General features: G+C 40.7%; 3 protein-coding genes across 7 annotated transcripts in view; 2 read left to right on the plus strand and 1 right to left on the minus strand.

The window, feature by feature from the left end:
- The first annotated feature begins 1860 nt into the window (after nt 1-1860).
- itgb1a (integrin, beta 1a) lies at nt 1861-45554 on the plus strand. Of its 4 annotated transcripts, none has more exons than XM_041813702.1 (17): nt 1861-2220; nt 28009-28075; nt 28467-28552; nt 30896-31115; nt 31227-31397; nt 32721-32959; nt 33245-33400; nt 33524-33619; nt 35214-35303; nt 35523-35663; nt 35845-36047; nt 36142-36380; nt 36486-36708; nt 38882-39117; nt 39294-39460; nt 42264-42341; nt 42827-45554. In XM_041813702.1, exons 2-16 carry the CDS (start codon nt 28009-28011, stop codon nt 42339-42341), a joined length of 2412 nt encoding a protein of 803 aa, XP_041669636.1. In that variant the 5' UTR covers nt 1861-2220; the 3' UTR covers nt 42827-45554. The 4 variants fall into 4 exon arrangements, with proteins under 4 accessions (XP_041669636.1, XP_041669634.1, XP_041669633.1 ...); XM_041813700.1 differs by lacking the exon at nt 1861-2220 and adding an exon at nt 5059-5100; XM_041813699.1 differs by lacking the exon at nt 1861-2220 and adding an exon at nt 18554-18632.
- A 2998-nt stretch (nt 45555-48552) lies between these two features.
- Nucleotides 48553-70201, plus strand: rab18a (RAB18A, member RAS oncogene family). The gene is made up of 7 exons (XM_041814315.1): nt 48553-48734; nt 52953-53008; nt 58572-58633; nt 61235-61307; nt 63982-64100; nt 64623-64689; nt 67829-70201. Exons 1-7 carry the CDS (start codon nt 48667-48669, stop codon nt 67996-67998), a joined length of 615 nt encoding a protein of 204 aa, XP_041670249.1. The 5' UTR covers nt 48553-48666; the 3' UTR covers nt 67999-70201.
- Nucleotides 70202-101368: 31167 nt separating this feature from the next.
- The window catches only part of mkxa (mohawk homeobox a), a 44200-nt gene continuing 1389 nt past the window's right edge, over nt 101369-144179 (minus strand). Inside the window, exons 2-7 of one of the 2 annotated variants that reach the window (XM_041813692.1) lie at nt 143908-144177; nt 141586-141745; nt 136222-136375; nt 129424-129807; nt 103873-103906; nt 101369-103745 (exon numbers count right to left, since the gene is read on the minus strand). In XM_041813692.1, coding sequence (XP_041669626.1) covers nt 103541-103745; nt 103873-103906; nt 129424-129807; nt 136222-136375; nt 141586-141745; nt 143908-144083 — 1113 coding nt within the window. In that variant the 5' untranslated portion in view covers nt 144084-144177 and the 3' untranslated portion in view covers nt 101369-103540. Of the gene's footprint in view, nt 103749-103872; nt 103907-129423; nt 129808-136221; nt 136376-141585; nt 141746-143907; nt 144178-144179 lie in introns of both variants that reach the window. The other variant, XM_041813691.1, reaches the window with a different exon arrangement.

Consider the following 144179-nt stretch of genomic DNA (forward strand, 5'->3'; position numbering starts at 1 on the left):
CCTTGCATATATCAGCAAGACAATGCTAAACCACATATCACATCCATCACAACAGCATGGCTTCACGGTAGAAGAGTCTTAGTGCTGAACTAGCCGACAGTCCACAACTTTCACCAACAGAAAACATTTGGAGCATCATAAAAGTATGACACAGCAAAGAAGACCCAGGACTGTTGAGCAGCTAGAATGGGACAACATTACTCTCCCAAATCTCCAGCAGCTGGTCTCCTCACTTCCCAGATGTTTACAATCTGTTGTTAAAACAAAAAAAGGATGCTACACAATGATAAACATCGCCCTGTCCCTACTTTTTTGGGATGTGTTGCTGCCATCAAATTTTAAATGAAGGGTCATATCTGGGTTATGAACAACTGTAGCTTTAATCTTAAACAGCTGATCTATAGCTTCTTATGTATGCAGTCAGCCATTCAAGTTTTCATTACTGGGATTAGGTTAGAAAGAGTACTAGTGGGATTGTTGTCATTTCCTTTAAAGGATCATAATGAATGAAAACTGTAGTTGTAAGGTCAGTAGTTTCCCTAGGTTAGATGACAGCAGTGAGCAGACAGCTGTGTTCCTGGTAGTCTCTCTAAAATAATGTTAATAATTTTAATGAAAGATACTAATGGACTTACTGACTGATGAAACACTGAATAGACATGATGCCAGCTCTGTATAAATAGGTAATTATGTGACTGGGGGTGTCCTGTAGCAGTGACGTCAGCGGGAGGTTCAGAATAGAGCAGCGAGAAGTCCTCTAAAGTTAGCTAAAACGAAACGGGAAGACAGAAGTCTAAGCCTTCACAATAAAGCAGCTGAAAAATACACCCTGATTTTTAAAAATCTGTTTTTTTTTTTGGTACACATTTTAACCCCTGTAATAAAAAAAAAAATTCTGAATTGCAGGATATGAAATCATGAATATAAAAGCACAATGATTGGATTTTTTTTTAAAGAAAACTCTCATTTAAAAAAAAATTTAAACCTACTTTCAGATACAGATATTTGCAAAATCAATTTTAAAAATAGGGTGCTGAGGTAAATGTAAATAAAAAAAAAAGAATGCAATGATCATCAAATCAAATTTACTATTTTATTCACAATGGAACATAAACGTATCAAATATTGAAACAGAGACATAAAGTAGGGGCAACCAAAGGCTGTAAAAAAAAAAAAGGCGGTATTAATGAAAAATAGCTGGAGGAGCATTTTGCAGCTAATTGGGTTAATTAGCAACAGGTCATGACTAGGTATAAAAGGATCCTTTTAGATAGGCACAGTCTCAAAACTAAGCTATGTAGATAACGTAGCGACATAACTAATGTAGCCATGCAGCTAGTGTAGCTAAAGCTAAGCTTGCAAAGCAGCTACTAAAGCTACATAGCTACATTCTCTGTGTAGCTATGCAGCTTTGGCTATGTTTTCTATGCTCGCATCGCTAAAGCTAAATTAGCCATAGCCTAGTAATGTTAATTATGTATAAACTAGTGTATCTATGTTAGCCTTAGCAATCGAAAGCAAAGCTAAAGTGAGCCACCATCCCTGCCAGACTTTGTTTATGAATGAAGCTGGAAAAAATCTAAAACTGGAAATATGTCATACTGGCAAATAACAGCACTTTCTTTCTTAGATATTTGGTGTCTCAGATAAACAGTCTGTAGCAAGGCTGTGTTGCAGCTGGCCAAAATCAATGGATGCTAATGCCACTTCAACTCAAAAATACCGAAATATCCCGTCGAAACTCAAGTGATAAAATGAATAGGTCCTTCCCTCTTATAGGTCAAATTTTATTTTGAAGGATAAAGCCGGAAGTTCTTTGTACTACACCGTCTTTCTTCCTCCCGTTTAGGTCTGAGCAGGAGGAGCGGAACTTGGGGGTTCATTTCTCGCCTTTCTCTTGATTTGTATCGAGGGGGGAAAAGGTCCACGCTGACGCCTCGGGGATATAGTTTCCTTTGCCAGTTAATCGAACCGTTCCGGCATTTGGTTCTTATTCAGACTGTTTACATTTTAATCTCTGAGGAGGGAAGTTGAAGGGAATGAGCAACAGAGGAAATCTACCGTGACTGTAGTCGGAGGAGAGAGAGAGCGCGGCTCCCGGTGCCAACAGGGCAGATAGTTGCTGCTGTCTGTCTGCAGAGCGGATCATCACTGGGAGCTGGGGAGGACCGTTAGCTTAACTTTATCTGTATGTAGCAGCGGATAACGGCAAAAAATAAGGTAAGTGGTTAATAAATGTACTCTGTTTTTATCCCAGACTTTGAAAAAAGATGAATTACTGGTAGGCTATCTTTGATATAGGTATGCAACACTCTGTAAGTTTTTGTCTATCTGATGTGACGCTTGGTCATTGTCTGACGGATGTTTCTATATTTAATCGACTTTAATGGACATTTATTTGTGTATGACAGCTGAACTAAGTCCAACTTATAGTACACATCTTATGCAATGACCTTTCGAGAAATAAGTCAAAAATTAAAATAAAGCCCATAAAAAGCAGGCAGACTGGGAAAATGAATACCGAAACTTGATTTAATTACTTAAACTTAAGTAAATATGTCAGCTTTTCTGTCTTACAACTTACATTTCTATAAAATTCTCACAACTCACATGTTTATCTTTATCACATACTTTTTATGTGAAAATGTAAACACATACAGTAATAATTAACATAGTAATAATAAAGTATGCTATTCAGTATCATAAATCATGTTTGTGGTTAGTGGTTGTGATTTAGTTGTGGCTCATTTTTGCTTGACAAAGTTTTTTCTGTGGTGTGAAACGATGTTTCATGCCCTCTGACATAGAGGTACAAAGAAAACCAGCTTTGCACCCTGGAAATATAAGGACAATTATCACAATTTGTTGTTAACAGTGAAACAGTTTGCTCTCCACTAGGGTTAAACAGTTAATCAAAACCTTCTGTTCATTTTATTCTGCTTAATTGTTGAAATACCAGCTATTCTATACGGAAAAATAACAAATTGATTTAAAAATATGAGTTTAATATGGTAAATATTAAAGATAAAGTCAGAAAATCATGAAATTTTCATAAAATCAGAGATAAAATACAATGCATTTAAAAGGTATGCACCTCCTTGGATGTTTTACTCTTGTATTGATTTTATAAATCAATCATGATCAATATAATCAAGACTCTTTGAGACAAAAACCTTCTTTAACAACTTTTTTTACTGGGTTTCTTTGTCTTCTTGGTGTAATGGTTGCCAGGAATACTGATTAACCAGTAACTGGACCTTCCTGACACAGGTGTCTTTATTCTACAGTCACTTGAGACACATTCACTGCACTCAGGTGATCCCCATTTCACTAATTGTAAGACTACTAGCACCAGTTGGCTGGACCTCTGTTGAATCAGGTCACAAGTTGGTGAGAATATATGCAGTCACTTATTTTACATTACAGATTTTTTTATTTCATTGGCATTACTTTGTAGTAATCTATTTTCACTTTGACATTGCAGAGGGATTTTTTTGTCAAAAAAGCTGAATTACTTTTACCATGACTGATTTATAAAATCAATCAATCAAATTTCCCCTGTTTTTGTACAGAAAAATAAATTAAATCATTCCCTTCAATACAGTTCATATTGCATTTGCAAGAAGGTAAAATCACTGCAACTAAATATTTTTTTAAATGTGTAGTTTAGTTCACCAAATATTTTTTTTCTTTATAATACAGATGATCTATTGCTTTTTGTTGAAAAATGCATAAGATCAGGGCATTGAAAAATAATTGCATATTAAATTGCAATTGCAGTATTAGGGGGGTATTGCAAATCATTCATCCTTTTACTCAAATATCAGTGAAATTTATCCAGCATGTTTTCTCTTGCAGATATCCGACAACAATAAACAGACATTAAATAAAGGTTGATTATTAAACTTGACAATTAGCCTAAATCCTACTAAAACGTATGTGAAACAAATTGATTGATGTAACTTTCAATGGATGATTTCTGAGGTCAAAATTTCCCATTTTAAGGTTTTCTGGAGGGATTAATTTTTCTGAGTAAGGCTGGCCACACACTACAGGATTTTAAGCCTGATTTGGAGCAAGATTGCCTTCCCCCGACGATCGTGGGGGCGTATCCCAAGAGGAGCCTCGTCGCAACCGACTGTTTGTCTGAGTAATCTGCATGTGTGTGGTGTCAACACGATTGTTTTACTGCTCCAAATCGCATTGTAGCCTCCAAAACCCAGAATCATAAATATCAAACGGGGTCGTAGTGCCGCTGACAGAGTACCCACAACAACCAATGAGAGCGAGCAGACCAGATAGCATCACAGCCAGATCATACTTACTTTCACCACTCACAACCATAAACACAATTGTACCTTAAGTCCAGCCATGATTTCATCCTGAGTCTTTCCCTTGTGGTATGATTTTTGCTTCACCTGTAACGCATGCCAGGACAGCCTGTTGTGGAGAGACAGCAAGACGGTATGGACTGACATCCGTGTTTTGTTTTGTTTTGTTTTGTTTTGTTTTGTTTTATTTTTCTAAAGTCACGTGATCACGCGAGGTTGTAGGCAGGTTGGCAGGTGTGTGGTCTCCAGTGATCTGACAGTCTGGCTGAGTCGACTAGTGTGTGCGTTCAGAGGATTAAAGATGAAAAATCTTTGGAAATTGTCCTGAAGTCTGTGGTCTCCCACAGTTTAAAAATCGTTCCAGATTTTAGAAATCGTCTAGTGTGTCGCCGGCCTAAGACCTAAAAGAGCCACAAGTTATCATGAAAGGGCCACAGGTTGCGTATCATTGCTTTAAAGTGAAATGTGGGTCAAAGATCCATTTGCAGCAGAGATGTGCTTGCACATACCCATGTAACAAATTATCTCTCTTTGTGCAGAAATTGCAAAAATCATACTCATCAATCCTGTTTATACTCTCTTTCAATCATCATATATGTTGTGTAGAAATTGCAGTTCTTAAATACCATAAATCATATCAAAATAGCAGTGTAAGTCAAAATAATCACATTCATCCCTACTCTCTGCCCATCCATCTAGATTTGGATCAGATGCAGCAGGCTCTCCTCTCCGTTCTCATCTGTGTGGTCATATGAAAGGGCTTCAACAGGTGATCTCACATGATCTATTTAAATTACTTAGGGATCATTTGACAGGCCAGAGAGAAAGGCAGAGGGAGTGCAGATGCTGAAAGCCAGAGTCAGAGAGGTCTCAAAAAGAGATAGTGGCTTAAAGCCTGATGTTGTCTGTTTGCAGGAAATGGAAGTAAACGTATGCTGTGGGTGATTTGATGCACACTAAGACACAGCAGCTTTCTGACAGCAGTGCGTGATGGACAGGCTGCACAGCATCCATTGATTGGATCATGCAGAGCTTTCATCTGAAGGATAGCAGGAGGTTGGAGGCTTTATAAAAACTGCGCTGACTCCCCAGTGCAGCCGAGAGCCATCAGTTTAATCAAGGAAATGGAGGCAGGAAGGGAGGCAAGGATGGAGGGGGGCAAGGAGTTATAGAAGGCAAAGGGGGTGGAGGAAGGACAAGGAGGAGGATGGCTAATTGGGGAGGAGGGTAAATGTAGGACAGTGGGGGAGATGAGACAGTAGCAGAGCCAGAAGCCACCAGCTGAATTGATGCGACCTCAGGCCCCATGGGAACAGCTGCTGCTGCTGCAGGGGCCAGGCTCCGGCCTGATTTACGATGCCACTCACTGCACACAGAGGGCCACACCCAGGCCTTTCTTCTGGACATGTGATGTTTCTCATGTGTCTGTTTGTTTCCCCGTCGAGACCTGAGTGTGAGCTTGTTCCCTGGAGAAGGAGGTGATGAATATCGGCTGGGTGTTTTCTCCGTGTTGCCATATCCTGTGGGACAGAAGTGATGAATGTGCCTGATCGCCCTCTACGACTCATGCTTAGTGCCGGAGGGGAAATCTCGGCCCCAGACTCATAAAGTGGTGCAAATAATCGCCTGCTCCCACCGTTTACCCCCAGCACATGAATGCACACTGAAATGCACACACACTTTCCCCTGTGTGTTGATCCAGGACTGATGCTCCCTGTAGGGCAGTTATCTATGATTTACTTGACCCTGAGTCACATGCCTGAACAACAGGAGGTTTCTCCTGCATTCTGAAGACTTTTTACACTACATGGTAATACAGCGATCTGTAGGATGAAATGGCAAACTTGAGAGTCCTGCAAGGGCTTGATTTCCATAGAAGACGATGGATGAAATTTTACACAGCTTTACAAATCTGAATAAATCATACAGACAACTGACATCAAGTTATGATGTCATTTTAGTGGATGCTTTTGTCCAGACCATGTAGCTCCTTATTTCTAAGAGCTTTGGACAAAGCTCCCTCACGCTGTAGTTCTCTTGCAGACTGAATAAGATTGTCCTCCAGGATTTTCCTATTTTTTGCTGCATTCATTTCACCCTCTGCCTTTACAAGCTGTCCAGGGCTGTGAAGCATTCCCACAGCATGATGCTGCCACCACCATGCTTCACAGTGGTGATGGTGTGTTTGTGGTGATGTGCAGTGTCGGGTGTCTTGTCTGATGGCCAGAAAGCTCCATTTTCATCTCATAAGACTGAAGAATTTTCCCCCACTTGAACATGGAGTCTAACCTGATCCTTTGCCACTCTTCCATAAAGTTTTGACTGGTGAAGAACCTGGTCAACAGTTGTTGTATGCAGAGTCTCTCCCATCTCAGCTGCTGAAGCTTGTTACTCCTTTAGAGTAGTCATAAGTGTCTTTGTGGACTCTCTCACTAGTCTCCTTCTTGCATGCTCACTCAGTTTTTGAGGATGGCCTGATCTGGGCAGATTTACACATGTGCCATATTCCCTCCATTTCTTGATGATGGATTTAACTGAACTCCAGGGGATAGCAAGTGCATTTTTTTTTTACCCATCCCCTGACTTGTCATTTTCAATAACCTTTTCTCTGACTTGCCTGGAGTGCTCTTTCATCTTCATGGTGTAATGGTAGCACCTGTCTGGACCTCTTTTGAATTAGGTCAGTCACTTTAAAGGGGGTGAAGGACACAAGGGGATTTTTATGATAGTTGTAGTGAAGTTAAGACAATCTTTCAGTTACTCTGTCAACTCTTTCTTGGAGTCTGTCCATAAAAGTCCTCATAGGATTTGTTCTGCAAATCGGTCCGGGAAAAGTGTCAGTTGTTTTATTTCCATTCATTGTGATGCTGTTCGTATTTTCTGTTACTGCAGAGAATTTTAATTATGCACTAGTGTGACACTTCCTGGCCACCGTAGTATTTTGGTTATAAGGAAATCAACCAAAAAAGTGTCAGCTGCTACTTCAGCTACTATGCTGTCTTTTAATATTGATCTATTCAGGAAAATAACAGATCATATATTTGGCTGTGTTTCCCAGCCCTTAGTTACACAACTATATTCTGTGCAACGCTATAATTTATCTTTCTGTTCCCTTTCTTTTCCATTCTTCTTGAAACCCTTTTCTCTGTGGACTCTTTCTATTCCTGAAGCCAGATTGTGGGGTGGGCCTCACTCCTGGTTTTGGTTTTGTGACCTCTAGCCAAATCTTTTGCTCCTCTCTGCCCGCTCTTTGGGGCCTTTTTTGGGTGGCCTCTTGCTTCTAAAAACAGAATCTGAAGCACGGGTGAGGAATGGCGTGGTTAGAGCTGACCTCTGCCTGCCAAGGTCTGCAGGGAAAAAGAGGCCAAACATGTTGTGTTGGTAGTAAATAGAAGCACAGCTTTGCTGGATGGACGTTCGTTGTTCCGTGTGTGTTACTGTGACAGCAAGGAGAGATTTAAGCGTAAGGGATTCAGTCTCAATAAGTCTTTGTTTATGTTTCTTTTAAAAAACACAGAATGGACTGGCTTCAAGGGTTTAAAAGAGTTTTGTTTGGAGATGTGGCTTTATTCACTGTCATGGACTCTGGTTTCTATTATACCAGCACAATAACAGAGCTGTTTTCTTCAATGGGAATTTATAAGCCTGTGTGAAACACCACCAGTGTGTTTGTGCAGATCAGACATGAACTAATGAAAACTTTAGATGTTTTGTGCATTTTTTTCTGCTCAGGAAGGAGCCATTAGTGGTTATTAAATATGTGGGGAGGAATGAAGGACAAATGCAACAAAGGTTTAAGGTGGGTTTAAAAATGGAAAGTTGCAATTTGCAAAGTCTTTCTTCTAAAAGTCAAAAATTCAAACCTGGAGACTTGTATTTTCTGTTGAATACCTGCTCTTTGGGTTTAATTGGAAAGTTTATTGTACACAAAGTGATGCAGATGATACTCATACATAGAAGTTCCCTTCAGTGTTAAAAACAGGAGTCTCCTGTGCCTCAGTCCCTCCACAGGTGCAGGCTGAGGTTTTAATACAGGCAGATCTTAGGAAGAAACTGGAGCACATGAATCACTTTTTTGTGATGTAATAAGGGGCAAAGGACTAATGTTTTGACAAGCACTACATCATAATCAGAATCAAACCTTTGATAAGGTGTCCATTAAATCTTTTAAACAAGTCAGTGTTTATTGGTCTCAAGGTTTACAGTTTTTAAAAAACATTAAACACTGAAGAAGCACTCATAAAGGTCCAAAATCACAGTTTCTGTCACCTGTCTCATCTAAAAACAAGAAGGCATGCTAAGTAGTTTTCGCAAGCTTATATATTCATAATAATGCTTTTTTTAAGCCTGAATCCAAATTATTTCTCCTAAAGAAAGAAAACATTAATAAAACCTTCATAAGTATGCATTAATATTGTTTAATGAAAAGTAATCTGTGCCTGTTTCATGCTGCTCGTCTGGCTTTGTGCCCTGCAAGGAGAGCTGGTGCAAACTTTATCTCACTAGCCGCTGACTGGCTTCAAAAGCACTTTGAGTCCGCCTATTGTAAGCAGACAGCTGACATTACACAGGCTTTGTCCAATTCTTTTTACAGTCTATGGTCTAAAAACAGATCTGACCAATCAGCGACATTTGAAGAGAATAAGGTTGTAGTGAGGTGTGGGGTTTAGTTGTACTAGAAGCAGCCAGTGTAGTAATTTGCTCAATGTAGCTATAGTATAGCAGCAGGTTTATGAGAAGTCGACAAAATTTCTTTAGTAAATAAAGAGCAAAGAACAAAACTAAAACTTTTCATGGCAGAATAGATGTTTTCACTCCTCTCCTGACTTGCTCAAGCATGAGTTTGCTATCGTTAGGGGCAGGGTTTATTGGACAGTAAGCTGGTATATACAATGGCTACCACCAGTGTAGTGATTAGCTTGGATGTAGCTGTAGTATAGCAACGGCTTCATCAGAATTGGACCTCATTTCTTTATTAAAACAAGAGTAAAGAGCCAACCTCTGTAAGCTTATATCTGCAGAGAAGATGTTTGCTTCTGCTGGAGCTGAGCATGTCTGCTTCCTCACTTTGTCTTGTCGCTCTGATTGGCTCATAACGAACGCAACAGACTGAACACTCGTCCAATCTGCCTCTGCAGTTTTCTTAAATAGTCCTGCCCTTCCCAGACACTTAGTATGGGAGGTTTCTCAGATTATTGTGAATATCTGTCTTATCTGGTGCGTCAGGCTAAGACCCTTAAAGAGATACAGTTAGTATCCCACCATAGTTAAAGGAAGAGCATCCTGTGGAGGATAAGAATCCTGTCCCCCCCAAATGCATTGATTTTAAACTCGGGATAAAAAAGCTATAATATCCTACACTGGGTCATTACTATTAAGTAGAAATACTCTGATTGTAAAAAAAAAAAAAAAAAACAAGTCAGATGCTATGACCAATATTTAAAATGACAACGTAGCCAGAAATTTTTGTGTATCACTCCCACCATCCCAACTTTTACTCTCATGTTTAACCACTAAAACAGATCAGAGTTTGCCCAACAGGCCATGTTTTCTGCCCAATAATATATCTCTTCTCTGAATCAGCTGTTAAGTATACTTAATATTAGCATTGAAACCATAGAAAACAACAGATTAACATCTGCAGCTAACATTGGATCATGACACATTGCCTGATGCTGATGTTAAACCAATGCATCTTAGCATCGGTTTAGCATCAGTATTTCTAGATTATAAATGTTTTTTTTTTTTTTTTTAAGTTCATTTGCAGTTCAGAAGGCCACACAGCAGTTCTTCAGGACTGAGGTTAACAGTCTGCTTTCCCACTTAGCACAGAGCGGATATGACATTTTCATTCATTCATTCAACCTTTATTCAATCTGTTCCCCCTCACGTTTAGTCCACCTTTCTCTTAGATGTCTTGTGAAGTCAAAGCAACTATTGACAGCCTTTCCAATCACTCTGTTTAAACCATTAAACTATAAATCTTTTGTCTTTGAATATTGAAATTGAATTACAAGTCATCTGTTACATCTAAACTGATTTGAGAGAGAATGTGAAAGTCTCAGGCAGCTGAAAGCTCCGTATTGTCACCAAATTGCTCATCAGTGACTAAGCATCAATCACTTCCCATGTTTCCCCTCAGTGACCTATACTAGGAACCTACTGTAGAGCCAACACAATGCACACACTGTTCTCTGTCTTTGTGAATGAGGTCTGTTTGACGCTGACGTCTCAGGGGTGTTAAAGTGAGTCACCAGCAGACCCCCAGTCCAGAGAGAAAGACTTCATAGTTCTGTGACTTCATAGATGGACTTTAAAGTTAATTCTTATACTTTGGAATTTCCCATGTTTACTGATGTGCATATCTGAAGTAGCTTGATAACAGAAGCTGATTATTCTGGCTTTAACTCAATATAATGAAAAATGAAGGTCGCCTAATTTCAGTGAATTAATAAGCAGTTCAAAATAGTTCCTTCCCCCATTAACTGGGTGTCATGTTTTAAATATAATTCACATGCAGCAGTTTACTGGAAGCAGAAGTATCTCAAACTGAGGCAGACTAATGAGGCAGATCAGCATCAGCAGGTCAGGACAATGAAACCACACTTTAGGTAGCTCAATTCACTCATTTCTGTCCAACACCAGCTGTTCAGTTCAGAGGAATCATGCTGGAGAGTTTTTGAGTGGAAGAGTCTTTTTCTCAGTCTGTTGTTGTGACTAAGTAGCCCAGCAGAGCTCAATCCCAGTTTGAGAACATGATGTTCAGTCAGAGACCCCTCAAAACACCCTGAGAACAGGGGACAGATACTACAGTACTGCTCCCAGGAGGAAATGCATGTAACTGTGCAGCGCTTACTGTTTTAGCTCTGAGCTTCTCACTCTCCAGTGGCAGCGGAAACGGAGGCCCTCTGGTTCAAGTGTCAGGTCTGCGGCTTAATGAAAGACATCTGAGTGTCATTAATGTGCCAGTTTTCAGGGATTAGGTTCTCAGCAGAGAGACGGCCAAGGTGTCCACCGCTGGCCCACCGCTGGGTGAAAATAGGATTAAGATCAAACTTTGACATAGCTGTCTGTGTAGTCAAAATGGCACAGTCTAGGACTGCATGCAGTGGTTTCAGCACAGTCTCAGTGAGTTTCCAATCTGTTGGATGCCTTGTACATGGTACTTTTAATCATGAAGCTAGAAGTTATTGTGTCTACATTGAGCTCACATGAGGAGTTTTGAGTAAAGTTCTCAATAGCTACTGGATGGTTTGTGATGAAATGTGGTACAGCCCTTTATTTTTCCTTTGAGGATGAATTACTACATTGGTTTCAACTTCCCTTTTGACTGAATTCAACCAGCAGATGAAGGGTTTCTGACAGCCTGACATGAAGACATTTCATGAACCTCAACTCTGTTGTTCTTTGTGTTTTTTAGCAAATGTTTGCTTATCTACAAGATAAATTAAAGCTGTTAACAGGGTGATGTACTTTCTAAAACATCATCATAGTAGTTGAACCAGTAGGTAGGGATGTGCATTTAGTACCCTAAAGTTTTGAGGTCAGTGATAATGCCCACATGGTCCAAAGAGTTTTTTGATACATTTAATAACCTCCATGAGTATTCGCATAAGTTAGAAAATGTCTAGCTACATATCTGTCACCCATTTAGTCCAAATGGTGGACAGCCTCAAAATCTCCCATCCTTTTTTAAAATCCTTCAGCGATGATAGAAAATAGTCAGGTAAAGTGACTTCTGGTTTCTGTATTTTGCTAATCATCCATATTTCTTTGCATCTTACACAATTTCTTAATTTTTCAGTAGTGATGCACTGATTCTGAAAAAAATCAGGGCTGATGCCAATTAAGATGTTTTTAATGAACCCTCTGAGACCAGTGTTATTGTATACAACAAGACGAGGCACGTGTTATTCAGAGTTAAATAACTTTAGAACCCTAAATCACAGCTACTTGTTTTTTCCTCTGAAAGCCAGCCACTGTGCCATTCTAATGACGCTATCTATGCCTTCGTAGCTCTTACAGAACCTTTTCTGGAGAACCTGGAATTTGGGTGACTTTCCAGTGTCTTAAAAGATTAAATCCACACCAGTAACTCTGATATTGGACATCTTTTTATCCATTTATAATCCATTTTTAATCGTTTTGCAGCTAGCGGATTAGCCCGCCACCTTATTATCTGTCTGTATCCCAGAATGCATTGTGACTGGGCCCTCAGAGCCAGTGCAGACAGGAACTTCTTTTTTGTCACAGAATTAATGTTTTTAATTATGCTGGCCCCAAAGAGATGGGAGAACAAGTCTGTGCAGAAAACCCTTAGTCATTAATGTATATTATGTTTAATATGTAACAATCTTTGAGTTTAACTTCTGATTAGTTTTTTCTTTTGTCTTTATCATCCCATAACTCTTTTTAAATTCCGGTGACATTACAGCAGCATAAATATTCTTAAAGCCCAGATTGTCCTGAAGAAAAGGATGTTTAGAGCTTGACTGTGCACCACAGGCTTGATGTTTTACAAGCTTTTTAAGACAACAAGTCCAGGAGAGATAAAATGATTTAGAAAAATAGCTTAGGGCACAAAGGGTTAAAATTGTAGAGAGATCATAGTCTGTGGCATATGTTGTGAGTGTGTTCTTGTGTTGAGGCTTTGCATCATATTAAACATGCTACTGAGATGTCCTCTCAGTAGTATGACAGCCTGCGGACATGAGTAGGCAAGGAGAGACTGTTTAAAGTTTCCACTATTCTAGACAATTGCAGCCACATCTAAGATGCTACACTGGCTGCAAACATCTTCACGGACACCTGGGTTTGCATGATGCAGCCATGACTTGCCAAATTGCTGCCATCGCTTTTTCCTTCTTTTAAGCATTATTTCCCACAACAGCATGGAGTTTGGATTTGTCTGTTTTCCACATTTGACACTCATCATGCAGCATTTTTTGCTGGATGCTGAGGTTATTATGATGCATTGGCCAACTGAATCAAAATTTTGAGGAAGCTAAAACCTTAATTATCGTCCTGCTACCAGCTCTATAACCCTAGCATTTAGCTCAAGTCCTCACCCAAATATTACCCTAAAAATCTGCTTGCATGGCTGTAAACTGTCAAACCATGTTGACTTTATTTGGACAAATAGATTATCTTTTAAGTAGCTGCAGCTTCTTTCTAACCCAGAGAACTCACTATGGGGGGAAAAAGGGTCTTTTTATGCTCATCCCCATCTCTGTGACTTACCGCTGAATTATCATCACAGTGCTGTAAATATTTGTCATGGGCTGCAGATTGATGTTTTGTATCTAAACGATCCCTCTCACTGTCTCAACAGTGCAGGTGCTGCTCTGGTTTTTGTAAATAATCACAGAGAATTAATGTCTGACATTTGTTGATTCATTATCTCTGAGGTCGTGGCTGTGCATCAGGCATTGTTTAAGCCTGATTTAAGGCTTATTTTGCTCTTTCCATAGTTTAGATCACAATGATGGCCTGGTTTAACTTTAAGAATCAGACACGCTGGCTTAACAAAGACAATATGCTGCCGTTCTGGCAGCTCACTGCATTCTCATCCTTCTGTAACGAGGCAGGCAGTCTGGCCCACTAACTCTCTTTCTCTTCCTTTCACAACCGAATGCTGAATATGTCATCTTTACGGCTTCAGGAGGGAGCTATGTCTGGTTTCCAGGCTCCATGATACAGGCTTCCTGTGTGATCCATTTGAGCTTCCTGTGTTTCAGCACAGGAAGGGCCGACTCAGCAAACACAGGGAGTTTGGGAAGGCTTACTGTAGAGCAGATCACAGCTTCATAGGCTGAGCCCTGAGCTCACCATGTCACAGCCAGACAATCCCACAGGAGTCACCAAAACTAGCCTTCATGTTCGCCTGAAAACTGGATCTACTTTTGTATGACATATTAAAAAAAAAAACTTCACTTTTTATAGATAATGTAGAAAGTCTGTCTGCTGCTGAGTCTAACTTTGTCTGAAAAATGCTCTGCAGCTCAAATTCAACAGTGGAACATATTTTTTCCTGGCTCAGAAAGCTGAAATATCTCCATTCAAATTAACACTCAAGTCAGTTGCAGAGTTTTCCATATTCTCTGCTGGGTTGAGGAAATGTTTTTGTGTCTTGTGTGATTTAGTCCAGAGTGATTCCAGAGGCCAGGTGTGGGGGACAAGAGTCAGAAATAACCTGTTAGCACAGCTCAGCTATTTTCACCACAGAGATGGAGCTGGGAATAGTGATATGGACTTGGCACTTCTCCAAATGTTGCGGTTTTGCCTCGATTGTGTCTGGTGTTGCAGGACTTCTTGTGATGTGATCTGACTGGTCAATAAGAAGAATTTTAGGTTTTGTAAAGAAACAAAAACAGTTAAAGTGTTATTGATTTTCTGACTGGAAGAGAAAGAAATTCTTTCCAAACAGATCCCCTCCTGCGTATCTTTAGCCTCCCACATACTCATGGGGAATGTTGGCAGGCTTCAAGCCAACATATGTGGCTGGCTGGCTGAGTGTTTTGTATGAAAAGCAGAGCAGAACTTTTAAAACCTGCTGTAAGCTTCTGTAGAGCGACCCATAAAGAAGCATTACAGCTGCTGCTACACCTTTTTTTCTGTTAAACCATTACATGGTGGTTAATTATGGACCCCAACCTGGACCAAACCATTCAAGAGGCAGTTTTATACTTCATGTACCCTTTCACTTAGATTCACTTACTGTAGAATCCACCGGAAATATTGATTATTTTAAGAAATAAAAAAGCATAACTGTATCACCTTTAACAGGTTGTTTGCAATCATGTGATCCCAAATGACTGATGGGGACAGGAAGTAAAAGGCAGCTGTTAGAAATGATTTGGAACATGTCCATTTAGTACTTTACAGCTCTAAAAGGACAAGTACACTAAAATTATTATCAGAAAATTTCTACATACATTTAGTATGATCCCTACACTTTACAAAAAAGTGATTTTTTTCCACAGCCTAATCCATTTACCTGGCGTGGCGTCACAGTTTATTCTGTCCTTGCGTCGTCTAGTCAGATGAAGGGAGAAAAAAGTCTTGAGAAGTCTTGCTCTGAGCTAAGAGGCTAGCTGAGCCCCTTTAGAAAAATCCTCCTCGTGTCACAAACATGCTTACAAAACGACTCTGTAATGTGAGCAACAGTTGCTAGCTCCCATTTAAGTGCCAGTTTCCTTTCCTCCATCCTTTGTCGTTATTCAATCCGCATTTAAAAAAACAAACTCGTACCAAATAAGGACCCTTTGGGAGCCAAACAACCGGCTCTAGTAAGCGGAGCCAAATGATCTGGATCTCTAAAAAGAGATGGATTCTCTGCCACAGAGAGCAAAACTGGACGGATATCAGCTGAAGAATTATGGGCAAGATCAGAGTTAAATGAGCTAACCTGTGGCAAATTGGACTGAACCAAACCAGTCCACTTTCCAGGAAACCGACCATACAGGAGTGGAATGACATGGCTCATCCAGGCTTTAGATCAAGGGTTTTTAAATTCCTGCCTCATGCTGATTCTCTATGAGCTTTTTAAAACTTTTTGCATGAATATTTCACGGCTTTAAGGACACAAGAGTAGCTAAGAATTTAGAATGTTTTTCCACACTTGGCATTGATATAAACAGCATAAAACATGGACTTTTTGGTAGCGTTTTCTATGCAGGTTCTTTGCAGAAGCGCAATGTCATCTGCAAAGAACCTGCACCAGAAACTTTAGATTTGTTGTAATATTAGTAAAAATCGATACCTGTGTTGATACCACAGCAACAGAAACTTACCTCCTGGACACTCAAAACTGGTTGATTTAGTTATTTTGATCTCCATCCTGCACATTAGTAAGGGTCACTGAACATTGGATAAAATATAAAAATAAATACAACATAAAACTGCACATTAAATTACATGCACTCTTTTAGAATGTTTATTTAGGGATTTGTATGCCTTTATTAGAAAGGGAGGACTTTGAATAGCGCTGGAAACAGGGATGAGAGAGTGGGAAATGACATGCAGTGAAAGAGCCACATGCCTGAATTGAAACCCAGGCAACCAGTGTACATGGGGTGCAACCTAACCACTAAGCCATCTGTGCCACAAAATACATTAATGTTTGAGCAGTGCATCTTATTGATGATGATTTGTGCCATGACACCATCATGTAGTTGTTAGTAAAAAGCTGGTATAGTGGTTAAGAGTGTAAAATCATGACTTAATTGCATCAGTAAAGGACCCCAGACGAGCTTATGAAAATTGTAACTGAGTCATGTGACTAGTCAAGATGCTGAGCTCTAATCCTGGCTATCATCCATATAGAGCATTGGCTCTGTGGCTGAATCTCCTTATAAAAAAATGCTTAAAACATGGGTGTGCTATGGCAACATTTAAAGATTTTTTTTTTCAATCTTGCATATATCACAACCAGAATCACATATGCAGTATTGTGCAGAACTTTTAGGCTAAAAATTGAGGCTGAAGTAAAGCATAGATGTGGCAGGTAAGCCCATCTGAGGGCACCACTGGACGGTAAGGAGGATTGTCATGACCCCGGTGATGCTCTGGATGTCCTTGCATATTACTAGGGGCATGGGAAAACAATCTGTTGAAAAAATAACAAAGTCCACACCTTTAGGGCAGGGTAATGGTTAAATGTGGCAAGTAAGCATGGCCTAGGGTCCGGTCAGATTCCCAGATTCTGTCTGCTCTGAGGTTGTAAAAATTGCTTCACTCTTACTATCTAAAATCATTATAAAACACAAATGCATTGTTCATACAACGATCTTTTGGTAAGAGGAGTTAAGTTTTGGGCTATTTTGTTTGGCTTTGAATGATTAAAACAATTAAAGTTGATGCATGTTTTTGACAGTAGTATATCCTTTTTTTGGTTTGGGTCTCAGAGAGCCTCAGCCCCTTCTTCGATACAAGTAGGGGGTCTTAGTGGAAAAATTTGGGAACCACTGGCCAGTTGGGTCCAGTCGGGTAGTACGGTTTCCACAAGCCCCTGGTCGTGCTTTTGATGTCCCAAGGGCCTGAAACATGCCTGTGGTCTCTGGGTGTTTTAGATGTCGTCGAGCTTGACCTTGGCTGCCAAGTGACCTTGCCCCCCAGCTCCGTCACATCAGGCCCTGCAGTGAACCCTTAGCTCCCTACATGCTAGTAGTCAAACAGAGAAATGTAGCTATGTATAAGCAAAGTGTAGCACACAGCTTTCTCTCTGCAACTTGAGTTTTTCATTACACTTACTTTCACTTTTTCTGTCTGATAAATGTTCTTTTATGGAGAAATGGAGCATTCAAAGGCAAATGTAATGTGGAAACTATGATGCCGTTTGTGGCTTCATCCATATCTCTCAGAGGACTTTTCTCTCTTGGAAAGATCACTTTGGTTTGTCCTCCTGTATCAGTGTCAGTGAAGCAGAGAAGCACAAAAGATTAAAGACATTAACATCTGCCTCATTAGTATTATTTATCACAGCGAGGCTCTTTCAGCAGAGAGGCGACGGTGAGTGGGAACACTAAGTATCAGACCTTATGTCATGGTTTTAAAGGGAGGCTTGATTCATTGCTTTTGTCTGCTATGAGAGGGTCCTCTGCATGGGGAGGGGGATGCACGGAGACACAGACAGACACTGTTTGGTATTCTCCTTCAGCTCTGTCGGGCAGCTTGTAGCTCAGACATGTTCTCCTCTCTGAGGGTATGTGGAGTCAAGGGGGCGATGGTTTGGCTCTGCTCTTGGCGGAGGGAGTGAACCGAGACATTGTGTGGGTGGTATGATGGAGGAGGGAGGAAACAAGGGAGGGAAAGAGGGAGGATAGGAGTTAAGGATGCCAAAGATATGCCAAGGACAACAGAGGGGCAAGTGTGTGCATCTTGGAATTTTTTAATGAAATATAAACTTATTTCAAGGCTTTTAAAGTCTTAGATACTTAAGCCATGGAGAGCTTTTAATTTTCACTTCATCAGATTAACTAAAAAAGGTCTACTGGCATAAACATAGCCTGTAAAATCGAGGAAGGAGGATTAAGAGGGCCTGCAAGTTCTTTTTCTTTTGGACGTGAGGCAACCTCTCTCCCCTCAGAGTTGTGCACCGCCCTTTCCTGTTTTTCCTTCTTTTCCATTACTTCCCTCTTTTCACAGCCAGAGAAGAACAGCCATTCTGAGCAGAGGAAGCCCAGGCCTCCTCCCACAAAGAGCGCTGTGACTCTGAGCCGCCACCGGTTCTTTACTGCTGCAGAGTGTTTTTTACTGCCTCCCTGACTGTGCTGGTCATTATTCATGGCCTTGCTTGCTGAAGTAAGTACTCCTAAGCACTTGCAAATGCAGATCAATTAAAAGGAAAGTAAATCCACTCAGTCACAGCTGAGGTTGTGTGGTTCTGAGCTGGGGGTTATCTACACCAGAGGTTTTCACACAGCGGCTTAGGAAACTTAAATGATGGCGTCTTTTCAAAAAAAATGGGATTAACTGCACAAAGTCCACGAATGTGCATAAAAGTGGTGCTAATGCAGGTTATTGTCTTGACATAATATCTCTCTAAGCTGTGTCATGACTTCTATAGGAAATATATACATACCATATTATGGAACTGATTACTGATTACCTGTGGTTAGCTTTCTCCAGCTATCTTGCGGCAAATCTAGAGGTCTCATCTTCAACAGGAAAAGCACTCTGCATACTTTTCTGAGTTCTGGGTCTGTGATAAACACACACCAAGGATAGAAAGCAGTATTCAAGATGTAAGAGCAACCAGAGCCAAATAGTGGGTCTAAATAGCACTGACTGCATATTTCCCTAGAAAGTCTGTCTCTCCTTCCCTTCTGCAGAAGCGACGCCAGAATTCCCCCGCAACGGATGCTGGCATGGTGATCTAATTTGGAGCCAGGATGTTTCTTCCTATTCTTTTGTCAGTTTGAAGCAGACACTCATAGTTATGGGAAGTTTTATGGCTGTATTGTTAGTTTTTGTTATATATCTTTTCTCCATTACTCTTCTACTCAGGCCCTGTCCACACGGAGACAAAAACCATATAATGCTGTTTCATTTTGAAAAAGTTTTCCGTAAAGACGGGATCATTTCAGGAAATATCCTTGTAAGCACGGAACCACTGAAAACGACTGAAAACGCTGTAGTGCATATGCCAAGCCTGTACAGCTGCCACGGAAATGCACCAAAAGGGAGAAGATCACAGAAAACAGACACAAACTTTCCTCTAGTTGTCCTTCTGCTTGTTCTCTGCGTTGGATTTAAGAACATGTGGTGTATGCGTTTCGTGGTAGTGGTAAAGGAGCATCAGATTTTAATAGGGGTCGTAGGAGGGCTGAAGCCTATCCCAGCTATCATTGGGCGAGTGGCGGGGTACACCCTGGACTGGTTACCAGTCAATCACAGAGCTGACATATAGATACAGACAACTAGGCACGCTCACACTCACACCTACAGCCCATTTAGAGTTACCAGTTAACCTAATGAGCATGTCTTTGGTGGTGGGGGGAAGCCAGAGTACCTGGAGAGAACCCACGCATGCATGGGGACAACATGCAAACTCTACACAGAAAGTCCTTGACTGTGAAGCAAACCAGAATTCTTGCTGTGAGGCAACAGTGCAAACCCCTGCGCCGCCATGCAGCCCATTTTTTTGTCATCTAGTTGTAATTATGGAAAGAAAATAGTAATGTGTGCTTAAATTGTGAAATATTGCTATATGAATAAAAGTTGTGGGCTAAAGTAGGGAAAGTCTTTATCAGAAACTCTGAAAAAAAAAAATCTAATCTAAAGCCTTTGCTGGCGACAATGCTCTAGGACTCTAGGAGAGCAGGTGTTACGTTTTAACAAGTAACCATGTTAACTGGTGACTTTTCGGCTGGAAGTGTCAGTTGTTATTCTAGTTACAACACTGTTAAAAGATGTAATATTTTCTGTTATGTCCAAGATATGCTTAGGAGATATGAATTTAATGAAAAACTAAACAAACATTAACTCAGACTTTTTTATGGTATATTCATATACCAGACAATCGATCCACTTATTTTTTATCGTGTGTCCTGGTCAACAGTTGTTGGCTGATATTCTCTCTGGGTGAAAGTGTCTGTATGATGTGAATTCAGGAATATGAACCGTTCTTAGAGCAGACTACATAACTTAAGTTTAGCACAGTAAGCAGATAGGTTAGGTCAGAATTCCTCTTACCTGGGATTGTAGAATCCACAGTGAGTCTTTGGGACTTCATAGATGGTGCAGGCAGTACATAAATATGTCAGGAACTGCACTACTGATACTAAGAGCTAGCACAGCTAACAAGCCATACACCTTCTGCATCTTCTGTGTCTGAGACAGCATACAGCAGACCTATTCAATTAGCGGCCCGGGAGCCACATGCGGCCCAGAACCAACCCCCAAGCAGCCCAGCCTGTGGTCATGCCAGAGATGCAGTGGGCAACCAGTTTTGCAAGTTTTCATAAATTCCCACATTATTCATCATCATTCTTTAAACTTAAATTGTCTAAAGACTGACTTTGTTGATTTGTTCATCCTCAAATTTTAAATGTGTGTATTAAGGACTGAAGTTTGACATCTAAACTACATGGTAGGAGGATGGAGGAAAGGAAACTGGTGCTCAAACAGAAGCTCACATTAAAGAGAGGTTTGGTAGCACAAGCCTATCCCTGAATGGCACATCACTACTCAGTCACTTACCCAGGAGGCTCAGAACTAGACTCCTTTAGAATCTCGTCTACCTTCATCTGGCTAGATGATGCAAGATGCTATTGGGTCTGCAAAACTGAGTAAATTGTGATATTGATCATGTTCATGCAAAATGAATCTGTTAAATTGTGGAAAAAAACACTTTTTGTAAAGTGTAGGGATCATACTCAATGTATGTAAGCTGAATGGATTAGAAATTAAATAATTTTCTCAGCGCTTGTGTAACACTGGATCCAGTAAGTAGCTACAAACTGGGGAAAGTGGTTGTGGGAAATGGGCTGTTAAAAATACAGTATCCTCTCATCATGGCTGTCACAGCTCATGTTTCCTGAAGTGCAGTAACTGTGTTACAGGTTACTATCCTGGTCAGGACGCTTTCAGTCCCAGAGGAATGCCTGAGAGGCTCGTCCCCTTTTAGTCACGCACCACAGCGTCTGCTATGCATCACCTTCTCCTGACAACTGATAGAGAGCCATGACGCCTGTAAAACACGGGGAGGTCTTTAGTCACAGCTCAGGTGTGAGGGACGAGTGGACAGGTGACGAGGAATGAAAGATATGAGAGGTATAATAGCGTGAGAGCTTTATAAACTACTTCACTGTAAGAGGCGAAGCAGGTCAGCTCTCACTGTCTGTCTGGAGTTTATCAAACACTTTAAATGGATAAACACCAACTTTCATTATACAAACATTACTTAATAGTCCTCCTTCACAGGCCAGACACTTTTATTCATATCCCTGCTTTAACTACTGCTGTTTACTTCAGAGTAGTTGACTGCTATTTGTAGTGATGCTACTCTGTGTCAGAGTGTAAAAGTTTTATTGACATCTCATTTACCTGTTTAAAAATAAAATGGTTTGGTTTCTGAGTATAATATCTACTGGAAGACCCTCAGACATATAGGTATGATTGAAAGCTGGTATCGGGTAGAATTACAGATCATATTCATATCAACAAAGCATGTCTGAAAAACAGAAACATTGTTAATGTTAAGCAAATAAGAGAGAAGCTACTCCCCAGAATGTAGTGTCCTACTGTTTCTACAGCCTTGTGAGACATTTGGTTCCCATTCTGTGGTTGGTGCTCTTATTTTATCCGTTTGCATGTCCCACATACATGAGTTCACCAAGTAGAGAAAATATCCAATGGTATTAAGTTCATGCAAAGTACATGTAGAGCTTTAACTTTTCACTAAACACATCCTGTATTCATGTGGCTCCCCATTGCTCAGTTTGGCCATGCGACCAGCTGTTAGAAGAGTCCTGGCTGTGCCAAACTTCCTCTGTTTGAGAATTATGGAGGCTGCTGTCCTTCTCCAGATCAGTGCCTGTCAACATCCTGTCTCTGAGCTCTGCAGGCAGTTCCTTTGACCTCATGGCTTGGTTTTTGCTCTGATATCATTGTCATCTAGGAGGTGTGCCTTTCCAGATCATGTCCAATCAGTTTAATTTTGCACAGGTGGACTCCAATGATGGTGTAGAAACATTTCAGCAAAGATCCAGAGAAATGGGAGGAGCATGAGCTAAATTTACAGTGTTTTTGCAAAGGGTCCGAATATTTATGTCAATGTGATATTCAATTTTTTCTTTTGAATACATTTGCAGAAACATGTAAAATGATGAGAACAACATCCAACAATTACAAAGAAGTATCATTGATTAAGTAATCTGCTAGCAAAAAGAATTTAAGGTAAACAGGGTTTGTTATTGTTGCAACAACATACAAACTCTTCCTTCTGGCATACTACTGTGTAAGTATTCAAATCTATTAAACCCAGATAGTCTAGATCCAGCATTTTCTGACTCTCCAAGTCATCCCTTAGTTCTCTCTTTAATTTTGAAAGCTTGAGAATGCAGTAAGAGTATTTGGGCATTTTTGCAGTCAGGCTCAGCATAACAATGATGGTATAAAGCATGTGTTTTCTATGCAGCAGGTAATGGGACACCCAGAGCATGATTGTGACCTGATGCCTGTTTCCTAAAAAATCAAACATGTTTCTCTGCTGGTGGTAGAGAAAAACAAAAGTCAGTGTTATAGATGCCAATCCATTGGTTCTTAGGATTGTAAATCCTCAAAACTGGTGTACTAAGCAGCCAACTCTGCCAAACTGTTCGCAAAACCAAAGAAAACCATTGTTCCAAAGCAGGAAGCTCACAGGATATTCAGCCCTGGCTCTGATACTGACTAATAACAAACGGGTTCTATACCGTACTCTCTGATTTTTTACTTGAGCTACTTCTTCATGACAGATCTAAACAGCTGCTTCCTGGAAGCATACGACAAAGAGACCCCGTCTTTGATCAAATTAATGATTGGATTTATATGCAAGCACAGGTCTCTGACCACTTAAGAGGGTGTTGTCCTCTTTAACTCTATTTAAACCGAAGAAAAGCTGTGAGTTTGTGGAAATTTTCTTCTAAAGGGACAAGGTGCTTTGGTTAGGGCTGTCAAACTAATTATTATGAAAATATTTTTGGTTTTATTTTGTATTTTTTTTTACTGTCTCAAACTAAGTAAAACTGCCTTCCTGTTGGAAACAGACCTGCCTTTATTTTGAAATAAATAAGGAACTTTGGGTAAATCAACAATTATGGCATTAAATTAACCACAGAATAAAGAAACTAGTTATGGATTGAAAAGGAATAAGGGAGCAGTAAAAAGGGAAATGTTTGATATCACAAAGTGCAGATGACTTGACCTGTCCACTGAGCTTTTGTTGTGGTTTTTAAAGTAAAATGAGACATTAAGCTGCGGTGGTGCATTTATTTTATACAACTGTGGCTGCAGGGAGATGTTGCAGTGGCCTCTCTTCAGTGAAGAACACATGCAGCGGTATTCAAAGTTCTCGGTAGAGGACCAAGATTGTCGGGAGAAGGTGAAACAAACAGCTGAGTATCATCAGCATGCATGTGGTGAGAGACATTGTGTTTTTGTATGATGAAACTGGGACCGAAATTAGACCGAAAAGCAGGGGTACAAGAACTGAGCCTTATGGCACCCCACAATGAAGCTAAAATTGCCCAATCCAAACTGGAAAGTGACACAGAGAAATGGGAGTTCAGTCTGGTTCATCATTATCAGGTTGTTATCTTAAATTTAAATTATTCTGCCAGGTTTATTTTATCATGACATTTTCCTACAGTGCATTTTGCTTGACTAAAAGACAACCATATTTTCTTTCTCAGAATCTTAGTTCTGTTTTCTGTCCTTCTAAAATAGTGAAGATCAAAATACATCTGTTTTAGTGCCCATGTTAACCAAAACCATGTTGAAATGCTGACAAGTTGTATTTATGGCTCCTGACCTCTGAGCTTTAGGGGTGGACTTGAGGGCAGCACAACATCCTGCTCCCAGGACTTTCTTGGTCTGCTCTCTGTCCTCTGCCATATTTTACTGTAGTTTTTTTACAGAACATTCCTCCGTGCAGCTGCTGAGCTTCATGGGATAAAAGACAACAAGGTTATTTTTCTAACTTGACATCTCAGTGGCGTTTAATGGACGTAGTTTGCATTTGAATGATTCCTGAAGTCGAGACCTTGAAGCAAGTGGAAAGAAATATCTAAGTGTGGGGGTTTGTTTTAAGAGGAATTTGAGATAAATTCCTTTATTTTCAGCTTTGTCTATGCTGATATTGTTTCATCATGAAGTATTTGCTGAAACCTTTATTCCCGTGGAAGTCTAGGTGGCTTCACTTGTGGTGGCGATGGGGCAACAGTAGCAGAGCCAGGTTATATGAGGTATTTAAGTTGCTAACACACACCACCCATGTGCAGCAGCAAAGATTCAAGCCAGCTGATCTAATCTGGGGGGCTGCAGACAGGCCGTCTGCCCTCTGTGTCTATATAAACGGACACACACACATGCATGCACGCACACACAGGCACTGAGGAATGCATCACTCAACACTGAGCAGAGTGAACGTCAGAGCTTCCTTTACCAGAGTGTAAGGGAATGCAGTCTTTTAATGTAGCCTCTATGAATAGCCTGAGACCAAAGTTAAATATTTTGTGGTTTTATTCCTATCATCTAGCTCTAATTTGAACCTCATGCTCTAATACCCAGTGGAGTTGACTTCAACTTCTGAGAAGACCCTGTTAGGAATGACTGTGATTTATGGTGAGGAGAATTTACAGAACATTCCTCATGTAAATTAGATTCGGCACATACTGATCTCCTGCCGACTAATGCGTACAACGTCAGGCCATTGATTCAGTGGCTCTCTATAGGAGCCGTCCCAGCTGTCCCTTATTAGACCTGCCAATAAGAGGGGGTGAGAATCCCAGAACTGACACCGCTAACTAAATCTTCTGAGACAGTAGCAGGACTGTGGAATTTATAATGATAGTCAGGGGTCACTGAAAATCCCAAGTGTTTAGCTTTGACTGACCTCATCTCTATTTGTATAGGTATTTCCTGTTTGTTAAGCTGCAGCCCGAAACAGCAGGAAGTCTTTCTGGGTTCTTTTAAAGCCGTGCTACAAAGAAGGGTCCGGGGAAGTCACTGTGGGTCGGCTGGTTGGAAGACTGAATTGTGAATGGACTGTGACATTTTAAAGACACCCATACCTATGGTTTTTCCCTGATTTAGCACCTTGGTTTCTAGTGTTGGGACATACAGCTCTTTATAGTGATCTGGATCATTTGACATGGCTCAGCAGTAATAGCCGCATTTTAACATTGTTTCACCAACCAGATTGAGCAAGTTTTGACCTATGACTGATGTACACTATATGGACAAAAGTATTCAGAGACTACCTCCAGAATTTGGGAGTGGAAAGGATGGATAGTCTGCCAACAGTCCTGGCCTCAAACTCATTTAACACTGGCGGGATCAGCTGTGGTGTGTTGTTGGTGCCAGAGGGACAAACACAACCACACTGGCTGTCTTGCGACAAATGCTGGTTGAAGAATGGGATGCCATCCCACTGCAGTGTGTGACCAGGCTGGTGACCAGCATGAGGAGATGCCAGGCTGCTGTGGCTGTGTATGGTTTTTCCAATCCATCCCACCAAACAAGAGCCAGTGGTAAAAAAAAAAAAAACTGCTTGGCATTGGCAGAGAAGATTTGGAATATTTTTTATGCATGCAACCCACATACTCAGCTCTGCTGCTCATCTCCATGTTCCTTACAAATGTGGCACCACACAGGCTTTCTAATGGTATAAGATTTATTGCCGAGAAGCATTGCCACAACAAAGAAATAATCTAACCAAACACAAATTTCCTTGACCTTTGGGTCAGGTTTGTATTATATTCAGGAGAAAAATGTTCCAAATACAGGTATCGTGTTAAAAAATAAAAAAACAAACTGGAGAATCTGAGTTACAAATAACATTTAGATTTATTGTATTTCATATCATTATTTTGGTTTTGAATAATTTTATGGCACATTGCATTTTTTTTCTCATATCTATCAAACTTATTTACTAGTAAACCCGCTAAAATATTTTACAGCTTCAACTGCTCCAAAACTTTCCTGCAAGAATGCAGACAAAGACCAGAAAGAGAGCACACATGACATCAATTTTAACGTGATTTTAAAGTTCTTTTATTGGTTTTTAAGCTACTGATGGTCTTGGCCTTTTTTATTTATCTGATTTGCTTTGACCTTATAAGCCCACTAGAACCCTCAGGTCTTCAGGAAATGTTCTGTGTTTTATAACTACTGCCCCCGACTGTGATACGGCTTACCTGAAGACCTGAGGGCTGCAACTGATGTTAATGTTTTTAAAGGAAAACTCAAGACTTACCTTTTTTAGTCTGATGTTTACCTGAATTTGATATCCTGATCTTAATCTGTTTTAGTAAATTAGGTTTTATCTTATTTTGTTTTAACCTCAAAATTATCTCTTAGTAGTTTATCCTCTTGTTTATCATGTTTCACTAAGTTCTACTTAAGTGTTTTATTTTCTTATTTGAACATATTTCCTTGAGTTGCCTTTTAGTATTTTTATTGTTAATACAGCACCCTTTTATTCTATTCTATTTCATTTTGAGTTCTTTTTATTTCATTTGAGGATATTTTATTCTACATTTTAACCTAACCTCCAGTGTTTACTTATTTCAAATCTGTAAGATGCCGTTTCCTCAGTACATACTGGGTACATAAGTTCCCTTTGTCATAGTGTATTTTATTTATGATGTATTTTGCCAGTATTGTGTATGGATTGCGGGTGGATTAGAGGGTTGAGTGGAGTGGGTTTGGGTCATATTTCCCTTCCTTCTGTCTGTTTGTAAAGCACTTTGTGCAACATTGTCTTATATGAAAGTGCTATATAAATTAAGTTTGATTAATTGATATCAGTATGTTTTCATCATGTCTGAGCATGTTTGCAAGCTTTTGCTCAAAGGTCTGCAGTGTTTAAATACAGTATGACAAAGACTGGCTTTTCTGTAAATCAACCCTTAAGTGCAGATGAATGTCCCTCATGATTAATAAGTCATGAGCTTTGCGTTATAAGAAGGACAGTTTGAATCAATATGGCTGACCATACAGACAAAGGATCAATATACATGACAAGCAGAGAGGCTGCCTTTAGGGAACTGATGCTATTTACAGTAAAAGGAATCATGGGGAAAAGAAAGCTGCAGTCTAAGCCAGGGGCACAAACACAAGTGTTTGTGTGTGTGTTTTCTGAATAGAATATGTGTGTTTGGGTGTCAGAGTGGTCTGAATTGAATTAGCTGCCTGTGACACTTTGACCGACTGAGAATAGCCACTGGATGATTTATTATCTCCAATTATAACACACAGCCATTTAGAGATTTAATCAGTCACCTCCCTCCTGGACCCTTTAGACCAGGAAATGATGAAAACAAGTCTTTAGGCAACCAAACACCACAACCATCATTGCTAACAAAGAGATCACTAATGAAATATCAGGGCTTTTCATTGTGACAGTGGCTGTTTGTTGAGATAAAATCATGTTAATGAAATCCTAATGTTCTGTCTGTGTTTGCTCTTGCAGATGGACCTGAAGCTGCTCTTCCTATCTACACTGTTTGGAGTCCTTTGTCACAGTAGTGCTCAGAAAGGTAAGATGTCTCATTCCTTTTGGTAAACAGGATTCACATCCTGTGCTGTCATTACTGTGTCATCTTTATGTTGATGTAAGCTAGCATTATAAACATTCAGATCCTAATGGTCAGTAGCTCCCCAGAGAGAGCGAGGGCTCCTTTTCATCCCTCTAATGATGTCATTGACCAGAGATCCACCTTAGCATCATGGAGCGTAGAGGATAATGGAAAAGACAGAATATCCCGTCTCTGTATCCAATTACCATTGAACCACACAGTGTTCCAGATGAACTGATGTGTAAACATGGAGGGCTTAACAGGCTGCTTACTTTGCAGGGACTGAGCTTTACCCCTGCCCCCTCTGACTCCTTCTCTCCTCCTCTCTCCTCTCCTCTCTTTGTTCATCCAGAGGGGAACGAGTGCATCAATGCCAACGCCAAATACTGCGGGGAGTGCATCCAGGCTGGAGCCAAATGCGGCTGGTGTACAGACCCGGTATGTGATCGCAGTTATAATCACAGCTGAGAAATGCAGTTTGAAGCTATTAGCCCTATGAGCACTACCTCTGAATCATACCTTACTTAGACTTGCAGCTGTTGGTTTCTTTTGAACACTTGAAAAAAAATCCTTGGATGCTAATGCTGGGAAAAGTTGGAGAATAACTGCCAGCAGAGTTTCTAGATTTCACAGCCATTGATCCAGTTCCTACTGCTTTTCTAGAATAAATGTTGCTGACAGGAAGTCTGAAGATTTATTCTAGAAATAGTTGTAGATAGTAGTTATCTTACGTTTATTACCCATGTTTGATGTGCATGACTTTTGTTTGAAAGTTATCACAGTTCTGTTTTATATTGGCACCTATTACAAATAAGGGTTAGGGTAATATCAAGGACTGGAATAAATAAAATTCCAGGCTATAGATCATGGTTATTTTTCTTGTGATTCACGTAAAAAAGTAACATTTCTATTTATTCTAGATTTATCCCATGCAAAGTAAAATATTTCAAGACATTTTTTGTTTTAATCTTGATGATTACAGCTTATAGCTCACCAAAATGACAAATCCATTATCTCAAAACATTAGAATCTTGTGGAAAAGTCCAATTTTCAAAGATTTCCTGAGCCTTTATTCTCTCACTCTGGTTCAGGAGACACAACCACTATCATGCCCTGGTTTTGGACAGTTTTTGTTGTTTCCCTCTTGGAAATTGAATCATGTGATGAGGATAAACGCAGGGTTAGGATTTTAGTTTTATAGGTTCTTTGCAGGTGACGTCACACAGCAGTGGAGAACTCTTGTTGGGGGGCAAGAAACAATTTCTGCATAGAGAAACACTGCAGGAAGGCCTTGTTTTGAGCTGTTTACTACTATGGCAAGCATTCAAAGTGTAAGACATTCTTAATTCTTTAGCTGCTTTTGAAGTAGTCCCAGAAGTAGTGAAATAATCAGGCAATGAAAAAGTTGTAAAAACTCACAGAGAAACAGCAGCTGGCAGGAATTTTAAAAGCCTCTATCTAAAGCCTGGATGGGCGGTGTCACACAACACTCGTGTTTGGTCCATTTCTACAAAACAGTCAGGTCTGGTTCAGTCCAGTTTTAACCCATTTAAGTCTGATCTTTCCCATGTTTCCTCATCTGATGTTTGCCCAGTCTCACTTGTAGTAACAGGGAACCCATCTCTTTTGAATTCCAGATAATTTGGCTCAGCTCAGTAGAGCTGGTTGTTTGGCTCCCAAATGGCTTTTCATTTGATACTAGTCTGGCTTTTTAAAGATAGCTTAAATAAGGACAAAGGATGGAAGAAATCAAACTGGCACTCAAGCAGGAGCTAGCAACAGTGGCTCACATTAAAGAGCTGCTTCTTAGACTAGGCTTGTTCGTGAACAGCATATTATTACTGAGACTCCTTCCCCAAAAAGATTTATTCAGTCGATAGTACGTCACTGTTTCAATTAAAGGCATGTTTGTGACAATATTATATATGTTAAAAGAGGTTTAGTTCGCCTGTTCACTCAATACAACACTCCTCTAAAATCTTGTCTTCCTTCATCTGACTAGATGATGCTGGGAGGTCTGCAGGACAGAGTAATTTGTGATGTTAGTCATCTCCATGCCAGGTGAATCAACTGAACTGTTGGAAAAAATCTTTTTTGTAATGTGTACGATCATACTCAATGTATGTGGATATTTTCTGACGATAATTGCAGCGTACAAGTCCATTTAGGAGCTGTAAATTACCAACTTCCCTCCATTCCCAGTCATACCTCATGGCTGTTTCCCACTTCCTAACCCCCAACAGACATTTGCACGTCATCAGGTTCAAGTGACTTCAAAGAACCTATCGGACTGAAAGCCTGTCCACCACTTAGTAATGTTGTCCCCACCTGTTTAGATCCACACTTGTGTTCTCAAAGTTTGTAAGACCTTAAAAAGTGTTTTGGTAAATACAGTAGCTAGCTAGATAGGTCAAATAATTTTGTAAGAATACTGTTGGAATGCCTTAACTGGTTCAAAATTGTTCACTTGTGGTTTATTAGTTAGTGTTCCGCAAACTAAGCAGGCTCCAGTTGTCAAGTTGGATTTTACTATATTTATAGGACTAGTGAGCAACTTCTCCATCCATTACATAATAGAATCATTATCAGCTGGTTGTTTTGGCAGGTTAAATGGCAGCTTTCACTTATGAATCAAATCCTGAGCCACAAAAAGTCTGGTTAAGCTTCCCAATCCCAAAATAGAAGGTGTGCTTGTGATTTGTGTACTTCCATCATAACACAAAAAATAATTCAAAAAATGACTAATTGTTCCTTTAATTGTCATTGTGCTGTCACTCCCAGAACTTCCTGCAACAGGGAGAGACTGTGTCAACCCGCTGTGATGAGGTGCAGTCTCTGATCAACAGAGGCTGTAATGAAACAAAGATAGAAAGCCCATCAGGGGATCAGAAGATCATCAGAAACAAGGCAGTGACAAACCGCAAAAAGGGAGCAGAGAAACTGAAGCCGGAGGAGATCACTCAGATTCAGCCCCAGAAACTCAAACTTATTCTCCGATCTGGTGAGAAAAAGATTAAACTGAGTTTTTGTTCTATTTAACCCTTTTGTTTAATCTATTTTTATTCCCATCATGTGACAGGTCAGAGTTTCTAATGATGATAATTTGATGTAGGTCAGCCCCAGTCTTTTGACTTGAAGTTCAAACGAGCGGAGGATTACCCCATCGACCTGTACTACTTGATGGACCTGTCCTACTCCATGAAGGATGATCTGGAGAATGTCAAGAACCTGGGAACCAGTCTGATGCTGGAGATGTCAGCGATCACTTCAGACTTCAGGATAGGTGAGGATATAGTCATTCGTTATCATGGCACGATAACGTTTTAGCATATAGCCTACAAAATAACCTCAAATAATTGTTTTTGTCTTAACTCATAATGATAACTATTAGCAGGATCTTATTCCACCCTGCACTTCATAAATTATGAGCATATATTACACAGCATGCAGCGTTGATTTACCAAGGTGAGGTGAACTCCAGCAGACATCACTGTCCCCTGTCCCCTCTATCTGTATGTAACAGACACTAATGCTGACATGTGTTTTAATCTGATGATAAAGAAACTTAATACCAGGCCTTTGCCAACCAACGGAAGTTGATGCTTGGATGGTGGGCACAGCAGTGAAAGTCATAAGGTTTAAAATGCTCTAAGAAAAAATCTGGTCTGCTGATTTTTTCCACAAATAAAAGCAACATCAGGATGTATAATTTCCATACATTACAGTATATTATTCTAATGTTTGTAGTTTTTAAGGCCCAGGGTCTCCATTTGACATTGTACTTGCAAAGATATTTATTTGTTAGCTTTTGTGAATACAGATTTAGATACAGGGGTTGTTTGGTCTTTCTGCCTGAAGGGGGTTGCCATGATCAGTCTTAAAAAATACCTTGTACTGCCAGGTGTCCTGTTTTGAGTGTTAAGTGCCGTCCAGTTTGGAATGTCCTTTCCTGGCCTGAACAAACAAACCAAAGAAGCAAACACTTGAGAAATTAGTGACCTCTTTTTCTTTTATTTGGTTTCAACTTGTCCTTGCAACAGAGCAGCCAGTCTCAAATCAACCATATTCTTCAGCCTATAACAAAATCACTTTCATTCAGGAACACTCTCGTCATACATTTAAACATTTATTAAAAAATGGATATACAGTTTAACATGGTGGAGAAGACTCTGCTCAAAGATGCTCCCTGGATTAGTCAAGTAGCAAGCTTTGACTCTGCAGGCAGGGCATCACTAGAAACTCCTATATGGATAGATGCATTTATGACAATGCATACTGAATACAATGAAATTAGTTCAGAAGCAGTTAATCCATAATAACATGAATCTGAATATGAGGGTGCAACCGGCTTTATACTGTAAAGGAGGAGACTTGGGTGTAGGAGGTGAAGCTTTGCTAGCAGCAGCGTGAGCATCAGCATTGATGAAGCATGGTAAGTGTAAAGGAAATCATATTTAAACTGACTGCTGTGTTGAGAGAAAGATGGCTGTCAGCAGATCACAGCTGGGCGTATGACTGTAGTGTCCTGCATTGAATAATGCTGAGCTTTACTTGTTAAAACTGAAGTTAGCTAGAATTGCACTAATATTCCAACTGTCATCCAAAGGTTTCGGCTCCTTTGTGGAAAAGACAGTCATGCCGTACATCAGCACCACTCCAGCCAAACTGCTGAACCCGTGCACAAGCGACCAAAACTGCACCAGCCCGTTCAGTTACAAGAACGTCCTGAAGCTGACCAATGATGGCAAGAAGTTCAACACCCTGGTGGGTCAGCAGCACATCTCTGGAAACCTGGACTCTCCTGAAGGGGGCTTTGATGCCATCATGCAAGTGGCTGTATGCGGGGTAAGTCCGAAACAAAGATGTGGAAGTAATCCTGAGCAGATTCAAGGTGATTTTCCCACAATTACAGCAGTTGCTTGCAGGGATAAAGATCCCATAAACGTGTTTATGTGGTGATGTGTGAAAAGTTATTTTACGAGTACTTGAACTTTACAAGATTTTGGATGCAGTAGTCATAAAACGTTAATGTGTCACATTCTGAGCAGCTTAAATTCAGCGTTAGCAGATACATGGCTGTGAGGAAATAGCTAAAGCATGCAGCTTGGCTGTTTTTGTCTTATTTCTTAGGACCAAATTGGATGGAGGAATGTGACTCGTCTGCTGGTGTTCTCCACCGATGCCGGCTTCCACTTTGCTGGCGATGGTAAACTTGGTGGCATCGTTCTGCCGAATGACGGGAAATGTCACCTGGAGAATAACGTTTACACCATGAGCCACTACTATGTGAGTATATCAGGAGTTTTTTTTACCTGTTTTTAAAGGTTGTTAGAAGGGCACTGAAAATAATCTGTTGGCAGAGATGGAGCCTCTCATTTTACATCATAAATCTCACTTCCTGTGTTTTAGGACTATCCCTCCATTGCTCACCTGGTTCAGAAGCTGAGCGACAACAACATTCAGACCATCTTTGCAGTCACAGAAGAATTCCAGCCTGTTTACCAAGTGAGTCTGCTTCTTTTCTTTCTTATCTCCATCCAACACAATGTGACTTCACTTAAATCCATTCTGTTTGGAGCATACTCCTCCCTGCTCCTTCTGTGTGCATGCTGATGCCCTGTGGGTTTAAAAATCCACCTGGGCTGACACATCTGCTCTGAGTTAAGGAAGCATCTCCTGGAAGCACTGATTATTTTATTCTGTTGTGCTGTTGCGTTTGAGCTGGTTCAACCCATCTGATTTTGATAAGAAGCATTGCCTCACAGTAGCTACAGAATGCTTTTACCTTATCCTATAATATCACATTAAAAGGAACGAAAGAGAGCAATAATAGTGTTGTGAAGCCTTCAGGTCTTGAATCCTGTTCCGCTCAAATTTGACCCATTCTGACAATTTGACAACTGTTAAACACACCTTAAATGTTACAACATTAATGTCTGTTTAAGAAAAGGACTTTTACTAAAGTGACAGATGGACGATTTTACACCCTTGATGGTGCCAGAGAACCCTGAAATCTTTTTAAATATGATGCAACAAGTTTCGAACACCTGGATTGGGAGATTTTCTGCAATTCAGCTGTCCTTCTTCAGATCAGTGCCTGTCAACATCCTGTTTCTGAGCTCTGCAGGCAGTTCCTTTGACCTCATGCCTTGGTTCTTGCTCTGATATCATTATCAGCTGTGAGGCCTTCTACAGAGAGGTGTGTGTGCCTTTCCAGATCATGTCCAATCAATTTAATTTACCACTACAGTGATGGTCCAGAAACATCTTGGCAAAAATCCAGAGAAATGGGAAGAAGCTGAGCAAAATTTCAAGTGCTGTAAAGAGTGTGAATACTTTGCAAAAAAAAATCTGAAATTGTTCTTTCACTTCATCATAATGGGCACTGAGTGTAGATTAATGGTTGAAATTATGTGTCAGCCTGTAGTATCATAACCTTGCAAAGCAGATGGATACGCCTGTTTCCTTGTTTCTCACTGGCGAATCCATCTTGCAAAGCTCCCGTCTGAACGTTTTGGCCCCATTAGAAAGTGACAGGACCAATCAGCAACAAGGGGTAGTACTTTGAGGCGCGACGGAGTCGTGACGTAAGCAAGCAGCAACAAGAGGCAGTTAAATGTGTGACACAGTTATGGCAGAAGAGCCTAGCGTGGATGCTGCTAAAGCGCCGGTTTTATCAGAACTTGACGACATTTCTTCGTTAAAAGAAGAACAAAGAACAGCAGTGAGTTGTTTTCTTTTCAAAAACGACAAAAGTCGTGTACTGACATGTCTACAGTCACCATGGTTCGCGTTATTCCTCGGTAGCTGCACATGCACACTTCGGTCGGGGCTACATCACATGTTTTGTTGCTCTGATTGGCCTGTAGAGATGTGACAGACAGAACGTTCATCCAATCACACTCTGAGTTTTTTCCCAAACGCTTAGTATTGAAGGTTTTCCAGATGGATTTCCATCCAGCGTGTCAGGTTAGTAGTATCAGGCTTCAACATAAAAACGAAAAAAGTGAAGGGGGTCTGAATGCGTAGGATGTGTGTAAAGGATGATGATTCTATGCAGGTCATATATCATTCATATTTGAACCTTTTTTCTCTCCAGGAGCTGAAAAATCTGATTCCAAAGTCTGCTGTAGGCACTCTGTCTGCCAACTCCAGCAATGTCATCAACCTTATTATAGATGCTTATAATGTAAGTACCCAGATTTGAACACTCTGACTATTCTTCGTTGTTTCTTCTCATGGTAAATATTAAAGCAGTAAATGTTCTGTCTGAGGTGGCTTTTGTTTCCTAGTTCACATCTTCATTTAATACACGGCCATGTTTTGTTTACTGTATGCTGTCTAAACAACGCTACCAGAGGAGAATCCAGTGCAGAAAATGACTCTGCTATCTCTTGATTTTTGGCAGTCCCTCTCATCTGAGGTCATTTTGGAGAACAGCAAGCTTCCAGAGGGAGTGTCCATAGCTTACACTTCCCGCTGTAAGAACGGAGTGGTTAGTGAAGGCGAGAACGGACGAAAGTGCTCCAACATCTCTATTGGGGATGAGGTGAAGATTTGCAAATCCTTCTTTTTGTTTTGTTTTTTTTCACCAATAGATGAAAGTACCTCAAAACTTATCATTGATGCCTTTCAGATAAAATGTGCTTCCTGTGGAAACTTCTTTATCGACCTCTGCAGCTGTTGTCATTTTCACAGTCCAGTATTCTCATATTTTCCCTTCTTCCTAGGTCATGTTCACCATCAGTGTGACATCCAAGGGGTGTCCCAAACAAGGCAAGCCTGAGATCATTAAAATCAAGCCCCTGGGATTCACAGAGGAGGTGGAGGTAACCCTCAACTTCATTTGTGAGTGTGACTGCCACAAAGACGGCATCGAGAACAGTGACCTGTGCACCTTTGGTAACGGCACCTACGAGTGTGGAGCCTGCAAGTAAGCCTGTCACTCCAGTCCTACATGTTAGAAAAACATGTTGAAATCTTACAATCCAAACTACATCAGAGTTACAAGTTCTCCTGTGTCTCAGGTGTAATGAAGGACGTGTGGGCAGACAATGTGAATGCAGCAGCAACGATGTAGCCACAGAGGACATGGACCGGACCTGCCGTAAAGACAACGGGACAGACATCTGCAGCAACAACGGAGACTGTGTGTGTGGCACATGTGAGTGCAAGAAGAGAGACAACCCTGAAGAGAGGTACAGCGGTCAGTACTGTGAGTGTGACAACTTCAACTGTGACCGCTCTGGAAACAAGCTGTGTGGAGGTGAGGGATCAGCTCTGCAGAGACTGCTTACTGTCTGAATGACTTGGTAAGAAAATGCTAAGCTAAATCCCAAATTATTTATTTTTATTTTATTTTGTCTCTCAGGGCATGGCCGCTGTGAGTGCAGAGTGTGTGTCTGTGACCCCATGTGGACTGGAAGTGCTTGTGATTGCTCTCTGGACAATAGTACATGTATGGCCAGCAACAAGCAGGTCTGTAACGGCAGAGGGACATGTGAATGCGGTACCTGCAAGTGCACTGATGCCAAATTTCAGGGGCCCACCTGTGAGACCTGCCCTACCTGTCCAGGAGTCTGCACACAACACAAGTAAGTAGAAGAAGACAGAAAAATCTTCTTAAATTTGACGTTTATTGCATTTTAGCACGTGTTTTCCTCTGAAAGCCCTCTGTTGTGCATTTCTAGCAATCCTGGAACTTGGGTGACTTTCCAGGGTCTTTAAAGTTAACTTCAATATTGAGTGACTTTTGATCCATTTTATAATTTTTTGATCATCCCTGCCACTAGCGGCACATATTGTCACCATATTGTCAGTTTGTATCCCAGAATGCATTGTGACTGAGCTGTAACAACCAATGATAGGCTGTTCAGTCATCCCATCATGCTTTTCCCAATAGCACCCGTGCAAATACTTTGAAACTGGAGAAAAGAGCAGGAATGACTCATAACAGAGAGAAAGAGACACAGAGGAGCTGTAATGTGTCCCTCTGTGTCCCTGCAGACAGGAATGGCTTTAAATGATAACTGAAATTCCCCAAAACATAAGGACTTTTTTTAAAAAATGTGAATATTTTGTAGACTTTTGAATGATTTTTTCTAACTTTTTAGTACCAAAGAGATGGGAGAACAAGTTTGTGCCAAAACGAAACCCCTAGGTCATTATTGTTTACTGTGTCACACATTTGATTTCTGTTTAGTTTTTTCTGTTGTCTTTAGAGTCCCATAAGTTTTTAGAATTCAAGTGTCATTACTACAGCACACATGTTCTTAAAGCTCAGGTTGTCCTCGAAAAAGGATGCTTAGAGCTTGACTGTGCACCACAGGGTTGATGTTTTACAAGCTTTTTAAGACAAAAAGTCCAGGAGAGACAAAATAGTTAAAAAAGCTGGGGAGGTTAAAACAAGATGTGGTATTGAAAAGCAGACTTTGGAGGTGGGCAGCTCTGGAAATGCAGCCTATGGCAGGCTCCATAATAAGACACGCCCCGTTACAGTTATGAGAATTAAAAATTTCTCCATCTTTGAAAACTGAAGGAAATATTTGAGATACTGTCAAACATCAATAAAAAAGTATATAACAAAGGAATGGTCTCCTTTTAGATTAATATATATATATAAATATATAAATATATATATATATATATTTTACTACAGAAATTCTTCATATTGTGTCTCTGCGAACAACTACTTCTGCACTGGCAGCACCTGCAGCCTGAGTTTGAGTTTATAAATAACACTTTCTGTTAAAGTTGTGAGAGTTGGCCCTAAGGGCTTCTACTTCCCCCAGTAGTAACTAATAAGTCTGTTTTATGCATAAAGTTTGATTTTAGCTATAGAATTTAACCAAGAAAACCTAAAAAATGATATAAAAGAATCACATCCTGGCAGTAGCAGTAGGGGCATGGATTGTTACTTTTTTATCAATATTGATAACTTTTTTGATAATACTTGCCACTTTGAGGCCTTTATATTTTCTGCTACTTATACTTTCTATTTTTTTGTGGAAAGACCTTTGGAAAACCCCCGATTTCTAATCCTTACAGCTGTATTTATTTTTGTTTGTTATCAAAAATTGAATTTGACATGAAAACACTGAACTGCATTGGTGTTTTTGTAGAAAAATGGATGCTGCCAGCATTTGCTTTCTGTTCTTACAGATGGTGACTGAATTATTAGCCCCCTATGCTGTTAAACAGAGCAAGGAATTTTAACACAGCTTTACTAAACGTTGTAGTTTTATTTTGAATGCTTACATTATTTTATTTTGCACACAGAAACAAAATAAGGGCTACCTGTGTCTAAACTACTCTGTATGATACAGAGTCTAAAATCCAACGGTTACATACTAAGCTGAGTCTTGCATAAAACTTCTGCAGTATCACTTTTCCTTTTTTTATTACTGTGTTTTCCAAAGTAAGCTGATCCTGCATACTTGTAACAGTTCAAGTTTCCAAAATGAACCCAAATAAAGGAAAAGAATCAGGCTAAGTAGCCCAGGGCTATGATTGACTCATGCAGGAGGAGGGGGCTGCAGTTGTCTCTGTTTTGTCTAGGTTAACATCAGCATTGTCAAATGTGGAATCCTGCTGTTAGAAACAACAGTGAGAATTCCTGCAAAAAGATGCTGCTGTAGATCTTTTCTGAAATGTTTACATACATACAGTAACTTTTAACCAGTATCTTTAAAGCTTATAGTCAGTGTTATTCCACCAAAGTTGGATGAATGTATCTGTTCATTACTAATAACAACCTCCTGTTCTCAGGGAGTGCGTCCAGTGTCGGGCATTTGGCACTGGAGAGAAGAAAGACGTATGTGAGAAAGAGTGCAGTGACTTCAACCTGATCAAAGTTAGAGACAGAGACAAGCTGCCACAGCCAAACGACGCTTCCTACCCCGTGATGCACTGCAAGGAGAGGGACGCCAATGACTGCTGGTTCTACTACACCTACGCCGTCAACAACGACACGGAGACGGAGGTCCATGTGGTCGACACTCTGGGTAAGCAGAGGGCTGGGCTGCCATGAGCCAGGGTGTGGAGAGTTCCTGGTAATTACAGGGGCTGTGGCAGCTGGGCTGCAGAAATAGATCTTTTTTTTTATTCACACGCAGGGGTGTGATGATATGTTTTCACATGTTTTTCTAATTTTGGCCTGTAAAACTTTCTGCTGTTTCAGACTGCCCTGCTGGTCCTGACATCATCCCCATCGTAGCAGGCGTGGTCGCCGGCATCGTCCTGATTGGCTTAGCCCTGCTGCTCATCTGGAAACTTCTGATGATCATCCACGATAGGAGAGAGTTTGCCAAGTTCGAGAAGGAAAAGATGAACGCCAAATGGGACACGGTGAGTGTTGGGAGCTTTGTGAAAGATGAGGGAGATAAATGTTTCAGATTTTTGGCAGAGGAGTGGTTGAGTTATATAAATGTGGAAAACAGGTGTTGTTTGGCTGCTCGTCTAAGCCAGCCACTCTCAGGGAATTAACTGGTGAAGGCAGTTTGTTGTTCTTAGAGACAGATGAGATTTGCAGGCTTTTTGATGACATTACAAAGTGTCTGGATCACATTCTGTCCAGCCTCACATCTGCAGGAACAGATTAAATGTGTTGGTTTTGAACAGAACTCAAAATGAAAAGAAACTATGCCAGGCACCGGGTGGACTTTTTAGGGAATGTTATGCACTCTGAGCAGTGCTGGGCTTTTACTGGGGAGGGGCCACAGCTCCTTCCCTTCCTGTTTCCTGCCCTCTATAGCATCATCTGCCAACATCAATATTACAGAGGGCTGGATCAGATCTTGTTTCTGTGCGGTGCTATGCCTCCACCTGGTGGTGATGTTGTGTAATACCATCAGTCTGTTATTTTGATGATACAGATGTTCCTGATCTGCACTGCAGGCACTCCCTTTGCTCTTTCTCTTGTTCTTTCTCATTACCATGGGCAGGGCAACTGAAAGCTCCAGAACCCTTTAATTTACAAAACAAGGGTCTAAAACTGATATCCCCAACAAAATGACAAGGCATATGAACCACAGTGAGGCTCAGAAATTCTGAATGAGTTCCTTCCTTTGCTCTATTGTGACATCAACTAGGCCTGGGTGATATGGACTGAAATATCATTTCAGGGTATTTTTCCTGTCCTTAATAGTAAAGGTGTTATACCGCGGTCTTACAAAGTTTGAATGAGATAATGCAATTAAATGCATGGTCAGGTGTAACAACTAGTTATGCGCTGATGCATCGGTGTAACTTAAGCATCGGTCAGTTGTGGCCCTGTGAACCCTCAGTGGCCCATCTGCAAGAAATGACAGTATCAGATTGTATGTGAGTCGTGGAAAACAGACAGCGTCGTTGATGTGGTTGCAATCCGACAAAAATAATGGGACACTTCATTCATCTTGCCTGAGGGTGCAGGTTCAGTCATAATGAAGCCTAAAAGACGGCAGCGGGACGTGTCAACCAGGTGGAATAGTAGGCTGTGTTTTACATTCACCACCACATAGTCCCTGGACTACGCTATCTCCCCACAACTTTAACTGCACAACAGTTAGTTTATAAACTTTATTATGTTTAGCAAAAATTTTGAACACAGTCTGATCCACTTTTCTGCATCACTGCCTTATTAGATCCCTGGCACAAGAACTGCTTCTTTTTTTTTTTTTTTTTTTTTTTTTTGTGAACAACTTTTTATTGAGTTAAGTTGACAGCACATAAACACATGTACACATCCCCTTGAATGATTTAGACAAAATTCTTTCATAGTGTTGTACAGAAAGCATAGCATTTGCTATTTCTCAAATCAGAACCTAATATAATAAAAAATGCTGTCAAATACATCCTCACTGTGCAACAACCAACCTTGCTAAAGGTTTTGATTCATGTTTGCATCGAGATCTGCATAGACAGAAAAATGCATGCATAAAAGTAAGGGTATCCTTCAAATATGACACCGCTGTTTCAAACATATGAATTCTTTTAAAGCTTTCGTCTTAAATACATGTGAGATGTTTGCAGAAAATACAGGTCACTATGCATATACAGCTAGATGCCAGCCCCTCATTTACCCCCATAATGAATGATCGTCCCAACCCCAGTTTCACCCAGACCGCAAGAAGGACTGCTATTTCATGAGGATGTTAAAGCACGCTGGTGTAGTTCGACGTACAAATGATTGGTATACTCGCCAAATGTGCTGTAGACAAGGCTGCTTCTCAAATTTGTTGTGAAGTTTGCCTTTGTTGTCATTGCACTTGTTAGAAAAGGGAAGAGTCTACATAGCAGCAGTTTTCCTATATGTACATATGATTCAAAGTATTGGAAAGATTGCTTTATGGTTTTTACTAGAGTATTATCATGACAAATATTAAACATTCAATATTAATCAGGAGAAATGGATTTAGATAGAAGAGAAAAGAAAAAGCACTTAGCTTGTTGGGCTTGTTTAATGTTATCCATAAATAATTTATTGTTTAAGTTTATTATGTCCTTTCTGTTTCCTATGTTAACCATGTTTACCCAGCCTTTTGCAAAATGTTCTCCTCCCTTCTTAGCCTGCAGGTTAGATTCTCCATCATGATGATTAGGTCTGTAATGGTGATGGTATTATTCACATCAGTCATTATTCAGTTATAGTAATGGTTTTCTTTGCATCTGAAAGCAGAATCTGCAGGCACAGGTCTTTCATGATGTTTCTAGTGTAGAACATGACATAATAAGACAGAAAAAATTAATGCAACTAGGGATGCACCAATACCACATTGTTCCGGATCATTTACAAGTACTCGCATTTGGGTGCTCACCAATAACAAGTACAAATAATACTTAGTAATACCATAACTGTTCTTTTTTCATGGCATGATCTTTATCCCTCTACTTGACAATTTATTAGTGCATAGTCTTCCTTTTTTCCTATTTTTGTCATCCGTTCATGCTGATGAGAGGCTGATAGTCCTAATGAAGAGTTGAATAAAGAAAAACATCTTCATTAATAGAGGAACAAAAGGCAAACAATGTTTTTTGTTCAGATTGTGTCCTCTTTTCTCACTGTCTTCTTTCATCACCCTGGACTTTATTTTCTTCCTTCACGCTGCTTTTTTCAATGTTTTCTTCCTTATTTCCTGAACTCTATTCTGTCCTCATTTTCTGCCTGTAGCAAGAAAACCCCATATACAAGAGTCCCATTAATCAGTTCCAGAACCCAAACTATGGCCGTAAAGCTGCTGTCCTCTAAGTTTGTATTTCCTTTCCTCTTCGTTTTCCTGCATGAGCTTTTATATGTGTGACTTAATTTCTCTCCGTTGCTTTATTTCACCTCTTCTTTTAACCTGTCAAGTGAATAAAGAACAGAGAAAATGCACCCTGGGAGAAAAGCATTGCCATAATAGTTCACATAAGTGAGTGCATGAGTGTGCTGTGGCAGTTATTACTGTTAAAAAGTCACAAACCTGCACATTGTGTGAGGATTTGAGCCTGTAACATCAAAAAACCTTAACTAGTAGGTTTGTTTGATGTTTAAAAATGTGAAATTTGTACATCCTAATATCAGGTATGTCATCAGAGAAGCATGTTTGTGTATTAAAGATGACTTTAATAAATGATGGTTGCAGTAAATAATGCTACCTAAGGGGTTTTTGTGTGAGTTTGTTTCAGAAAATCTAACAATACACTCCTACATGCCTTGACTGAGCAATGCTAACTTTGTTTTTGTCTCTACAGGGTGAAAATCCCATTTATAAAAGTGCTGTCACGACTGTGGTCAATCCTAAATACGAAGGAAAATAATGGCTCCATAGTTCTGTAATAAACTCTGCTATCAAGTACCATCTGAAAACTGCAGTATTCACCGTGGATCTGGTGGGATCTGAAGGAGAAACCGTGGTGGAATTTGTCCCTTTTTTTGTCGCTTTTACTGTTACGATGTACCCTACGGCCACTGCATCTGTCTTTTTACTAACACTTTTGATTTATATGCATTTGTTGTATTTTTAGATGTACAGTATACAGTATGTGTATATACTTTTAAGTTGCATATTTGCAGAAATGATGAAAATGAAGGTGCTTTTTTTTTCCTGCCGCAGGACTGGTATGGGCAGAGGAATAGCTTTTTTTTTTTACCAACGCAGCATGGACATTTTGGATATGAACAAGAATTTCCCAGCTTCTGTCTCACTAGTCTGTCTTCACGTCTCTCTGTGCACTGATTTGATTTTGTGTGTTGGAGACAAGACCTGAGTTTTGAAATCATCAGCCATAGAAGCACATTATGTCGAAGTGTGTGTATATATAGAAAAAAATCTGCAACAGGAAGTATCGAGTAATATTTAGCATTCAACATCGATTGGACAGTTGTGTTGGATCTCTTACGCAGTGGTTGTAAATGTAGTTTTTAAACTGCAGCCAGAAAAGGTTTTATTGTAGCCTTTTATGGAGGATTGAATACACGAGATAAAGATTAATATCACAAGGTGTTGTTATGCTTTCACAAAGGGACTGTATACCACTTGTTTAACTATTCAAACTGTAGCGGTGTTGCACAATCAGAGGATTTGTATAGCGATTATCATGCAACTAAGAAATGAAATTTTTTTTTTTTTTTTTGCTAACTGCTGCAGCTCTATCACTTATTCTCAGGTCCTTTCCTGTGTTTTTCAAGTACGCCAAAAATGCTCTTTGTTCAGTGGACTGGTCACCTAAACTCCCCAAAAAATAAAGGGAACACTTAAAACACATCCCACATCTCGATGATTGAAATATTCCAGTTTAAAATCTTTATTCATTACATAGTCGAATGCGTTGAGAACAAAATAACATAAGAACAATCAATGGAAACCTAAATCATTAACCCATGAAGGACTGGATTCAGAATCATACTCAAAAAAGTAAAGTGGAAAAATCAGATCACAGGCTGATCTAACTTCTGCAAAATCCCTTAAGACAACTCAAAATGAGTCCCAGTTGTGTGTATGGCCTCCACATTGCGTATGCACTCCCTACACCGTCTCAGCATGCTCCTGATGAGACCATGGATGGTCTCCTGAAAGATATCCTCCTAGATCTAGATCAGGGCATCAGTCAGCTCCTGGACATTCTGTGGTGCAACATGGCGGCGGTGGATGGGATGAGACATAATGTCCCAGAAGTAGCATCAATGCCATCGTCATGCAGGAACTACTGACACACTCCAGCTACATGAGGTTGAGCATTGCCATGTATCAGAAGGAACCCAGGGCCTATTGCACCAACATAATGTCTGTCAATGGGTCTGAGGACCGCATCCCAGTACCTAATGGCAGTCAGGGTACCTCTGGCTAGCACATGGAGGTCTGTGCGGCCCTCCTAAGATATCTCTCCCCAGACCATCACTGACCCACCGCCAAACCTGTCCTACTAAAGGATGTTGCAGGCAGCAGAACGTTCTCCACGGCGTCTCCAGACTCTCTCACGTCTGTCACGTGCTCAGTGTGAACCTGCTCTTATCTGTAAAGAGCACAGGGCGCCAATGGCAAATCTGCCAGTTCTGGTGTTCTCTGGCAAATGCCAGTCAGGCTGCATGGTGCTGGGCTATGAGCACAGGCCCCACTTATAGGTGGTGGGCCCTCATGCACCCTCATGGACTCTGTTTTTGACACTTTGAGCAGAAACATGCACATTAGTGGCCTGCTGGACATCATTTTGTAGGGCTCTGGCAGTGCTCCTCCTGTTCCTCCTTGCACAAAGGAGCAGATAGCAGTCTTGCTGCTGGGTTGTAGCCTTCCCAAAGTCCCTTCCACGTCTCCTGGTTTACTGGCCTGTCTCTTGGTATCTCTTCCATGCACTTGACAGTGTCTTGGGAGACACAGCAAACCTTCTAGCCATGGTGCGCATGGATGTGCCATCCTGGATGAGCTGCACGACCTGGGCAACTTCTGTGGATTGCAGATACAGCCTCATGCTACCACTAGGTGAGGGCACTGGAAAAATGCAAAAGTAACCAGCCAGAAAGGATGAGGAGAGGGACATGGTCTGTGGCCACCACCTGCAAAACCATTTCTTTATAGGGGCTGTCTTGCCAATTGCCTCTCCTTTCCACCTGTTGTCTGTCCCATTTGCACAACAGCAGGTAAAATTGATTTACGATCAGTGTTGCTTCCTAACTGGACAGGTTGATATCCTGGACGTGTGATTGACTTGGAGTAACATTGTGATGATTATGTGTCCCCTTTATTTTTTGAGCAGTTTAGTTTGCCTGATTCAGTTGTGTTCATCGTCTTTCTTCTCAGTATTTGTTTAGACGTTATACGAATCACCTCTGAGATGCTTTCACAGCCAAATGCCTCTAAAACGCCGCACACAAGCCTTCACAGTGTTGTTTTCAAAGTGCCTTTTATTTCAATACCATGTTCTCTCCCAATGCTGTTATGACTTATTTATTAAATAAATGACAAAAACTATCCGTGTCTTTCTTTGTGCAAAGATATTATTACAAGTGTTTTTAATAGTGAGGCAGTAACACTTGAGCTATGGGCCAGGTATTGAAGTTAAATCAAGTGATCAATGTCTATATTTTAAAGTTAGCTGCAGTGAAAGGCTGGTAAATGTCTGCTGCATGGTTTTACTGAGGTATGTGGAGCATGACATCCTTTTCACATCCTGCCATGCTTTGCTCAGATGATATCCATTACATAACTTTATAGAGAAGAGAAATTACTAATGTCTTTGAATCTTTCTCTTCCCACCTCTGCCATGCTTGTTCTAGACTGTGTGGCTCTCTCTGAATTTCTTGATGATCCTTCTCACTCCAGTTCTTCACTCATGGAAAAGCTGTGATAACTTTGTAGATCCTCCTGCTTTGTAAGCACCAACAATTCTTTTCTCCAGTCTAAACTGATTTCTTTAGTGTTTGTCATGATGCTTTCTGCAGTGACAGCCCAAACCCTTACTGAAATTTTCAGCTGTGTGAAAATGTGAAGATAACCCTCAGTTGAACTTGATTTTACAAACTTTGAACATTGCAAAGTTAAAAACCATCCTTGCACAAAAGTGGTTTGTGCTAGTCATTTAGACCCTGGCAGTTTTTGTGAAATAATTTTGATTTTGTGTGCAAAGTAAAATAATGTTAGCATCCAAAATAAAATGAGGATGTTTGGAAAAGCTGTGAGATGTATAAGTTGCTCTTTTTAACAGCACTTGGGAAACACTTAAAAAATGATTTTTTTTTTACAGGGAGGGGCTAATAAATTCTTCCTCCTCTGTTCACATAAAGTATTACATGATGGAGTAATTCCAATATTTTAAAACCTGGGCCTTGCTCTTATTAATTGGCCCCAGTGCTTGGGAAATCCTTAAAAAAATGTATTAATTGTAGTGGGCCCTAATTACCAAGTAATTTTAAAGTAATAGGTGAAATTATCTATGTAACTTCTGATGAATATAGTGGTAATTGCCTAGTTGGTATTTACCAAGAAATAACAATAACATAAAAGAAGTATTTATCCAGTATTAATGTTGTGTAAGTTATTCTTCATAATATTGTGGCAATTTTCTGGTTATTAGGTGGTATTTTACTCTAATCCCATAAGCCTAACCCTTGAAATATCATGGCAATTATCTGGTAATAAGTTGGTATTTTACCAAGTAATTTAATAATAATAATAATAATACATTTTATTTGGAGGCGCCTTTCAAGTCAGCCAAGGTCACCTTACATAAAGTAAAAGCATAATAAGACAACATTAAAACATCAACATAAAATACAAGTGAAGTGCACAGTGGCCAGTTAGAGGGAGTCTGCCAGTTTGAACAGGTGGGTTTTGAGTTGGGATTTGAATAAAGTGATGGAGTCTGACTGTCTTATGTGTGGGGGGAGGGAGTTCCAGAGTCTGGGTGCTGAGCAGCTGAAGGCTCGGGCACCCATAGTACCGAGGCGTGACATGGGGATGGTTAGTAGTCCAGCAGAGGTTGAGCGGAGGGTGCGGGAGGGAGTGTATTCATGAAGGAGGTCGCAGAGGTAAGTGGGGGCTAGGTTGTGGAGAGTTTTATAGGTGAGAAGGTTAGTGGATGCGGTATTGTACAGGAAGCCAGTGAAGTTGAATGAGAACAGGGGTGATGTGGTCAGAGGATTTGGTGCGGGTAATGATCCGGGCGGCCGAGTTCTGAATGATTTGCAGTGTGTTGATGAGTTTGGCGTGGAGTCCGGTGAGGAGGGCGTTGCAGTAGTCGAGGCGGGATGTGACAAGTGAGTGAACCAGTATTTCGGTGCTGGATTGGGATAGTGATGGGCGGAGTCTGGAGATGTAGGGGAGGTGGAGGAAAGTCTGGGTGATGTTTTGGATATGAGGTGCAAATGAGAGGGTACTGTCCAAAATGGCGCCGGGGCTCTTGACTTGAGGGGAGAAGGGTATAGGGAATCCGTCAATGATGATGGACGGAGCTGGGGTGTGTTTAAACTTGGTGAGGGTGGATTTGGAGCCGATGAACAGGGCCTCGGTTTGTTAAACTTCAGGAAGTTCCTGCTCATCCAGGTCCGGATGTCTTCCAGGCAGATGATGAGGGAGGTGGGAGGGATGGCAGCGGTGGGTTTGGAGGAGATATAGACCTGTGTGTCATCGGCGTAGCAGTGGAAATGGACCCCATGGTGACGGAGGAGTGTGTCCAGGGGAAGGAGGTAAATGATGAAGAGAAGTGGACCCAAGCCTGACCCCTGGGGGACACCCAGTGAAACACCCGAACACCCAGACTTGTGGTTCCCTAGTTGCACGAATTGTTGGCGGTCGGTGAGGTATGATGTAAACCAGGAGAGTGCAGCACCAGTGATCCCAATGCCAGCCAGGCGGTCCAGAAGGAGTGAGTGAGACATGGTGTCTAATGCTGCGCTGAGGTCAAGGAGGATGAGAATGGTAAGTAGTCCGGAGTCAGCTGCACAGAGGACAAATAACAAATAAGATGATAATTTTCTATGTAAATTGCTTGATAGTTCCCAGGTAATTTTGTTATTTTGGCCAAATTAAAGTGAGCCTAAATTTTCAAATAATTTTAGGTGTAAAATACCACCTACATTACAAGGAGTTACATTATTACTACGTAAATACTTGTGTAACATTACCAAAATTCCAAGTTATTACTTGGTAAATGCTCATGACTAATTACTAGGTAATTACCAACTTATTACTGAGAAATCACCTGATGATAACACTGATTACTATAAAATTGCAAGGTAATCAGGCCCACCAAAATAAAGTGTTAGCAGAAAAATAATTTTCCTTTGTGGAGCTGGTAATTTCGTCCTAATCTGTAAATTGATTTTACTAAAGGTAGCAGGAAAATAGGCTTGTAAATACGAATGAATCAGATATTACTGTATTTTCCGCTTTATTGAGTAACTATACAGATGAGCTAATCAGACACGGTGTGCAGCGGAAGTACCAAAAGTCACAGCGGATATGGTTGGAGTGAGCATCTTACCATCAAACTATCTTTGTTAGAAGCTGTAAACAGGGACGCAAGTTCCACGGGAACGTCTCTAAAAAGGCTGTTTTAGCCGTTTTATCGACAGTAACACTGCTTACTGTGAAGGAAGAATGGAAGACGACGTTCTAACGACACTGAAGATATTAATAATAGGAGAAAGTGGTGTTGGCAAGTCAAGGTAAGCTTAAGATATCTCTAAGAAAATGATGTCGTGGCTCCCTGTTAGCGTTAGCTCGCCAGCGTTAGCTTAGCAGGAAAACCCAAAATGTACAGCGATGAGATGATAGAGTTTTTAAGGGGATGTCCTCTTTGTAGGAGATAGTAGACCGGGGTATTTACAGCTAAAATAGCACATGTAGAGATACATGTCTAGCTAACATAAGCTAGCTCACAGTAGCTGTATGTAACATCATCTTTGTTCACAGAGCTGGTTGAAGATGTTGCAATCGGGATCACTTTCCTGCCATGTCTTCATGGCTGTACTCGGCCATTTACGTAAGCTGAACCTAAATATTAGCAGCTTAGACTAAAGATATGATGGGTAGTTAGTCGCTGTAGATAATTATGATGGCTAGTCAAGGAGTAATCCCTATTTCTGATTTTATTTACTCTATTTTCAGCGCTAGTTTCCTTCAGTAACCCGTGTCTTACATGTAAAAATAAACACAACTACAAATTCATAGAATACCCAACCCTCTCTAAATGGGAAACTGTTGTATTATTTTGACCACATGGATGTTTTTTTCCATAATTAGGTATTCAGAGCTCCTTGTTAGCCATCATAAACCAGCCTGGTATTCAAAGTTGAGTCTTGCGTTTTCACCATTAGTCTGTTAATAATAATGTTTTGTATATCAGCAGACTAGTTCATGTTATTTTGTCCCCATGAATGTGTTGTAGACTGCATGAAAGAATCCTGCTAGACAGCCTGAGCCATCAACCATAACATTGCAGGCTATGGTATCCAGCACCACCTGCCTCTCACTGTACTGTACATGGATAATGAGCTGCCTGAAGCAGCAACACATGTAGGGTGGATTTGATTTTTTTCTTAAGATATATTATCTGTTATGCTTGCTTTTTACACCAAATTAAAGATGCTGTGATATCTGATTTTTCAATTCTAACACCTTAAATAAAGAATTGTCTGATACGTTAGTGCAGTAGTCTATAATTAACCAGCATGAGTAATAGGTGGGCAATTAAAATTTCACCAAAATCTGCCAAGTAAGATTCAATTTGCAGTGGGCTGTATTTTATATGATACTATGTTTATGCCCATTATTACAAGCAATTAATTTTCTATAAAATTACCAGTAAAACCCCTGTATATATATATTGCTGATTATTGAAGACAAACAAATTGTAGCCAATACTGATTTTAATAGCGATGTTTAAATGTAGTTTTGACCTAAGCTCACTTAGGTCTGTTGGTCCAGCATAAAACATCACAAACATATTTGTTCATATGGTGAATACTTACAGCTGATATAGGCAAATTTTTTATCACCAATCAGTTGTAAATATCCGCATACATTTTCATAACTGCCCATAGGGATATCATGCATTTCTATATTTTATCCATCAGAGCAGGGCCGGCTGTCAGCCACTTTTCACTAAAAACAGCTGGTGACGTTTTTCCTGTTGTGAACTTGATGAAATAGCTTTTCCTCTACATTTTAGATTAATTTCAACAGTGTATCAACTTAAAGTAATTTTAGATGGAAATGTTTCTTTGCAATATGCATGATATAACTATTATTCATGGTTTGGCAGTTGTGTAAGGTTTGTGACAAAGGTTCTAAACTGTAAGTTTGCTTTCAATTTCATCATTAAAGGTGGTACACTCTCTTATTAGATTGCTTTTTATGTTAAACCACTAATATTTGTTTCCTTTTGCATAACTGAATTCCCACCACAAATTGATGCTTAATTATTCAATCACGCTAGATGCTTACAAATTTCCCGAAACATCCCTCTCATTACTTGTACTTGACTATGTTTAAAAAAAACAGGGTAGCAAGCTTTTTAAACCCTTCTAGTTTGCTGCTTTTGCCCACTGGCTGATTACTCCATTTGTCTGTTGAGAGCACTGTCAGAAGCAGAAATCCTTTTCATACAAACAGTAAGATGTCACCAGTTTCACTATTCATAAGAAAACAATGCATTGTTTTGTTAGTGTCTCCTCAATTTTAAGTTAGAAAGTGTTATCTGTGTTTGTAAGAAAACCAGGGAAAGCGGTATTTTAAACAGGGTTGTCCTGATGCTGATTATATGTATCGAATGGGATATAAACATTTTTAATTGATCAGAGATCGGTAATTTGATCCGATCAGCCCAGCCGATCATGTTCATCATCGATCATGCATCTTCATAGTCTCATGGTTCGATTCAACAACAATTATCCTGTCAGGTCAGGTATGGGAGCATATCTGCGTCATCCTTGGCCCTGCACTGCTCCAGCCTCCTGATGGCCATGGCCTGTGCCAGGCCCCTCCACCGCCTCTCCAGGTACCTTCCCAGCTGTCCCCTCCACTACCACGATCGGGGCATGCCCGATCTAGTTCAACGCACTAGGTCGGGTACCCTGTATGCCATGAGCTGGATCGGATCAAATGCCCGTAGCAGCACCGCTGCTGCTCTCATATTCAGCAGCTGATCCTCCCATCCCTGCTCTCCTGAACATGCCAGAATTGGACACATGGTCTTACCATCGATATCCAAAAATGTGCCAAAGGAAAGTCTAGTCCAGCTGGTGCCTTTGGACATCAGTTATCGTCCAGGCAACACATGAGTAGACTTATCCTATCAAAGACTTTAACGCAATTTAAGATAACTTTTTGGATTTTGCCTTTATTTAGGCCAGGACAGCTGAAGATAGACAGGAAATATGGGGGAAGGCATGCACCAGACAGCGTCAAAACTGGGAATCAATCCCACGACCATAGTGCAGGAGCCTTCTTTATCACCTGAGCAAACCGGTGCCTTGTAAAACTATTTGGAAAGTGCTTTAGAGCAGTGATTCTCAATTAGTTGGGCATCAGGAATCCCCTGATCCAATTTTTTTTTTTTTAATTCCATCACTAAAATGTATCTAAAGACAAAAATTGCAGTCTGGACCCTGGATGGGCCAAAGTGCAAGGAGGAACAAAACAAGGAAGTGGAAGTAAACAACATTTTAAAAGCAAAGCTACAGAAGGTCGTGCATGCACATGCTTAATATTTTTCTCCCTTTTCCTTAGACAGCATAGAAAGGAATTACTTTGTTGTCTTGGGAAAATAAACACTAATATCCTGGAAGGAGGTTTATAAGTTGAAATGCTGAAGTAAACTGAGTTAATTAAAAAGTATGAATCCCATCCACACTTTTGCGACCCACTGGAAAGAGCTACGCAACTCACTTTTTTTTTGTTTGTTTTGGGTTTTTTTGTTTTGTTTTGTTTTGAGTTTTTTTTTTTTTTTTTTTTGGCAGTACCTTGAATCTTATGTCTGCACCTGTTTTTTTTCCAGCAGTCGCTGCATTCTCTGTTTTGACTTAGCACAAAAGTATTGACTTTATGCATTCCAGAATATAAATCTACCGTAGGTTTGCTTGTATTTCGACAAAACAGTGCTATACTGTTTACAGTCCATGGGGTTTTTTCCAGAAAGCAGTACCTTATTATTATTTAATAGATTTCTGCTTAATACAATAAACCAATTCAGAGTATAATTAGTCTCAAATGTCAGTATTTGAATTACTCTATGCCAGTTGTGCTATTGTCTAGTAGTTTCTCTGACTGGACTAATTTTTAAGTGGCTAACAGATGTTTAACTTGTTTCCCTGCAATCTGTGAAAGCCTTAAACCATCATACTTGGCAGGGATACACAAGTTTCATTTTACTCGAACAAATGACCCACACAGAATGATTTCTAAACTTGGCTGTCTCCAGGCGCTGTTCATCGGCTGTATAGACCCAAAACAATAAACACTCATTTCTCCAGCATCCCTCCTGATGATCCATGAGAAAAACAAGAGAATCATGCTCGGGTCAGAGGAAAGGAGTCAGCTTATCCCAATCATCAAGGCTGTGATTAAAGTCTATGCTCTTGATGAGTCAGAGTTAAGAAATGAACCCTGACCCTCCTGACTGTAATCTGACAGTGATATCATCCAGAGCTGGTACACGTAATGCAAGTGAAGGATGAAGTGATCAATAGAAAGAGATAGAGATAGGAAATTTGATAATTCTGGTGCCACGGGAAAGGTTATGTGAACAAAGGGATTAGAAATCTGATCCAAAGACCCTGAGATGGCTAAGCTGTATGAAATAAAATGATTAAAAGCCATTCTCCTCTTTGTGTTAATAGCTTATAATGGTTTTTAATCTACTTTTCCCTTCTTCCTGTCCACAGTCTCCTCTTGAGATTCACGGATGACACATTTGATCCTGAACAGGCAGCAACGATAGGTGAGTAACACTGAGGTCATTACTTAAAAGAGGAAATTGACATTGACAATGAAAATGAGATTGTGTGTCAGAAGGTTGTGACAACTATAAGACTATCATCATCCAGAGAGTCAGAATAAGTCAGAATTTTCATTGGTGTTAGACTGATCTGTGTTAAACTGTCAGGGTTTCTAATATACTGCATTACAAAAGGGAGAAAGGTTTTACAAATAAAGTTGAGTATAATGCATTTAATCACAATACAAACAGACGACGACCTCAACAACTCATGTATGGTTGGAATAAAAGTTTGGGTGTCTGATTCTAGAGAAATACTTTTGATATTATACTGATCACTCAGAGATCATCTTTAAAACCATAGCCACTGTACTGACAGGTCTTTATGTAACACCTAAGCTAACAACACAGGAAGCATTGCTAGCAGTGTTTGCAAGGTAAGCAAACTGTTGTTACAGTTACTTGTGAAAAGCTAACATGCAGAGGAGACTAGTACAACCGCTTCCTGGAGCAATGTGATGCAACACTCCTGCTCCACTCATAAACACAGCTTATTTAAAAGTATGGTAAGCTGAATGCTGTGGGTTTATATTTATGTTTTGTTTCAGTTCATTTGAGATTGTTTGATTTGCCAGCAATGCAACTATAGTACTATTCGTATGGGATTAGTATTACCTGGGGACCTCTGATAATTTGTGAATTACCTTTTGATGTAAGTGTTTGATGCTGTGCATTCACACCAAGCGGGAACTTCCAGTACTCAAAAATGAAGCCAATGCAGAAGTGCAAAAAATTGCTATACCCGGGTGTCCACTTGAGGCTGGCTGCAGGAACACCCGATGCCCCATCTGAATGCATGTTAAAAAGCAGTTTTTTACACAACTTTAGCAAGACTCACATGATTTTACTCCGACTTTGGGATTCTGTCTGCAACTTTGAAATCTGAGGAAAAGTCATTAGGTGTAAGGTCACCTTAAGTCGCACAACGAGTTTAAGATCCAGTCTGACCATTTAAACAATCACTGGTCATTTTAAGCTTTGTAAGGTAGAATATGTAGCAGAGCTGTTGTTCTTGATTGCATTTTATTATAAATCCTAGTGCATTTCATAAGATGAAACAGAGAGCAGTTCTTTCAGTATGACAGTCATTTGCTGTTCAACTTAGAACAGTCTTTTTGACAGCAAATATTGGTGCATTTAATTGTCTGAGAAAGCTGAAGGTTCAGTTTTTAGGCAGTGCAGACAACCGTTGCAGAGAACAATGGCTCCCACATTCAGTATAGTCATAATAAACTGATTTAAATCTGCATCCTGGTCTCCAGATCTGTATGAGACTGCTGGCAGATATGTAAATTACATTAAACATCGATCAATGGCTCAAATTTGCACAATCATTTGTAATTGCACACCCTGTATTTGTAATGTTTGAATCAGAAACAAGGTCAACTTGTTGAATTGTTTTCCGTGCAGACATTTGCAGACAGATGGTGTGAGCACATGGTGGGCTGAAAGTGAAAATTACCAGGATAAACCCTGTACTTCCAGTCTGAAAAGCTATTTGTTTTATTTCAAACTTAAATTGGAGTTTTGCTGCAGACAAGGCTGGTAAAACTTTTAGCTTATTGGTACATTGGAGTTGAAGGTTCCTCCAAATATTGTTGGACCTGCAGATGATATCATCTCCTATTAATGCAACAAATCACTTCATTCACCAAGGACACAGGGCCTTGAGGCTGTAATAACCAGAAAGAGCATTGATGTTTTGTACTCATTAAAATGTACGATTTATTTCCTCGTTGGCATGGTTTTTTCCTATCGTAACCAGCATGCTTTTGTAAAGGCTCACAGTGGTTTCTTTGTCAAGCAAAAACACAGATTCAAGGAGAGGTTAAAACAGTTAAAACAAGGTCAAGACTTGGATAGCTTCTGTTTTATCCCGCCAAATTTCCAAGTTTGCCAAACAGATGACTTTATTGGATTCAAGCCTCCCTTATTTTTTCCTGCTCCCTCACATCAGACAAAAAACACTTAAAATCCAGAATCACTTGATTTCAACCCTATCACCTCAAAAAGTTCAGCTGGAGCTGTATTTCTCTCAGTCTGGTGTTCTGTTAGCACACACTGTATTGGCCAAGAAGTATGTGATAGGGGAGTGTGATCAGTGACTCTTCTGAGCTTGATTCTTCTGGGTACAGTCACTGCAGAAGTGAAAGAGAGATAACATGGTCTGTCACTGACTCACAATTTCCTCTGCTGTGAACAGCTTATTATTTAGTTTAGTGTAGGATGTATTGCTTTGCTCTCAGTATAGTTGTATCATACCACCAGCGCAACACTTTTAAGTCTGGTGTTAAAAATAATCTCAGGAAGATTATTTCATTGCCCTAGTTCATTCTGTCTAATATCGATGAAGCTTAGCCTTAGTTTATGGAACGCATAGCCCCAGCCACAGTCAGCTGATAGCCAGCTGTTACCAATTATTGCCTCACAGCTCCCACAGCCAATCACAGCTCTTCCTCTCAACACAGTGGTCCATTTAAAAATGATGTACTTCTCACTAATCCCTGCTGCTGGCAAAGCTGAACCTCCTCCACCCCAGCCTCCTCCTTTATAGCTTAAAGCTTTTTGCATCCTCATATTCAGAGTCATGCTATTATGGATGAATTACTTCAGAAATTATTTCATTGTTTTCAGTATATATTGTCTTAAGTGTGTCTATCCATAAGGGGGTTTCTAGCAATGCACTCCTTGGAAAGTCAAAGCATGCTGCTTGACTAACCCAGGGAGCATTTTTAGAGCAGAGCCTTCTCTGCCAAGTAAAACTGTATATCCATTTTACAATAAAATGGTAAAATGAATTATGGGAGTGTTCCTGACTGAATGTAGGTCATGATATTGAATGTTTTATTGCTTGAATTTGTTGAAAAATACCTGAGATGAAGAACCTAATAATAATAGCATAGTAAACCACAATTGTAATATTGGGAAAAAAGATTGCATTTAGATTATTTGTTCAGCCCTAGTTACCTAGGAGGGCAGGTCTAGACCGTACTCTTTGTTATGTTATTTAAACAGACAGAACCAGCAGTGCTCTACAATGAGCTCAGCACTAAGCAACATTTAACTAAGTTTCAGTGGCAAAGAGGAACTTCCTTCTAACAGGAACAAAACTTGAGCAAAATTAGATTTATGTCGACAATCCATCAGTGCTAAGGTTGTAATGAGATAGAGGTGCAGAAAAAGAGAAACGGGGGTGTAGGAAAAAAGAAAGACAAAGATGCAGAAAGACGGGGATGAAGGTTGCAGAAAATAGACGAGGGGGGTGCAGAATCTGCAAACTGCACAGCAGGGGTCATCACCTACATCTGTACATGGACCAGCTTTTCCTTGATGGATGCTTTGAGGGCCGGACTTTAAAATAAACTCAAATAGATAGACATTTTGATCCAATTAGCATAGTTTTTAAAAACATTTTTAAAACAAATATAAAAAGTGAGATCAGTCCCTATACCTGAGCCAGCCACAGGGGGGCGATTGAGATATTTTATCAGAATATTTATGGGGCTGTTATGTTCTTCATCACTGAGTTTGACTCTAGACAAGAACACCTCAGTTTAAAAAAATTTTTTAACCAAGAATGAACTGATAAGCATTTGTTTATTATAAATCTTACATGCTAATAATGGTTGAAAGGTAGATTTCTGTAGAATGGATCAAACATTTAACCAATCCCAATAAAGTAGTTTCAATCTCATTTGCTTTGGGGTTTTATTTGATATCTGTAGGGAATTTAAAAACTGAGAAACCACAACATATTTATCCCCTGCATATTTCTGATTACAGTAATGTACTGGGGGCCGCTTGGGAAGATGTGGGGGGCCTGATGTGGCCCTCAGGTCGCCAGTTGATGATCACTGCTCTACAATATCTGCAGTGTTTGACTTCAAGTACTTAGGCCTGGTATCGGCACCAATACCCAATACAGGTTTTGGGTATTGGTGCATTCAAATTATGCTTTTACATGATTCATCTAAGGTCTTCTTTTCTCCAACAGTAACAGCTGAGAACACTATGTGGCAGTTTAACATTGAAGAAATAGTGTCTCAGGATACCAGTTAGCACAGTGGATGAATCACATGTCCCAGTTTCATCGCCTTGGGCCCCTTAAGCAACAGCTCTCTGTTTAAATCCCATCCCCAGCCATTTACCACATATCATCCCTAACTCTCTAGTCTCTCTTTCAGACTCTATACACTTTTCCTGCGCACTCAATAACCATTAAAATGTTTGAAAAAAGAGTGTTGGATGCACTTCAGTGGGTATTTAGGTGTGTCTCTGCTAACTTAGCTGCTAATTGACCAAAATTCATAGCTTGGTTTGTTTATAAAAGTAAAACAATCATGAAATGACTGAATGATGTTGTGAAACAAGTTGGCTGAAAACTTTTTAATAAAGTTTTTTCATTGTCATCCTACTGATTTCATAAAAAAGGAGAACTGAATTGGGAAGTTTTAGACAAATTTTATACAGCAAACTCTGAGTCCATTATTTTCCTACATATAATAAACGACTGTATGCGGTACATCATGAACAGATTGGCCTAATAAGATTATAATTTGTTGTGTTATAATATTGCAAACAGATGCCTTACTGTGTGCTCCCTGTTAGAGGCATGTGTACTAAATGAAATCAGGACAGACTGGTCCAGAAATGTGAGTGTAAACTCCTCTCCACATGCGTCTGGCAGCAGTATCTGAGCAACCCTGCTGGTCAGGAGGAAGAGCCAGTTGTTGTGATTTACTGTGAGAACAGGCTCTATATTTATGCGTGGTACTGTATGCCATATATCCTCAGCTTGTTTTCATGTCCACTTTTCTCCTAGTCTGTTTTGACTCTAAACTTTAACTTCCCTCCCTACTTCCCAGATGTGAAAACAAGCCTGTCACAAGTCTGCGCCTCCCTGCTAAATCTGTCAGTGGATGCTAAAACTGTGGCTGACATGTCGTCCAGACACATCGGGACTCTGCACAAAAGCAATACAGGAGATTTACTTGTTGAGGGGAAAGGGGACAATGTAGTTATTCTCGTGTAAATGTCTGCTCCTTTGAGAGCTGGTGGATTTACAGAGGTGAATCATTGCTGTCTGAGCTGTAGCACAGGTGCAGGGTTTTATTATTTGAATACAAATATGCACTTGTTTTAGTCTAGGACAGAACTGTCCCTTTGTGATGAATATGAATTAACAGTCCCTTCACGGTTTAAGTATGGGACAAAGAACGGGCACAATGCCAGAACACAAGGCTGCGGTCAACATAAGTTCAGAGTCTGTGGTTTACATATGTGTACATCAACTAGAGATGCACTGATTGCAAAAATTAGGGCTTATAATAAGGTTTACTTTAACAATTTCACTGACCAATTTGCAACCGTTTTTAAGGTTCTGGTTTAAAAAAACTTGCCTCTTCTTGACAGCATTCACAAAAACGTGAAAGAATGACTAATGGGCCTGAAGGAGGATGAGGAAAGCATGACACCCTAACGGACTGATTGACTTTTCTCTGTCTAGGTGTTGATTTCAAGGTGAAGACTATTACCGTGGATGGTAACAAGGCAAAGCTCGCAATATGGGTGAGTAAAAACTGTGTGCATTCTCCTTGGTCACTCATGATATTGCAAGTTTCTCATTCTCTTCTCTAGTGTGTCAGTCAGAGCAGAGATTAGAGCTTTTTTTTTAAAAGTCTTGGCATGTCTCTTTAAAAATTCTTTAAGTTGTGAGCAGCAATATGCTGTCCTGAAAAAGCTCAGACTTTCGACAAATCACTATGGTCTGCCACTCACCCAAACCCTTAAATTCCCGTGTCAAAGTGAAGTTATTGTGTCGATAATTTACGCATAGCAGACAAAATGAAATGTTTCTTTGACACTTTAGAAAAGTTGTAAAAATGTGTTGGTTTTTTTGTCAGTGATGGTGGTCTCCAGAGATATTTTTTCAGATTTTCTTCTTCTTTCTTTCACATTTATACCAGACAGCTGATATTCTTAAGATAAATAATTGTCTCAGAAATCCTCAGAAGCTGATTTTAAGGGTCAAGATTTTACTCTCCACACTGTAAAGCATGTAAGGTGAGGAAAATCTGCTTATGACGCTACTGTTTTTTCAAATGTGCTTGCAGTTACACTTCAGTCAGATCTAGTCTAATCGAGTGTAACCCACAGATTAAAATCAGCATTTCATTTAGCATTACTCTATGGTATATTTTATGTTGTAGTTTATTAAAAGTAAAAAATCTGGCATTATGTTTTTATCGATGTAAATATTTCAGAATTAGTGAAACGTCTTGCCACTCCATATACATGCAATTTATGTAACGTGGCTTATTTTGACAGATTCCCCCTAGGGGTTTGCTAAAGTTTTCAGGGGGATACATCAGTGAGGCTCTGTTTGCTCCGAGACTGTCAAATTTAGATTTGCATTTGATTTTTTGAATCATGGTTCGAAACATATTTGATTAAGTCTAAGGATGTTCCAATACCATTTTTCCTACCTGATACTGATTCTGATACCAGAGCCATTGGTCTAAACTTTCTGGACCTACTGCTGTGGAAAACTGGCTCATCAGAACTCGGTACATAGAATGGTTATGTACAGCCTCTCTGTTACATTTTGTGGTTTTTCCTCCTGATTACTACTGCTTAATAATAGTAATAGAGACACAGAGGGACACATCACAGGCTCTCTCTTTCTCTGTTTCTCTCCATTATGAGGCCGTCTCCATAATAATCTGCATGTTTAAGCATGCACAGTTTGACACAGCATTGCATGTGATCATTGGAGCATTGCTCGACAGTCCCTCACAAAATATTCTGGGAAAACAATACAGCAGTTGGGCAGATCTACCTGTGTGGATTTAATCTTTGAATCTTAGAGAAGTAACACAAATTCCAGGTTCATCAGGAAACACTCCTGTAGCATCCCTAGAACGGTGCAACTGTTAGCTTCAAGAGGAAAATAAAGAAAGAGGCTAGGATTTATGGTGCAAAAGTTATTTAACATTTAACCCTTGTCACTTCTTGTTGTATCTGACAATGTCAGAATGTTTTTTACCAAATTGCATGGGATTGGTGCATAAACATGTATGGTATTGGATTTCTTTCTGTCTGATGTTTAAATTTCAATTCATTTTTGCTGATACTGATATATAGATGTAGTTCAGACCTTACATTTTAGTCCATAAAACACTTAGTCCACAACACAAAAAAAGAGACTTCAGCTGAATGACTTCTGTTGGTCCTGCCCAAAATCCCTCTGAAAATCAGAACCTATCTGTGCACATGGCCGATATTTACAGCCGATATATCAGCTGTAAATCTTGGCAGGTATTTTCATATCTGCAGGCTAATATAATAATGATAATAATAATAATAATAATATTTAAGCTAATATCTTCTGACTCCTATCTCATGCGGATAATAGTGCATCGCTGTATTTGAAAGGTATGCATACAGGACTGTGGCACAGTAGGCATGTATGGGCCAAAAATTTAGGCGGCAGTTAGGTGTAGACTGGACAGCTAAGCTGCCTGAGGGTACTATCGGCTGGAAGGAGGATTGGTACAAGCCCTGTAGTGCTCTGGATGTCCTTGCATGTTACCAGGTGCATGGGAAAAAATCTGTTGAAAAAATAACAAAGTCCACATGAATTCCTACATGCCTAGAAATTATGCAAGAACAAGTGTCTGTCAACCTTTTTTGTTGGGATTTCTTTATTGAAATCAGTTAAAATTGGTGCTTGATTTTTCTGGGTGGGTCCTGTGTGGTTGTGTGTGTGTGAGATATAATAGCAGTTTTTTAGTAAAAACCTATGACTGGAGTTTCTTTTTAATCCTGAGACGTTTAGAAAGAACCTTTGTTCAAACTGTGAAAAAGTGAATTTTGCCTTAACATGTTGTAAATACTAAGAACACATTTTAAAAAATGCTGTTTTTGTTATACTCTAACAAACCAAAGGTTGTGACAAATTTTAAGTGTTTCAGTGAACGCAGTCAGACTCCAGTCTGTCTATACCATCAAGTAGCCAGAAGATGGCACTAGTGTTACACTGTTTCTGCCTCCATGCTCCGATAGACCCAGCCTCATTCTTTCCTGCCTGTTTTCCTTCCCTGTGAGTTTGTTCCTTTGACCATGTCCGGTATTGTTGAACTAGTTTTGTGTCTTTTTTTTCTTTTTCAGGACACTGCAGGACAAGAACGCTTCCGAACTCTGACGCCCAGCTACTACCGCGGCGCCCAGGGAGTCATCCTGGGTGAGTCCAAAAGTTGATACCATCAGAGCTGAAGCACCTGTGTGTGTAAGGCTGACAGTGTGTGTGAGTGTGTGCTCCCAGCATCTACAGATTAGATCTCTGGTTATGAAAAAAGATGTGATGGCTTTTCATCCTGTGATCCTCACACAAGCACACACTCCTGCCTCTCCTTGGTTTATTGCCTGAAGTCAGAGTGCTCATATGGACATGCATGTACATTATGTATATGAACACACAGACAGGAACTGAGTTAAACCTCTAAAACAGACATCCTCTGCAGCCTTGTAACCGCTCAGTATAGAAACACTAGGTGCCTTCCTATAGCACTGAGGGCTCCTATTGTGATTCTATCAGACTAGACTTCGTCACCTCTAAAAGTGCTCATTTAAAACTGATGCTGTAAAGTCTGGTCCTTTATGTTTAGAAGGGTGTTCATTCTAGATTTAAATTGATCTGAATATTTTAATCAATAAAAACAAAGCATGTTTGTTTCTCATAGTTTTGTTTTCTTATCACCCTGGCATTTTTGCAAAAATCTAAAGATGTATGCTCCAACCAGTGGTTCCCAAAGTGGGTTTCAGGATCCCTTGGGGAGTCCAAAAATTAAATGTTGATAAATAAACCAAGTGGAAAATTAAGACTTTGTAACTGTAAAAGTCTTAAATGCAAGACTGTAAGATCTTAGATCTACTTCTGAGTTTTAACTGCAGTAGAAAACTTTAACATTGCAGTAGGACTACTTTTAGGCTGCTTAAGTAGAAAACATGTCCTTCCATTGCCTGCTGCTTTATGATATTAAACCAGTGTCTTTTTATTCTCTCATAGTCTAATCTCAAAATGCCCCGAGGAAGTTTAAGTCACATACAATAAGAAATCCTACTTCTACTGCTTCTTTTGCTATGTAGTCACATTTTTATTTTGCAGTGTGCACAAAATACATTCATAACTGCTGCTATTGTAAGGGTCAAGAAATTGAAGATATGATGGGATCTTAAAATGAATGAAGAGGGTCTTAATAAGTATTAAATGTAATGTCAGATTTTCTGTATAAGCCCTGAGTATAGTGTGCCATAGCTTGCAGCTTCCTTGTTAGAGAAACCTGGTCACTGCTACAGCCAGAGAAGTAAGGAGAGCATTAAACAGAGCTTTAAAACACTGATGTGTCCTTAATTCACAGGTTTGACAACATTTTACCCTGGGCTGCACAGATGCATCCTTTCAACATCAGTATCGGCCCTACCAACAAACATCAGCCATTAGCAAATAATGGGGACATGAACTGATGTCAGTAGCAGATGTTTTTCTGTTGTGTTGTATCAGTTTAGTACTGGTATGGCATGGTGAGGCAGTACGCCAAAAGAAGTAATGGAAAAAACATCAGCATCATTACCAGCCATTGGCTGATCAAACATTGGTATCAGCCCTGATTTTTTACCATCGGTGTGCCACTAGTTTTGCCTTACCTTTGAGAAAGAAGTTTCTTACTGTTATAATGTCTAAATGACCATACACAAAGTTTTATTGACCAACATTCCTTAAATGTTCCTTAAATGTTAGCAGTATCAATATTGCTTAACACAGTGTTCCTCAACCATTTTTCCTTGCCCCACCCTCCTCCAGGGTCCACCCAGAAAAACTCACACTTCGGACCCTTGAACCCAAATGGGTCCCTTCAGAAAGTGCTAAAAATATCAAAAATATCAGATTAATTAATGTGTTTCCTCTTCTAAAGCTTAAATCTTTTAACCAGCTCCAGTCCTTATCAGAAATATAACGTTTTTATTGATTTTTAAAATATTGTTTGCATTTTTATGCCATTTTTGTCATTATAGCGCCCCCAATTTTAACAAGAAAAATGCAAAACATGAATTATGAATTGCAGAGTGGAATGTTTGGTTTGACGTTATTAGAGACTTGAATAGGTCAGTAAATTCTAACAACATGGGTTTTGCTGCATTTTTTTTTTTTAAGCAGTACATATTTATATCAAAAGTTCACACTTAGGACTCTTGGGAGCCAAACGGGTCCCATCAAAAGTGCTAAAGTGCTAAATCACCAAACTGTGGAGGTGTGATGAAAAGTGAGTTTGCAACTTTTACCTTTGATCCAAACCATAAACTTTTGGAAAATCTCATGCCATTAGCATTAGCACAGAAAAAATATTGACTATTGACAATTAAAAATGGTCTAAAAGGACCCAATTGGGTCCAGGGGTCCCCTACACAATCACTTTTAATCACAAGCACCATATTGGTCTTCCAGTAATCAGAGAAACATGATTGATGGCGGTTATTTGCATTTATAATGCACACTTGACCCATAGAAAACCACATAGGAACCTTTATTGAAAATAATGAAGAAATAGACTAATAGGGCATGCTTGCACAGTCTGAGGCTGTATATTTTGTTCTCTATTCTCCAACTTGCATACATTTTTTAACAACTTAAATCTGCTGAGCTTTCTTCCTTTAGCTCTCTTCTCCACACACAGATATGCACACATTGCAAAAGATAAATGAACAAAAATGAAAAAATGAATGATTTTGTAATTGTGACTTTAAGTATGTCCTGATCAAGGATTCTATCATACCTTACTTTATGCTAAAGAACCAACTTCGGAAATAAAAACGTGTATTTTCTTTAAGTTTGTCATTTTCCTTTCTCTCTGTCACAGTGTACGATGTCACGAGACGGGAAACCTTTACCAAGCTTGACAACTGGCTCAACGAGTTAGAGACATACTGCACAAGAAATGACCTGGTCAAAATGCTCGTGGGGAATAAGATTGATCGGGTGAGTGTGTTTGTGGTGATGTGTTAAATGTGTTTCCACCTGGGATAACGAGGTTTTAAGATTAAAACTGGCAGCCCATTCTGATGTTCAAACCCAGACTGTCCCACTTTTAACCTTAGTTTGGAGCTACGATGATCAAAGAAGCCTTGAATGGACCTGATTTCTACCTCTTCTTCAAATTTAAATGTTTTCCAGATTTAGAAATGCACAGAGCTTTGTTTCAACACATATTTCAAAGAAAAGGAAAGTAACTGGAAAAAATTATTATCTTTGAAAAAGTCAGCTTACAGCCATTTGACAAATTACCACTCTAAATGACGGTGACAGATCCTCGTTCATATTTCTGGCAGCTGTTCTCTTTTACCAGGATAAAAATGCCCACTAAGTAGAGCATTATGAATTTATTGTGTCCTGTTCTTTGTCTGTGAAAATCACTTTTCCTCTCCACCCTGTGACGACCACAGTAGCTGACAGCTCCGCCCGGCAGACCTCAAATAAGCCATTACCTCTCTTTTGTTTTAGGAAAACCACGAGCTAGACAGAGCCGAGGGGCTGAAGTTTGCGAGAAAACATTCCATGCTTTTTATAGGTAAGTCAGGAGGATTCCCTGCTCAGACCTGCTGGGCATGAGTTACAGCAGACCTTTACACTGGAGGAAACAGCTTTGAAATAACTATCATACTTTCTGAGGAATGCTCTCATACTTCTATTTATAAAGCAGGTTCATATAACATCCTCCATGGGCCTATGTTTTCCTCCTCCTTTTTTATTTGACTTAATTTCAGTGGGTGTCTTCTCTAAAAAGCTGAAATAACTACGAACTACCTATACTTCATCTACTTAAGCTCTCTAAATGTCATTTTTAGGAATAATTGTAGAAATGGAAATATTTTGTTCCAAACAGTTCCAATTTTTGAAAAGAATTTCCCAAATTTAATTTTCATGTGGCTCTATTAACAAAATTGATTTCTCCATCCACCGGTTATTGCTTTTATTATACTTTTTGGATGCCACGTCTTTGAAGGAGTGTTGACTCCGTCCTTTAACAGCCTCCTTGGTTCACTGTTAGTGTCGGAGGTTGACAGTTATAGTTGAAGTATTTTCCACCACGTACTCGTCCAGCTCTACAGCTCAGCAGATAATGACATCCAGATAGGAGCCCGCCCGATATGAGACGTTTGAGACTGCAATCAGTTTTTATATGCATCCAAAAAAGTTGTTTTTTCTGCTTGAAAACAAAGAAATAGACTGTTTTTGTGAGGATTTTGCAGCAGTTTTACCAACATATGACCATGCAATACTTGAATTGCTGCTTTCTGAATTTTTCAAGTAATATGCATTGAAATGCAAGATTTTTTTCCCCTTAAACCTTAAACCTTAAACCTTAAACCCCCGGTATTTTTATTATATGAGTCTAAAACAGTTGTTGTCGTTCTGAATTATTGAACGTAATCCTTTTTTTGTTTGTGTGTTAATCATTGTCTTTTTTTGTCCTAGCCTATAGAGCTTCAGTTTTTGTATTAAACTAAGATTGTTTCAACCCCTTAACGCCTGTTGTCGCATATTTGATACATACTTTTATGATACCTCTATCATATGCTCCATAAATTACTCAAAAAAACTTCTGAATACAATCTGATAAATGATAAAAAAAAAATGCCCTCAAGTGGATTATCAGTTACCAAAAACACCTAATGAATGAAATGAAATACTAAAAATATATTTGTGAAATTTTATGGAAATTTCATTTTTTTTTTATATTTCAGAAGAAAGTGAAATGAACATTTCAGTTCCAAAAAATTAGAATTTTCTGGCTATTATTTGTGTTTTCAGGCTTTAAGGGGTTAAACTTTCCTGAGCAAAATATGCAAAATAATTAAACGTTTGCAGTATTTTATGTTGTTGCAATGCAGCTGTGGACTATGTGATGTTTCTAAATCATGTAAAGCATTATTTTCTTCATCACTGGTTTCCAACCAAGAGTCCTAGACCCCTCTGAGGACTGTGGTTCTTATCCTGAGGATGCACCAGTCTCTCTGATGACAAATTGCGATACAAATTTCCAAAAATGTTCAACAATGCATGTTCATTTTATGAAAAATGTTGCACTTTGGAGCTTAGATGGAACCGAATATGTGTCTGAAAAACATTCAGGACTAAACTAGCATGCTTAACATCCAATTTTCCCATGAGAACCTGTAGGTTTTTGACAGTTTTCCAGAGAATTTATGTCATTATGTGGGCAAAGCAGCCCTGTTATGGCAGTAAAAGGAGATAAATAACTTAAAATATAAAGAAACCATTTAAATGTACCCACAGTGAAATGGAGTAAAATAAAATGTATGGATGCATGTCCACTTAGGACTTATGTACTCAGAGGATGAATTTCCTCTTGACTGAAATCTTAGAAACACTAACTGTTTATACATTGGTCTTTTGGTGAGAACAAGCAAGTTTAAGCCTATTATGTGGAGGTTTTATCACTCTTAATACTTTAAATTAATGATAATTTTAGACAGTAGTCTTTCGCTTTTTGTGTGGGTCCTGGGGATTCATGATTTCCTAAACAAAAGAAGGAAAGGCTTCAAGGAAAAAGTTTGGGAACCAGTAATCTATGTCACGCGCTGTTCTTAAAAAGGTTTATCTATCTGCCACAGGCTCATATCAACCTTAATAATACACCAGTAACCTCTTTTCAGAGCTTCAGATTTGCAATATTCAATCAGTCAGTTATCCCAACAGTGAGGGTAGGTCTAGACCTGACTCTTTGATATAGTATCTTTTATCAAGACCCCAACATTAATCCACCATAACCTCAGCACTGAGCAACATCTAACAAAATAAGAGTGACAAGAAATAACTTCACTTTACCAGGAACAAACTCAAGCAGAACAAGACTTCTGTTGACCAGCCATCTGCTCAAGCTGTGTCAAGGTTGCAAAGGGATAGAGGGAGATGCAGATCGGGAAAAGAGGGGGAAAAGGGAGAAGCAGAGGAGAGGGAGCTTCAGAAATAGACAAGGGGAGAGACAGAAAGAGACAAGAGGAAGATGCCGAAAATGAAGACAGAGATGCAGAAAGAGAGAAGAGTAGGAAGTAGAGACAAAACAAGGAGTAGGTGCATAAGAAGAAAAGAGGGAGATGCAAAAGGAGAAGATGCAAGACTAAAGAAGAGGAAGGAGCAGAAAAGAGAGGAGGGTGAAGTAAAAATAAGAGGAAAAATAAGAGGACAAAGGTGCAGAAAGAAGGAAGAGGAAGAGCAAAAAGAAGAGGGAAATGCAGCAAGAGAAGAAAGAGATACAGAAAGGAGAAGAGGGAGATGCAGAAAATGAGGAGGTGGTGGCCCAGAAATGGGGAAGAGGAAGATGCAGCAAAAGACGGCAAAAGTTAAGAGAGATGCAGAAAGATAAGAAAGAGATGCAGATAAGAAAATACGGAGATGCAGAAAAGAGTAAGATACAGAAAAAGAAAAGCAGCACAGAAAGAAAGAAAACAAGCAGAACAACAGTGAGTAAGTTATATTTCTGCCTGTCCTGGATAGAATTCCTTCTTGTTTTGGATTTTCTTCCCTTCCCCCCCTTTATCCCTCTCTTCTTCCAATAAAACTATAATAACTATAACTGTAATAAAATTTTTCATACATTTTCCCCTCTTCCTCTCCTCCTTTGTATCTGTCTTCATCTCTTTTCTTTCCAGCTTTAATCCTCCCTCTTTGCTCTCTTCTTCCAGAGGCAAGTGCCAAGACCAGGGATGGCGTTCAGTGTGCATTCGAGGAGCTGGTGGAGAAGATTATCCAGACGCCCGGTTTATGGCAGAGCGAGAACCATGGTCGAGGAGTGCAGCTGACCGACGAAGATGCAGGAGGAGGAGCCTGTGGTGGCTACTGCTCCCTCGTCTAGACGGCTAACACCTTCACACAGAAACACTTAAACATAAACACGATCGCAAACACAAACCCCCCTATCGCTGTGTCGTCCTGAGCGGAGCTCCCTTCTCAGACATGAAGGCAGTGGAGGTCTTGAGGGTCGACTGTCCTCATGCAGACTTTTTGCACACTTTCTAATAACACTTCGCTAAAATGCAACTGCAGCTCAGCCTTCCTCTTAATGGATCTCAGCAGATTTTTTTTTTTTTTTTGTCTTGAGTTGCATTTTTGTGCAGTTTTGAACCTTGGTCAAAATTTGAGCCCTTCTCATGTCCTATACATGTTCCAGATGCTAGAAAAGTACAAAAAAAAGTCCAAAAGTATCAACCAAAGCTTGTGAAACAGGGATGAATCTGTGAGGAATGAGAGCGGAAACAGTTTTGACAAAGGTTTCCTTTTATTTTTTGTCTCCAGCATGCATATCGCCCTCGGAGCACCTTGCCTTAGCAAGCACATCTGTATCAATGCAAAGCCAACTTCTCTTCAGTATTAGTATTTCCTCTGCCCTGATCTTTGCTTGATCCTGCCCTTCAGATTGAACATTACCCTGCTCATGGAGAAGCTTATCAAGCCAGGCTGACCTGTTTTCCATCTCACCAGTGTCTGTCTAAAGGCCTGGATCATGTGTTTCTTTTGTTGTCCACAAACTGCCTCATTTCTTCAGAATATAATAGAGTTACCAAGTGTCTGGAACCACATTTTACTGCTTTTATTGACTTGGACTTCAAACCTGTGGTGTGTTTTGGAGAGTGCATGAATCAAAGAGATTGGCACCAGCGTGCTTTCCACTGGGTGCCCGAAGAAGAGGGAGCCTCTTAAAATTGCACGCCTTTGTTGTAACGAGTTGCTTTAATGGAGTGCGACTTACTGGCACTCGCTCACGCAGACAGATAATATCAGAAATATCACTCACACTGCTACAGCTTTGCATACACATCCGTTTGACTGGACAGAGACAAAGGAAAAGTGTTCAATATAAGCAAGGCAGTGAGTCATGAGGGTGTTTCCACTGGGTTTGGAAAATCAAAGACAAAGCTGTGTGTTCCACATTGCTAATGGATTTCACAGTACTCCTATCTGTGTGTTTTTGTATCTGAGAAGCAGTTATACATGTACTGTACCCCTGACCTCTGGCCATGTTTGTAGGATCTGAATGCTGACGTGTGTTCTTGGAAAAAATCTGGGAAATCTAGCTCTGAGAGTGTGATCTTGTGTGTGGAATTCAGTGAAAATGACATGCATACAAGCGTCACAGTTTGATTTTTTTATCTCTTTAATTGCATGTGAATTTCTGCGTGCCATCTTTGTTCGTCCAGTGAATAGCCATTATCGGCTTTTTACTCTAAACCTATATTTAGCTAAACTAAGACCTTGCAAATATGTTTACCATTTTATTTAATGGTATGTTAAACAAAAAGGAAGTAGGCTTTTACTAATTTAACTGGTATAGTAGTCTCTTTCTTGTGTTTGAAAATATGTTGGAACATGTATACCTTGTAAATGTGTGTATTTTAAGGAACTCAGTTGGTGATTGCTGTATGAATTGTAAAGCTGAATGTATGCATATTTCACTACAAACTTCCCTATGTATTAAACTGAATAAAACTCCTTTTTTAAGCTACAAAATGCAAGATTTTTGGGTCGCAGTTTGAAGTTGTTCCCATGAAAACTAATTTCCTATTTTTATAAGCATCAATTGGATCAATTTTAAAATATTTTTCCCAATCAAAAATATAAAAGGATGCATTCAGGCCCTTTACTTAGTACTTACTTAGCAGCAATTACAGCCGCAAGTCTTTTTGAATATGACCAAACAAGGTTTTCACACCTGGATTGGGGGATTTTCTGCCGTTTTCAAGAAATCCTCTCAAGCTCAGTCAGGGTGGAAATCACCCCCACAGCATGATGCTGCCACCACTGGTCCACTTGAAGAGATTCCCAGAGTTGTCCCTAAGCCACTCCTGAGTTGTCTTGGCTGTAGTGAACCCTGTCTGAGGTCCTGAGCACCATGGAATAAGATTTTTATAGAAGGTATCTCTGCACTTTGCTCCAGTCAGCCTTCTCTCAGTCCTGACCGGTCTCTGCTCCAGAAAAACACCACTACAGCATGATGCTGCCACCATCATGCTTCACTGCTGGGATGGTATTGGGCAGGTGATGAGCGATATCCTCCAGACATAATGTTTTGAACTGAGGCCAAACAGTTTAATCTTGGTTACATCAGACCAGAGAATCTTATATCTCACAGTCTGAGAGTCCTTCAGCTGCTTTTTGCAAACTCCAAATGGGCTTTCATGCATTTTGCATTAAGGGGAGACTGCTGTGATTGGTGGAGGGCTGCAGTAATGGCTGTCCCTCTGGAGCTTTGTCCCATCTCCACATAGGATCTCAGTCAGAGTGACCATCATGTTCTTGGTCCCCTCTCTTACTGAGGCCCTTTACCCCTGATGGCTCAGTTTGGTTGGGTGACCACCTCTTGGAAGAGGCCTGATTGTGCCAAACGTCTTCCATTTGAGAATTATGGAGGCCACTGCGCTCTTGGGAGCCTTCAGTGCAGCAGTTCATCCCTATTCCTTTTGTACTGGAAGTGGCTGCTTCACTGTGCAAAGGCAGGTGGGATATGTTACTGTCACAGTTGAAGAGGCTTTGCTGCTACTGAATTTTCTCTGTGTAAAGCCTGACAGAATTTTTCACAGGCCATCTGGAATTCCTGGTTATAACTTAAATTATTCCTAATATTCTGGAGCTGCAAATCTGGAAATCTGTAGCATACATATGAGTTTAAAAAGTGTTTTTTTCTTAACAAAACTAATCTTGTACAATGTACACTCATGCATCTGTGGTATAAGCCATGCATTGTGAAAACAGAAGTAGCAAATAGAAGCAAGCAGTCCAGAACTTCAAATCAAGTAACATTTTGACTGAGCAGCTCTCACTTCTCCTGGAGTAATATTTGACCATCAGTATCGATACTGTCTCAAATAATGAAGTCGTGTATTTCATCTACCGTTGCAAATAAGCATCTTAAAGGCTGGACACTTGAAATGTTTTAAAATAAAATTGAAATTGAAATAGTTTAAATTTGCAGAATATTTTCTTCAAAACAATTCACAATGTATTAGGTGGTGTTGCAGCTCCATTACCGCAGCTTGAAGCTGTGTTGTGGAGCTGTTGACACGGTAACCATTGGAGCATTTCTTTATAAAAAATGAAGACTGTCCTCTGATGTTGAAATCTTGAGCAGAGATGACCAATAACTCTGCTGTCATGGTTGCCATGTTGGAAATGTCACTGGTAGGTGGCGGGTTTTTCACTCAGCGGCCGTCACATTCCTCTGTCGCCCGAATGAAGAGTAGTGTTTAAACAGTGTCCGAGGAACCCTCAGACCCCAGACGTGTGATCTATCTAAATCATCTCGTTGGCAGACGCTTCAGGAAACACCACCATGGCCATAACTCACTCTACCAGTGCTTTAACTGGGATGTGCATAATTCCTGGGCGATTATGAAAGGGTCTGGGTCTGGCAGCGAGGACCCTTCCCTTGTAGCAAATCCCTCATCTCCTGCCCGCAGTCCAGGCAGCCGTCTGGAAATATGTCTCAGTCAAACAACAACGAGGCTCACGGCGTAATAGTGCCTTCATGTGGTCCAAGCATGTGCTGAGCTGTAGTGCTGCTGTTTCCTCAAACTAACAGTGGAAAAACATCAGCAAGTCAGAGATCTGAGCTGACAGCTTCGATACTATCTGAGAATCATTTACAAAGATGGTCGATTCACATTCCTTATTTTGCCACATCACGGGAAGTCAGACAGTGTGTAGTAGCACCTCCTTAATCCACTTTAATTCTCTATGAAAACAGGAATGCTTTTTATTTGGAACAGCAGAGATGTCAGAAAATATGCTAATTAAGGAACTAACTCTCTGAAATAACTGATAAATAATCCTCTGTCCGTGCACAGTTTCGTGGATGAATAAAAAAAAAACATAAAAAAAAAAAAACCTGCAAAGCTCAACATCAAGTTGTTGGTATTCATGATTTTGTGTCTTGAGCATCTTATGGTCCAATCCTTAGGTTGATAACAATACGACACAATACAATTAAACAGATGTCTGGCCACTTCGTGCTGGTAGAAAGTGAGATCACCTGAGTGTAGTGAATGTGTCTCAGTGATTGTAGTATAAACACACCTGTGTCTGGAAAGGTCCAGTCACCGGTAGATCTGTATGCATGGCTACCATTACACCCTGAAGACAAAGGAACACTCCAAGTAACTCAGACGGTTGAGTTAAATCCATCATCAAGAAATGGAAGGATTATGGCACGTGTAAATCTGTGTGGGTATGCTTCTCAGCAGTCAGCCCTGTGAAGGTGAATGCAGCTAAATATAGGAAAATCCTAACCTTGCAAAGCAGATGGATACACCTGTTTCCTTGCTTCAGACTGGCAAATTCATTTTGCAAAGCTCTCGTCTGAACCGTTTGGGCCCGGTTAGAAAGTGACGGGACCAATCAGCGACGAGGGGTAGTACTTTCGGGCGTGGCGGAGTTGTGACGTATGCAAGCAGCAACAAGAGGCCAGTGCTGTTATGGCGGAAGACATCAGCGTGGATGCTGCTAAAGCTGTGATTGCAGCCAAAGCTCCCCAACTGGCATAACTTTTTGTTGACCACTTCATCCAAAGATACATGAAACCAGTAGCAGTGAGTCAGCAGTTACACAAGTTTGGCCAATAAAGATTGAATGGATGACTAAACTCTCCATGTTGCCTCACTTTGTTGCCTGTGAATCCTGCAAGCAGCTCTGCAGGGGAAGCGTGATGGACTGCTTTCTGTCCTCCTCTCTGTGTCTGAGCGTGCAGTCAGGCCCTGAGCTAACAGAGCAGATCTGGCTCTCGTTAACACAGTCGTGTCTCTCCCTGCCCCTCCTCGGATCTGCAGCCGTGTCAGGCCTTATGGATTAGCACTCAGACGAGCCCCTCAGGAGAGCCGTCATGCTGTCATGTGTAAAAACGTTACGAGACATTGGGCATCGTTTCATAAGGTGTCGGGTTGTCAGACGTCCCTCATTTTGTCATGCTCACTGACAGGTAATCGCTTTGCCATGCTGTCTTATTAGAGTAAAGAGGAGAGTGTGAAGATGATTAGAAAGATCTTCCCCTACCACAAAACTACCAGAGTTGTCTATTTAAGGGATGAACTGATATGTTCTCCATAAGATCAGCCCTGTGATAATGAGAATGTGATATGGCTGATAGCGAGAGTTACAGCGGGCCCCCTGTGAGTTCACTTTAACAGAGCTCTTGGACAAGACTTTTACTGCCCTGGGTCTCCGGGTTTAATCCCAAACACTCTTCTTTCCATTCCCTTTGAGGACCTCCCCTGCACTGGGCAAAGAGAGGGACTGTCATGAATCGGATAGTTTGAATCATTACTAGAGAAGACTCTGAGTCAAGTTTAATGGGAATTATTGTGCCTTTTCTTTAACTGGAAAAAGGTTTGCTTTTCCAAACAATGCAATCTGTTGATTATAAAGGAAAACAAAGGAAAGAAAGCAGGTCAAAGACATTAAAGGCAGCTGTTTCTTACCTATATTGTAATTCAATTTTAAATATGTGACTTAAAACAGGTGTCCTGATCCAGCCAAATACCCACATGTTGAACCTGTTCAAAAATGACTTTTTTTAACAGAGAAAAAATAGCATCATAGTCCAGGTTCTGTCTTGTGAAAACAATGTTTTGTTTTTTTATGTCATTTAGCATTAATTTTGCTCTAAACGCTCATTTATGCTCTATGTTTGAAATCAATACTTATACAAACAGAGCTTTCTGCCCAAAACTTGCAATACCAATTATAGGGGGAGTGAATGAAAGGATGGGAGAATTTAATCAAACTTTCTGATGAAATATTGCTGCCATATACAAGATGTTACCTCTCCTGGGCACAAAGACGGACAACTACCACAGACTAGCTGGGTGGAGCCAACAGAGCAGCTACCATGGAGTTGAGGGGATCCTTGTGAGACAGTGACATCTGGTGGATTGTTTTTTTTAATGCTCACTTCAGCAAAACCGCTGCATGTAAATATGTTTCATAATATGCATGGATCTAATTTTGTATGAACATCAAGACGAATAAGCCTTAACCAGGATTCGTTGCAATGAGTTGAAATCCTGCTGCAGCTGTGAGAGAGTTTGACTGAATAAAGTCTGATCCATTTAAAACAATGTATCATCTGTATAGAAGATTTTTCACTGTTTAACTAAAGATGCAATGAAATTAGAGGTGGCCTTTGATGGATTCTTTAGGTTCGCCATAATACATGCACACTGGATCAGCAGCATTAGTGCTAGCCTCTTAGCTGACATTCACCTCCTGGTCCTGGACTGATCAGCTTTTGATGCTGACTGAAAAAAAGTTTGTTGCAGGCCCTGGCATCAACACACCTGCTGTTTCTCAAAGTCCAGGATCCTCAGGTCCTACAAACGCAAGAAGACAGTCTTCCCTGGCACCTGTTAAATGCACATTTGGATCGGGCCTATAGACTGTAGAAAGAATTGGACAAAGCCTGTGTGACATCAGCCATCTGCTTACAATAGACGGACTCAAACTGCTTTTGGAGCCACTCCGAGGTGGCTTCCATATTGAAATTACTGCCTCAACCAAACTTTGGATTAACCTAACAGCCCGCCCACTTACTTGACTTCTTGTCAGCTAGCTAGCCAGCATTCTGGTTGACAGAAACATAGCTTCTGCCTGTCAAGCGATCTGTCAATCAAATGAGATGGGCAAATCAGTGCACAGTGAGGGTTTCCCTCAAAATAATCAAAATAATTGTGGTACAAAACAACTTCACCCCCGTACAGTGAGAGGACATGAAGACATCAGCTAATGAGACACGTTTGCTTTTTTGAACCAGGCTGTAAACCGGTTTATTTCTAGTGTTAAAAACAGCTTTTTAACATGTGTTGAGTACGGGAATTACGGTGTTCCCACAGCCAGCTTCAAGTAGACACTAATGGAATTGCAATTTTTTGCACTTCTGCATTGGCTTCTTTTTTGACGACTGGAGGTTGCAGCTTGAATAGGCCAGCAGTGTGTGTGATTACATCTTTGGAATGGTCGTGTCTATAGCAACAGCATTATCCCACTTTTACACAGCACCATCTAATATGCTATCATATCATCATATTATATATAATAATACAATTATATTCATAATTCGATATAATCATAATTGATACTACTGCTTCACCCACCCAGCTTTGATTCAATGCTATAAAATAATGATGATAACATATTTAAGGTGGAAACGGGACATTTAAGAGCATTGAGCGCTTGAGGACCTGGCTTCCTCATGATTTTGCACTTTTTTTGTTTTGTTTTTATTTGTTTGTTTTTTGTTTTGTTTTGGTTTGGTTTGTTTTTTTTTTGAAGAGAAGGAAATTGGTGCGCATTGGATTGTGGGTTATTCCTGTGAATTTTTAGGATCATTGACATTTTAACAGTCCCCTGACAGCAGTGGATGGCACAGTTTTCTTCAAAAACGACTGTTCCAGGATCCTTCCTTCACTTTAAGACACATTATTCAATAAATAAGGGTTGGTGCTTAGCTTTAGAATAAGATTGTGTTAGTATTAAGTGTAGAATGCATTCACTTTTTGCAAACCTACATGGCCTTCCTATTTATGGTTGGCCTTGAGTCTACACATGCAATTGCACAGCTAATTTGGATTACTGACTTATTTGACATTTCAATTTCTAATTTTAGCTTTTTTAATTTGTTCACTGATTTTACTGTAAGAAGCATTTTGTTTTGCTCTAATGTTTAATTATTAAACCTGACCTACCTGTTGATGTTGATGCCAAGCTAACAGCCTGCCATAAAAACAGCTCTAATAAATGTGCATCTTCAAGGTAAATTCTAAGATTAATGAAGGCTGATACTGTGATTTGGAGCAGTGCTGGGCCCAAAGGAACGAGTAGTCTAAGCTTTTTACCAAACTGATTCCACTGAGTAAATTCAGAGTTGGGTCCAGTCCTAGCTAAAAGACCCTGAGGTTCCTGCAGGTCTGCTGACTGTTTCACTGTTTACGTTCTGAGGTGAGGTAGAGGAAAATGACCCTTTGCTCGTGCTCTTTACCTCCTTTAAAGCCATCCAAAGCCAAGCTCTGGCCTCTCTAAGGTTACCCTCTGAGCACCAGAAGTCTGTGAGGTAATGACCGGCGTGCCCAGAACTGATGGCTCTGTCACTGCAGGTGGAAACACTTTGATTACGTGGAGCCTTGTGTTTACATTGTTGCACCCGTTTACATTTAGACCCTTTGACATTTCGTCAGGCGATGGCAGCTTCCAGTTTCAGGGTTCTGATCTGTTTTGAGCGCTGTGACCTGCTCCAGGCCTGTGTGTCCTTTGGGTTACCGAGAAGTCAGTCAACCCCAGCACCCCCATTTTCTCTTGAGCCCATATGACAGTCCTTGAACCTTCTTGTGTGGGCTTCGCTGTAGTATTTTTATACTCAGTAATATTCCTGCTAAGGAGTCTACCTCCATGGTGTTGGATGTATAGTAAAAACATCTTTAGGAACAGGAATTTCTACAGATTCTTTCAACACAGGAGCTAACCTACATCCTTAAAATCCCTGAGATCTTATGTGTACCCATCAATCATAGCAGGCCCCCTTAACTTAATAAGGACAGGCCCCAGGTAAGCAGGAAACCTCCTTCCTTGTTTGGTGTGAACCTCTGGCCTTGGGTCCATGTAAGTCAATTCAGCTAGTAATGGAGCCTTAATTGAGTTTCCTTGTATTTGATACTCTGTCAATCTAATTTAAGCCTAAATGATTGTATTGTAACCAAGCCTTGTTATTCTCAAAAACAGGGCAACCTATGTACAGGCCCCTGAAGAAAGTAGGAGACACGGACTCCTCACCCTAGAAGAGAAAACTCCTCTCACAGCGGGGGTTGCTTTCATCCAGGCCTCAGGTTACTGTGCCAATAAGCAACGAGGGCCGAAGACAGGCCGGCAGCAGGGGTGCTGCAAGATGTAGAAACAAAACTGGAAGGATGAGTTTCTTCATTCATCATCCCACCACCCGTGCTCACCCGTGTTCGAGGTGGCCTCACGCCGCCTCCCCTTCTCAGATGTCGTCATTCAGTGTGTCAGTTCAACCAGCCGGATCTCACTCATGCTACCCCTACAACATGGCAGCAAATACCCATGTACTCTGGCCATCAGCTTCCATAATAAACTAATCACTTTGTATCAACACGGGCCGGGTGTAAGCTTTCCACATGCCTCAAACATTTTCATGGACTCGACGCATGCTTCTGCTGCAGCGAGGTGAAAAAAAAAACAGGAATCCACATTAATAAACTCCCCTCTGGGTGAGATGATTGGCATGTATAGAAACAAATTCATTATTTCGTATAAATAATCGAGCCCCTGTGTTGTAATTGCGCTGCTTGTTTTTCTTTGCCAGGCTGATCTCGATTGTGGGGTTGGAGCAGAGAATGTGTTGTAAACCACCAAGACTAAAGACCCCAATTTTACTGACTTTGAAGAGACAAGGAGGTCTGGAAGGCTCTGGAAGAACTGTCTTTTCTAGGAGGAGGCTGTTTTTCCACCAGGCAAGACCTCAGCCTGGCAGCGTCTAAGAGGATATATTTTCACTCCAACCACTGCAACAAGAATACAAGTCCCCCAGCACCTAATATTGGGCAATTAAAACACTGGCAATGTTTTGTGCTATTTAGACTACATGCAAGAGTTGCCTTCAATTTCTGATGAATCCACTCCCCTTTCACTCCTCATGAAATATATGTAGTTTTTCTACATTTTTACAACCTTACCTAAATGGTCTTGCATAGTGGTGCATGGAGTACCTGATGGTTAGGGTTACTAGCCCTAACCCTAACTCTAAAAAAACATTTGGCTACACCTGTTAATTATTGAATTCAGATGTTTCAATCATATCTGTTGCCATGGGTGTATAAAATCATCACCTAGCCATACAGTCTCCATCTGCAAACATTTGTGATCCTAAATGGGTTGTTCTGAGGAGCTCTGTGACATCAAGTGTGGTACTGTGATGGATGCCACCTTTGCAATAAGATTGCTGGTAAAATGTCATCCCTGCTGGATATTCCACAGTCAGCTGTAAGTGATATATTGGAATGTGGAAGCACTTAGGAACAACAGCAACTCAGCCACGCAAACTGCAGCTGCATACAGGCCTCACATCACCAGGTCCAATGCCAAGCGTTGGATGGAGTGTTTAAAGCACACTGACACTGGACTGTGGAGCAGTGAAAACATGTTCTGTTGAGCGACCATTTACAATTCTCTGTTTGGCTGTCAGATGGTGAGTCTGGGTTTGATGGATGCCGGGAGGATGCTACCTGCCTGACTGCATCGTGCCCGCTGTGAAGTTTGGTGGAGGGATAATGGTGTGAGGCTGTTTTTCATGGTTTGCTCTAGGCCCCTTATCTCCACTGAAGGCCAATCTTAATGCTTCAGCATACCAGGACATTTTGGAAAATGCTATGCTTCCAACTGTGTGGCAACAGTTTGGGGAAGGCCCTTTTCTATTCTAACATGACATTGTTTTTCAAGGGTTCTCCCCTTTCCCAAACACTGTCCCTGGGAGGTTTTTCAGATTGATGTACAAAATCCATCTGGTGTGTCAGGTTACTATTTAGCACTGCTACCTAAGCAGAAATATGCTTAGAGACTGCATGTACAAAATGACTCACTAACGTCCAGTGATCCGAGTTGATGCAATAGCTTTAACAGTTTAGGAGTTCATGCTCTGCTTCATCCTCAGTATAAGTAATTCAGTTAAAGTGATCTTTAAAGGGATTTTTTAAAGTAACTGTTTTTGTTCTATGCTCTAAATTTGTCATTTGTCCCTTTTTCAGCTACGAGTTTTTTACATCCTCTTCAGAGAGAAAAAATAAGCTTTATTTTGAAAGAAAATATGGACCCACTTGTATGACATTAACAACAGAAAAAAATACTTTTTACAGATTGAAAAGTGATCAAAACAGCTAAAGGGAGGGTAATAAAAGTGATCAGTTTCACAAAAACCATGTATGTCTTAATTCTGACTTATCCACTGAGATGTCTGCAAGTGTTTGAAAGTGAAATTAGACATTAAGGAGTGGTGGTGTCTGTATTTTCCACTGTTAGAGCAGGGAGATGCAAGTATGATCCAGCTTAACCACGCTGCACACGATAGCATGCCATTAATGTGACAAAAAATCAGTCAGTGCATGGATATGGACCTTCTTCTCATCACAACCCGTGTGTGAACACTAACTGCCCAATCATGAGACCACCAATTGTCCCCCAACTATATCTTGATTAACAAAGATTATAAGGGGAAAGAATTGCAGTAAAAATCCACATTTGGATCAGAAAATGTACTGTCATAAACAATAACGTTAACAGGCATATAAAAGGACACACACACAAAAAAAAACTCAAGGATGGAAAAGATACTCCCAGAATTTAACCTTAACCCTATTCCATGTCCACACATCTCTGTTTTTCCTCCTGACCGTCTGCAGCCCTTTCAGCCCCAGATGAAACCCGACTTTAGGTTTATTACGGCGAACCACAGGACGCTCAGGCTCTTTCACCGTATGGTGGACAATTGAATTTGAAAACACAAAGCTAGCCTGCGTCTCTCCAACCTTCCCACCAGCGGGTTAAAGTCAAATAAAGCCCTCTCTGAGGAAATCGTACCCAGGTCACACAAACATCAGACTCCGGGCATGTACGGAGGTTACATTGGACTCAGACTGCCTGTATCCACTCTCCACTTTGTCCCAGGATTACCTTTCAATCAGATTATGTAGAATAACAGAGGCGTGACAAGTGTTTTGTAACCACATAGCTCGCCAGAGTCATTTAGCGGGGTTCAAGCAGCGGTACTTCTGTCTGTTTAATGGCCTGAGGAGAGGACATTGTTTGATCTCTGGTTACTTAAAGCCACTTACCGATCAAGAAAGACGGAAACTGGTCTCTGAGAGGAGATTTGTCATCTTTGTGAGCAAGGTCCAAAATACAGTGGAGTTCAGCTTTGTCGTCATGTTGTAAAGAGATAACACAAAAGTCTGGCCTACATATCAGTTTCAAAGGCAGAAAGAAGAAAGCTCAATTATTTCAGCAGTCCATCTTCGCTGACATTGTGATTTGCAAGCTTTGAAGAGTTTCAGCATCTTCAGTCCTACACATTCATAACATCCCCAGCCTGCTCCTCATGCAGGAAAGTTCCTGCTGGTACCAGATTAGGTATAATTTCATCCACCTCTTTGAGTTTTCTCTGTTTGGTGAGAAATGAAGATGGTGATGTAATCCGGGCCAGGTTCAATGTGACAAGTTTTTGCTCTGGGTTTGAACAACATGTTTACTGAAAAAGTTGGTGTGGTACTGAGGTTTTTTTTCTCGACTGCTGGGTTGGGATTACCATACACCTCCACCATCATAACATGTTTTGAGACATCAGATGACTTCATGGTGTGCACCTTTTTGCCTCATTTAGTCTTGGCCAGACAATAGACAGATACAGACACCACTACACATTTCTAAAGGGTCATTATTGAGATTTTAAGGCTAATTTATGCTCCCCAGTACCTCTTACAAACATAGAGCCATGCATTTAAAAAAAATACTCTTGCTCACATGCATCTGTTGCATTGGTTTGGAAGTGGAACATTTTACCACAGGAGGTCTGCCTCACATTGACCTCCGCAGGTCTTTCATTCCTGCTCCATCTTTAAGCCTTCAGTCTTTTTGAATATGATGCAATAAGCCTTGCACACATGGATTGGAAGGTTTTCTACCATTCTTCATTAAAAATCCTCTCAAGGTCAGTCAGGTTAGATGGGACACTCATTCACAGAGTTGTCTCTAAGCCACTCCTGTGTTGTCTTGGCTGTGTGCGTAGCGTTGTTGTCATGATGGAGGGTGAACCTTCAGGCCAGTCTGATGTCCTGAGTGCTGTGGAACAGGTTTTCCTTGAGGATATCTCTACACGTTCCTCCATTCAACTTTCCCTCAACCCTGACCAGTCTCCTAATCCCTGCTGCTGAGAAACACCCCCACAGCATGATGCTGCCACCACCATGCTTCACTGTTAGGATGATATTGGGCAGGTGATGAGTGATGCCTGGTTTCCTCCAGATTTAGAATTGAGGCCAAACAGTTCAATCTTGCTTTCATCAGACCAGAGTATCTTGTCTTGCTCAGTTTTGCTGACCAGCTCTTGGAAGAGTCCTGGTTGTGCCAAACTTCTTCCATTTGAGAATTATGGAGGCCACTGTGCTCTTTGGGAACCTTCAAGGCAGCAAAAAAAAAATGCAGCCTTCCCCAGACCTGTGCCTTGCAGCAAGTCTGTGAGCTCATGGCTGTTTTTTTTTTCTTTGCTCTGATGTTTTAAGTTTCTACTTGTCCATATGGAGAGCCAAAATTATGCTAAACCTGAAGTTGCTTACAGGAGCCTTTAATCAATCAATCTGCATACAGTTTGCTGCAATCTTGGCAGTTTAAAGGCCATGTTGAGCTGCTGTTTCACTCATCCTTTACCAGGATCTGGGTTGCTACTGTCTCATTTATGGAGTAAACCAGAATTATTTACTGGCATGTCAGATAATTGAGATTGAAGTTTGAGCTTTCAAAAACATCTTGATAGTCAATGAACTGCAGACTTTGGAGTTGAACCTTTTTGTTTTATTATTTGTAGCCGTGAAGACAAAAAGACTGATTCTGTTTGAAGACCAGAATAATTGGAGAAAATTCTTGGGATTTTTTTAGAGAATTGTCTTCAATTGTTTCAGATGTCAGAGGAAACTGACACCTTTGATGCCTCACACTTGCTAACCAGATGTGCATGTATGTGGACATTCCTGTAATCCTGCCTGGCATGCGATGTCTTTGTGATGTTGTCTGTGTGCGTGTTCTAGTAGCTACAGTACTGGGTCATTGTTTTGTCTACACATCACCAACTCCAGTTCCAATATGGCTCCTGTTATTACCCCGCTGAGCTCCAGCTTGTATTAACACCGAACAGCAGCGACAACAGACCACCTCTGTTTTTACCTCATCTTTCACAAACACTGTACTCACAGTGAGCTTGTAATTAGAGACCAAACCAACACCAACCACCCTCCCTACCTCCACTCTGCTTGTATGTGGTGTCCCCCTGGGGTTTGGACAGATAGTGTAACAGTGTTGTGGGGCTGTGGCGTGATTTTGCTCCACATAGCTTTAACTTGAGTTGCTTACTTGTACAGCCTGGAGCTGTTCCCAAATTCACTCCTGGTGCTTCACGCTCGGCCTCTCAGCAGGCCTCCTTTGAAGATCTGTATTTGTACAGTCAGGCAGCAGACAGTAGCTCTTATTTACTTCAATGAGGTCATGAGCTGAAATCCATCACCACCTCTAATGTGTAAAGATAAGGACTTCTTGTCTCCAGAAAAACCTGATTTAGCATGACACTTTACTGGATGCCCTACTTTACATTAGCTGCATTTCCACCAGGAGGTCCAAGACTACCTACCTACGTACTTACCTACCTACCTAAATTCCTTTTTACCCATCTACTTTCCTAGAAACATACCTAGCTACTACCCCCTACCTACCATCCTACCCACATTTCTACCTACCTGCTTACCTGTCCCCCTACCTACCTTCTACCTATCTAATGACATTCCAACCCATTTACCTACAAACCCTCCTTCCTACATTCCTTCCCATTTACCTACCTACCCTCCTACCTACCTACCTACTTACATTCCTACCCTCCTACCTACCTACCTTTCTCACATGCGAAAGTTTCAGCATGTGAGAATGAACATCCCTACTAGGCACCCAGACATTTTTAAACTTTGATGTCAGTCACTGAGTTTTCTGGTTAAGGTTGGACTGAAGCCTTTAAAGTGTTTTGATATTTTATTTCTGAAAAAATCAGCATGATTTCTTGAAATCAGTTTTCTAAGAGTAGGATGCAGCATCTGATATCAATGTGAGCTGGGTCAGAGAATCATTTACTGAGAGGTAATTACCAAACAAAACACATGTATTATTTTTTGTCTCTCTACTTGATGGATTGCTTTAGTTTCAGACACATTTTTGACACAGAGGAGCCAGTTATGTCTGCACTGATCCGTCTCCTTAAATACAAACCAAATGGGCCATTAGGCTGTCGAACGCTTGCTATATCTCACTGCTCTTCATGCTAACTCAGCCAAGCTGCTGTGGGTGCAGAAATTACGACAGCTGTCTCAGGTAAATGGTGTAATATTTACTCTCTGTCATGGCAACACTGACAAGCTCTCAGTTGCGTATCGTGTGGGTTTGAAGCTTCAGGATGTGATCTGATAGAGCTGGAACAAGACACAACTCCATGCAGTTTCCTGGACACCATAAATACTTATTTCTGTGTCACTTGCGAGGCATGAGAAAGAAGACTTCGGATGCTCGATATTGTCACATGAATCCAAGCTAGCATGCCCTCTCTGCATAGTTCTTGTTGGTAATGCTGATTCACATAATGGCCTCCCTCAGCTCTGAAATGAAGCCTGGATGGTCACAGCCAGGCCATTCTGAATGAAAAGGATTCTGTATGTGACCATATATGTCCTCATGAGGTGGTCCCACAGTCATCTGCACCCAAAAATGGTATAAAATGTGATGATTGAGCTTAGAGGAAGAATTCAGAGTGTTGCACAGAGTGTGCTCTGTCGGCAGTGAAAGGACTATATTTTCCAAAATCCTCCGGAGGTCTTGTGCGGCCCATGCCAAACGGTGCTAAAGTCACGCTGTGGGCTATAAAGTGTTACTGTAAACTTCGCTGAGGTCTCCTCTGAGGCAGGAGAGGCATGGATGAAGATGAAGCTGCTGTGTCTCCAACAGGAGGATATCACACAGAGCTCCACTCAAGAAATTGTGTTTGGCATTGCATCATCTGTTTCGGCCAGTGTTTAAACTGGAAAAGACAAAAACTACTAAGAATCTGGGAGAAATCAAACATTCTTCATGAAGTTTCTCCAGCCAAATGTCCAAGAATCTAATGCAAAGTGCAGGAAAAGAACCTGGAAATTGTGACCTCAAAAGAGGTTGTTACTAAGGTTACTCTGATGTTTTCATAGTACGAATGTGTACTTATTGTTCTGGCTGCAGTTTCACACTGAATGCATGGTGACTATGGTGCAGCGCACCACATTCCTTTTTTTGCATTGGGCTTGATAAGATGTCCTTGATGTACAGCGTCCTCTGATTTGTCCCATTCCTGGCTACCATTACACCATGAAGACAAAAAAACACTCCAAGCAACTCAGAGAAAATGTCATTGAAAAGTGTATACCAGGGGATGGATATTAAAACATTTCCAAGGCTCTGAACATCCCCCAAAGTTCAGTCTAATCCATCATCAAAAAATGGAAGGAATATGGCACATGTGTAAATCTGACTAGATCAGGCCGTCCTCACAAACTGAGTGAGCGTGCAAGAAGGAGACTAGTGAGAGAGGACACAAAGACACCTATGACTATTCTGAAGGCGTTACGAGCTTCAGCAGCTGAGATTGGAGGCACTCTGCAAACAAAAACTGTTGGCCAGGTTCTTCAGGAGTCAAAGCTTTAGGGGAGAGTGGCAAAGAGAAAGCTACCGTTGAAGAAAACTCAGATTAAATCTGGACTAGAGTTCACCGAAAGGCATGTGGGAGAAAGTTCTTTGTTCTGATGAAAACAAAATGAAGCTTTTTTGGCCATCAGACAAAACATTATCACTCCAATGTGAAGCATGGTGGTGGCAGCATCATGCTGTGGGGATGCTTCTCAGCAGCCGGCCCTGGGAGGCTTTTAAAGGTACAGGGTAAATTGATTCGGCAAAATATCGGAAAACCCTGGAGGACAGTATTATTCAGTCTTCAAGAGAACTACAGCTTGGGGGAAGATTTATTTTCCAGCAAAACAATGAGCCGAGGCATACAGAGAAAGCTACACAGAAAAGGTTAAAAGACAACAAGGTAAACTTTCTGGAGTCGCCAAGTCAAAGCCCAGACCTCAATCCAATAGAGAATTTGTGGCTGGACTTGAAAAGGACTGTTCATGCCCGATCCCTGTGCAAACTGACAGAGCTTGAGCAGTTTTGCAAAAAATGGAGCAAAATTGCAGTGTCCAAATGTGCAAGCCTGACTGAGACCTACCCACAAAGACTCTGTGCCATGGTATGAATACTTTTTATAGACACTGTGAATATAAATCAATTAAAATAAAAAAGAATAACAGCCCTGAGGATGGAAAACTCTCAACAATGAAAAAACTACACCATATAAATTCAAGCCTGTGAGATAGGTCTAAAGAGGTTGTTGCACATCTCTTAATCTACTGCTATGTTAAAAATTAAGCTTCTTAATCTAAGAAAACCAAGTGATCCATGTTTTAATCTCTCCACAGAAAATGAAACCCAATTAAAATGTCTGCAGCGGTTCAGATGAAATAAAATTTTGTCTTGTAAAAAAACACTCAAGTGTTTCACATTAAGAAGATAGCATGATTGTAAGGCTCTAACATATGACTGAGCAGATGATCACTAACAGTTGCTTTCATTGTGGTTTACATGTGACTAAAAGTCATCTTAACTCATTTAAAAGTGCATGAAATTTGGTCGGTTTTACAGAGAAGAGCCGTTGAATAAAGCAGAAATTATTTCATGGAGGCAGCTTGAAGAAAAAAACGACTCCATGTCAGATCAAACACGTGGCATTCCAAATGTTGTTCCCAACATTTTACAGACTGCGTGATGAGAGAAATTATTTTTTGATGCTGCAGGTTTCAGAGATGTTTACCCAGCAGCTCATAAATGCCAGAGAGGAGAGGATTTAATGTGAAATAAATACCATCCCAGTGTTTGCAGCAAGCCCAGTCCTAATCTGATCTCATCAAACGGCTAATCGCCCATGACGAGATCGTCAATCCAGACAGCTCCACTTCTCTGTTTTACACTGAACATGTGTGTGTATTTATCTGTCTGTGGGAGGACAAAAAAATAAAATTAGGACATCTATAACTAACATCTGGAGGATAGGGCTCCTGTGTGCCAGTTTGATTCCTAATTTATGGTAACATTACAGTTTTGGCTTTAACTGTTGGCCTGTTAATTCGCCCGCCGTCCAAACTGGCTGCTACACCGATGCCATGCGGCCTGCCAGGTCTGCAGCCTCTGTCTGCCTCCCTGTGTATTCAAATCTTATAAAATGTGTGTGTGCTTTTGTTTTTATGCCTTTATAAAAACGTGTCAGACGTGTTTTGTATGCCATTCGTTTGAAATATGCCCTCTAAATCTGGGCCTGCGCTGTGAGCAGTTTCTCCATGTGGCGATAATAGAAACCGGACCCACCACTCTGTTTCTTTCACACAGACTTAAACGCGTTTGAAAGTTGCTCTGTCCATCAACAATGTATCTTTGTGTTCCCAAACACAAAGTGTTAACGTGAGAGGGCCCTCCAGCCTCTCTGCAGGCCTCACTTGCTGCCAAACCGCATTCCTCCGGCAGCTGCCATTTCTTACATCTGCTGCATTGACGTGGTTTCACTTGACTGTAGTGAGGAATTTATTTAGCTTTTCTGTGATGAAATATTACACAGAGACACCCGGCTCTGCTCTCCTCCGCGTTGTATTTGTGATCCCCCGGCTGTCATTATGTTATGAGTGGTTGTGGCTTCTGTTTTACTCTGCTGTCTGCTGCTGCTACAACTAACACGACTGGTGGAAATACTCCCCGCCCTCCTAACGTTTCAAACACTGTCCTGTTGTGGACATTTGTTTGACAGTGTTGTGTGGAAGCAGACTGATAGGAGAGAAATTAAACTTCGCAATTTAACCCCTATGATTAGCATTAATTCATGATTGAGTATTCCAGTAAATGATAAACATTTATTTAAAGGGAAGTTTCTAACATTCGTTAAATTTATATTTGTGTATCAACAATAGAGCAGTTACCTTATCCTTTCTTAACAAGGCCCTTAAATGCACTTGAAGACACCTATCTCTCATTTCTGCACAGCGCTCTGCTCCTTCAATTAAGACTAACTTTCAAATGGTCTTGTTTACTGATGAATGCCGTCCAGCCCTGGGTGGTCCAGATGGATGGAGTAGTGGATGATTGGTGGATGGCCACCATGTCCCATCAAGACTGCGACGTCAGCAAGGAGGTGATGGAGTCATGTTTTGGGATGGATTCATGAGGAGAGAGCTGGTAGGCCCCTTTAGGGTCCCTGAAGGTGTGAAAATGATCTCTGCAGAGTATTTAGAGTTTCTGACTGACCACTTTCTTCCATGGTACAAAAAGAAGTACCGTGCCTTCTGTAGCAAAATTATCTTCATGCATGACAATGCACCATCTCATGCTGCAAAGAATACCTCTGTGTCATTGGCTGCTATGGGCATAAAAGGAGAGAAACAAATGGCATGATAAAGCGCTGTTGATTATGTTAAGTTTATCTGGTGTTACGTACGTGACATAAGTCAATTATGTTGTAGTAGTTTGAGGTGTGGATTAACAGTTTGTGACTGTATCTTTGCACATGCCTTCTCCCACTCCTCAATAGTGGTGTTTTCCAGTAGGTCATCTCTCCATGCCTGTAGTCTTTTATAGATGATTCTAATGATTCTTCTTAGAGATTAACCCCCTTCTGTTAGAGGCCTTTATCATTATTTCTTCTGTTTTTGAGGACAGGAATAGATAGTGACTGGCTTTGCTGTGTTCAAATAAAGTTTCTTAATTGTAAATACATGAAAAAGTTTTTATGGGTTATAATTCACCATAATTTTGTCAGAAGACATCAGATGTTTGTCAGGCTTGTAAACATTCCTTTTGCTGTACTCCCTTCTCTTCCCAAATTTTGAATCCTACATCATTACTCAAAGTGAGAGGTGATCGCTTTCTTTGATATATCTTTTAACTTGGTGCCACACATTTAACATTAAACACCGCTTTTAAAAGCTTTACAGCGATGTTGAGCTGCTTCTTCCTTCTGAGGTAAAAATCTAAGAGTTCCTTTAAAAATCGCCATGGAGGGATGATGCACCAACCTCAATGAGGTACTGTCTGTACAACTTGCAAACCGAGCAAGATTCCTCTTTCGCTTAACAACGCAATCCATCAGAGTGAACCCAACATTTCAGTGCCTGGTTAGGAGCAAACCTCACACACAACGGGCAGTCCTATCAGCTCTGGAGGACGATCTCTGGAGGGCAAAGTGGCTCTACTGGTGACACCACAGAATGTGAAAACAGCAATCATGCAATCATGGCATATGGTGCTGCCATGAGTGGTATTTTTGAATTATGCTGCCTCTGCGAATGGCAACACCCAGGCTTCATTCACAGAAGCTGAAATAAGACTGCAATGAGAGGGTTCCTCCATTGCAGAAATAATACCTTTTAAACTGAAATATATTTGAAGCATCGTGATCATGACCTTTTTCTGTGAACCAAGTCTCCCAGAACACTACATCCTTTATTTCCCAGTATGCCTCCTGCTGCACTGACGCCTTAAGCTATACCTCACTCTATTTATCCTCAGAGCATCTTCTTCACTCTCCTCCTTAAATGCTATTGCTTTTGGACATAAACATAGGGATCATTTTCTCATATAAAGGATTTTTTTAGGCTTGCAAGAGACGACAAAGCCAGAACTCTGAAGACTGATCTTGTGACTGTCCTCATTCAAATAAAGATTTGTGCTGACGTGGTCATATGTACGGTTCAACTTATCATTTCCATTTGGTAATTAAGTGACGGCACATTCCAGGAGATTTTACAGAGTAATTCAAAAGTTATACAACTAAACCTAGGACAAAGAGTAAGGGAAATGAGTGTTTAGTAGATTATTTCTTCATTGTAACAACTCTTCTTCTTATAATGTTGGAAAGCCTGTTTTTTTTTACCTTTTAAATGGCGCCACATTTATAATGAGCATGTATTTGTGGGATGAGCAGCAGAGCTGAGTATGTGGGTTGCACCCATGAAAAATTTGCCAAAACTTCACACTCTGCTGTGGGATGGCATCCCATTCTTCAACCAGCATTTGTTGTAAGTCAGCTAACGTGGTTGTGTTGGTCACTCTGGCATGAACAGCACACCCTAGCTGATCCACAGGTGTTCAATGAGGTTGAGGTCAGAACTGCTGGCAGGACATTCTATCCCCTCTGCTCCAGCGTGTATGTGTGCTCCAGCGTCCCCTTTCCAGGGCAAAGAGGGCACGTTGGAACATCACTCTTGCCCCTGACGTTCCTTACAAATGTGGCACCATTTACACAGGGGAATAAACAGGCTTTCCTACATAGAAGAATTATTAACAAGAAGCGTTGTTAAACTAAATAATCTACCAAACACATATGTTTAATTGTGTAACTAATTACTTCCCGCAAAGAGTAAGCAATGTAAATGTATAACTTTTTTGAATACTAATCCCAACACTGGAATTCATCAGCCAGTGAGCAGAGGTGATGTAGAAGGTCATGATCATAGCTGTAGAGAATTACTGTACGTGCTCATGTCTGCTGTTTCGTAAGGAAATGATGCTCCTTGGAAAAATAATCATGAAAAAAATAAAGCACAAGCAGAATAAATTTGCCAAATGAAGACTCAGCTAGAGTCATGTTATAATAATAACCATATGATGTGAAACATTGCCATAAATCAAGCAAACAGCTGTTGTTTTTCTCCATTTGCCAAGAATGTATTTTGTAAACATGAGCTGTAACAGAAATATCTCAACTGTTACCTGTTTTGTGACCCCTCTGGTTTGGCCTTTGTTAGGAACTCCTGACCTGGATTTGACATCTAGCTCAGAGAAATAACAATATGTTTGGATTTAACTCACTTAGAACCTTGGCAGACAGAAAAACACTGTTTAGTAGTGATTGTTGAATCTCAATTAAAGATTGTGAAGGAAAAAGGGGCCAAGCATGCTCTGATGTGAGGTAGCATTTCAAATCTGACTCATTGATGTTCCTTGGCCGGCCTCTGGATCCAAAATGAGATGCTCATTGGTGGGCTAGCGATGTGTTTGTGAGCTCCAAACAATGACTCTGAATGAGCTTACATCTGAACAGTTTGACTCTATCTGGGGGTTACTTTCAAACGCTGAGATGCTTGCTATCATCAGGGGATTTTCTGTGTGTATGAAAACAGATCTGTCATCTTAAAGTTTGTTTGCACTTACAAAAGTAAAGTACCAGTTCTCACCCCTTAGCTCACGTATCATCCTGCTCTCTGCAGGTTCCTCCTGATCCCTCACTGGCAGACGTTCTCTAGCCACGACACAAAGCGCCCCTGGATGGGGGCTCTTTGTTTGTAGCAGCTGTTTAGTCAATCTGTCTCAGGAGCTCAGAAAACAGGCAATTACGGGGATTTAGTCCGTTTGGGAACAGCTGAGGAGCTCATGCGTCCCTGCTGCTGATGCCGTGACTCTTGGATGGACCCTGACATGGGATCTAGGGAGGAAATTCACAGGCATTACCCTCCAATAAACAAAGAGATGTGTGCATGGTGGGCTTTGTTTGGATGATGGAAGGCAAATAAAAAGGATCAGACTAACTCCTGAATGTCAGTGCTGAACATGGGAGCTGTTATGTTGCAGGTATTTGTGGTAAAACCGTGACTGGGATCACTCACAGTGAGGAAGGGGAAATGTTTTGTGTGATTGCAGTTTGTGAAAGCGTTGTCTTGCCGACAACACGGCAAAGTCGATGAAATAACGTGAATTAAATCACGACATAGGTATTGACGAAGATTTCCTGCATCCCTGAAGACCCATTCCTGTTCCATCTCATGAAAACTGTCTCTCTTTTTGTGTGATAGGTTTACCCTGGCAGCTGAGCTGAGTGTTTCTAATTCATTCCTCAATTCTCTCAGGTCAGAAAAACGTGCATGCCTTCACAGTATGGTCTTACAAGCCCAGTTGACCTTTTTTGTTAAAAACTGGCATGTGTCACATTTTCCTACTTTTTCCGAGGATCTTACAAAACAAAACAGTGATGATGTCCACCTGGAAAAACAGCCAGCATGTCCTCCTTCAGCCAAACTCAGCATTTAGTTGTGGTTCTGTGTAAGCGTAGCTCTCTCCCTCTTGTTTCTGGTGGTTTATTATGAGTAATGAAGACAGGAAATATTTTTCAACTGCCTAAGGTTAGCTCAACATGGACCCAGAACCACCTTGCTGCAGATCTGGATCCAGAAGAAGAGCTGAAATATGCGGCTTTAGTGGAACAGTGGACTCAAGAGGAGAAATGGTGAATAGTTTGCTGACTTTGGCGTTTATAGTTTGTGGAAATGATCATTGCGGTGGAATAAGGAAGGACTACAACAGCACCTGGATTTTTTCCAACACCTGAACTCTGATAGTGAATCAAACCAAAACCCAAATTATGATTTTCCAACAGCAAAACATCCCAGTTCCACCAGTATGAATTCTTGCTAAAGTTGAGATTGAACACACTAAAAACTACAGTTACCCCGGCCTTAACATTAGCACAACAGTAACTTTAACAAAGTTGTGAACAACCTGATAAGTAAGAAAGGCTCTTCACACCATCAAAAGGAGCATTAAATCTGGATAAAAATTTTGGACTCAGTTATAGAGCCCATTTCTCTTTATGTTTGCAAGGTCTGGTGTCCCCTCCTAAACCAAAGCTTTACAAAATGAGACAAACATGAAATAAAGACTGCATACAGCTTCTGTAAATCTATCCAAAAAACACTAAATAATCCATCTCTCTAGTCAGTTGGAGCAGTTCCACTGCCAGCATGTCCCAGAAGCACTGCTCTGCTTCGCTTCATTGGAGATAAGTAGCAGGTCTATTTTCAGTGTTGGTCAATGCCAAACTGCATCAATCCACATGGAGCAGATAGATCCAAACAGCCAGAAAAACGTGCGAAGTATTTGGTCACCTTCAGTTACAACTCAGAATGAAATCATCATACTATCAACATCACGTCTCAATCTCTGGCCCAAACAAAAGGTCATCAGGAGGTCAGTGGGTCACAGAGCTATGATGATGGCACAATTAATGAGGTAAAGAACCACAGAATTTTACATGAAACCACACATCCTTTGTAGCAAAATTAAACCTTTTAACTTTCTAATGTACTCCCACATGCAGGGCCAAAAAATCATTGAATAATGTCAAAATGAAAAGCAAATCAATTCTAGGAAGGCAAAGAAATCTGCTGTTGCTAAGCTCTTCCACAGTGAACTTGTAGTTCTGCCGTGATCTTGTCCACTACTGGCTCAAGCTGATCAGGGCTGCACTGCTGCTGCAGACACACTTCCAGTGTGAGAGGTTGTTCACCTTCTAGAAAAGACAGGTGCAGCACAGCCGTTGTATGTGTGAATTATTGTTAATGGTATTTGTGATTGCTTGAAGTCATCACAGTTTAATGGTTGGTCACAGTTCAGTGGTCACAGTTCAGTGGTCACAGATCAGTGGTCACAGTTCAGAGGTCACAGTTCAGTAGTCACAGTTCAGTGGTCACAGATCAGTGGTCACAGATCAGTGGTCACGGTTCAGTGGTCAAGGCTCAGTGGTCACAGATCAGTGGTCACGATTCAGTGGTCAAGGTTCAGTGGTCACAGATCAGTGGTCACAGATCAGTGGTCACAGATCAGTGGTCACAGTTCAGAGGTTACAGTTCAGTAGTCACAGTTCAGTGGTCACAGATCAGTGGTCACAGTTCAGAGGTTACAGTTCAGTAGTCACAGTTCAGTGGTCACAGATCAGTGGTCACAGATCAGTGGTCACAGTTCAGTGGTCACAGATCAGAGGTCACAGTTCAGAGGTCACAGTTCAGTCATCACAGTTCAGAGGTCACAGTTCAGTAGTCACAGTTCAGTGGTCAAGATTCAGTCGTCATAGTTCAGAGGTCACAGTTCAGCTGCCACAGTTCAGTGGCCACAGTTTATTACAGCATAGACTACCAACTATTACAAGTAGTTCTCAATAACATGAGACAGACCAATCTGTAACTGTAGATCTATAATTCAGGACTCTACGTTCTTCTTTTACCAATGACCTGAGCTGGTACTGAATCCTGACCCCAAAACAAAAGCTACAAACTGAATGGTGACCTCTGTGAACTGTTAAATCCAAGTCATAATGAAAATTTTTACCTGACAATAAAATGTGGCAGAAAATAAATAAACTAGAGCTAATATGAATGAACAAATTGTTCCCAGTGCATTGCTCCTTCATCAATGTCATTAATTTAGTCAGTAATCCGTATAAGCTCTGATCACTGGGATCCCAAGCTAATGTTTTCTCATATCATCCAGCTAAGGCTCTTAATATCATGCAAACCCAAGCTGTTCTCATCTGCAGACATGGCCTCAGGGAAAATCTGCTAATTTAACGGGTGTAATTTGTCTGTGCGGTAATAAGGCTCCTCTGACCCTTTGTCTCCTGTGTGATTAGCTCCGGTTCATGCAGTGTCCGTGATCTGAGCAGCGGCCACATGCATCACCTCCTCAAACATCCATGAAGTTAACAACTGATCCAAAACAGCCCCAGTCCCAAAATGATTGCAAGGCCGGACCAAGTTTTTAATCAGTCAAATCTTTCAGGAATCTAACAATTAGACCCAGCATTTTTTTCTCATAATTGTGTCCAAGGGCAGAAGTTAGCAGAGAGACAAAGCCGTGGCCCTAATGAAGCGTGAGCTCCATGGAGCATCCTTCACAGCAAGGTTACTAATTAGTTCAGCATGCCACAGGAGTCAGATTTCCTCATCAAATGGGAAATGATTTTCAGAGGGTCTGCGTTCTTGGATTTCATTCCGTGTGTTTTGCCCGCCGTCAGTGACGTTGAGTTTCTGGCGGACGAAAACGGCCAAGGTGAAGTCTGGAGTCTGTCAAGTCTGAGGGCTCGCCAAGCGGGAATCTCCGCTTGTCCGTCTTGTGTAGAGAGATAACCATGCAGTTGCATGACTTCTTTCACATCTTTCAGCAGCACAGAAAGGAGGCATGGGGGAAAAATCAGAGCTATAGGCAGCATGAAATATCACTCAGGTTCTCTGTGGAAAATGTGTCTCAGTGAAGGTGAAGTTCCACCAGCTCAGAGAAATAAAGAAAGAGAGGTTAACAAACCTGATATCGTCAATTCAGGAAATATCATAGGCTTCAATGGCTTCTGAGATTTAATGGAAAACCACTAAGGCATGACACCAAAAATTAGGCCATGGTTCGACAATGGGTCAACAGAACACTGAAACCAGCTCTGTTAAGTAAAGAATTGGTGGCCATCATCTAGTGAGGAAATACAATCCTTCACTTGTAAAGTCAGGATACAATTTAACAATTATTAATCAATTATATTGCATTAACAATCCCAAGTGATGCTCTTGCTGTTATCAATTTTGGGAAGCTCATTAGGAGAGCTCCCAGGCACACTGAACCCCCTGTAGGGCCAACAGATTAGAGGCAAACAGGAAATAGAGGAAAGGAGCGAGAGGAAAGGTGCAGCATGCTAGAACAAAAGGGGGAGAGGGTCCTGCTCTTTAAAGCTTTATAGCATCATATGAACCCTTTATAGTGCTTTTCTGCCAAAATGAAAGAAAACTCACATTATTACATTTTAAGACGTTCATATTGATTCCACAATGGCGTTACATTGGTGTCCCTGTCTGTTACTGCATTATGGTTTATCAAATGGCCATGACCCCCTCTTTACTGTTGATATCAAAAAAAGTGTTTCCAGTGATGCAAGCACCTGAGTAACCATGCTCTGTTGTGGCAGCACGAAATCCTACAATATTGATTTAATTTTTCCTTCTGGTGAGAAATTAAAAAACAAAGCATAGTTTCTTCTCCAGGTGATGTCCTTGGACCAAATGTAACCCACACTTACTGAGCGACCCAAAATTCATTTCATATTTTAAATCACAGTTCAATTTTTTTTAATCTATAAACAAAACTCTGGATATCTCCTCTTCCATGCTGTGGGAACTAGCAAGGATTATGCTAGAGGCCTAATAGTTTCCTATGTCAGAAGCAAACAAAGTAAGGCTCGGGAAGCCCAAAGTAAAGGTGAATTTGCAGAGTGGGAAAAAAAGTATGCTGAATACCCATCGGATATTAACATGAAAGCAACGCTAGCAACGAGAGCATCTCTGAACTCCCATCTTACTCACAGGGCAGAGCAGAATATCAGGTTTGCTAAGCAAAAGCTGTATGAGAATGGTAATAAACCAGGTAACTACCTGGCAAAAATAATTAATAAAACGATGGACTCTCAGACAATTTCCTCTTTTAAAGACTCAAAAGGACATATTAAATCTGATGGAAAGAATATTATAGAAGTCTTTAAATATTTTTAGTCAGTTATACACTAGTGAAGAGCCTCAAGGATTACAGGGTTTGATTAATCAATTTATGTCTAAACTAACTCTGCCAAAATTAATAGAACAAAAACAAGGACTTTATTATCCTAATACAAAGCAGACTCTACAGCCAGGGAAGGCCCCATGACCTGATGGCCTTCGCTGTGAATTTTATAAGAGTTTAAGTTTGAACTGATAGACCTTATTCTAGTGATGGTAAATGAATCCTCTGAGACAGGTGTCTTGCCTAGATCCTTAACTGAAGCCAGTATTAGCCTCATCCTTAAAAAGGGGAAGCCAGCTGATGAATGCGCTTCATATCTCCCCATTAGTTTATTAAATATTGATTTTAAAATACTTTCTAAAATCTTTGCAAAACGTCTTGAAAAATTCTACCCTGTAATGTTATAAATGATCAGACAGGATTTATTATTGGTAGAAATTCATGCAATAATATGAGAAAGCTGTTAAACGTGATCCAGTTATCCAAGCAGCAGAACTTGGACAGTTTGGTGGTAAATTTAGATGCGGAAAAAGCCTTTGACCGTGTCGAATGGCATTTTCTTTTTTCTGTGTTAAGCAATTTTGGGCTTGGAGATATATTTTACAGATGAGTCAAGCTGTTGTATAACAAACCACTTGCTTCAGTTTGGATAGTCAATCCTCCTCCTGCTTCCCCTTGGGGAGAGGCACGAGGCTAGGGTGCCCTTTTGTCCCCACTGTTGTTTGCTCTGGTAATCAAACCCCTGGCTGAGGTGGTAAGGATCAGTCCAAATATTTCAGGAATTTCGGTCAGTGGTAAAGTGCATAAACTGGTTTTATATGCCGATGATGTCCTACTTTTTATAACTAACCCAGAGACATCTATAATTGCTGTGTTGGAGGTAGTAAATAGATTTAGTGAGTTTTCAGGGTACAAAATTAATTTCTCAAAGTCTGAAATTATGCCTTTAAGTAATACTTGTGTTAAACCCTCATGTCCTAACCCAAAGGCTTTACTTACCCGGGGATTACTATCACCCCTTCTATTGAAGAAATGTATAAAGCCATGAACCCCTATTAAAATACATTAGCGATGATTTAGATAGGTGGACATTGCTACCATTATCTATGTTGGGAAGGATAGCTTTACTTAAGATGGACATCTTGCTGAGACTCCTTTATCAAATGATCCCTATACTGTTGGGTGCTGAAACGGTCAGTATATTACATTTATCTGGAATAAAAAGAAACCACAATTAAAAATCACTTAACTACTGATGCCTGTTGAGGGAGGAGGTTTAGCGGTTCCGAATATTAAGACTCTATCAGTTAGCTGCACAACTGCGTTACATAGCTGATTGGATTAATAATGACCCAGAATCAATATGGCTAAACTTGGAATCATTTAACGCTGGTAAGACATTCCCATCTGTTTTATTTGCAATAGACCTAAAGAACTCCAAGACTGATTTAAATAACAACATAATAATTAGAACCACTCTGCAGGCTTGGAAAACAATAAGAAAGCTGGAGGGTCGCTCAAAAACCCTTTCCCCTCTGACTCCTATAGTAGGTAACATTGACTTTCTGCCTGTTTTGATCAAGGATTTAACATCTGGAGAGACAAGGGAATTTTGAAACTGGGCAATGTATTTGACTAAAGAGTGATGTTAATATTTGAACAGATCCAACAAAAATATTCCCTCTCCAGAAATCATTTTTTTTAGATTGTTACAAATTCGTAGCTTTATCCAAAAACAAAATGACTACAGTCACCCAAAACGTTGTTTCTGTGGGGATGAAATGCCAAAACTTTAGCGTATACACCTGAATTCGTTTCCATGCGGATGGGGCCTTCCTTTAAGATACTACATCACTTACACATTACCCCCCTGTTGTGACACAGGATGAAATCAAGTTTGCTTAAAACTTGTTCAAAATGTAAAGTAGAGGTGGGGTGCTATAGTCACTGCGTATGGTCGTGTATTCATATTGAAGACTATTGGGGTAAATCTGTGGATACACAAAGTTTGATTTTTAATGCCAACATAAATGTTAATCCCAAGTTTTTGCTCCTGGGTCGACCTAGTCCTCAGGTTAAGGGCTTTTATCGAAGAGTAATTGTACAGTAATTGTATTAATTTTAATTTTAACCCTTGTTTATGTACATTAATTAGTGCATTACTGTCAACTGTCTCTGTTATGTATTGAGTGTTTTTTATATATATATATATAAGAATTGAAACCAAGACAGTCTTAATGGCATAACAGTTATGTATGACATTTATGTCGTGTCTGAGATTTAGATAAGAACTTAAGTTCATGTGGCCAACGTGTGTTTTTGTTTTTTTCTCTTTTTTTGCTTTGTACTTTTGCACTTTTTAAAATGTTTGAATGTGTTAAAAGTGAAAAAGTACAATAAAAATATGTGAACAAAAAAAAAAAAATGAACAAATTTTATGTACAGATGTGTCACTCTAACCAATACATTTTTAATTATAAATGTACGTCTGGTATTGTATAATAAAAATTACCTACAAAGGCAGGGTCTTTAGCAAAAATGATTAAAACCACTGTTAGTGTGTCCATGCAGGAGGGGCGGAGACTGAAGGAGAACAATGTTCAATATAATTGTATTACACCATTAGTCTTGTTTTTTAAAAGCCATACTTTGTACATCTTGTGTAAAGATGTTCCACTCTTAATTTCAATCAGGAGAGATGTCATATTAGGCTAACAATAATTTATTTTATAAGTTTGGAAATGTTTGAAAATGTGAAATGTCATGACGGATGACTCCATCGGGATGTGTTTATCAAATTAAAGGGGTAGTGAGGAATAGAATACCCCCCTTTGGAGTCAAGACTCTGGCGGTGGTGATGGAAAGAGTAGGTTAAGATGAGGAATAGGCTTCTGAGGAGCTGGACCCAGGCTCTGATAAGATTACTTGGAGTTGAGGATAAAGGGATGCAGGATAGCATGGAGAAGCTGGACCTGGACACTGATGAGACTAAAAGACAAATGCAGCAATACGCTGTCTCCGGTCAGAGAGTTCTTCATTTTTTTCACAAAGTTCAGTGCCCTGTTTTAGAGGAATGAACCTTCACCAGCCACAATAACATTTTTTACACTCCTAAATCTTCATGCCGTCTCATGTCCTGTAATTTCTTTCTGCTTCTGACGTCAGAGGGGTCTCGGCCTTGGCTTTGTGGCAGAGCTCAGGTTCAGGAGGAGCGGTGCTGGCGTGGTGGAGCCATTAATACAAAGGAAAGAACAGGGAGAACAAGCCCCGAGGAAAAGGAACACACCTAGGAAGTGTGAGATATAAATCCAGTCTTCCCCTGGCCTCCCTGAGAGACCCACATGCTCATAAATCGCACAAAGGCCAGGCTGTCTATCGGCGCTATCATACAGGACCCACAATCCCACAATTGTTCAAATTATACATATAGACTTCCTTAGGTATCCACAACACGGCAGCGGATATAGAAAAACCCCATACTATCTTTACTTAAATCCATTTATCCCTCTGCCCTTTTGAACTCTGCAGAGACTGACTTTTATCTGATCTGGGTCAAACAAATAAAGCAAAACGCCAAACATCCTTCTAAAGGTAGCAAAAATACACAGGAGAGAGGAGGCGCTGGGGCCCAAACCACTAATGTGTGGGATGTGGTTGAGGCACATCACCGCTGTATACATTCAGCTCTTCCAATAGTTTGTCATGATTAGTTTGTTTAGGTCTAAAAACCACCCCGCCTTGCGTGTCATAAACAAACATCGTCTATATTATGAACAGTGTCGAGACGTGGCCAATGGTTAGAATTAAGATTTTAGTTTGGTGACATCAACAAAGCAAAACTCCAACTGAAAGTTTGTGTTTGTGATGGTCTTTTCTGCTCTTTGAAAGGGATGACACAGACCGTGAATGCACAAATCCGTATTCTAACATGAAGAACTCAAAAAAATCCATTTTATTCTCTTTAATACAGAAACGACAAGACTAAGCAGATTTATCTCTGCTTGCTTTTGCTGATACCTGTTGAACAAGATCTAAAAGGAGATGAGACCACATTTGAGTTAATATCTCTCGAGTAGAAATGAAGGGAAAGTTAAACACAGAAGCAGCTTTGCATGTTACTGCAACAACCCAGGAACTATCCCAGAAACACCTCAGAATAAAAGAATCGTATGAAAAAACATACACACAGAAACAAACTGCGCTTTTACTTTGAAAATCTCAATGGCGGTTTATTGTACCTGTCATATCAGCCTGGAATGAATGGACAAACAAGCTACACAAACACACAGGTGCAGAGATCTGACTGCAGCTCTGAGCAGAGAAGATTTTCCATCTCTTGAGTTATGAGCAGAAATTCAGCAGCTCTAGATTGATCTAGCCTCACACTGGTATTTGGAAGAATGAAGTGATTTAATGTGGTTACGCACAACAACATTTCCCATTGGTCATGGACAATAGTTGTGTCACTGAGAAATATAATTTGCAAAAACCAGACTGAAGACTTATATCAAACACGTTTGATATCGTAACACAAAGACTGAAGAAAGGCCGCCTTAAAACTGCTAAAATCGAGTCTTATGACCACCTTAGACCTAATAACTGAGACAACGGGAGAGAGCTGCGACTTTAGCAAGGCTCCCATGATTTTAGTCCGACTTTGGAATTTAGTCTGGGACTTTGAAATCACAGAAGTCGTTAGGTGTAAGGCCACCTTTAGACGATCTTTTGTGTCCACTGCCATCAGATTCTACAACAGAAGTCAGAGTCAGTCCTGCCATAACTGAAACGCACATCAATCTGATAGTGTATGCACTGCTGTGCTATTATAACCCTTAGTATCACCAGGGGTGGAAAGTAACTTATCACATTTCTCATATTACTGTGATTGATTAGCTTTTAAGGGTACTACACAGTTGCACAAAGAGAGAGAACGATTCCACATCCCAAAACAAAAGTGTTAATATCTCAGCGTTAAACATTTCAACTCCCAAAATGCCATTTTAATTCCATTCTGAGTGAAATGCTCTTTAATGTTTGAGTGATTTGACAGTGTAAGTTTCCAATCATGCCCTTGGGCAGAGTGTCTCATTGTTTTTGGATGTTGTCTGTTGTACAGTGATTCCTGCTGGGGTTCTTTTGCTCTTCTTCCCCAAGGAAACCTACCTTACCACAGATCTTCAAGAGTTACTGCAGCTGTGTTGTATTTAAAAAAAAATGGTGATGAAGAAATGTGTTGGTCTGGCTAAGGCCTAGCTAACGTTTGGCTAGCAGGCCCTAAATACAACCATTCACACAACAAGTAACCCTTTACCCCTTAACTATCACACACTCACACTGAAGCAGTTTGGCAGAAGAGCAATAACACCTTTTCTTTTACAGAAAGCTTTTAATGTTGCTGTCTTCGCTTGTTTTAATAAAGATATGTCCCGTTTTGACTAAGTGCTGCTGTAATTAATTCAGAGCTAATCGCTCCTCGAGCAGCCAGCGTAAACAAGCATTCACACAAGAAGTTACCTTTTCCCCCTCAACTATCACAGTCATGCCAAAGCAGGTCAGCAGAAGAGTGAAACATCTTTCCAAACATGAAAAGCTTATAGGGTTGTTTTCTTTGTCATACAGAAATGTGGTCCAGTTCTGGCTAAGGCGACTCAGCTGTTTTCTGTATCTCTATGACAGGTATGTGCTGGCTTTGAAGCTGATTCCCCTCATTTTAAGGCATGCACGACCCAAGTGCATTTACTATTTAAACAACGTGAGCAAAGGATGTAAAAATCGACTTCTGGACCAGGTAAAAAATGGGAAAGAAACCTGCTGAAATGCTTTGCATCAGATGTTTAGTAGGGCTCAGATGTATCTGTACTGTGTTGTTGAAAACATTTCTGCAAAATCAAACAGTTTAATTTTATGAAAATGAGCAAATAAATAAAGACACACTGCTTTCATTTCCTTCAGAGGTTTATTCATTGCTTTGACCATGAAACATCTGTTTTTATAAAAGAATTTTTACATGAGAGCAACAAAGAGATATGCATTTGGTCATTGGATTGGAAATCCAGTCTCTATCAAAACAAACAAAAAGAAAAATCTCAATTTATATAACTTAACAATAAAAAACAAACTTTCTTTGTTTTTACAAAGTCTGTAGTAATAATTTATAGGCTTTAATGCATACCGTGACTTCCCATTTGTCAGCAATGGTAGAGGGAAAGGCGTGTACAGTACCAAAGTCTGGGCTGTAGGAGGCTCTCTGCTAGTACTCGTAGTGTCGTTGTTGGGGGGTTCCTGCAGGTAGAATCAACAGAGGCCGCCCTGTCGTCTCTAGAGCCTCGTTCCCTCGCTCCTTCTCCCAGTGAGCCAGTATCGTGTGAGGTGTGAGGGTCTTGAGTGGTCCAGAGGTTCAGAGGTGCGATTAGAAACACAAGGCGGCCTGCCCGGCACTACCCTGCAGCTACCCTGCCTGGATCAGGTGTATAAAAAACACATGTGGGAGCCTGAAAACCCCCGCTGCATAAGCAAATAGTGCCTGGGGATTGGCTAGTGCGATTGATTTCATTATACATCCATAGGCACGCTAACAGGAATAATACAGGCTTGTCCTTCATTTCTTTCACTTTTACTAAAACTTCTAAATGGAGGCTGTGTTTTCTGGTAAAAACCACAATTGCAAGTGCAGCTTCATTTTAAAAAACAGTTTGCACATTCAAGACACAGAAAGGGTAAAAAAAGTCTCTTTGTGCAGCAAGTTCAAAATAAAAAAAACTGCACCATTCATGAAGGAGTGTACATTTTGACACACATAAACAGTACCTTAAAGATATACATAAAATTAAAAAGTCAGCACAGAGCGCCAACTTCACTTCTCCCACAAGTCCGACTTCATTTCCCCAAAACTTGGCTTCCTTTGCTACAAACGTTTCTAACATATGCACCATACAAGACTACTCTGTAGAAGAGATTCTTTCCACTGGATGACGAAAGAAGCCCTTAATGCCACATGGTTGAGTGAAACCGAGTACAAAAGTTCTGATTAAAAACAAAAACGACCTCACAAATATAGACTGACAGAAACAAATACTCTGAACACTTGCTTGGCCGACACATAGATAATACTGGAATGTATTTTTGAAGACAAACCAAGAAAAAAAGGGAGAAAGTCAAACGTTTAAGTCTCCTCTGGCTTCTTGTAAACAGCAATTTAAATGTAATGTTAAACAGCTGAGAGGGCTGAGGATCAAACGGCAAGGGTGGCTTTTCTCATTCACTCCAGTCTATCTTGTTCTGAGCACTAACATGTGAGAAGGCAACAGAGAAAAAACACTGATAATGCAAAGCGAAAACATCCCTTTTAGGTCATGGCATTCTTCTGTTTAAGAGATACCGAGCTGAGCCTTAAGAAGATCTACGTAGTGAACGTGACTTCACTGGGTCCAGCTGAGCGTTTGTGCACGTTTCTGTACCGAAAATCCTTCGCTGGTTGATGAAATCCAAGGCCGACATGTGGACAAGCTGGCTGCTTATCGAATGTTGGGAACTTATCTAGGCATTGCTGTCCTGCCAGCAACAAGAGGCGGACTCAGACAAAACAGTGTTCAGTTTACAGTCAAAATGACGACTCCAGTCAAAACAGGCATCTTCAGGGAAATACTGCTGGGTGTGTTCTTTGAGTGCTTCATTAATGTTTGCAAGAGTGAGCTCATTCAGTCATGTAGGCACAGGATGACTCTTAAGGAGGAGTTTCATTCACAAATCTCCTGAATCATGACTCTTTTCTTTGTAAAAGAGGCACAAAAGCATCTGGAAGTTTGCATTGACCACAGTCGGAGAGTCTAAAAATAAGAAAGGCACTTTGGCAAAGTACAAATTTTGTAGAATAAAAAAGAAGAAATAAAAAATAATCACAAAAATAAGTTAACATTACAAAAGTGTCTTTTTGTTGGAAATACTGCATCATCAACGCTTGTCTGTCACACATCAAGCCAGCAAAAAAAACATGATGGTCAAGGCCTCTTTTTGCACTTTTAAAGAGAGTTTTTCTCTCCTTCTTCCCAGCGCGGGGGAGTTTATTTGGACTCCAGAGCAGGAATGTTTGCAGGTTTTTGCATAGAGAGCTGGTAGGATGACGTCAGGAGCTAGTATTTCTGCACCAGCGGCACTTTCACAGTCTTGATCTCTGCTATATGGGACGACTTCTGGATGATGCAGCTGGTGGTCCCGGAGGCGCTGTCCTTCCCCTGCGCCAAGTTGGTCAAGGCCATGGCGGCGTTGATCTCCCTCCAGTACGTCTCGTCTTTGCCCTTCACCTTCTCCTTCTGCGCAGCTACGACGCCACCGCTGCTGCTGATGATCAGGGAAACACGCAAACATGCACAGGAAAGAACAAAACAGAGAGAGGGAGTTAGAGGTCAGGATCAGCTTGTAATGCTTGGAGTTAAAGGACGTCATCTCAAGAAGGTCGACTTACTTGTCACATTTACTCGATCCGTGCTCTGTGGTTTCTGGAAGCAAAAGAAGGAAAGAACTGGTTAATTTTGCAGATTTCTTCAGGGCTGATGAGAGTTTGTAAAGCTGAACATACAGGCTCAGGAGATGTTTGTGCGCATGGCTGTGTGTCTTTTGCAAACATGTGTTGCTCTGTTTTCTCTCATCACTCAAATGCTGGACCACGAGGACGTTTTTAGCAAGAAGCCATCAAGAAACAAGGTGACTAATAGGATTGTGCTGAAAGATGTTTCTTATGACTCATAAACTCCATTCTGTAATATTTAGCAGAAAAAAAACTAATGGGCCCGGGCCAATGTAATTGACTTGGAAATGAGATCGAATGAGAGAGTGTAAAAGATTCGAGGGGGAATAAGAGGGCAGAAAGTGAGTCAGTGAGAGAAAGATGGTTCTCTATCTCATATGTGAAACATTAGCGAGGAATAGCGGAGTCATTAAACAATGAAACCAAATTTCTCTTCGGGGCAAAACGGAAGACCGCGTGCATGTGCCGTTGTGCTGAACCTGTCTTCTGTCTGGGGTTCAGACTGAGGTGTAGGCCTCGCCTGGCACTGAATCTGATGACAAAGGCTTGGCGGTTCATGAGGCATTAAAAGAGAGCAGAGCGTCTGGATTTTCTAGCTGTGCAGCCTCCAGGCGCTTGCTTAAGTTGGCCAAACAAACAGCTAAGGCCCTGTGAGCTTTTAAGAAGTTCAGGTATAGATGATTGGCTGACTAAAGAATCTTCAAAAGAGGGAAAAAATCTCTAGAAATGTATATTTAGTCGCAGGGATGTGAATGAGAATTTAGAGAGTCAGGGCTCAAGCAGAATAAGAGGCCCACCACCAACCCATGAGTTTTCTTTTCCCTCCCAAACATTACAACAAAACATTTAATCAGTCAGTATGATAGACCTTTCTATGACGACAATGGGAAGTAACAATGAAATGGAGCTGACATTGTACCAGAACGTCTGATGCCGTAGAGTTGTCAAAATTTTAGAAACTTCAATGCTTTAATCACACACTTCAAAATAATACAAATCTTTTATTTGAGCAATAAATGCTGTTGAAAGGAGCTGAAAATTTTGAAAGTCTATTCAACAAGACAGGTGAATGAGAGAGAAATAAAGGGTTTGTGTCCATCAACAGTGCCCATTTTCAGTACAATTAACAATACGGTATTCAGTGTCCTGAGCACTAAAATGCTGTTTTTGTCACTGCACTCAGCACTCTCAGTCAAAAAAAAAGTTTAACTTTTGAAACAGCAAGATGGATGTCCTTTCTATATAACCAACCAACCAATCAAAATCAAGAACATTGCTCTCTGGTTTGTGCGATCAGCTTTATCAACAGCAATAGTGGAGAAGAAACCCATCCGATTCACCTTTTCTGAGGTTAAGCTTCCAAGTCTAGAGTTGTTTATGATGCCAGGACTCTTAAACCCTACATCCTAAAGTTGGATTGATTTAAGTACTTGTTGTTCTGTGCATTGGCATGTCTTCATTCAGGCTAGGAAGATCGTAGACTACCTTTCGTCTCTTTTAATCTTAATGGAATGAATGCACAATTTTTGATTAGTTAGCTTTGTGCTATTTTGTTGTCCCCAGAGTCTGAACTGAGTTAGGAGAGAAAGCGTTCAGGTTTTCACACTATAAGATAATCTTGCCAAATCTTGGCCTGACTCCTTCCAACAAAATTCAGCAAAGGCCAGATTATTGTATGGTTCTAAAGATTGTTTTGACAGATTTTCATGTGATGTGTTATGAGTTGAAATTAAACATGATCAGAAACCCTGTTGTGTGGGGCAGACACTGAGGAAAGCTGAGCAACAGCCAATCAAGAAGCAAGCTGACTGAAGGAGGAAGCACAACACACACAGCAATGGCAAAAATAGTAAACATACAGCACGAAGCTTAGAGAGCCATCAGAAACAGAAGATCACCTTGTTAATTTGTGGCAGCAACACCAGTGTTTATACAAGTACTGTAAAACTCCACAATCTGTCGTATAAATGTGTGACATCTCTCACATTAAAAGTAATGGGTGTGCGCCAGGTTTAACTTGGCTAAAGAAAGGCTAAAAAAAAAACAGAGATATTTAAAACCTACCATAAGAGTTCTGCTGAGGCAACAAAAAGTTACGCAGAAGTACTATCAATGAACGCAGTGCCAAATCCAACAACAATTGAAGTCAAACTTCTGCACACAGTCTCAGTAGTACAGATACATTAGAAAAATGTTGGTTCTGAGACATTGCTAATGTTTTTATGCAGTTCTTGTTAAGAACTTGGAAATTAAAAAACAAGAAACTATCTAGTACTGGGTGCCTTGGACATCTATTTTTGGTGATGTGGAATCAAAACAGACTTTAAAAAGATTTAACCTTAACTAGTTAGTAGGCCTGTTACTAGGTGTATCGATACAGATGTTACAGAATAGATATCGCTGTAAATGTTGTGTAGGCAGTTTTAGAATACACAACCCCCATGGTGAAGTTAACAAAAGCTGCGATAAATGGTGGCAGATGCTAAATGGCATGATGCAGTGCATGTCTTTTTGCACCGTAACAGGTTAGAGGTAGTATTTGCTGGATCATACAGTCCATCTACTGCCTGCAAGGCTAAAATCAAAGAAACTAGATTATATTGGGTCAGAAGTTGGACAAGAGTCATGCAAGCTGTGCAGTAAACAAGGTAAAACACTTCAGCAACACCAGTCTTAATAGAAACACAACACCTGTGTAATTAGCAGAGAGCAATAACAACTAGGCTCCGCAGATTAGTCGTTGTTGTCCCAACCAGCATTATATCCTATGTTAAAATCCTGGTGTCATAACAAACCTATACAATACTAGCAAAATTCAAATGGCCCTGATACATGTTTCAATACTAGGGAACTTATTGGAGACTTGTTTTTGTTTTTGATGCTTGAAAGCAACTAAGATGTGATCATTTTGACAACTCTGCAAAGTATAATTACATTCTAACTGCACCTTGACATTCAGGGTTGTCTATTTAACTGCTATTTTGTTAAATAATAGACAACTATTCTGACAAAGTTTCTGAACTGTCTACTCCATACATTTTCACTTTAGCAGCCAACTTCTAAGCCTGACATCAGAGCCACTTTGTTGTCCATCTCTTCCAAGAAAATTTGAGGATCCAAACTCTGATCCCAGCCCTCTCCAACAAAAAACACCATTATTCTTGCGTGAACTTAATTTCCTCAAACTTGCAGCCATCCAACCACAGTCACAGCACCCAGGAACAACGAGTCCCTACACACTTCGCCACGCCACATTTTCCAGTAAAGCAAATGTGAAAACCTGAGCTGCCATTTTAATGAGGCCTTCTCTCCGCCACCGTCACCGCAACACACCCGTCGACAGGCGTTAGTGACAGTTCCCTGCTGCTAATGAAAATCTGCACCCGTCATTTTCACTTGAGTTTCATCTCCCTAGTTGTTAGAAGGGACTGGAAAAGGTCACACAGGGACGCTGTTTTGGGGGTTAGGCATCGTTGCAGACAGCCACAGAGATGGGGAGCCAGACTCCTCTGGGTGTTGGAGAAAGCACACAAAAGGTTTTAACTGTTCTGCTTTGTCACCTCTAACCTCGCCTAAGCCCTCCGTGGAGTTTCCAAAAACCTGGATCCAGTGTTCAGGCTGCCATAAGCACCTCATTATCCCCAATGTATTGCTTTGTTCCTCCCTTGTTTTCCAAAAATGTTCCCCTTTAGAGTGACCCGCGCCGGGTTTTCAAGGCCTTGGGCTAATAATGGCCTGATTATGAAATTTCCTGTAGTTTTCCGTCCGTTCAGTAATAAGTATATTCCAGAGAGAGAGACAGACTTCACTCTGCCCAATTTTCTCCTGGAATGTGTTTGCACGTGTGAGAGGGAGATGAGGACATGATAACCCAGACATATAAACCACAGAATGAGATCTTAGCTCTTAGTGCGTCAAAGCGCTGCGACTGAATCCACACGTTCTTGTCTGACCACAACTCCCTGCTGTCCTATCTTTTCCTTTATCTCTCTTTATCAGCGAGGCCTCTTCCCTTTATTGATATTCCTTCAAGTTCCTGAGCTTCTGTCCTCTGCTTGTTCTCTCATTGAAGCAAGAATCTGCTTTTACACCTCCTGATCCAGGTACTCGAGATGTGCAGCTCAGCCAAGACAAATGTTTCCTGTCTGTGTTAAGTTTGACCATTTGCTTTGCCTTCTATTGAATCCAGGGCCGACCGAAGTGTTTTCAGTGCCCTAAGTGAGATTATCCTTTGGTGCATCTCACCATCACATCAGCTCACTAATATTGGTATGACAGTTTATCTCTGCAACAGTGAATCATTTTTATTTGTTGTATGGTAAAATACAAAGCTTAACAGTATGATATGAACTTTTAACAATGTGCAAAGAACATGCAATGAGAGAACTGCATTTGGCCCTTTAGGGCACCACTCAGACCTTATTAGGTGACTATCTCTCAGATTCTTTTTATGATAAAAACCTCTATTTGCTGCTATTTTATGCACTTGGAACACTATTCAAAATAAAAGTTGCTGAAAATTTGAAATGTGCCCCTCAAATTTACTTTAAAGCTGCGATCACTGAACCTGACACAACAGATAGACTTATTTTACATTGCTACGGCTGCAGGGAGATGCTGACGTAGCTAAAAGTTTGCCTAATGGAACTAATTGCAGATTGTAAATAACTGCAATTAATGCAATTAATCTTGACAGCCCTGTTGATACTGTATGGACAAAGGTATTCAGCCACCTGACCATTACTCCAACAGGGACTGTAATGACATTGCATTCAAATACATGTACTTTAATATGGAGTTGCCCACCCTTATGCAGGTATGACAGCCTCCCCTCTTCCAAGGCTTTGCACAAGATTTTGGACTGTTTCTGTGGGAATTTGTACCCATTCATTCTGTAGAGCATCTATGAGGTCAGCCACTTAAGCTGGATGGGAAGGCCTGGCTCCCAATCTCCGTTCTAGTTCATCCGAAATGAAGTTCTTCGACACCCAACTCATGAAACAATGTCTTCATAGTCCTTCTTTGTGCACTGGAGCACAGCCATGTTGGAATAGAAAAGTGCCTTCCTCAAACCGTTGCCACACATTTGGAACAGAACACGTATCCTCTGCTCCGTAGTACGGTGTGCTTTACACCACTCCAGCTAATGCTTGGCATGGGACCAGGTGATGCAGCTCCTCGGACATGGAAATCCATTCATGAAGCTCCTGATGCACAGTTTTTGTGCTTACATTAATGTCAGGAACCTCCTGCTTTGTGGCTGTTGTTCCTAAATGCTTCCACTTTCTAATAATATCACTTACAATTGACTGTGGAATATCCAGCAGGGATGAAATATCACCAACCATCTTATTGCAAAGGTGGTATCCATCACAGTACCACTCTTGAAGTCACTGATCTCTTCAGGACGACAAATTTAGGATCACAAATGTTTGCAGATGGAGACTGCATGGCTAGGTTCTTGTGGCAACGGGTCTGATTGAAACATCCAAATTCAATATTTAACAGGTGTGGCCAAATACTTTTGTCCATATCTCAAGGGCAGTTGTAAGCTATATATGGAAAAAATCTAGCTTATGTGTTAGGAGGTGAATAAATGGATGTCCATCTCTTCTCTATTTTAGACTTTCTCTTCCTGTATTCTCTTTATTGCTGCAAATGTTCCTGATTAAAAATATGCACCGTTCTCCATAATCCCAGCTCTGTAATTACAGGAAAATTACACCATTTTGAGTGTGTTTTATGTCCCCCCAAAAAATGTTAGGTCGGTTTTTACTGCTGCGGTGTTCGTCGTATAGATGAGTTGGTGGCAGCAGCAGGAAGGTCACTACCAGCCACATCAACGCCACCAGAAGAGAGCGTCTCTTTGTGTGTTGTGGACTCTCTGTGGGCTGCGAAGTACCGTGTGTGCAAGTCTTTCCATCCACAGCGTTAAGTGTTTCCAGTACAGCCACTGTCCAGATGCTCCTCTCAGAAAACAATGTTCCTAAAGGTTCCTGGCAGGTGGAGTGAGGTCGGATGCAGAGGACTGCCCCCTTTGGATCAAGCACTAGTCCTTGCCCCCGACCCCAAGATCTGGAAATGCACCACTGCTTACAAAAACTCAATTTCCAAGGCTCTGTGCCTAAAACATCTAAAACTCAGATTTTTGAAAACAAGAGCAGCGCCAAAGACTCAATAAATCTGCAATAAATCACGCAGGACCTTTAAATATTTTCTCATTCTTTTTTCCATTTTTAATACCTTGCTACTGAACACTTGGTCGCACTTTGCTGTTGCCTTTGGGCTTCACTGACAGCAGGGTTTCGTGGACCGCCACAGGGGAGAAGATAAAGAGCTGGATGGTTTCTGGCAGCACGCTGGAAGTCCAAAAATACTAGCTCACTTTACATCACCACAGGGCAATGAAGAGAGAGCAGCAACAGGGTAAAAAGCTTTAAGAAAACTTAGTGAAAGGAGGGAAAACAAGCAGGGGCTGACAAATTAGAGAGTGAGGTAACACCTGCTAAGACGACTGCGGAGGAGAGCAGTCGACCATCATCATTACCATCTGCTGCTGTTGTTAGCAACATACAACAATAAACAAGGAAGGCTCTGTTGTACTAACTGAGGGCTGGACTCAATTAGACAGACAAATAAACACCAGCACAGACACATTTGTTTTGACGTTGAAGGTTCAGGCTTGTAGTTGGTGGTCTTTACAAATGTGACTTAGAATAAGTGTCAATTCTTACAACACTGAAAACAAAACGCAGCCAAAAACATCAGAGGCTTTACAGCGTGTACTACAACCACAATTCCAAAAAAGCTGGGGCGCTGTATTCAGTGTAAACACAAACAGATGTCATAAACCCATATTTTATTCACAATACAACATAAACAACATATCAGATGTTGAAACTGAGACATTTTACCATTTACTTAAAAGTATTAGCTCATTTTGAATATGATGGCAGCAACTCATCCAAAAAAATAGGGACGGGGCAACAAAAAGCTAATGAAAAACAGCTAGAGGGGCATTTTGCAAATAAATGAAGCACAGCAGTAGTTCATGCAGGACATGATAGTCATATGTCCAGCTGAGATCAGCTGACAGCCAGCTGATACTAATCATTGCCTCCAGCTACCACAGACTATCACATGTTGTGCTCTCAACACAGCTGTGTTTTTGAATATGACGTACTCACTAATCCCTGCTTGCATTAATGCTTTACCAGCACCACATTGCTGGTGCTAGCAAAGCTTAACTTCCTCCACCCCAGCCTCCTCCTTTATAGCATGTTGCACTCTCATTCAGATCTATGCTACTATGGATTATTGGCAAGACTGGATATAAAAGGAGCATTTTAGAGAGACAGAATCTCTCAGAAGTAAAGATGAACAGAGGCTCATCAATCTGTGAAAAAGTGTGGCTAAAAATTGTGGAACAACTTCAGTAAAACTGGAGGGACTTCTAATATATCCCACCATCTACAGTTCATAATATCAACAAAATATTCAAAGAATCTTCAGAAATCTCTGTGAGCAAGGCACAAGGCTGCAGGTCAATATTGGATGCTGGTGATCTATGGGCCTTCAGGTGGCGCTGCATTAAAAATAGCCATGATTCTGTACTCGAAATCACTGCATGGGCTCAGGAACACTTCCTGAAATCAATTCCTATCAACACAGTTCAAGTTAAAGTTGTATCATGCAAAGAAGAAGCCATATGTGAACAGGATCCAGAATTGCTGCCGTCTTCTCTGGACCAAAGCTCATTTAATACAGACTGAGAACATGGAAAACTGTTCTGTGGTAAGATTAATCAAAATCTGAAATTCTTTGTGGACACAGCAGACACTCTGATGGTATGGGGTTGCATTAGTTCCATATGTCGTGGGCAGCTTACACATCTGGAAAGACACTATCAATGCTGAAAAGTAGGTAGAGGTTTTAGAGCAACATATGCTCCCATCTAGACCACGTCTCTGTCAGGGAAGGCCGTGCATATTCAAGCAAGATAATGCTAAACTACATACCACATCCATCACATCATCATGTCTATGTGTTCCTGTAAAGCGTCCTTGGGTTTCTTGAAAGGCGCTATATAAATTCAAGATATTATTATTATTATTATTATCACAACAGCATGGCTTCACAGTAGAAGAGTCTGGGTGCTGAACTGGCCTGGCTTCTCTCAAGACCATTAACCTATAGAAAACATTTGGGGCAAAGAAGACCCAGTACTGCTGAGCAGCTAGAATCCTACATCAGATAAGAATGGGACAACATTCCTCTCCAAAATCTCCAGCCTCCTCACATCCCATGCTCTATGGCTTTATACTATACTATCAAGCAGAAACAAAAGTTTTATCCTCAGATCAAATAAACACAACTGAGCTGATTTTATTTATCCGAGTGATTTGATTCAAAAAATTCCTCGAGGCAAATTATCTGCCTCAAGGCTTCGCTTAAATCACATATGTATCCATATACGTCCACGCTGTAAGCCTGGACATCGCACCGTGTTTTGCACAGCATGCTGTGTTTTGCACGGACGGCTATGTGTGGCACAATGCACTTGTTTTCGCTATTACTATAACGTAACATGCATGATGTGAGGCGTGAAAATCACGAGGGAAGATATATAGCAGTAGTTCATTTAAGGGACCAATCTTCTTTTCTCATTTGTCCAGCACTACTTCTCTTAAAAAAAGAAAAAGTGACAGAGTAAAAAAATGCAGTATTTCTTATTAGAGCACTTGATTAATCGCCGGAAGAATTGTTAGAGTACTCGACTACAAAAAGAATCAATTACTGCAGCCCTACTTGAGTTACAGCCACCTGTTATCTCCATTTAGTCTTAAAAGCAGCCAGAATAGCTAATCTGTAAATGTACGTTTTTTAGAAAGCTGCATCAAACATCAGCAGGTAGAAGGTCAAATGCTTTAACTCTGGCCAGAATAAGACGACTATTGCACAACATGGACCCACACACACACAGCCACACAGATTCATCCTTGATTGTTAAAGTAAGGAAATGAGCTCAGCTGATTTCTCCTAAAGCACCAGATGAGAAAGAGAGCAGTTTGCAGACTCAACAATCCCCTCACTGCTGACCTATGCAAGTTCAGGTCAGGATGAGAACATATCATCGAGTCAGCGCTCGGCTTCTTTGATTTCTCAGGCGGACGGTAAGGATCTGAGGGTGAGTCAGGACTTACTGTCACCAGGTGAGTCAGTCCTCATCTCTGGACACAAACTCAGATGTGAAGAACAAAACAACAATGTCTAAGAGGAATCATGGGAAAGAATCGTTACTCAGCCCTTAAAGCACTACTAAGCCACTGCTCACACATATATAGAGTGCAGAATAATATTCACAGCATCACCTTCATAAAAACAGTTAAAAGCAACAGGAGAGGTTTATATTTAATATTAGACGTCACCCTTTCTCAAACATTAATGAACGGGATGCTCGACTTTCTCTCTCTTCTCTTTGTCTGATCAACTGCAGATACACACAGGTGACTTAAGAGACCTCGATGCCTAATGGAAGTTGGGGAGATTATTTCACTAGTTTATTAGTCATGGACCGCTTGCTACAGATCTAAAAAAAATGTTAAAATAGATACAGAGAGGGGAAAAACACTTAGGCGGATGCTGTCTATCGAAACTCTGGTTAACAGTATAGGACACATGCAGGAAACGCCACCTGCAGAACAAGATGTGCACAACATTTTATTTTTTATGAACTTTAGAAATAAAATCTTACCATGCATTTTTATTGCTGCAGCCTTACATCACCCTCATGATTTCCCTCAGAAATGTTTGTAAATTCTAGTACATTACAGACTTCGCTTATCCCATGTAAATTATGGATGGGTATCGTTTGGGTTTTTTCTGATACCAGTGCTAAATTGGTACTTTTTATATGGTACTGGTGCCTGAATGGTGCCTGAATCAATACTACTGAGAGAAAAAAAGTGTGTTGACAGTCAGCTAGAGACTAAAAGCTGTCTGGGTAGAGTAAATGATACACAGGAATATCTTTATAAGATATGGGATAAGGAAAAAAACAGTGTAACCCAACACATACATCACACAAATTCCACCGTGTCCCCTCTTGCCTACGAAGTATCAATACCTGTGTTGCAATTCGGTCCAGTAGATATCGGATGTGTTTGTATCAGTACAATATCAGTACCGGATTTCGATACTCATCCCTAGTGCAAATGCACCACACCAAACACTGATATTAAGAGGTAATTCATGAATTATCAGAGGTCCACAGGTAATACTTTTGACCATTGCATATAGTACTCCAGTGATCATTTACAACAGTGACATTTGAAAAGTTTGGATTCAAAGTCTTCACTAGAATTCTAAAATATTCACAGTCATCAAGTTTTGCAGTTTAGATTCAGTCTGCAGAGTTTTCTAAGGAAAAGGTGGCAAAAACTGGAAAGTATCTTTTTCCAGTTCAGTTCGGATTTTGGGAACAAAAAAATTACGAAAAGTTCAACAATTTCAGGTTGTGCAATCCATCCTTCAAGATTAGTAAAAAGATTATCTGTAATTTTACAGAGAATGGCTTTGTGAATGAAAAAGTACCGATGTACCCGTTAGAGCCAAAGTACTAAGATTGCATGAGTGTTCTAATAAAACATCATTCGTTGCTCCTCTTCTGCCTAGAGGTCTGGTCTAATTTCATCATTCATTCATCAGTTTTTAATAAACACAAACTGACTGACTTTTTGTTAATGGGCCATAAAAGATGCCCTATTATGTCACTACAAACATTACAGCCTTCAATGTAGTAAAGATATAATCTAGCATGTTCTAAAATCACAACAGCATCTGTAATAAAACTCTCCAGTAAATGTCTCATGAATTAATCCTGGTGTAATGTCACAGACTGTCTTCTGCAGTCATGACTGCACGGAGCATAAAAATTTGTAGCCAAACTCGTCTGGTTCTGACCAAAAAGGAGACGAGGGAATGCTTTAGGGGACGTCCCACGATGCTATCTTTGATCTGACGACAAACCAAACCACAGTCTGCATCATGAGGGGCAACACGGAGCCATCACTCTGAGGATTCCAGATCTTCCTCTTTTTGTATTAGTTTAATGATGTAGGTTTTTAATGACGTCGGGAGGAGTCTGTAAATGAAGTTAAAGATGCCTCAGCACTGTGCCGCCTTGTTGTCTGCCAACGTTTCTTTTCTATTACTCCTTCCAGCCATCTCTCTGCCTCTCTCTGTCTCTACAGGTGGTGAATAAGTCCGAGGCTCCAAAGAACCAAACTGTCAATTCCACTTAGCCGGCCAAAGACATCATACACTCTGTGAATTTAATGCCTTCTCTGTTTGTCTTGACAGCACTTTCATCATTTAAGCAAACACTGAACAATTAGCTCTTCCACTATTAAATAGATCATAGACACAGTGACAGAGCCAGACAGATACCAATCTGCTGCCCAAATATGACTCCCATCCTTTCTTTGTTTTGTTTCCACGTCTGCCCGGCAGATGACACACTGGTGTGGCTGTGGTCAGGGCAGATAACCAACATTCAGCAGAGAGGACTCCACTCTGTGTCTTCTTGCTCGATGGAGAAATAATAATAGTGTTTCAAGATGCTTAAGTGCTGCCAGGTTGTCATTGTGTTTACGAGTGCCAGTAAACACAGTGTAATCAGGGCCCCAGTAAATCAACCAAAATGGGAAGATCGTCTCGACGGAGAAGTAAATACGTTGTCATGGCGAGCGTGCAAGTCTTTCTGATGTTTGTGCGGGAGGGCGTGACTGCCAGGGTGTCACGGACAAACAAAAAAAGATCAGGAATTGGGAAATGGCGTGACAACAGACGATCACAAGGACATGATCAGCACCCCAGAATTAAAAGGAGAGATATCATCAGAGAATCAGAGCCTGGGTTTCCCTCAGTTCAACCCTGTGGGCCTAGACGTCTGGGAGGTTTTGTTTTATGTCTGTAAGGTCAAAGCCATCCATCACCGTCTTCTTCTGCTCATCCGGGGCCGGGTCTAAAGGCAGCAGGCTAAATAAACCAGCAAAGTTTTCCAACATCTTATGGGGGACTGGATGTATAATCCCTCTAACACATTCCGGGTTTTCTCCCAGCTGGACATACCCACAAGACTTCCAAAGGTAGGTACTGATCAGATGCCGAACCACCTTAATGGGCTCCTTTCAACTCAGAGAAGCAGAGACTCGCACCCCACCTGGAGGAAACAATCCACTGTTTTCTAGCAGAGAACCATGGCCTCAGACTTGGAGGTGCTGACCCTCATCCCAACCCTGTTGCACTCATCTACAAACCACCCCAGTGCATGCTGGAGGTCCCAAACTGAGGACGCCAACAGAACCACATCATTTGGAAAAAGCAGAGATGGAATTTTGAGGTCCCTGAACTAAAAAACCCAACTTGAGATCCTGTCCATAAAAATCACAAATAGAATTGAAGATGAGAGGCAGCCTTGGCCGAGGCCAACACGCACTGGGAATGTGTTCGACTTGGTGAAGAGAATGTGGACACAACTCTTTCCAGCCTTGGGGACCCATATTCCCACGGTACCCCCCATATGACCAAACACATGAAGACTGGATGAGCAAACTCTCATGCTCACCCAAGAAGATCTGCAAGGGAAAAAGGGCTGGTCCCCTCTCCTAGGGCAAAGGTTGAATCCACATTGTTCCTCTAGCCAATACTGAGAGATAAACACACTTTTTTACTGTAAAAAAAGTCGGATCCACGATGATTTTTTGCATCACGCTTATAGTGCTGACTTTAGTGCAAGATAGCTCATCTTTTTTTACTAAGGAATTTGCTCTAATAGTATGCAGGTGCAAACCCAGACCCACCATATTTAGCATGTTTTGCAAGAGACCACGTGGCACATCAGGGGCTTTGCACTTAGCACACCAACATCTAATGACAAAATGGAACAGAAATAGGATAAAAACACTGGCCTTTGTGGAAAGGTGCTATCTGTGAAAAGGCTAATTTGGATCTAAGTGGAGCAATTTTGTACTGAATTTTGACTCCTCCTCCTGCTCCTTATTCATATACATGCAATGGGACAGGGTGCTGTTTGCTCCACTGAGCAGTTGCATGCATTTTGCACACAGTTAGCAAGAATTTCCCTTTTGCATGAACTCTGTGGAGTAGATGCTAGATTTTTTTTTTGCCATTTCCACGGCCAAAAAAACATACAAAGTGGTGCATTTCTTTAGTGGATCTGCCCCCAAGAGCATCAAGTGCAAAGAGAGGCTGAGTCAACAAAGCTGGGAGAGGAGTGGAGGAGCAGACAGTCTGGTAGTTGTTTTACATTTGGAGCTTTATTAAAAAATGTTCAGGGCTCATGGTGGGCCTCCTCGAGTGCGGGGCATCTTGACCTGATCGTACAGGTGTACATTTTGCCTACATTTAAGGCAGATATATGATTTATAAAGCTGGCATGTACAGATATATCAGCTGTGAATATTTATTGGGTTATTCAGCAGGACAATGATCCCAAACTCACCAGCAAGTCCACCTCTGATTGGCTTAAAAAAACAAAGCAAAGGTTTTGGAGTGGCCTAGTCAATGTCTGGACTTAAATCTGATCGAGACGCTGTGGCATGACCTTAAACAGGCTGTTCATGCTCAAAAACCCTCCAATGTGGCTGAATTCAAACAACTGTTCAAAGATTGGGACAAATTTCAAAAGTCTAATTTTGTTAAAACTGTCTTGACAAATCAGTCCTAAAAGTGTCTTGTGTGATTGCATTGTTTACCACAAGTTTTAAATCTTCCGTCAGTTTTCCAAAGATACTTTACCAACAATTTTCTTGGGGAAACCCTGACAGCACTTATTCTTAGGATGACAACTGAGACATATCACTAGATTAACGATGAACGTCAGAGTCTGTTATCATGTCTCTGACAGCATTGGTAATAAAAGGGAACAAGCCATGACAGTGATCCCAGATTTAGACTATTACATCACAGCTTTGTGTGGATAATCCTCGGGGAATAACCGCTGCTGTTTGTGGTGAACTGAACACACACACATTAGAGAAAAAAAAAAAAAAAAACAGAAACCGCAAGTAAACATTATTCAGATTTTTAAGTGTTTTCATGTGTTCAAAAATATCTTTTGGAGGCGAAATGATACGTTAGCGCTCAACTCCCTGCATCATTATGCTGCAATTCTTCACAGTGGTTGGTTGAACGGCCCTCTTACGCTCCTTGGGGATTTCTGTGTGTATGTGTGTTCTGTATCCTCGCTGGGTCACACCTCTGCTCTCTCATTAAACCTCCCTCTGCTCGCCTTCATCCCGTGGGAATGCACAATGGCAGCCTATTGTTCTCCTCGGTTTTTTAAAATGGAAACAATTTGTGTTTTATACGGAGCAAGGCAGCGCCGCTCACTTTCCCTGCCTGTGCAGGCAGCTGGGAATCAGGAGACGTGACTGTGTGAGACCACTGTCGTGCTACGGATTTAAAAACGATCAGGTTGAGAGAGCACGTTATTCCTCGCTCTGTCACGTCAGCTGTGTATGAACCATCTATGTCAATGTCCCTGCAGGGTGAACACAGTCTCAGTCTGCTGCTGTCTTCTCTGTCTGCCTAACACCCAGACTCTGTTAGTGGTCACGAGCCAGTATCCCAGCTTCCAGTGACAGAGATCTACTTTTTATCCACCTTTCCATTCGCATGAAGCTGCGCTACGTCTCAGTGCCAGGATTAACTTCACCTCTGCCAACTTCATGTTGTTCCCACCATCAGAGCAGCCACTCCCTAAAGGACCCTTCCCCGCCTTTATACACTTCAGTGAAGAGCCCACGTTTTACAGACAGGGTGCAAAACTTAACTTTGATGCATATGCCTACAAGTTCTCACTTCCAACTCATGATGTGGAGCAGCTTGGTCGGTGGCCCAGTGCTTCAAGATCTAGAGCAGGGGCTCTGGATCAGTTTAAAAATGCATGCATGCAAAAAATACAATCAAATATACTAAATTAAATGGTCAAGCAAGCTATAATTCTAAACTATTGTTGGCAGACAGTTTTAGTTCTGTTCGGTGAAGGAAAATAAAACTATGTTGGGTAGATTTAGGACAAAGACCATAATTATCCATTATCTACGCCACTTTACTGTTTGGTCCTGATCCGAAACGTCTTCCCTGGACTGGCCTCTGCTCTTATGGGCCTTGTGCAGACAAACATTTATGCTCACAATCACACCTACAGGCAATTTAAGCCACCAGTTAACCTAACAAGCATGTTTTTAGCCTGTGGGAGGAAGCTGGAGTACCCAGGGAGAATTCACATATGTATGGGGAGAACATGCAAACTCTGATGAGGGATTCAAACCAGGAAACTTCTTACAACTCTAACCACTGCACCGCTGTGCAGCCCAGGAGAAAGACCAAGTTTAGGTTTGCCTAATATCAGCTGCTAGATGCTGCGGTTCAGGCCTGCAACCCATGCACACTCTGGTCTTAAGGTAGCTTTGAGTCAGACTTTACTGCACATCATGCCCCTCTCTCTCTAATCCCTGTTTTGGACTCTTTCCACTGTTGTCCTCTAGAACAGTTTCTCAACCTTTTCAGCCTGCCACCCCCAAAATAAAAGTGCGAGAGACCAGGGACCCCCAATGTATGTGAAGGTGGTTGGAGCATAATTGAACACAGCAATGCACAGTCAAGAATATTTATGTGCAGACTTACATTTTAAGGTTTTCTTAAACAGTACATAGATTTGAGAATACATCTCACAAATTACTATGTTTCTATATTATATTTAACTAATTTTATGTGTATATTTGCATTAAAAATGGGTAAAATATATAATTTGAAATCATTCTGAAATATACTTTGTTTTTTATAAAGCATCTGGCAACCCCTCTCAGTGTCTTGTGACCCCCAGGGGAGGTCTGACCCCCAGGTTGAGAACCACTGCTTTAGAACAAAGGGTAAAAAGCCCCAAAATAATCAATAAAAAAACACATGTAAATCAAGAACATAAATTCTACTATCAATTGAGGTTAAGTACCAACCACAATGCATTTATAATGACATGATGACTAACCAAAGCCCCTTTTACATTGTGAGTTTAACACTGGAGTTTTATGCCCATGTTACCTCTCCCTATTAATGTAAATATCATAAAGTTGTAAGAAGAGAACAAAGTCATTCCACCACTTGGCTTCACAGGTAGAAACGAACATAATCTGTTCTGTTTGCGTGCCAAAACCATAAGATATGTCAAATAAAACCTGGGACATCCATGTTATGCTGTTGCAGATTCAGTAAAAAAAGTACAAAGGTGTGATGTTGGAGCTTCGCATCGTGAACTCACAATGTGAATAGGGCTTAAGAAGTACATAATGATTGTCATGTAACTACTGAAACAAGCTGTTTTAGTGTTGGGGTAAAATGTTGCTAAGTAACCAGTTAGAGAACTCAGATTACTTTTTTGTTGTAACAAGTATCTTAAAATATTTCTCTGTTAAAAAAGTTGTAGTTTGAACTCAGTTGACTGAATCTGAAATAAGTTGATCTTATTTTGTCTATTCAAAGTACCTCTAACTGAAGTTATTTTTATAAAAATCATCCAACAATTCTCTTTTGTTAGTGTAGCCAATGCCATTCATACACATCCATGAGCCACTGAAAAAGCAGTCGAAGCAAACTGGGTTAAGTGTCTTGCTGATTGTAGGAGCTGGGGATCGAACCCACAACCTTTGGGAACCACAGTCACCCCTTAAAGATGACTTAGAGGGCACCTACTCCGTGGAAACATCTCCATAATGTTGAATTTTGGACAAGTGGAACAGGAGCATCACAGTGACATAACTTTAAGAGTCCATGCTGTCTTTTTTTCAGTGAAACAGCTGCATCTAATACTGTACTCACCTTCCCTGGGGGAGAAAAATTGATACAGCATAGTATCGCGATATTTTGTCTGGCGATATATCGTATCGTCTTGTCCGCCAAGTATCAAGTTTTTCAAATTAATTGCTCATATGAAAAGAAGGCTATGATAATGGAAAAATAAAATCAAATGTTTGAACAATTGTTTGTCCAGTACAAACTGCATGCACCCATTTTCTATTGCGCTTATCCCTTTGAGGGTCACGGGGGGACTGGAGCCTATCCCAGCTGCCACTGGGTGGGGTACATCCTGGAGTGGTCGCCAGTCAATCACACTCACACTTACGGGCAATTTAGAGTCACCAATTAACCTAATGAGCATGTCTTTGGTGGTGGGAAGAACCTGGAGAGCCTGGCATGCACAGGGAGAACATGCAAACTCTGCACAGTCTTAATTTTTGTTAAGGCAAAAGCACATTGTCTCATACTTCTCTAAGTTAAACACTTTAACTCAATAACCTACATCTTCATGGCAATAATACTGCAACATAAGTTACTTTAAAAGTAATGCAAACCAGGCCTGAGTCATATAATATATAATGAGTAATATGAAAAAAATCAGTTCTTGTAAGAAGTGAACAGGGATTCCAGTTTTCAAACAGGACTCCGACCCTGTGCTCCTTCATATTAAAATCTCTGCTAAATATGCCAGAAAAATTAGTCTGGAAGACAATGTTCCACCCAATTTAAAGCAACAAAAGCAGAACAGCTGGACCAATTTACTAAGAATCATTCCAAAAATGTGGCATTAATAACTTATTATTGGTTATTGTTGATGTTTTCTTTCAATTGTTGTCAGGTACAAGAGAAACAGCAGGCATGTCTCTTAATAATCCAGCTGTTTTTGAGAAGATAATGTTTTTTCATAGAGAAGATGACATTTTTAAATGCTCTGAGGAGAACAAATACAACTCTCCTCATCTGTTTTAGAAGTGTGTGAGTCAGACATTCAGAGAAAAACTATCATCACAGTCAGACAGCATTTAAAGCAGGTGCAGGAATATGTTTAGAAATATATGTGAACTTTAATCCTGGAATCAGTTTGATTGTTGTTCTAACACAAACCCCGAATCCGAGCTCTATTCCCAAAACAGCCCTGTAATAAAGTGAGGTCTAGTCAACTGACCTCAGTCTGGCGGATTTCCCTTTTCTCCCTATCTTTGTAAGAGGAAATACAAGAAAACACACACACGTCTCATTTCTTCCAACCACAGCCTCTGCCTTTAAGTCACAGCCGCCATGCTGACTTCTTCTCCCTTCAGGCCGCTGACGGAGAAACTCCACTTTGGATCTCATGGAACAAGAGCCTCCTTCTCCTCTTTTTGTCCTCCGATTCCCAGAGTCCAACCTGAACCAAGTGAGTTTTGGCAAAAGCTGCAGTCTTGGAACAACATCCCAAACCCACTCCTCCCTTTCTCTGTCTTCTCTTTTCTATTAAACTGTGGAAAGAGCAGATCGTAGCCAGTCTGTCCACATCTTTGGATTCCTCTCATGATGAGTCCTCATTTATCACTGTCTGGGAGTGGCTCATTGTCACTGAGCAGCCTCGTGTCAAGCATTGTCTTTGCTGTTGAGCTGTGGTTTACAGTAAATTACATCGCCGCTCATCAGTCAGCAAAGTTGACATCTGAAATCAGACACAACAGCTTCCAGCCCTCAACAACGCTGCTGTATAAATCATCACAGTGGGGCTTCTCTTTGGAGGGGAAACAAGAGACACATTAATGGTAAAGGAAATCCAGTTAAATGTATCTTGTTAGGCTGAAATATGAAAACAGCCATGATAGAAATCTTTTTTTATCACATCCGATCTCTCAACCTTTCTACCTCCAGACAAGAAATCCAAACATTCTTTTTTCCGCATTAGGGTTATTTTTCCTCCATTTACCTGGACGGATCCAGACCTTCTTAAGGGCCGCTGAACTCTCAAGGATTCAATAACTGTCTGGCAGCAGATACGACCTCATTTGAAAGACCCTCAGTGGCTGCGGTAAAACGCTTCTGATTTCATGCAACTAATTTCTAAGAAAGCTACGTGTTGAAAAGCACCTTACTTATCAGTGAACTACTTTACTGCTGCATAATCAGGATGACTTTGTGTTTTATATGGCCAAGAATCTTTTAAACAGATGTGTGTGGAATTAAATAAACAGTCTTTAGCCACACAGATACCCTTGCTTCTTTTAATAGTCCCTTTACTTTGGTAGGTCCTCCACTTTCAAATAGGTTAAATTTTCAAATTGCCAATGCACTATGAAAGTATATTTGATACACATCAGCATTTTGGACTAAAATATCTAGACCAGTGGCTCTCAACTGTTGGGTCGGGACCCAAAAGTGGGTAGCAGAGCAGTTTTCAGTGGGTCGTGAATAGGAGTCTGTAAAAAAAAATGGTGGCAAGAAGTCCTGAAGGCCTTAGTGGACATGCATGCATACCTTTAATTTTACCCGGTTTTACTAATTTTTCTCCTTTTCTTGCACTGAATAAAGCTACTTTTCCCATGATAATAGAGCAATTTCTCAAGATCTCTGCAAAACTGGCAAAATTTAGACATAATGAATGGGAAAAGAGGGTGTAAAAACTGTCAGTTTTGTCCCTTCTATTTTTCACATTATGTATTTTGGCCCAATCATGCTCCAAACTGCAACATATTTATTGAACTAAACATGGCTTGTTGAAAATCTTTTGAACTTTGGGTCGCGATTAGTTGTAAGAGAGACTGGTAAGTTGTAAGGTTGGATCAGTTGAGAACCACTGATCTAGACTGTTTGACAAACTTCTCGACAGCTACTGGATGGATTGATATGACATTTGGTACACCCATTTATATCTCCCTAAGGACCAGTTGGCTTCAATTTAGTGTTTCTGCAACTCATGATGAAGTGATATCATCAAATCAAATATTGCCCAATAATACAATCAAATACCAGCAAAATCATTGGCATCCCCACTTGCCTCAATTGTTGTGTTTTCTACTCAATACAAGCATTGCATGCCAATGCCCTAAGGATCTAAACCTGCAAAGCAGATGGACTGGTCAGTCTGTCATCCATCTTGCAAAGCTCCAATTTACAAATGTGCCTAACCTGAAAACAGTTTGGACCAATCAGCATTATTTGAGGAGAACGACACAGTAGTGACAGGTGGGGTTTAGCTGTACTGGAAGACAAGAGGAATGGCTGCTGCTGGTGAAGCAGTTAGCTTAGATGTAGCTATAGTACAGTGGTAGTTTTATGAGAACTTCAACACATTTTTTTTAATTAAAACAAGAGCGAAGAGCCACACTAAAAGCTTTAAATGATGGAAAAAATGTTTTCAAACTTCTCCAATCTACTTCAGCATGAGTTTGCGATTGTTATGGATAGGGTTGAGTTGTACTGTCAGCCAGTAAGGCTGCTCCTGCTGTAGTGATCAGCTCAGATGTTATTGTAGAAAAGTGGCAGATTAATCAGACATCAACCACTTTCTTTCTAAAGCAAGATAAAAAACAAACCAAAAGCCTCTCTTGGCAGAGATGTTTTAGCATGTCTCCTGATAGGCTTCGGCATGATTTTTAGCTACCAAGAAGTTCCGTCATTTATAAACTCAGGCAGCATTAGCCTTTAAAGCTCAGGTGAATACTGGAGCTGTGCATGTCTACCACCTCATTTTGTCTTGCCGCTCTGACTGACCCATAATGAATGTGACAAGATGTTCATCCAATCATGACCCCACCCTGCCCGAAAGCACTGCCCCTCGGCGCTGATTGGTCCTGTCACTTTCTAACCGGGCCCATACGGTTCAGATGGGAGCTTTGCAAGATGGATTCGCCAGTGAGAAACACGGCTATCCATCTGCTTTGCAAGGTTAAAAATGTTGGCGAAAATGCTCTGACTGTTAGCACTGACTTAATACAAGAAAAACAAAGCATTGGATATTTGGATCATTTTTGTTTGCTTCTCTTAATCTTGTTTCATAAAACCCTAGAACTGACATTTTTTAAACGTGCTAATGGCCGCTGACTGGCTTTTAGCCATCAGGCCTTTTCCACATCAGTAGTATCTTTGGCAATCTTTCCGTATTCACCATTAGGCTTCTTTAGTCAGCTGTAACCAGAGTGCATAAAAGAGAAAACCTGAGTAACTGTACGACTGTCAGTCTCATGTAAAATGTCTGACTGAGATCTCTCAGTCTCCATCCACAGAAATGCTGCGAGTTATTTAGCGCATAATGATCTATATGATATCGGACGGGGCGAAATCTGGTACGGAGCAAGAAGACAAACACTGAGCCAGATTCCTGCCATTTAATATCCCATTAAAGGGTAATTTGGCATGAAACCCCTGGCATGTGTGATGGAATTCTCCTGCTCCTTGTGTTCAATGAAATTCCCCACAGGCTTTGAACTGGAGGTGTGTGTGCATGTGGCTGTTTGGACTGGTGCATGAGTGTGTGAGTGCTTTAAAGCCAGCAGAAGTAGTTTTCCACTGGGGTAAATCTACACTCTCCATCTCCTGCCACGTCTGACTGCCCTCTGTAGTCACAGATAACACTGAGGGCTCAGGCTGCGGCCACAGCGGCCAGCCGGCCCGTTAATGGTCTCCTAGCCAATGGGACAAAGGTTGCCAGGCACGCCACTCCTGCTCTGACCAATCAAATCGTGTTACAGGCTGAAGAATGTGCCAAAAAACACCGTTTGTACTCCTACAGTCAAGTTCAAATTCTTCTTCTCCTCCTCTGCCTAAAAATGTCAAACATTTAGTCATTGTCAGAAAGAAAGTAGGGGGAACATTCTCCGAGCTTAAACCCGATTTATTCCTTTTTTCCCTCTGAATAACTGAAACAAGTCAGATTTATGTGAAGTCTACAGCTCAGGGAATGACTTTTCTGTTTCTACACAAACATAATAAAACTATTTGTAAAAGAGGAATGTGTTCACTGCAAAAATATTTGGAATGTGCTGCCACAGGATGAAAAACGGCAGAGGAAATGATGCAAACCTTCAGAAGCTTCAGATTTGCCTCCCTCTGTCTGCGTCGGCGAGATCAGATGTGGAATTAAAATTTCATTTTCCTGACTTTTCATTGTTTCATTTTTTTTTAAGCTGGGCTATCACATCGGAGGGCCCCAGCAGGTGTTCGATCCCATGAGTCAACACCGCCTCGGAGAACTTTCCGTGTGTGGATTCAAAAGCCCCTCATGTAACAGAGTAACACGTCTGAAAAGGTGCCAGAGTCAGAAGAATCCATGAGGGAGACATCAGCGCCAAGGAGTTATATTAACCATAGAGATAAAATAGTTAGTCTCTATTAAAAACAGCAGGCCAGCCAGGTGAATTAATCCGTTTTGGGGGATTTGTCTTATTAAAGTCTGGTACAGAGGGAGTTATAAGTCTCACTTGGTCTATCCATCTCGTCTTTATTTCTCCATCTGTGACTCGCAGCAGGTGCTTCAGAGTAAAAAAAAGCCTGACGCTCGTCCAGGTCACAGGGTTTCGAATTCTCTGATCAGGAGGACTGCAGTTCTCTGATGCATTTCATACAAACCACCTCCTCCACACTCACATAATATGAAACACATTGTAGGAGCTTTGAATGAAACACAATAAAATGTGCTCTTCCCCGCACAAAGCCTCTCCGTCCGTCCTCTGTCACTCACTCGGCTTCACCTTCAAATCCGCCCCCTCTGGGTCCTGTCTGTGCCCGACAAAAAGTGAAAACATAACTATTGGTAATGAAGTCAGCCTGAACAAAAGGAGCAGTGTTCTGAGCTGAAGAAGAACTTGGACGGAGCTGACCTTGATTGTTCACAGATCAGACAAACTGTGAGCTGAGGAGTTGTGAAAGACTTTGCAGTGTGTAGAGTTTGGTGATTTGTGAGGGCCAGACAATAAATTCACACTTTCAAAAACATCAGCATCAATAGAAAAAACTTTCTGAAATGCTATGAAAATATGTCTGGGCTTGAAAAATGGTCTCTAAGTCAGCACATGAATCATTAAAATGTCAAACAAAGATGACATACTGTATGAAGCTGCTCCTGGAGCTATGTCTTTGCAGAGGATACTCATTCATTATGTAAAAATAGCCTCTCCAGAGAGTTTAGACACTTGTTTATGGGGTCAGAATGGTTTGACAATGAAAAGAAACCATTTCAAGTCAAATCTCTTCAAATTAGTGGAACAACTGCATAAAGTCTTTTTCAAAATGCCCTATCTTTTAGATCCCAACACGAGGGGGCTCCTAATCAAAGCAGCAACAAAAGATGACTTTGACCTGCCAGGCAGACTGTTTAACATATCCATAGCATGGGACACACACTATATGGACATAAGTATTCTGCTGCCTGCCCATTACACCAGCATGGCCTGTAATGACTGTAATGGAGTTGGCTACCTTTTACAGTTATAACAGTCGCCACTCTTCCTGGAAGACTTTTCACATGGTTTTGGAGTGTTTCTGTGGGAATTTGTGCCCATTCAGTCTGTAGAGCATTTATGAGGTCAGGCACCAATGTTGGACCAGAAGGCCTGGCTTGCAATCTCCATTCCAGCTCATCCAAAATGTGCTCCATAAAGTTTCTCCACACCAAACTCATGAAACCATGTCTTTATAGTCCGTCTTTGTGCACGAGGGCACAGCCATGTTGGAATAGAAAAGGGCCTTCTTCAAACCGTTGCCCCACAGTCGGAAGCATAGCATTGCCCAGAATGTCTTAGTATGCTGAAGCATTAAGATTGGCCCTCACTGGAGATAGGGGGTCTAGCCCAAACCTTGAAGAACAGCCCAACACCATTATTCCTCCTCCACCAAACTTCACAGTTGGTACAATGCAGTCAGGCAGGTAATGTTCTCCTGATATCTGCCAAACACAGACTCACCCATCTGACCACCAAACAGAGAAGCATGATTCCTCACTCCACATGCAGCTGCTGGGCCATAGAAACACATTCATGAAGTTTTTGTGCTTACATTAATGCCAGTGGTTTGGAATTCATCAGTGAATCAGTAGAGTGCTGGCGACTTCTATGCACCATGCACCTTAGCAGTCGTTGACCCCACTCTGAGATTTTACATGGTCTTATGCGTCATGAATGAGCTGCTGTTATTCCTAAATGCTTCCATTTTTTAATATCACTTACAGTCACCGCCATTCTTTATCGGCTTACGGTAAAACTGGACTACACTTGTAGCTACTGTCTTATTCTCCTCCCATTGGTCTGTCCACTGTCTGACCAAGGTACAAATGTTTCAGACTGAAGCTTAGCAAGATTGCAGTCAGGCCAATCTACCAGCTTTGCAAGGTTACCACACCCCCACAAACAGGGAACTTAAAATATAGATAACATAATGTTTGATATTTTTATTGAATTAAGACAGGTGCCCATGAAAAGAGGTTCTGGTCCTCGACACACTGGTCATGGGAATAATTCCCAGTATCTCTGTGTTTGGTGCATTTCTAAATTTGGACATTTTAGTGCAAAATTTCCACATAATGTACCTTTAAATCACAGTATTTTCTGTCTACATGTGCTTTAAATTTGCTGTATTTTGCATTTTTGTGTTCAGACGGTTATAACTGAATTTCATTTTCAGTCTGCTGCATAAATACAAAGTAATGAAGTAATAAACTCTTTGAACCCTCATTTTTTAGGATTATCTTCTACTGAAATTATTTCAGAATAAGAGGACAGAACATTCTGTGCAGGAGTGCACATTTAGCAACAAGAAATAATCAAACAGTAGCTTCATCTGGTGTTATCTCACTCTGGAATGTGTGCTTCCTCCTGCAGACAGATTAATAACAGAAAACGACTCTCTCTGCACAACACGAGGCCGACACCTTCAGCTCTACTGGCCACGAGAGCATCAGTACACATAATTTGAACCACCACTGACCCATGTCAGGAGATCCTCCCTTTTGCACGTCTTCAGACTTGTCTTTAAAGGTGAAATTCCCGCTGTCTTTAAACAGAAATGTGTGCTTGAACATGTCTCACACACAGTCTGCAGACACACAAACAGTGTTCGCCCTGCGCCGGCTCTCTCAGCACGACCTCATGGCAGGATCAAAGGCATGCCAAACAGTAGCCTGAAAGTGAGCGTGTCCCACATGGCCTTGTTGTGTCTGGCCAGCTAAAGCCCGGTCAGAGGAGCTGGCTGGGGGGAATTCCTTCTCTGCTCGGAGTGTGTGAGAGAGAGCCAGTGTGAGAGTGTGTGCAGCGACTGTACATGAGCTTAGTGTATGAATATGTGCAAGTGTTGTGCATGCACTCAGCCTCCCTAGGGTTTTTCAATTTTTTTCTTTTCTGCATCACCATTTCAGTAACCACAAAAACTTACATTTGGAAATCATTTAATCCCAAATCATTGAAAGTATGGTGCTGCAGGGAAACAGTTTGTGGAGACTGCAGTAGAATGAGGCAGGAGGACGTGCAGGGAGGCAGACAGTTGGAAATAATGGACCAGCTGCAGGAATTAAAACAAAATGTGCAGATGGAGGGGACGAAAAAAGAACAAAAGTGAAGGATGTCGTGAGTGTGAGGGAGACTCTTGAAAGGAAAGAATGTAAGAAATGTGGCTCCTTACCAGCCCGATAAACAAAGTTTGCCTCGGCCTCAGAGGAGGATGGCGAGAGCAGCTCGTCGTCATACTCGTTGGAGCTAAAGGAGCCGGAGTGGTTCCTCTTGCGAGCGTCCATGACGGCGTTGGCTACCATGACATGGCGCAGCGAGTCGTTCAGGTAGCGGTGCAGCAGGCTGCTCTTGTACTTGGGTGGAGACACATAGTCCTCAGCGAGTGAAGCGGCTTCGGCGGCCGAACGAAGCCCTGCACCCATTCCCATCCCCATGCCCATGCCCATGCCCATGGCCATGCCCACCATGGAGGAGCCCTCCTTCTTGATCACGCTCTGGTACATCGGCTTGTTGAGCTCCTCTGGGCTGCTCTGTGCCCTCTGAGGGTTGTCCCCGTCTATGGAGAGGAAAAATTGCAAAGGCAAAAGTTTATTTTAGGGATGGGCAATTTAACCACTGGGATTGCTTATCATGCAATGAAAGGAAAAATTATGAAACTTTCATTAATTATTTTAACATTTATAGTTTTAAACTCAAGTGCATATAGAAATTGTTAATATAGAAATTAAACAGAATTAAATCAATTTTAGTTTAAATTTTTTTAATGCAGTGAAAACAATAAGTACTGAAAAAATCACATGCATATCCATTGTTTGAAAACATGCATTCAGTAATGCATGTAAAAAAAAGTTTTACAGAAACATTTATAACCAATTACATCCATGAATTCAGAGAGCATTCAGATCCCTTCAATTTTTTTCAGTTCTCTTATGTTGCAGTCTGATGCTACATTAAAAAAATGTTTTTGTTAAAATTAATCTACACTCAATACCCCTTCATAACAAAGTGAAAACAGAATTTTTTGCAAATTTATGAAAACTAGAGCTCTAAAATATCACATTGACATAAGTATTCAGACCCTTAGCAAGAATGCTTGAAATGTAGTTCAGGTTCCTCTCATTTCTCTTGATCGCTGCTGAGATGTTTCTACACCTTGACTGGAGTCCACCTGTGGTAAATTACATTGATTGGACATGATTTGGAAATGCACACACCTCTCGATAGAAGGTCTCATATCAGAGCAAAAACCAAGCCATGAGGTCAAAGGAACAGCCTGCGGGGCTCAGAGACAGGATTGTTGACAGGCACAGATCTGGGAAAGGCTATGAAGGGATTTCTGTTGCATTGAAGGTTCGCAAGAGCACAGTGGCCTCCAGAATTCTCAAATGGAAGAAGTTTGGCACAACCAGGACTCTTCTGATTGCCCAGCCAAACTAATTGAAGAGACCAAGAACCCGATGGCCACTCTGGCTGAGCTCCAGAAATCTTGGGTGGATGCAAGACAAAGTTCCAGAAGGACAACCATCACTGCAGCCCTCCACTGACCTGGGCTTTATGGCAGAGTGGTTAGACAGAAGCGTCTCCTCAGTGCATCTTCATATAGAGTGTTTTGCAAACTCCAACCAGCTTACATGTATTTAGCACAGAGGAGAGCTTTCATTTTTGCCATAAAGCCCAGATCAGTGGAGGGCTGCAGTGATGGCTGTCCTTCTGGAAAATTGTCCCATCTCCAAACAGGATCTCTGGAGGCCTTCTAAAGAGAGGTGTTTGCCTTTCCAAATTATGTCAATTTAATTAGTTTAATTTACCACATGTGGACTTTAATCAAGGTGTAGAAACATCTCAGCAGGGATAAAGAGAAATTGAGGAACCTGAGCTAAATTTACAGCATGTGCAAAGGGTCTAAATATAATGTCAATTTTATATTTCTTTTTTATTTTATTTTTAATAAATATCCAAAAATTCTAAAATTCTTTTTTCTCTTCATCATGATGGGGTACTGAGTGTAAATTAATAAGAATTAAAATTGATTTTTTTACTGTAGCATCAGGCTGCAACATAACAAAACTGAAGAGTGAAGGGAGTCTGAATTCTTTCTGAATGTACTGTACACTAGTAAATGAAGATTTTAACAGAAATGTTTATTTTTTTCAGGTTTTCATGGCAAATTCTGTCATATTTTCCCCTACATGCACTTAAATTTGTGTTCTCACCAATCTAAATCAAAATGAATATTTATTATCACCATTATAGTTTTTTAATCTACTTTGAATCATTTCATTTTATCAGATGCTCCTCCCCTTTCTTCTTGACAATTTATCTGTGCGTATTTTGCATCCTGCTCTACACTTCCTTATTTATGTTAAAATACCACCAGTCTGCAGACATGGTTCCACCTTTGCTTTCCTATTCATATAACAAGGAACAAACATGCCACTGTGAGCTGATCAGACAAAGTATCTGCAGTGTTTTATGAGTACAAGTACTTAGCCTTGGTATTGGTACGGTGCAGTATCAGTGCATTCCTGCATCATATGCAAAAATATACATTTATTTTGAGCAACTTCATAAAGTTATTGCATCAGTTTTTGGACTTTAGGACCTTTAAACCTTCTTGTTTATATTGTCTGTATTTTTATGTTTATATGTTTAATGTTTATTTCTCTCATCCAAATCTAATAAAAATGTTCAAAAGGCTTATTCTTGCACATTTATCAACTGTGCTAACTTTAATGATAATGACATTTGCAGTTTCAAGAATCTGCTCCTTAAATGCATTTCTAACTTCTGTACCTCCGTCCCTCCTGACCCACAGTCTGGTTATTTGAGCTAATCTTGAATCTAAAACCCAGGGTGAGGGATTTTAACCCGCCTGCTCTCCTGTTGGCATCGCCTCAAGAGCAGAAAGCCCAGCCGAGACTTGAGACGCATTACCAAACCAGAACGGATTGGTAGCCTATTTCCTCTCCATCAAAAATCAAGCGCACATTGCCCCCTTCTTTCCCTAAAGAAATAAATAATTTCCAGGGTGCTCTGCAGCCGAAGATCGAATTAAAGCACAGGTCTGTACCTGATGAAAGAAAGGAGCAGGGAAGATAAAACACCACGCTGAAAAACCAGATATCCTCTGGCAGGAGGGAAATTAGAGAGAAGTTCGCTCTAGATTCTGTCCCTGCCAAGAAAGTAATTTTGTAATTTTGATTCAGCCTGGGCCAAATTAAAATTATGGCTGCCACTTATCAGAAACACATGGAGGTAGGATAGTGGAGGTAACCCTCTCTATGTGAAGTTTAAGGTTGAGTTCAGAGACAATTCAGCATCTTCTGTTATACCATATGGGTGATAGTACTTCAGCTTTGTCATAATAACCAGAGGACAGTGTTGATCCTCTGTCACCTTTATAAGAAGACGCCTTTTTCACACCTTTATAACAGCGTGTCCTCTCCAGACCTCGTGCTGAGAACAGTTTCTCTTTGTGATCTAAAACAAAACAAGCTGGATGATTTTTGTGCAGTAAGAGGAATGTTTGCAGAGTCAGTGGGGTCAGGTCTGGCCCCATAAATAGCCCGTGGAACAAAAGCATAGACTTAAAAACATAATGGAAGGCTTTTAGCGCATGGGTCAGAAGTGGGAGCAGGCTGCGGATAGCTTCATAACCATAATGTGACAGGGAGAAGAGTCAGAGAGATATACAGAGCCTCCGGTGGTACAGTGGCCTGTGGCGGACACAATGCAAACACCATGCACACATTCCTGTGCAAGCCACAAGCCCAGCCGCTCCTCCTCAAAAATTTAATTAGAGATCACTGACACCACAGCGCTCTTCCTTTCTCTTCATTCTTTTACTGCACGAGCACACGTGTTTTGTATTTTTTTTGTTTCCCGACCATGTTTTCGGTGCTGTCAGCGAGTAGAAAAAGGCTGTTGCTGTAAATACACGGCTGACAGAGAGCTGCTCATTTACAATTGCAGGCTGGGAGGCAGAGGTTGGCTTAGCGGGGTGTCTTAATGACAGCGTGTCACAGCATGCCGACCTCGGCGTCGCTTGGCTGGCTCACACACTCACCATTTTCGTACACCGAGAACATGGCTCTGCATAGCATCAGCCAGCTTTAGGATGGGCACACAGCACCTTTGGCCTCAAGTCAGGTCATAATGCTAGATTTACATTTCAGGGCACTAGAAGTATGACGTAAGGAGATTTTCTCTGAAACTGTACAAAGGGCATCAGGTTCATGTGAGGTTAGGTGACCATTCATCATTAAGGCCATTTAGATCTGACGGCGTTGGAAAGATCATCAATCAACGTGATGGATAGATCAGGTTTACAACATGTTTATTTTCATTTAAACAGACATTTCAATGCAGCTTTTGCTTTCATGGCATGTCTATTAACATGCAATCAGTCTTAAAGGGATATTTCAGTATTTTTAGGTACTAAGAAATAGTAGTGGCATTAGCCTCCAGAGATTTAAATGAGAACTGCAAATAGAAAAAGTATGGCCAAAATGGGGGCGCTGTTTTAGCTCAATCAGTCATGCACAGTAGTGAACTCCTCGACACATCAGCTGCAGGTTTGACTTCTAATTATTGGGAGGTATCTGGTTTTCTATACCATTAAGCCTTCCTAAAATGTTCCCACAATAAACGCCATTATTGCCAGGAGTTAAAAGTCACATTATACAAGAAGGTCAGACCAGGCACATGCAGGTGGGCAGAGTTCAGACCTCATTAATTGCCCCCTTTTAAAAAATGCCTCTTTTACAGAGTATAAAAACAAAATAAGGACACATATCCTGTTCACACGGGACTAGAATTGCCTAGGGACCTTTGGTGATCATTATGTAGGACGTCTGTGTTTGAAGTCCCATACAAATGGGACATGTCTGTTTTTTGTGGAGTAAAAATTACAAGGCGAATTAGGAAGCATATTTCAGCACACAGAGGTCAAAAGGTAATACTAATCCCATGCGAGTTTCTTTCTGCAATCTAGGGTGGTACTTATGTTATCACATGATCAAAAATAACAGAGGCAACATAGAAGATTGTTAACAAGATCAGTGCCTGATCTAATATCAGTATTATTTAGCTGTATATTTCATGCACAACATAACAGGTTTTAAAATCTGTTGTTTAGTATTCAGTGGTTAGGCTGCAACAGCTGATCTGTGTGAGAAGGGTTGTTGTGGATGCGCAATGATCCCAAATTTGCAGAGGGCCTGCATAAAAATAGTTTAAATTAACAGGAGAAGTTCACATCTCACATCAAACATCACCCTTTCTCATACATTAACAGGCAGGATGCTTGACTTTTTTTCTCTTCCTCTGTCTGATCAGCTGAAGAAACGCATAGGTGACTTATGCAACCTTGATGTGTAATGGGAGAGTAAGAGGAGATATTTCACCAGTCATGCTGTAGATCTAAAAAATGTTGATTTATAGAGAGAGGGAAAAATCACTTAAATGCATGAAGAAAACATCAACTGCAGAATGTGATGTGCACAACATTGCAGTTCTTTGTATAACGTTGCATGAATTAAATCTGCAGTGTGTTTTCATTGCTGCAGCCATGCAGCACCCTTATCTCTTATCCTTAAGAAATATCTGTAAATTTGAGTACATTACAGACTTCACTTATCCCAAGGGAATGCACCGCACCAAACACTGACGTCAGGGGTTAGCAGAAGTTTACAGGTAATTCAAGTCCTGTGCAAAAAGTATTTAGACAGACATTTGAATGCAGCTTTAAGGTACTTGTCAACAGCAGTGGCATTAGCCTACAGAGGTTTCACTCAGTATTGCCCCTTTAGGCATGACTAACTAGACTATACATGCTACAGACAGGTACAGGTGAGTTGTGTAATTTAAGGCGTTTTGGGCAAAAATTGGCTAAAAACAATGTTAGCTAAATTGTACACTATATCAGATAGATTTTTTTTCATTTGGAAAGCCTCTATTTGCCACTATTTTGAAATGCAAGCTCTGGCTAGCAGCTGCGTGGTCTTCTGCCTCAGCTTATCTGAACAGCTTTGTGGGCCTGCGGACTTCGTCAGAGGAAACAATACCAGACTAAGCTAAAACGACACTAAAATGAGCGATTTCAGCGCAAGTGGTGATGATGTGCTATTTACTTTGGATGCAAGGGTTTACTTCATGAGCCAGAGTAGACAGAGAAGTCTCAGCAGAATGGGATTATGTGACGCAAGTATGAGCTCAACTAAGTATTGCATCCTTTAGATAAGATCTGTAACTTGGCTAAATTAGCCCTACATTATCATCGGGAGTTTTGTTATTACTTTCAGCATCTTCAGACAGACAGTGCTGCTGATGGAAACAGACACACTCTGAAGGCATTCAATATAAACATGAAAACTTTACACAGCACCTTTTTTCATGATGCTAATTAAAGGGAAGTCATCACTATTTTTTTTTTTTTTTTTAAGCTTTACTTTTGGGCATTTTGTGCCTTTATTTGATAGAGGAGAAGAAAGTGGATAGAGTCGGAAACAAGGAGAGACATGCGGTGGAGGGCCTCAGGCTGGATTCGAGCCTGGGTCGCCCGCGTACATGGGGTGCGCGCCTTATCCATTCTGCCACCTGCGCCCCCTGGTCATTACTATTTTTAAATACCTTGGGATTTGGTATTACCATATGTCCACCCAACCTTATCATCAGCCTTTTAATGCATGTTTTCCCCACTCTGTATTCCCCATGCTGTGACTCTTGCCCTCTAATATGAGCTGTTGTAATAATCAAATTGACTAATGGGGGATCAGTAAGGGTTTATCTTATCCTATAAATGCTAAAGGCTAAATAAATGTTCTTGAAGAGGGGCAATGTTTGTTGTAATTTCACTCAGAGCATCTCTGATTGAACTCCTCTCTCTTGAATGCCAAATTCTTTCACCTTATAAAAAATATAAACGCCCTTATGAGAGAGAAGTTCCGGCTCCTGTGTCGAGTATCAGTACCTTCTGAGCAGCTGTCATCACTGCTGACGCTCAGCCTCTCGGCGTTGCCCTGCACATATTTGTTGTAGAGTTTAATCCGCAGCGCCCAGCTCAGGTCTGGCTGCCTCACCGTGTTCTTCAGTCGCCTCCTGGCATTAGCGAACCAGTTTGAAACCTAAGAGAAAGACAGACAGAGAGAAGTCGAAGGAAGCGGGAAGACATAACAAACAGAAACATGTGTTATTGTTTTGAATTCAAACACCTTCACATCCCTGACAAAACAAAGACTATCCTTTATGAAAACGTCTGCTCGCTGCCGGCCATCCGTCTCATTCACAAAAACCGAGAGAGGCTCGAGGCAGAAGACAGAAACAGGCTCAGGTTGCAGAGTAGCTCTGAAACTGAGCTTTAAGAAACATCCCAGATGCTCCGCAGAGACATCCCAGCATGCATCTCTTCTGTAACAACACCATGTAGAAACATTTAACACCCTGAAACGCTGAATCGCCAGCAATCGCAACATTTCATTTACTAATGTTCTGAACGAGATGTACATGCACTGTGCTTATTCTGGACTGGTGCAACCTTCCTCCAATAATACCCTTTTTTCCAACACCGACTTCAAGATGCAATAAAAAAAAAGACACTTGAGCCGCCGCTCTTCCTTTCACTGGGAAGGCAGACCATTAGATGTTATACTAGAATAACTTTTCATGCTCAATAGACTTCAAGCGGCTTATGAACGGCCCAAGATGGGAGCCTTATGCTAGAGTACTTATTTTTCTGATCCCTTCTTTCAGTATCGAGTTTCTCGTTAATGAAGACCATCCCACATGCTTTTGTCTCCAGCCCTGCGATGTGGCACACCAAGGAAAAAGATGGCATCTTGGCTGCAGGAGAGGTGAGGCGAGGCAAGATGTGGGCGGCTTGCTAATGAGGACTGGAGGAAAGACGGCTGTCAATGAGGTGAGAGAAAAGAGAAAGGAGGGCACCTCCTGCACAGATGACACCCAGAGATATTAAAAAAGGTTTTGTTCCAGCAGCCAGAGCCGCTATTTGAGCCGTGATCTGTCTGCACTGTGTGTACCGTAGAGGAGACAGCATGCAGTGATGGAGAGATGGCACCCATGGCATAATATTTTAGTCATAGTTTACAACATTCACATGGAAAAAATGGCTGTTTTAGTAAAACATGACAGATTTAGACGCTTTGAACACCTGCTGCCAGGTGGGTGTTTCCAGGGAAAAAGCACAGGAAGTGATGCGTTCTACATTACTGGCAGCAGCAGCTGGTTTGTTTGGACTAAACAGTGGAAGATCTGGGTAGTTCATGGCTTCATAGCCTGGATGTTTGAAGAAAAGAATCACTCATATGGGTGCAATAATATTAAATTCATATCAAAAGCTGAGATTACATTCAGTGAAAGTGTGCATCTTTCCTAATTTTATGGTCATTTATGTCAGTAGGTCCTTTCTACACAGAGGCTATGAAACACTTGTGCACTATTAAGTGTTTTATGTCATTTGTAACAGTATCTTATTGCATCATTGCTATTTTTTTAAATACTGGGGGGCGTTATGCAATTCAACCGATCAACTGTATAGTGACTTTTGCATAAAATTAATTAATTACAGGCAGAAATGCCACATTTCCCATTCCTTTTTGTTAACAAAAAGAACAAATCCCAGAGGCGTGTGCACAGTTTCTGTTTCTCTCCTAACTGTGAAAATAGCTGCATACCAGCAGAGGGTAAACCAACAGCTGTGCCAGTGAGCATGCATAGCTGGCTAAACTGGCAACTTGTCAAAGAGGACCACAGTTACTTTGTGGAAATATCCCCATTATGTTGTATTTTGGCAGAAAGGGACAAGAACACCACAAAAAGCATATGTTTAAGAGTCTGTGTCATACTGTTTTAACTGCTGTGTCTGATGCAGCACTGGTTCCCAACTTTAAGGGTTTTATAGATCAAAAAACTAAAATCAATGCAGATTTTTTTACATCTATATCTTAGGAGTTGTCTGATTATCAGCCTGGCTGATTATTGATGCCGGTATCTGGCATTTAGCCGATTAGCCATCTGGGCACTTTATTTACTGGTAATCAGCTAAAATCAACTAATTCAAAGGTTCACTACTTTGACTTCACTACAAGGTTTGTCTTTCCCTTTGGTTCTGTTTTCACTCTCTACAGTCTCACCTAATGTCCCGCCCACATCACTATCTGACTTACCAGCCAATCAGCACTAAGGCCTTGGTGGAACTGACACTGAGAGTGTACGGCAATCACTTCCTGTTTCCTGCTACCACTTTGTTGCTCTGTGCTGTTTCTCATGTTAAGAGCTAGTGCTAAACTGTTTATTTTCCTTAATCTTTAACATGCAGTTTTACTTTTTCTCACATTAAGTTCATTTTGTTTGTCATGACAAATGCATATGGACTCCAAATACTGGTTATCAGTCACATGCACAACTAATAATCGAAAAAACAGTATTAATTGACCCTAACTATACATCAACTTTGTTTTGTCTGTGTCTGGGGGGCGGGGTTCAGCTTCTCCTAGGTGAAAGTAGGGTGAAGGGGGCTTCAAGGAAAAAAGGTTGGGAATCGCTGTTATACAGTATTCCTTTTCCCTTTTCATTGTCAGGTTTAGAGCAAAGAGCTGTGAAGGTAAATGTGGCTGTTATTCTGTTATTTAGCTGCAAAGTTATAGATACGGGCTCTAAATTAGGCTGGAGATGACAGTAGAGGGCAGACACACAATTGGCTACAGTCTAAAAATCTCCTGAGTTTGTAGCAAGTTGCAAATGGCTTTTAATTTTTAGTGATGCAAAAGTAGTCTAATACAGCTACTCTCAACTGGTGCAGCCTCAGGACTCACCACCACCTCCTTACTGAGAAAATGAGACCCAAATTTCCACCTGCTAAAATTTGTTTTATGAAAATTTTGCAGTTTGGACCTAAGACAGAACAAAAAATAGTATTAAACACAGCAGCAGGACAAAAAAATAATTTTAGGGAAGTGCATCATAACATAAAGCCCTAAGCGGACAAGCATCCATGTATTTTATGTTACTCAGTTTTCCATGATAATGTGTAAATGCTGGCTGTTTTCTAGGGAGCTAAAAAAAATTCAATCAAACCAGCTTTATTATGTAAACCCAAATGAGATAAATAAGTCAAGAAAAAAATACTTGCTGATTTTCTGCTGATCACAGCAAAACTGAGACAATAAAGAAATGTTTTTTTGCCCATATCTGATATTTACTAAGTAATTTTAGCCAATCTGATATGGATACCAACATTCAAATGTAGTCCAGACTTAAAACTTCAGTCCTTAAAATAGATTTTAAAGTGTAAAGAACTATAAATAAAGACAAAGACTTCAGCTGGCCTAAAACTCCACAAACGGCCAATATTTACAGCTGATAGAGGCAGATTTTTATAGCCAGAATATTGACTATATCAAGAGAATTGTTCATATCTAATGATACTGATATTATGCAATTCATGTGGTGCAGCCCTATTTTGTTGCCAGAATGTATTTTTTTCTAGGTACACATTTGTAACCCCCTGAAAACAACCCAGAGACCCACTTCTGGGGCCTGACCCAGCAGTTGAGAATCACTGCTGTAATGCAGTAACATGGTAAGCTGTTATCTAAAAGCATTAATCTTGTAATATAGTAAAGTACTGCTACTCAACGCATGTTTTTTGAAGGGATGCACGTCATTATTGGCTGATATTAGCTTAAAAGGTTAAATATCAGTGTTGGCATTTATGAAAAATTCTGCTGATATTTACAGCCATTATATCAGCCATACATACCTGCAGTCTAAACTCTATATTAGACTTGAATGTCAGGCTGCCAGGCAGGAAAACCGGCAGACTGTCGACTTCTCTCTCTCAGCTCTGCTTGACTCAACCTTCCTTTAACCGTTTTTTTACATTAAAGTGTGTATATATCAATAATGGTATCATAGTGGATATCAGCAAAACTCCAGTATTGTGCAGATCTATTCTTTTCTTTTTTGTATTCTATTAATCAAACACATCTGTATGCAGCAGCAGTGAAGGGCAGATTTCTTCCTCCTTAATAAACTCCATTTTGATTCTCTTTTCAGGGAGTAAAATTTTATCTGTGTTTAAGCTGTGGCTTAAGATGATTTTTTTAGTCTTTTTTTGTCTGATAATTCAAAACTATAAACATATTTAACATTTGTATGTCAAGTACAGAGATAAAATCAGAACAGGCAGCAGGCTTGCACACTGCAGACACTCAAGAGACTTCTCCTTAAAAACTACTTTTTGTTAAATCTCTTTTGAAACCACTGCACAGTAGAGCCAACCTTTAGTTAAAAAAAGCTCACAAAGCTCATGTAATTTATCCGCCTTGTACAATTTCACAAACTCATCCTCTGACCTCTGCTGCAACTCTCTGGGTGTCAGCCTTAAAAGTCTGCATGTGAGCTTTTTGTGTGCGTGCTCGGCCTCCCTGCTGTCCAACACAAAGCATTCCTCGGCACTTTGCTCGGCCTCGACAAAACAAACAGCTCCATCAGGCTCCCAAAAATGAGAACCAGATTAAGCAGCGTGGCCGGCGGCCCAAGGGAGCCGCCGCAGACGCTGTTAGGCTGTATCAGTGACCTCGTCAAACAGATGATACTGTACACACAGACAGCTGCACAAAACGCACACAAATTCACCGATGGGGTTTTCTGTGAGGGGTCAGTTTGTGTTTTTGAAGCTTAGACGCCCACTGTAGTCTGGCAGAATCAGCAGAGGGAGCAATAGAACTTAAAGCATTTACAAATGACTTAAATACACCTGCGTCTAAGGGTGCATATGAGGATTAAAGTGACAAACCAAAGAAAACATAAGAAGAAAATGCATCCCTGCTGCAGAAAAAAGCTGTTTATTTCTATATTTTAGACTTTTTCTGAGTAGTTTACCTCCTTAATTGGAAAAAGAAAAATTAAAATGACTTTGATGGAAGTTATCTAGTATTATTGACATAAATCAACAAAGCTAGGTTCAATAAATCCACATTTAATTTATTGCTGCAGCTATTTTTAGAGGAAATAAAAAAAGGAAAAGATTTGCAGTCTGTTGCATTTGGTAGAAGGTAGAAAGAACATTAACCATCCCTGCAGGAGAGCTGTAAAATAAACAGCTCAAGATGTAAAAACACTTTCTACTCACAGCCTGTTAATCCCATAACAACTCCGGTTTTCCAGACCTGATTAGACAGAAACTCAAATACTGTGTGTAATTTTCCCTCTCTGATCACTCTCGCCCCTGCAAGAATGCTTAAAAAACGCCTCATTTTTATAACTAAATCAGCTTTGATTTTTTTTTTCTGGAGCTGCTGTAAAGTGCACTCACCTGGACCAGGGTCATTTGTGAGCCAAGGGCCAGGAGGATTTTCTCCGTCTTGGTGGGGTAGGGGTTGTCTCGGTGCTTGTAGAGCCACTGTTTGAGCGGCCGCGCCATGTCCTGCAGAGCCTGACGCTTGTGTCGCACCTTGCCGCCGCTGGGACGACCTCTGTGGAGAAACAGAGAGATGTCAGCCAGAAATAATAATAATGAAAATTTCCTTCATGAATTTCTTAACCTGGAGGGTTTGCTTCAATCCATCTGGGATGCTTGCTCTCTTTGATTAACACATTTTCAAGAAATGCAGCACTTCTTTATAGGTGTAAAGATAATGGGCTGACATGCTCCCTGCTTTTATTTTTTACTGGCTTCATGCTCATTATTTCAGGATAAACTGACACCCTAACAGTTTGGATTCTCCAAATTAAATCTGCTTTTTAAAGCCATAAAGAGAACCTGAATTATGTTGTTTATTGAAGTAAACCAAACCGGTGGAAACCTGAGCAGGCCGGCATGATGTCTGAATTTGTGAGTCATGACACATAAAGTGAACACTCTCTACAGTGTACAATTTTCTCACCCTAAGCTGCAATTAAGCTGAGAGAAGTTTGATTAAAAGAGAGAGTGACATAGAGACAAAACAGGAGAGAGAGTGGGAAACAGAGAGAGAGAGGGGGCCGGCTGCTTTATTTTTCATTGCGTGTCCCACAAACCGCCAACACGTCGCAGTGAAACAAACAAAAACATTTCAGCCGAGCGGATATTTTGGCCAGATGAACATTTCACACCCTGGAGAAGTGGACCAAGAACAATGTAGCCGGGTCAGAGTCACAGCCAAGCCTTCACACAGGGGACTGACCGAGAGCTCAAATTAAACTTCTGGTTTTTCTTTTACAGAAAAGAGCTGTGCTACATGTCCAGAGAATGGTATAAAAATATCACAGCAAAATATATACCGTGGGACTGAGATGAAAATACATATAGATGCATTCTACTGTCCTAAATCAACAACCCAGTGGGGAAAAGTTGGAGCTTTGTCAAGAACACTCTTATGGTACACCAGAAAAACACAAAAAAGTCTTTAAATCTTTATATCCATATAATAAAGAAACAAAGATCTCCTATACATTCCTTTGTGAAAATTAAAACTGTTTCTGATGATGCTGTGAAGGTCCCAGCCTCACCTTCCCTCCAGGTTTTATGAACCTGTAGATGTCAGTATGGTGCTGTGCTCCACTGCTCCCTTTATCACACCAAAAAGCTCCACCGGCTGCAGATGTAACATATTTTAGTCTAACCTCAAGTCTGCCGGAGGTTCATGTTCAACAAATATTTTCCTTGTAATCTAGATCAGTATGCACATCCGAAAGGACTCTTTACACCGTGTTCTCAACTTTGGTTTAAACATCCACGAACACCTCTGTTTAATAATCTAATGTTCTTCATTAGGACTCATGCTTCCCTTGAAGTGACACCTTACAGAAACTCAAAATATTCCTCTTTTTTATTTAGACTGGCTCCTCAAGGAGGCTCCTTAAGGTCACTGCTGTTCCTTTCTCTCCTCTAATTAGCACAGCAAGTAATTAAACCACATCTTTTCTCACACCTGCTTCCTGACTCATGGAAATGAAGCCAAACAAAATAAAATATACATTTTAAATAAAGGTCATGGCTCTGATGGGATGACTAGACCACACAGAGAGTTGAAGGGCACATTTATTCCTTGGAAACAGATGGAGACCTACATAAGACACGCTACTGAACAGGCTGGTCCTACTTATTAATTTTCAGATTAGCTGTGAACATCAACATTTTAATGAGGACCAGACTGGGAAATATTCACTCCCTGGTCCATTCGATTCTGTTGCATAAGAGCAGCATGAAAAGGGAGAGAGCGAATAACGAGATTGATGCTTAAATTCTGTGTTGTGACACAAAGTAGATGCACTTTTAGGTGTGAAACTGAAACTTTTATGTTGATTTTTATCCGTGCGTAAATGTCTGACTTTGTGCGTAAAAGTGAAAATTACGCACTGCTGTTGAATCCGTTTGAAACTTAATGCACCCATGCTTATTAGAACTAAATCAGGCTCTCGCCTGCGCACTAATAACCGATATAATTTTACTGAAACTTGACCCTAGACGCAATCCCCTAAGTTTGATATTTCTTATCCTGGCTTCATTTCTCACACAAGGTGGAGAGGCAACCCCAGACAAAATCATCATTCTCATCCACGCTCTCGCTGTTGCTAACGTGTGCCAAGCGAAATAACAGCTAATCCACACATTAATACAAGCCTCGCATGCCGACCAGCAGCCTGCTCCACCTACCCGCTCCGTCTGTGTCTGATGCCCTGGTTGTCTCTGATGGTCTGGTTGCTGGAGAGGAGGTCTGGATGTTGCCCGTCGATGACTTCCAGATAATTTCTGCTGCTCATTTCCACTTCTTTCGCCTTCTCCTCAAACAGGACCTGGCTGCTCAGCTTGTTAAACACGATGGTGTTCATCTTTGGAACAGGTAATCCTCAAATATCACTGATGCGCAAAAATCAAAAAGTGAAAAAAGGTCCTTGTATGTGTCACAGTGTCCCCGTTTATCTCCT

This window comes from Cheilinus undulatus, linkage group 19 (genome assembly GCF_018320785.1).
Source record: "Cheilinus undulatus linkage group 19, ASM1832078v1, whole genome shotgun sequence".
Taxonomy (NCBI): domain Eukaryota; kingdom Metazoa; phylum Chordata; class Actinopteri; order Labriformes; family Labridae; genus Cheilinus; species Cheilinus undulatus.

Excerpts from the sequence above, each read along its gene's own strand:
- itgb1a (XM_041813700.1), top strand. Across the intron at positions 36,381-36,485 it reads TGGAAACAAGCTGTGTGGAG|GGCATGGCCGCTGTGAGTGC; the intron begins GTGAGGGATCAG and ends TTTGTCTCTCAG. Across the intron at positions 36,709-38,881 it reads GGAGTCTGCACACAACACAA|GGAGTGCGTCCAGTGTCGGG; the intron begins GTAAGTAGAAGA and ends TCCTGTTCTCAG.
- rab18a (XM_041814315.1), top strand. The coding sequence starts at position 48,667 with ATGGAAGACGACGTTCTAACGACACTGAAGATATTAATAATAGGAGAA. Across the intron at positions 48,735-52,952 it reads AGTGGTGTTGGCAAGTCAAG|TCTCCTCTTGAGATTCACGG; the intron begins GTAAGCTTAAGA and ends TCCTGTCCACAG. Across the intron at positions 64,690-67,828 it reads ACATTCCATGCTTTTTATAG|AGGCAAGTGCCAAGACCAGG; the intron begins GTAAGTCAGGAG and ends CTCTTCTTCCAG.